General features: G+C 41.6%; 2 protein-coding genes and 3 long non-coding RNA genes across 11 annotated transcripts; 1 reads left to right on the top strand and 4 right to left on the bottom strand.

The window, feature by feature from the left end:
- Positions 1 to 2,558: 2,558 nt before the first annotated feature.
- Positions 2,559 to 7,314, bottom strand: LOC131583723 (uncharacterized). Its single transcript, XR_009278580.1, has 5 exons — positions 6,335 to 7,314; positions 4,492 to 4,535; positions 4,359 to 4,403; positions 3,383 to 3,500; positions 2,559 to 2,804 (listed from the first exon to the last, which is right to left on the bottom strand). It is a non-coding gene; the product is annotated as an uncharacterized LOC131583723 (long non-coding RNA).
- Positions 7,315 to 29,969: 22,655 nt separating this feature from the next.
- On the bottom strand, positions 29,970 to 30,906 carry LOC131583724 (uncharacterized). Its single transcript, XR_009278581.1, has 3 exons — positions 30,390 to 30,906; positions 30,133 to 30,295; positions 29,970 to 30,049 (listed from the first exon to the last, which is right to left on the bottom strand). It is a non-coding gene; the product is annotated as an uncharacterized LOC131583724 (long non-coding RNA).
- Positions 30,907 to 32,677: 1,771 nt separating this feature from the next.
- LOC131583725 (uncharacterized) lies at positions 32,678 to 33,189 on the bottom strand. Its single transcript, XR_009278582.1, has 2 exons — positions 32,817 to 33,189; positions 32,678 to 32,710 (listed from the first exon to the last, which is right to left on the bottom strand). It is a non-coding gene; the product is annotated as an uncharacterized LOC131583725 (long non-coding RNA).
- A 22,070-nt stretch (positions 33,190 to 55,259) lies between these two features.
- LOC131583690 (uncharacterized) lies at positions 55,260 to 59,378 on the bottom strand. The gene is made up of 4 exons (XM_058848086.1): positions 59,278 to 59,378; positions 58,165 to 58,509; positions 56,783 to 56,858; positions 55,260 to 56,236 (listed from the first exon to the last, which is right to left on the bottom strand). Exons 1-4 carry the CDS (start codon positions 59,376 to 59,378, stop codon positions 55,916 to 55,918), a joined length of 843 nt encoding a protein of 280 aa, XP_058704069.1. The 3' UTR covers positions 55,260 to 55,915.
- Positions 58,311 to 100,908, top strand: RPGRIP1L (RPGRIP1 like). 7 transcript variants are annotated; one of them, XM_058847480.1, is made up of 23 exons: positions 58,311 to 58,394; positions 60,448 to 60,539; positions 61,317 to 61,461; positions 62,742 to 63,040; positions 64,338 to 64,437; positions 65,635 to 65,778; positions 67,043 to 67,148; positions 69,266 to 69,412; positions 70,534 to 70,607; positions 75,026 to 75,165; positions 77,410 to 77,516; positions 77,723 to 77,779; positions 78,875 to 79,054; positions 79,713 to 79,830; positions 80,844 to 81,296; positions 82,315 to 82,466; positions 83,937 to 84,020; positions 87,801 to 87,969; positions 89,036 to 89,157; positions 91,891 to 92,074; positions 93,541 to 93,625; positions 95,564 to 95,697; positions 98,409 to 100,908. In XM_058847480.1, the coding sequence occupies exons 2-23, from the start codon at positions 60,455 to 60,457 to the stop codon at positions 98,510 to 98,512; spliced, it is 3,189 nt and encodes a 1,062-aa protein (XP_058703463.1). In that variant the 5' UTR covers positions 58,311 to 58,394; positions 60,448 to 60,454; the 3' UTR covers positions 98,513 to 100,908. The 7 variants fall into 7 exon arrangements, with proteins under 7 accessions (XP_058703463.1, XP_058703462.1, XP_058703460.1 ...); XM_058847479.1 differs by lacking the exon at positions 58,311 to 58,394 and adding an exon at positions 58,419 to 58,558; XM_058847477.1 differs by lacking the exon at positions 58,311 to 58,394 and adding an exon at positions 58,467 to 58,600.
- The last annotated feature ends 1,592 nt before the right edge of the window (positions 100,909 to 102,500 follow it).

Below are 102,500 nucleotides of genomic sequence, written 5' to 3' on the forward strand. Positions count from 1 at the left end.
TAAACATGGTGGCCGTGTGATGTCATTGGGGGCGGTGCTGGGGGGCGAAGTGGCGTGACGGACAGGTGCGGGGCGGTGTTTTGGGCTGTGTTGATCTGATTGGGGTCTTGCTTGTCGGTGAGATGCTGTGTTTGGTGTAGGGGTGTTCAATTCAGGAGTTTTTTGGTGGCATGGGTGTAGAATAGGGGGAAGTGATTGGTTTGGGGGTGTAGGGGCAGGGGGCTGTGCCAGGGGCTAGGTGGTATGTGGGGGGGGGGTGTGCTTGGGGCTGGGGGTCTCAGGGGAGGGTCATTTGATTGGAGTGGGGGGGTGTATAGGGGGGTGAGTGTTTGGGGATAGGGGGTGCATGAGTGGGGTGGGTGTTTGGGGCTAGGGGTGTGCATGGGATGGGTGAGTGTTTGGGACTGGGGGGTGCAGGGGCTGGGTGGGTGCTTGATGCTTGGGCGTGGTGTTTAGGGTTAGGGGATGGGGGTGCAGGTCTGGGATGTGTGGGGCAGGTGGGTGCGGTGAGTGATTGGGGAGTCGGGGTTTGGGGCTGGGTAATTGGTGTGGCAGGTGGGGATAGGAGTTGGTGAGGGTCTGAGAGGGTGAGCCTAGTATAGGGGTGGATGGGTGGGGACCCCCTATATGGGGTATATATACTATAATGAAAAAGAATAAAAACTATAAGTCTGATGCAGCAGTAGAAGGTTTCGTGCTCCCGGGGAGTAAATGGTATCTATTTATAGTCCAGATTTATTTTGTTTATTTACTCCCCGGGAGCATGAAATGTTCTACTGCTGCTTTTTTAAAGTTTAAGGCTAGAAAGCAAAATGAGAAGTTACAAGAGAAAGGAGTTTGACTTGATCATTTCTTTTCACTCAGACTTTAAGTTTGAATGAAAGGAAAAGATGAACTCAAACTTGAGAGAAAAGAAAAGTTCTTTTCTCTGTAACTCAGAGGGAAAGGAAATAGAGAATGAAAAGAAATAAAGTCTTAGTCTGAGTTACAGAGAAAAGGGAAAGAGAGACAGAGTGAAAAGAAAGAGAAGGACAGTGCAAAGGAACACAGAGGGAAAGGAAACAAAGTTAGAAGGAAAACAAAGAGAGGGAGAGTGGAACAAAATAAAAACTCTATTTCCTTTCCCTCTGACTGAGAGAGAAAAGAAACAGAGTTGAAGTGAAAAGAAGAAGAGAGGGACAGGGGAAAGAAGCCAACTCTATTTCTTTTCTGTCTAACTCAGAGGTAGAGAGAAAGGAAACAGAGGTGATTCCTGGTCACTGTAACTGAGTTACAGTGGAAAGGAATCAACTCCGTTTGCTGTCTGTCCAACTTGGAGGTAGAGGGAAAAGAAAGAGTTGGAGGGAAAAGAAACAGAGGGAGAGTGGAAAGCAACTGACTCTATTTCTTTTCTGTCTAACTCAGAGGTAGAGAGAAAGGAAACAGAGACAATTCCTGTTCACTGGAACTCCGAGTTACAGTGGAAGGGAATCGACTCCATTTGCTGTCTGTCTAACTCAGAGCTAGAAGGAAAGGAAATGGAGTTGGAGGGAAAAGGGTTAGGGTTGGACTCAGAGAGCAAAGAAACAGAAAAATAGAGTGAGCGACAGTGACGCAGACTTCGACAACGTGACAGACAGAAATAAGGTTAGAAAGAGACAGAAAAGCAAGAAATAGAATGAAAATAATGACTACACCACACCAAAAACACAGGGGTCAGGGAGGAGGGGGCGGGGGGATCATCTTTATTAGGGGTGAGGCACCTTTATTGAATGAATTTATTTACAGTACAGAAAAACACATAGAAACTGGATAAAAATGCATTACAACACAATTCGTGTACACGCTGAAAAACTCCTAATTCACATACAGACTAATACAGAGAAACACAGCAGCAAATACAGAACAATACAAGCCAAATACATATTAACATAATATAACCATTCCTGAAAAGGACAATACATGCTGTTTCATTATTACTGCTCTCCCAAACCACAAGGAGCACGCCAAAAACACAATACTCAGTCACCACAGAAGCCGGCTTCAGCTTACACACACGCTCACCTTCACTCTCCTCTCGACGGCCCCGTTATAACCCTGCTGTCGGTGGTCCTCGGGAACGTGGTTCCTGGGAGCCTCAAAATCAGCCTGCCTGACGAAAAGCCCGGTCCGGGGCCGGTCCGTGCCCAAACTTTGGCGATGAAAGTCACTTCGCAGACAGGCTGGGACTGAGGAAAAAAACCCCCGCTGGGAGGGAAAAAAAAAACCCCCGCAGCTGGGGATTTTTTATTCTAAATTTAAAAGTGGATTTAAAGTCCTGAAAAGCAAAAGCAATGCACACAAGGTTAGAACCACACGACACCCACCCCTCCTACCCCACGGGAACTCAGTTCCCAGGCGCCTCGAAATCGGCCTGCCTGACGAAAACCCCGGTCCGGGGCCAGTCCGTGCCCAAACTTTGGCGATGAAAGTCGCCTCGCAGACCGGCCGGGACTGAGGAAAAAAACCCCAGCTGGGAGGGAAAAAAAAAAAAAAACCCCGCAGCTGGGGATTTTTTATTCTAAATTTAAAAGTGAATTTAAAGTCCTGAAAAGCAAAAGCAATGCACACAAGGTTAGAACCGCTCAACACACACACACAAGCACACCCAGACCCACCGACTCTCACAGACAGACACACTCTGACACACAGCAGGAGACTCTAACTCACACAGTGACCACAACCCTTATTTGAAGCACTGTGCTGAACAAAATGCCCCGAGATATCTTCTCGCTGCTGGTTCTCAACATCAAATGGTAGATCCTCAGAAAATAGGCATCGGAGACCTGCAAGACAACACAAGGTGGTCAGTGAGGGATTGTACGGTAGCTAGGACTCAGCCCCCCTCTAGGCCCACACATTTTGTACACAAAAACCTCATAGAAAAGAGGAACTATAACCTTTTATACCTGTTCTACCTAACTCTAACTATGTGCCAGGGCAGGGCAGCTCCAAGCCAATGCATTTACAGAGGCAAGCACAGCACAAGGCACTTTACAGAGGCAAGCACAGTACAAGGCGGTTACAGAGGCAAGCACAGTACAAGGCAGTTACAGAGGCAAGTGCAGGCGATGTCTGCCGGGTGAACGTGGCGATAGCTGTGGACACGTAGTTCCTCGGACGAAAAATCCACGACGACGTCGAGAGGCTGAGATGGCTGACGACGTGAAACGCGAGAGAATGAGAGGATGGATTGGAACTGCCCTGCCCGGCAGAAGCTCTTGGGAGCTTGTGAAGAAACCCTCTCCCTTGGCTTCAGAGGGACCCATCCCAGTACAGCCCTGTCCTCTAACTTAACTTCAAATTGCCTCCACTGATTATAAATGCTTTTCCCCTGATCCCAACTTCCACCTGTGACGCTTACCTTTCGTAACATGATAGGACACAACCCATCCTCGATAGGATGTGTACATCGAGATGTCCCCCGCGCCGGCTTCGGTGCAGCCGATCGCAAACTTCAGGTCTGCCTCTCTTCACAGAGCCTAAGACAACAAAACAGAAAACGTGACTGTCACAATCCACAAGGTGGAATTCCTGATGCGGTTCCTTTATTCTATCTTGGACTACAAAAGCTTGTTAGCCAACCAGGGACTTAAACAGAAGAAAAACCACTCAGTCCCACCTCTCATACTCAAAGATCCCCTGTAAAGTTCTGAAGACAGAGCCCTCAAATGAGTGTGGGGTGCGTTGCACCGAGGCATGTGCAGTTCTTAAGAAATTCGAGTCGCCTCCCTTGCTTTCTAGACACTGCTCACCGGCGTGGCAGGCTAGGGGCAGCTGAGGCGAAACGTCTTTGCCCGAGACTGAGTGCACAACAAATCTGCAACCCCTTCTGTCTCTCAGAATCCTGTCCGTGACACCAATTCGTGTCAGGATCCACAAGGTGGGATTTGTGATGTGGTTCTTTCATTCTATCTTAGAGAACTAAACATTATCAGCAAACAAGTACTTTAAACAGAAAAATCAGTCAGTCCAAACTCTTGTACTCAAATATCCCTTGTAAAATTCTGAAGACAGAGCCCTCAAATGAGTGTGGGGTGCTTTGCACCGAGGCGTGTGCAGTTTTTGAGAAATTCGAATCGCCTCCCTTGCTTTCTAGACACTGCTCACCGGCGTGGCAGGCTAGGGGTGGCTGAGGTGAAACGTCTTTGCCTGAGACTGAGTGCACAACAAATCTGCAACCCCTTCTGTCTCTCAGAATCCTGTCCGTGACACCAATTCGTGTCAGGATCCACAAGGTGGGATTCGTGATGTGGTTCTTTCATTCTATCTTAGAGAACTAAAGATTACCTGCAAACCAGGGACTTAAACACCAAAACACACTTAGAGCTTGCACCCACCTGTCCTCCGGCATCCTGGGCTGGGATATCTTGCAAGCAGACCACCTAAAATAGAAAAAAAAGGTATTAAAGTTATAGCAGAAACTGAGACCCCAGCAAGAACAACTGCTTCTCTCCACCAACCGAGGCTCACCTTCTACCTGCTTCGCCTTCACTGCTGCTATCCGGCTTTACTTCCTGAAAAAAAAGACAAAGAGCAGAGCTGTAACACAGTGACTGACTCCAACCCCGCTGCAAAGAAGAACCATGACCAACCTTCTCCGGGGGATCCCCTCATCTGGGATGGGGCGCTCTGCCAGGAGGTCAATCCATCCGCATCTGAAAGAAAGTTAGGAAAAAAGTCAAAGCGCTGCAGGGTAACTTCACAGCTCCAGACACCTTCTGCCAACATTAGAATACCACCTAGACTCCAACTACAGCCCGTATTACAAGTCTCCAATTACAAGTGCCCGGGACTTGTCCTTGAACACCTACAACTGGGCTAGGCGGCAGGGCAGAGCAGCTCCGGACCGAATACCCCCAGACACCCGTGACACGAGAGACGAGGGGACACGACAGAGAGAGAAAACTCTCTCAGACAAGAAAGTCTTCACGAGGACCGAGAGAATGCTGAACGAGATGATCGAGGGGGGACCGAAGGCGAGCCTACCAGGCTCGGATGACCCTGGAGGAAAAAGATGCTAACGGAACAACTTATTCCGAGAACCGCAGAGATGGATGCCTGAGAATCCTGTGGCTGGAAGCCTCTGCCTGCCTTTGAATCGGCACAAGTCCTTATCCACTGTAAAGAAAGATTACAGCATACAGCTGTCAACACAGCTGAGAACAAAGACCTAAAAAGACATCTGATCTGATGCTGCTGAAGAGAGATGCGATTCCGATGCCTCTCCAAGCTCCCGAATCGAAACTTCGCCGGCGTCGGCCCCGGGCCGAGGAACGCAAAGATGGGAGATGACCGGAAGGACCTGGGGTTTCTCATAAGCTCCTGGGAGGACTAAGGCAAGAGACATATTACGCGAGATGCGCGGAGGACACGGAAGGCACGAGAGACAAGTGACGACACACCCTGGGACTGCTCTGCCCTGCCCGCCTCAGCACTGTGAGCCAAAGTCAGGCTTTCCCTCAATGGGGCCTATGGGGTCATTTCTAGAGCCTCCCCATCCCCAAAGCTCACTCAAAAACCCAAACCGATCTGAGTCCCGACCCGCCGCGCTGCTTTGATCCCCTCTGTGGGCTCCACTTATCTCTCGGATGGCTGAAGACGTGAGTCACGGCGAGAGGCCGGTCAGGGGCCAAACAAAGCCACCTCGCTGTCTGGGAAGTTCTTCTCTCGCCAGGCTGTTGTCTCAGACAAGTATCATCACCTATGATAAAGAAAACCAAATATAAGTGCAGAATCTTAGTGGCATATTCACCAAAACACAACTATGCTCCTACTCACCATCTCTTAGGAATGCCCGGGTCCTCGGGCCGCACGCTTCGGCCACGCTCCGAGGCGGACGCCGTCATCGCGGGGCACGCCTAGAATAAACGGAGAGGAGGCGATGCAGCGTCGCTAAAAGTTGAGCACGCCATCGCAGCTCCTCCCGACGCCCCCGACTCACCGCAACTCCTCGGCCGTGGCTAAAGGCTACCCGGACCACACCTTCACGTGGACGAGGTCGAGGCTTCGTCATGGACTCTGGTAATATTTGCTGGGGCTCACCAGAGAATCAAACCGGGTCTCTTGGCAGGTCAGTGAGGGGGCCTCAGCACAACATCAGGAGGCAGCCTAAAACACACAAACATGCTTGGAGTTGCACCAGAAACTGAGACCCCAGCAAGAACTGCTTCTCTTCACCAACCGAGGCTCACCTTCTACCTGCTTTGCCTTCACTGCTGCTATCCGGCTTTACTTCCTAAAAATAAAGACAAAGAGCAGAGCTGTAACACAGTGACCGGTTCCAGCCCCGCTGCAAAGAAAAACCGTGACTGACTTTCTCAGGGGGATTCCCTCATCTGGGATGGGGCGCTCTGCCAGGAGGTCAATCCATCCGCATCTGAAAGAAAGTTAGGAAAAAAGTCAAAGCGCTGCAGGGTAACTTCACAGCTCCAGACACCTTCTGCCAACATAAGAATACCACCTAGACTCCAGCTACAGCCCGTATTACAAGTCTCCAATTACAAGTGCCCGGGACTTGTCCTTGAACACCTGCAACCGGGCTGGGTGGCAGGGCAGAGCAGTTCCAGACCGAATACCCCCAGACACCCATGACACGTGAGACGAGGGGACACGACAGGGAGAGAAAACTCCGAGACAAGAAAGTCCTCACGAGGACCGAGAGAATGCTGAACAAGATGACCGAGGGGGGACCAAAGGCGAGCCTGCCAGGCTCGGATGACCCTGGAGGAAAAAGATGCTAACGGAACAACTTATTCCGAGAACCGCAGAGATGGATGCCTGAGAATCCTGTGGCTGGAAGCCTCTGCCTGCCTTTGAATCGGCACAAGTCCTTATCCACTGTAAAGAAAGATTACAGCATACAGCTGTCAACACAGCTGAGAACAAAGACCTAAAAAGACATCTGATCTGATGCTGCTGAAGAGAGATGCGATTCCGATGCCTCTCCAAGCTCCCGAATCGAAACTTCGCCGGCGTCGGCCCCGGGCCAAGGAACACAAAGATGGGAGATGACCGGAAGGACCTGGGGTTTCTCATAAGCTCCTGGGAGGACTAAGGCAAGAGACATGTTACACGAGATGAACAGAAGACACAGAAAGCACGAGAGACAAGTGACAACACACCCTGGGACTGCTCTGCCCTGCCCGCCTCAGCATTGTTAGCCAAAGTGAGCCTTTCCCTCACTGTGGCCCCAGAGGCCAGTTCTCAAACCTCCCCCTCCCCGTAGCTGACTCAAAACCCTAACCTGTGTGAATCCTAACCCACCGCCCTGCTTCGATCCGCTCTGTGACCACAGCCCTCGACTTATCTCTCTGAAGCGAATCCGTTGGAGAGACCAATCTGCTGCTAAGGAAAGCTGCCGCAGCGGTTCCCTTTTGTGTCACGATGAATCTGCTGAGAGAATCTGAAGTATCACACTTGACGTGACCTAGAACTTCAGGAAATTGCAATCCTCCTAAAAAAAACCCAAACAGAAGAGTCATTATAAAAGCATCTTATCACCTCTGAACTCCCAACCCAAAATCATGAACTTAAATACTCCCTGTGTTCAATATTGTTTTCTTCAAGGTGTTTTCAAAACCTCTGCTGCTTCAAATGCCCAAAAGATACCTGCTAAAAGCAGGCTGAAGTAAATTGAAAGAGCCTCTTTGCTGAAATGAGAGACAAGCTCTTTAGCCCAACTGATTCCCTAGGAAGGAATAATGCCCCTTAGCACAGCCTGGGGTTAATATACCCCTAATTGAGCCCGCCTCTTTTTCCCACGCTGCCTGGGAAAAGGGAGGCGGCAAATCCCACCGGGTATAAAAGCCCTCAGAGGGACTGTAGCTGTTTGATTCCTCTGAGTTAAAATTGAGGTAAGGAGCTCTGCGTAGAAGAAAACCCTTTGGGAAAAGACAGTGTTTTCTTTTTTTAACTGCAATTACTCAGAGCAATGGAGCAAAGGAAAAAAAAAAGGTAAGAAGCAAAACTTTGTGTTTCAGCAGTGTTGCCGGCTAAGTTGGATAATTTATGGACTTGCATAATTATTTATTAGTGATTACTAAGTAGCACTCCCCCTGTGATTAATTAGGGTGGAGAAGAATAGTATAGATATGAATGGTGTCTCATAGGGACCTCTAATCAGGGCTCTCTACATTATAAATGAAAATAAGAAAAATAATAGACTCCCAGCTGGCATTACCATTACATACCTGCTGGGCTCGCTCTTGTTGGAAATATTTGGTGCCAGGGCGTGGGTAGAAGTACCCTGAAATGCAGCTTTAAACCCTTGAAATGCTGTGTCCTAGTTTAGGGCAAATTAGGGAGGAAAACTCCAAATGGGGGTTTCCCCAGGGAAATGACCGCTCCCTACCAACTGGTCCAGGAAAGGAAAAAAAAATTCCTTGGAAAGAAGTGGAAAAAGCTGTTTATTTAACAGAAATTGAATAATATGAAATAATAAAACCTCTCGCAGTTCGATGGGATGGCAAGTCTAGGAAGAAAAGTCCTTTTCATGTGGTGTAGCTCGCCTCGCTTAGGTTCTTATCAGTCCTTCTGGCGCTGGAAAGTGCTGAGGCCTGGGCCCCGGTGGGCCAAAGGCGTGAGCTCCCGGGGTTTGGCTGGGTGTTCGGTCCAGAGCAGGTTTGCACAGATCCAAGGAAAAAAAAAAAGGAAAAAAACCCAAAGGTCCAGGGAACTCCTCTGCCTCAGCTACCTAAAACCAACTAAAAGCCAGAGAGAAGCTCTGTCTCGCTATTTGTCCGTGCTGCAGACACCACAGTCCAGGAGCGGGATGTGTGGGAGTGATGTTTGTTCCTTAACACAAACGGCGCGCTTCTTCTTCCCCCCGCTCTCGCTTTCAGAGCCAGTCTTAAAGGTGCAGAACTTAATATTTAACATAAACCAGACGATTTGGGATACCAGTATCATAAAGTCACCCCAGGACATGCTGGAAAAGGCAACGCTTAAAATGAGCAAATGGGGCAGCTACCTCCACTTAAACAGATACAGTGGTAAATAAATGCCTTCTCCCCTTTAATTTAAACCCGTCAAATATTGGGGAAAAGAGTGGTTTTCCTCACTTTAAATCTCTCTGGTGATTGAAAAGGGAACATTTTTCTGTTAATTCAGATCCATAAAAAAGCATCATCCCTGCTTTCCCTTTCCACTTAAAGTGGAAAAAAATAGAAAATGGGCATTCTCTATCAATTAATATCTCTAACAGCACAGAAAAGGCAGAGTTACCTCCAATTGAGACTATCAAAATTGCAGGGGAAGTGGATTTCTCTTCAATTCAAACACAGGCGATTGGGGAAAAGGAAGCTTTTTCCCTCAGCTTAAACGCCTTTTTTCCTGATAACCCATCCCTTCTTTGGGGCTGTGGAGAGGGAGTGGCGAGGTAGAAGAGGAAAGCTGAAAACTGCCGCCCCCCTCCCCCCCCCCCCCCCCCGGGAGTGTGCGTGCTGCCCCGCCTGCTCGGGTGACCCTGCTCGGCAGGACGGGCTTTTCTCTCGGCTTTATCTTAAAGTGACGCTCCCCGCCCGGATGAAACCGCCTGATCCCCTGGTCCATGCTGGGTGCCGTGACCCTCGTTCCCGGAGGAACTCCCGGGATGCCACTGCTGGCCCCTCTGGCGGCTCCCTGCGCGAGCCTTGCCCGGGTAACCCTCTCAAAACTGCCTCTGCAAGGAGCTGCTCCCTTCTCGTCCTCACCGGTCACGCCTGAGGCTGCTGCACCTTGGAGTGGGGGGGGGGGTGGGGTGGGGGTGAGGCGGAGAAACATCCTGCCGGTCGTTCCCTCCCTTACGTGTCCCGCTATCTGTCCCCGAAGCGCCGGGGTGCTGGGCTTTCATTTCCGCGATAGAGAACCGGTCTCCTCGTCCGGGTGCCGTGGCCGAAATTGGGATTCTGCCGCATAAATCCCCTGCCTGCTGGGTTTGTGATTACCAAGGAAATTCCTCACGGGGTCCTAGGCGATTACCGGTTACTGACTTCCGCTTCCCTTGAACGGTCAGGGGTTTGGCCGGCTGGTTTAGGGCTAATCCTGGCCGAACCCGAGCGCCCCCGTCACTGCTCTGCCCTGAATTTCAGTGAAATATCGATATAGTTTATAAATGCTCCCTTTGCTCGCCGCTCGGTCCTTCCCCGCGCAGCCGCGGGGACCAGGCTCGCTCTGTGCTTCGATCCCGGCCCCGGCGGTCCCGCACGGATGCTGCGGGTCATGGACGTGAGCTGAGGACCGCTACAAATGTTGGGTTTTAAAGTAAAATTTCTATTACGCCCGGATAAATGATCAAAATAACTACGTGTATTGATGATCACCAGGGAAAGCTTTTCAGGGAAGAAAATAGCCATTTTGGTAGCGCAGATCTCGTTTTGACAATAATTGCATTCATTTGGGTTTGGGAATCCTGCCGGTGTAAGACATCTGAGAACTGGTATTTTGCAATTTGATATTTTGAAATTGGGTGCTTTTCATATTTTGGAACTCACTAGTTTACTATTTTGAAACGGAATCATTTTGATATTTTGGAACCCCGTATTCTGGTATTTTGCAATTGGATTCCTTTGGAAATTTTCAACTCGGTGATTTGAAACTGCGTTACGCTGGTATTTTTGGACTTGTTCTGGTGTTTTAGAAGTGGGCATTGCTCTCCCCCTCCGCGGTTTGAGGGGCTGGCACAGGGGGGGTGGCACGGGGGGCGCAGGGACGGCGGCAGGAGCATCGGCGATAGAAGCTGTGATTGCGCATGCGTGGATGGCGTCAGCGCCACAGGGCAGCATGGGGGAGTGGTGTACGGCAGCGGGAATTTCGGATCGGCCCGGGCCGCACCGCTCAGAATGGTGTCACTGGACGGCGGCGGTGGCTGGGCCGGCGTCCCCACGGGCGCCGGGAAAGCGGAGCCTGTGGGGCGGCAAGGCGGCGCGGGCGGCACGGAGGGGGTGTAGGGGAGCTGAGCTGCGGGAACCGCGATGCCGAGGGTGGGCGGGGTGGCGGAGCTGGGAACCACGGTGTCGGCGGGGGAAGGCGGGACCGCGGGGACAACGGCGGCGGGGCCCATAGCCGCGGGGACGGCGGAACAGGGCGGGACCGCAACATCAGGGGTAGCTGGGACGGCAGGAGGGGGGCAAAAGCGGGCGGGCGGTGGGACGGGGAAGGCGGGGGGAGGGGTGGGAACGGAGCGTGCTGGGACTGGGGTAGGGGGAACGGGGGCCGCGTGGTTGGGGGCGCGCCGGTCTCAGTGGGCAGGAAAGGAGGGAGTCCGGCGGGGACAGAGGATGCGGGGGCCGCGTGGTCGGGGGGAGGGGTAGGAGATACGGGGGCTGCAGGGGTACGGGGGGCTCGTCGCGCGTTGTGTATTGGCAGCACACATTTCTACGAGTGCTCTGCAGGCTGGGAGGAGCTTAACGGCTGCCATATCTTGGTGAGAGATGTTATTAAAAAGCTTATTACCAACTGTGTCCCAGAAATCTCTAGTAAAAAATTCTGAGTGTTTTGCGTTTGGGAAATTAACTAGAGTCCAGGTTAGGAGGGTTTTTAGTTCTTGTTTAGGCAATTTACTTTGGCTGGCTTTTAGTGAGAATTTTAGTTGCTTATACAGCTTTTTTTCTGGGGTTGAATAGTTTTGACCCATGATAGACTGGTTTGTGACTCACCTCTTATTTTAATGATGTTGGCTTGTCTCTCAGAGCTGGGGTGATGGGTGCTGGCCATGCACCTCCCATCCATTCTTGGGTGTCACTTAGTAATACTCGCACATAACCACGCTGCAGAGTCGTCTAAAAACTACGGTTTGGACGCTGCAGCGGAAAAACTTTTAGAGAGTTCGGGGTGTAGATGCTGTAACAGCGTCTGCCCCTTGCTCGACCACGTAGAGGCTTTGCCCACCTAGCCCAGGTGAGACGTCACCTTGCAACGCCCCCCTGAGCTCGGGGGCTCCACGGAAACCAGGGGTTCAGACGCTGCTTGGCAACCTTCACCCCGAATAAACCACGCAGGGGATGTCCCGTGTAGCACAGAAGAGGCGTGGCTTTGCCACCCTTCTCAGTGCCACAGGGCCCTGCGGAAACCAGGGGTGCAGATGCTGTTCGCAACGTGCACCCCGAAAAAACCACGCGGCAGATACCTCTAGAGCTCCGGAGCCGACGCTGCTGAGCGACGGCCGGCCAGTGCCCGAGGGTGCCGTGGAACAGGGGAAAGAGAGTTACGGTGTTATGGTGATCAGCCGCATAAACTGCACTCTAGATGTCCTTAAAGGGTGAAAAAACCTGTCTTTGTAGTTGCCAGTGATGGAGCAGTGTCTCACCGATGGAGGAGTCGTGGGATGGCTCGTAAACGTGTGGGCGCCAGGTATTGGTGTGTAAAAACGCTCACTCGCAGTGAGAGACTTCTCCAGGGTCAAGCTGTTCAAGTATAAGCAATTTATTATAAGGGTAAAAAGAGGGGAGACCCGTGTCCGCCACCAGCCTCGGCGTCCATGTGGTCTGGGGGAGGGGAGAGAGAACAGGTAGAGCAGGGGACGAGAGGTTGGGAAAGGGGAGGGAGGGAGGGAGGGAGGGAGGGAGTAAGAGAGCAATAGAGGGAAAGAGGGAAAAACCAGAGGTAGAGAGCAGGGAAGACTAGTGGGGTAGGAGCAGGGAGAGGGGGCTGAGAGTTAAGAGTGGGGGAGAGGGGTAGAGGGGTAGGAGGTAAGGGAGCGGGGTTCAGACGTAAGAGCGGGGGAGAGGGGAGCTGAGAGAGGGGTAAGAGTTGAGAGCGAAGTTCTTGTTACAATCCAATATATCTTTTTCTATCGTGAATATTCTAATTCTTAGTAACCAATCACCATGAGACACAGCCACTAAAGAGTTTACATACAGCCTATGCGCTTCCCTATATTAACATACAGTGCTGCACTTTAGACTCTACAAAGCTTTACAAGTTCTTTCCTTGCTTCTTTACCTTTGGACTTCTCGATCAGCAGAAGGACATTGTTTTGTCAGCAGGGATTCTCGTTCAACTGGCTAGGCTATTGTTCTTTGGTTAACCAGTACTCAGTATCCTAGGACTCAGAGCAGGCTTTCAATTCTACTTTGATTCTAGCCTTCATATTTTCAGAATCTTCTGACAAACAATCACATTCATAAGGTTTCCCTGTTTCACCCTCCCCAACAGAGTTGTTTCCCTCAGTTTCAACTACTTTCGTCCTCATTATCCCCATTTTTTCTAGGGACGCTTTGGAGGGACTAGGAAGATGAAATCAAAAGGAAAAAGGAGAAAGATCCCCCCTGCAAATCCAGTTCCCCCCTGCAAATCCATGCACCGGTTCATCTGCTCGGCTGCTGCTGCTTGACAGAGGTTTGTCTGATACCCGGTGCTGTTGCCCCTGAGTGAGAGGGTAGGGGCGGAAAGGGCTCGCTGCTAGTTCCCTGAACGCCTCGTTGTCTGCACCTGACGCACTGGGGCACTCGGCTTCCCTTTATATGGCTAAGGACTCCTGTCCTCCTTCAGGTGCCCAAAGCTGAAAGTAGAATTCCACCTTCAGAATTTCACGTGTCTCAGGTTTGTGACTCCCAAGGAATTTTTCCCCAGCAATCGTTCAGTCGTGAATTTTTCCTCTGCAGTCATTACTGCCTTGGCCTTCTGTGGACGTGTTTTAAACGCTCATTGAGAGCTGAGGAGCCGAGTTGGCTTGTTTGTGACTTAGCTGACAAGCCCAGGCTAAATCCAAACACCCAGAATTACAGTGAAATATTAATGCGGTTTAGAAAGAGGCCTCTTCCGTGCGACTCGGTCCTTTGCCGCACGTCCCTGGAGATTTACTCCGTCCTTCATTCCCGACCATGCCTCTTCGGCGGCCCACCTCTCGCGGACGCAAACCAAATGAAATTCTACTATGAGTGTTGCCTTGAAAAATAATCTTCTAAATACATCTAGCTACGTGATTAAAACACATACGTGCCTTGGCAGTCATGTATGGAAAGCTTTTCAGTGGAGAAAATAGCTATTTTGATAGCACGCTTTCATACACCTTCAGAAAAAGCAGAATTTGTACCAACTCCTGAGACTCCCCGCTGAAGAGCCCGGCCGTCCTTGCGACGCCCGATGCGGCGGATGTTGGGGGAAAAGCCGAGCCTGGAGTGAAAAAGAGACGGTGAGTATGCAGCCTTTAAAAAAAGCCTTCGCGCAACAATAGCGGGAACCTGTCGTGTTTATTCTTTGCTCATTTTTTCTGATAATGTAAATACCACGTAAAAGTACATGAAACACGAAGCAGAGCTAGGATTTTACAGGTCTTCATTTCGGCAGTCTGGATGAAAAATGTCTCTTCCTGCGCTAACACCCGGCCCGGTTTGAATCCATATTTAGCCTGAATCTTCCTTGCCTCCCATTTCCCATTTCTAGGAACTGCTTCCCTGTCTAAGGACAAGGCTGGATTCCAACTCTGTTCCACAAAGTTCAAGGAGAAGCTGGCTGTCCTGTTTGATCGCTTGTGACCATTTGTACTACAGATCTTCTCTGTTGTATCCCAACCAGAGGCACAAGTGAATGCTCAGATCTCCAGAGAAGTAACCCACATTTCATCAATAATTTTACCAACAAATATTGTCCACATATTTGTTACTATGGCCTAAAGAAATTACTCACGTGAGATGCTTGCGGCCGAGGTCACGTGGGGTAAGTTGAGATTCGGATGTGGGCTCTGGGATAGCCTTCCCTCCTGGCAGGGGAGGCCCGGTGATTAGCTTAGGACTAGACGAGACTAGTCCCCGGTGCTTCGAAGGAAGGTACAAGAAAGCTCAGGAGTAATAACTGTTTTATGCATCCATCTGTTGCTTAAGTCTCTGTAGTTTTACCTGTGAATGTAAACAACGGTTAGAGCTTTCCAAACGACCCTTTCTGCACCTCTGCGCGTGGCACCACTCGGGGAAGGCGGCCGGAGCGGGATGTACCAGGGGGCCCGGGTGCGGCGGCCACGAAGAAATGCCGTGAGGTCCGGAGACGCTGAGCGGTACATCCAGCCCGGGTCAGAGCCACGCTGGAAGGGGAGCGGGAGCTGAGAGTACGGGACGGGGTTGTACTTTGTTCCGAGACAAGTAATTCCCCATCATTTTTCCTTATTACTTTGAACGCTAACAGCATCGAAACTGAGACATAAACTTAGAAGAATTTAAGGTTTTAGAGAAGTGGAGGCCTTAATTAATAATAAGCCTTGCTGAATTGAATTAAAATAAATAGATGGGCCTCGTTAAAATTAAAAGTAGATAGAAAGGCTTTGCAAAAATCAGAGGTTAATCATTGGCTAATAACTAATTGTTTATCAACTTTATGCTAGTTCAGCTGAGCTTATAATGAGAAACAAAGAATCTGGTAAGGAACTTCAAAAACATAAGACAATTGCAAATCAGAAACTCATTGAAAACATGAAACTAGGAGCCTGGCCAAGGGTTCATTTGTCACTTTGCATTGAAAAGGTAGAAAGGTAAGGAAGAGGAAGAGATATATTCCCTCCTCCCTTTTGTGACCGCTTGTCATAATAAGACCACCGACCCATTTCAAAGAACAAACTACGCATGCTTAATTGCTTTTTACCTAATTAGCATAAGAAGCAGAGAATGGGTGGCAACTGAGTTATGAATATGCATTTGTATTGGATATTTCTGTAGATAAAAAGCCTGTGTTCACCTGTATTAAGGGGAGAATCAGCACTGGCCCAGAGCTGTTACTAAACATACACTTTTGAACCCTAAAATGTTAAAGAGTCTTTGTCCAGCTCAGTTAGATATTGATACTAGATCATATCCTTATTTTGGTAAATCGCAGCCTTTGTGTTTCTCTGTTTAAGATACAGGTTTCCAGGGAGTTGGTTGCTTGTGGCTTTTCTTTGTTTCACCGCAAAATCGGTTGTAAGTTGTTTTTGGATCAAATCCCGACAGCTCTCATTCCTTGTGGATTCGGAAGGAAAATGTTGAAACCGAGGTGCCTATAAAATGCCTTAGAAAAAAAAAAACCAAAAAGGACTCGTGAGCGGGGAGCAAACTTTTAAACTGCAACTAATCAGATTTCAGTCCAATGAACCTGACTGTTCAGTGACATGATATGAAAATGAAATCATCACATATACACACACAATACGTTATACATCTACTAGACATATCTCAATATATAATTGATTATATGTCTCACACAATTTGTAAACAACTATGGGCCAAAATTCGTACACAGTTCTGTGACTGTGGCATTAAGCTTTGGCTGAAATAAAAGTCCGGTTTGCTACCTTGTGAGTGCACAAATCCGCCGGTCTATTGCAGCGAGCCCCCGTCCTTATAGAGTTCCGGCTCCTCCGGAGAGGCCTCAAACTTGGCGATCTCGGGCAGCAGTTTCGTGAGCGATTCAATAGCTTAAAAAAGGAAGCGTACAAATTTATCTCTATGTTGTGAAGAGCAACTCGCTGCTGCCACACGGTGTGTTTGTGTAAGGGAACCCTGAGTGAACGGTTACAGAGTGAGTGACGCCACGATCTGCCGACAAATTTTACAATGTGGCTGCCAAAACCCACGGCGTTGCGGCTGGGGGAGGAGCAGGTGGTGTTGGAGTCTGGAATACAGAGTGCGTGCCCTTGTTTCTGATACTTAGTTATAAGATCCAGAAAAACACTGAATTTCATATAATATGAAATTCATGAGCATGTTTTTGTGGTGATACATGAAAACAAATGTTAAAGTTAGATAGGAAAAGCTAAAAGTGTAAGTGTGTAGATTAGGAAGTTTTTTTTAAATCACTGGGTGAAAAAGTTAGTTTAGAGAACAGGAGACAAGATGGAGGATTTACGGTGTTGTCTCTTGTCCCTTCTTCTTTCTTCTTCATGTTCTTCTCCTGGAGGTTTTTGGGTAATAGTAAGAGATTGGACAGAAAAAGCCGTACTGCATCACAGAGGAGATGGGTCATTGGGTCATTAAGAAAAATAATATACGTGTCTATTGTTAATTGGGTAAAAATAGGTATAAAGATGCAAGAACTGCGTATTTTTGGGCCGTTCTTAAACCACAGCAGAAACAACTCGGGCGACTTCGGTGAAACCGCTGAAAGCGAGCGACAAAAGAAAAGAGAAACAACAGAAACCTGGACATCTCGGAGAGGGATTAAAAAAAAAAGAGTTTTAATTGGACAATTCAAAAATTAGAAGCTTTGTAAATTGTATTGTTGGTAAATCAGCGAATTGTTGTAATCATGACTGAGTTTTAAAAAGAAGTCTCTATTGAATGAAGTGCCTTCAAAAATAGATCAAAAAGTTTATAGATATTTTATAGTGAAATATATATAATGTGGTATTTCTAATAATATCTGCTGGGTTTGTTTTTACAAAGTAACATGGAAAATGATCATACTTATGCATCCCAAGAAATTTAAAAGATTTTTGTTCTGTTTCGGTATTCCTAATACGTGAAGGTTTTGAAAATGTTGTCTTCTCTGTACACCTACTGATAATATAGTATTGTATGATATGGAGTGATCATCAAGTATTATTACTGTAGTTACAGTCAATTTCTGCAGGATGCACTTCTTTAAAATTGGATTGAAAGATCATATGATTAACCCTACAGAAAAAGGACTGAATGACAGGTTTCTTTCATTTGAATAAGTGTATTGTTGATTGAGATTAATACAGTTTTCAGTAATTGCAAAGTTATGTTAACCACATATTACCCATTTGCTTGGTATTTTTTTACAATTTTAGTAAGATAATTTTAATGTGAGTCCTTTTGTTAGAAAAAATATGTATAACAGTATATATACCATTTTGGATTTTAGTTAAAAAGTTAGACTTAACATTTCTGAAAAGTACTACAACAGCTGAATAGCAACTTGCCAAATCTGTATTTTTTTATTGTATTTCTTAATCTAGTAAAACTGCGTTCTAAAAATCCAAACAAATTTAAGCATATGCCGAGCAAATTCTTGTTACGAATGGGTATTTTTAATAACATCTGCAGTTATTGTGAGTTATTCTCAAAGCCAGATAACAGGGAATTGCTATATATTTGTTGCGTCCTTATAATCGCTATAGTGAATCAATATTCCTGTTCTATTGTGTTCAAAAAGTATATACCAAATTTTTAGTTGCCTTTTTTTTATAATAGAGTAAGATTGAGTTGTGTTTTCATCTGGTATAGATTAAGTGTTAATAGAATTCATCTAAGTTAAATTTCACTTGGTTTAAGTTTGAGTGTTTTTAAGTTAAGTTATAACTTTGGTATTTTTTTGATGTTTAAATATTGTTTAAATTCAAATTGCTTCATGTTTTCTTGAAGACATTTGTTTAAACTGCAAAGTATAGTTATTTTCCTGGAGAGATGAAGATAACTACAACTGAAACACCTGTGATAGAACGCCGATGAACACCTGCTTGTGGATAAAAGTGAATGCAGTCTGTGACACCCTTGACTTTATCGGGAGTTCTATTGCTTGTTCCAATCTCTGCAGTTTTTGTTTGTTATAGCTTTCTTATTTTTCAGTGTTTCCAGAATTTTAAGAAGATGTACCATTGCTGAGGGTCAGCTGCCATGGAAAAGGCTTCAGATTAAACCGACTGCTGAATGGTTTATTTGGCCTGGTACCTACGGCTTCTGATCCTTTGCTTTGTACAAACGCATTTTAACAGTTTGCTGTGCTGTAAGCATCTCATAGCTGCTACTATTGAGAACCTTGCTTTGGAAATGAGTTAAGAGGCATCTTTCCAGTTTAAACCCTAGGCCCTGGCCAAGCCTTGACTTTACCTGGATAGAGAATTGACAAACCCAGAAGTTTTCTGGATCAAAACAATACTCAGGTCAATTTGACTTGGCAATTAGTGAATTAATATAGCAGCTGGATTTTTACAGTGGGCTTGGAAAATTGTTATCCGGACATGATTTTCCAATCTTCCATTGATTTATCAGCTGTGGCAGACTCTGGGATGAGAGTATATATTTAGTACATTCAGTAATTCATATTACATATTATATAGATAAGTTTAATATCGCATAATATTATTTATGCACCGTCTTAATCAGTTTTTGATTGCTGTAAAAGTATTATTTCCTATATGTATACATATGCATGTGTTTTACTTCGATGGTTTTTCATTGTCAGAACAAGACAGTGGATATTTGACCTTTGTTTACAAGAGAGGGGGAGGAAACAGAGGCTGCAGTTCAGAAGCGTGGAAACACTATGTATGTATTTTAGATTTTGGAAAAAACGCCAAGATTGTATATCTATTGCGAATAATTCTTGAATGGTCCTTTTTAAACAAGTCTTTCACAAAGCCAGTTCCATCAATTATCAGGTATTCTTCCAACAGTACTCAAGCCAAGTTGAGAGAGAATTCTTTGGTTCCTGTCAAAGGTTCAGAAGCAAGAAGATTAAAAATTAATTTCAATTAGTAATTTGGAGTAAAGTGTATGTTTGTGTATTCACAGGTTCAAAGCAGAAATAACTTCCTAGCGAAGAACATGGAAACTCATCAGTTGCAGAGACGAGCAGACGGCCCAAAGAGCAGAAGAGCGAGCACGCCAATGTGAACCGTGTCGAGACCGCAGTTGACAGCTGAACACCTTTGATCCCACATGCGAGAGCGATGAACTTTGGGTTTCGTGTGAAAGAGTAGGAAAATCGATATTGTAAGGCCTCATTTGTTAAAGCATGGTGTGAACTGTGTCAAGATTCAGAATCGTGCATGAGAGAGAAAGTCCTTGAAGATGAAGGTGAATCAGGTATCGCCCTTGAGCTGTATCATTTTGTTGATCACTTTGTGATGCAATTTCACCTGCATCACTTCTTTTAGTTAACTCAAAAGAAAGTGTACCTTATCTCAGTGAAAATAGATTTTTGTATAATATTCAATTTTATTTTTATTTACCATGTTCTATATAAAGAGGCAACATCTTAGTGTAACCTTATATCAATCTTAGTCACACTTGATTGTGAAGAGTTTGACTCATGAAATTTCAGATAGATATTTATAACAACTCAGCTTTCAATTCAAGTAGTTTCAGCAGAAACTTTAAAGCAATTAGGCAAATTAAGCTACTGGTTAAGTAAGCAACCTAGATCTATTTCTCTAGCTTTGAGTGGTTAGTTAACTGATGTTCAAAACTGGAGGCAGAGCGCTCTGTAGAACAGAGCAGCAGTTCTGTTGTTGGTGCATAGGGCTTGAGAGAAGGAAAAATAACCCTGAGTGAAAATTAATCAAAGAAAAGGTTTGGGTAGATTTTTTTTTTTTTTTTTTTTTTAAGGAGTGGGGCAAATGTTGGAGTCTGGAATACAGAGTGCATGCCCTTGTTTCTGATACTTAGTTATAAGATCCAGAAAAACATTGAATTTCATATAATATGAAATTCGTGAGCATGTTTTCATGGTGATACATGAAAACAAATGTTAAAGTTAGAAAAAGCTAAAAGTGTAAGGGTATAGATTAGAAAGTTTTTTTAAATCACTGGGTGAAAAAGTTTAGAGAACAGGAGACAAGATGGAGGATTTACGGTGTTGTCTCTTGTCCCTTCTTCTTTATTCTTCATGTTCTTCTCAGAGAGATCAGAGATGTTAAGAGAGACACCGGGGTTTCTGATAAGCCCCCGGAAGGGATAAGGCGAGGCACGTACGATACGAGAGGTACGAAAGGCACAGAAGGCACGGTAGAAAAGTGACGCGACACACCCCAGGATTGCTCTGTCCTGCGCACCTCAGCACTGTGAGCCAAAGTGAGGCTTTCCCTTGAGGTAGCCTAAGGGGCCACAGCTTGGACCTCCACATCTCCAAAGCTGACTCAAAAATCCTTGGCCATGAGTGCTGACCTAGCACACCACTTTCATGCCCCTCTGTAGGTCTTGGACTTCGACTTAGCTCTCATATGCGTGGGGACGAGAAGCCACATGGGGCACAAGGGAAGGCCACCTCACCGTCTGGCACGTTTCTGGCAGGCTGTTGTCTCTTGGACAGGTACAATAAAGAAAACCAAATATGAGTGCAAGATCTTAGCAGCACATCTGTGAAAACCCAACACTCGCGGTCTCCTGACGATGGCTGGGTCCTTCGCCTGCATGTTTCAGCCCCGCTGGGATGCTGAGGCTTGCAGAGCGAAACTCTTCAAGCGGTATTGCTGTGGATCCAAACGTACCGCCACCTTGATGAGGTTTGGGAGTCTCCCCAGTTGCGGATGAACAGGGAGCCCAGGGTGGGCCGGGGCTGGAAACCCCTGGTTATCCCACACAAGTGGGACCTACATGGCCACTATCTCTTCTCAACTGGCCCTGGAACACGGTGTACTGCCTGCACCTCTCGGGGTTCTGGCACTCTGCTGCTTTAGGATTCCTGCCTGCAGCTGCCTCAGGGAAATGGGAGTGCTGTTAGGGCTGCAGTTTAGGGTTGGGGGTGGGGAACAACTGTATTCTACCATACCTGTACCCCTTATTTTCACTGTTTGCTCAGCCTTTTTTTTTTTTTTTGCATTCTTGTGACAGATTGAGGGCACTGGGGACGGACTGCCAAGATGGAATCAAAAGGGAAAAGGAGAAAGATCAGCCCTGCAAATCCACACTGGCTCACCTGTTCAGCTGCTGTTTCCTGGCAAAAAGCTTTGTCCCTCACCACCTCCTCTGAGCAATGCTCCAGGTCCAAGTGCATCCAGGTGCTCCCCCAGACCCTATGAGATGCTCTCACCTGTTGTCGCCTGTTTGTTCACTTTCATTAAGTCTGTTTGTTCACTTTCATTAAGTTTAAAGTTGGTCTGCCCCAGTTACTCCCCTGCTATCCCAACATGGTTTGTCCCTAGTTGCCTATCATTGTAAACCCCTCCCCTTTTTCCAGATTGTTCCCCATCCATCACCTTGATCCTACCCCCGAGCCCTATCAATCTATGTACACCCCACCTTTTGTTCTGGTTCCTTCCCTGCTTATCACCTCTTACTTGATGCCCTATTGGTTGTACAATTGCCTTCCCTCCCCCGGGTCCCTATCATTGGTTCTGTATATTGGAACCCCTTCCCACAACACCTCCCCTGCTGCCGTCCTATTGGTTGCTGTATGAGCCGCCCATGAACTTTAAAACCTGGCGCACAGAGGTGCCCAGGGTCTCGGCTCGGACCTTCTCCCCGTGATCCCAGCCCTGTCCCTCGTCGTCTTCTCCCTTCTCCTGCTGGAATAAACTTGTTCCTGGGAAATTGGAGGACTCCGAGCACTCTCTCTCCCCCTTTGCTGCACCTCGTGTCACCCTGCATATCATAGAGCGCAAGCTCAGAGGAGCTCTAGAGGTTCCAGGTTGAGCCACGCAGTGCTCGTCTGGTTCCCCACTACTGCCGCTGACCTCGGCCGGAGCTAGCCGAGGCGCGAAGGGCCGAGCGGGCAGCGACACTCACCGTCACTCCATCAGATGTCACTGGGAGCCCACCACAAACTCCTCTCCTCCAGCATTCCATGCCAATGTTGATTTGCCGCTCGAATTTGGCCCTGTAATAACGGCAAAATTGTTGCCCTCTGTCAGGTACATGTTGTTAGACACAGGTTTTTCCATAGCCATCTTTTCAAGAACGGGGTGCCATCCCTGCTTGATTGCTAAATTATCAATAAATTCTGGAAAAATGAAATAAGAAAAAAAATCTAAGACACTGAGGAGTTAAAATGGAAACCTTTACATCATTAAAGTAGTATGTTTTGAAATAAAGTGAATTCTTCCAGGCCTACTGCAAAAATCCAATTCCTAAAAATAAAATAACCAAAAAACAAGCAGCATCAAATTCCCACCAATATCATCAATAAAATCACAGTACCTCCACCAACTAAGGGAAAAAAATCTTAACCTAGAAAAAATCTGAGCCCCCTCAAAAAGATTCAACACTGAAACACAACTCATCCAAACACTTCAACTAACAATACCAAAATAAATTTTCAAAACAAATATTCCCCCTATCTAAACCACCAATACCACATAAAACAACTAATGTACTCTCATCACAGTGCATCTGTGTCAAAAATCTAAATTGCCCTAAAATTTTTAATTTAATCACAACCCCAAAATAAAAGCTTTAATCTCACTAACAAAAAAAAACCCCAAAACAGGTAACACAAACAAAACCCACACCGTACAACCAACTACCAGCAAAAACAGATGCTATGCTCTTTCACTAACAGTTCTTATCACATCAGCAAAGTTAAATGTAAATAAAAATCAACCCTATTGAATTCCACACAACAAATCACACCAACTATTAAAAAATAATCAGACCAATGCACTAAACGCAAAACCATTCAACTAACCCTAAACATTAGTTAAAAAAAACCCCAAAGCTCTACCTTTATACTAATACATAATTACAATACTCAATAAAAAAAAATAATACCTAATGAAAAACATAAAAAATCGATCTAAACTACTAAAATGTTAAAAAAATCACCCTCAAAAATATACCTATAAAAATCCACCATATAAATGCCTGTGTCCCCAGAAGTAAAACTAATAAGAAACACCACAACAGAAAGAAATCCAAACTTATCATCAACACCTAAACTAAAAAAGACAACATTAAATAAATAGAACGTATACATTATTATACACCAACTACAAACAAAATAAAATTATACCATCAATTACTAAAAATCACCTTAAAACCACTCAATAAAAAACTTTCAAAAATTGAAAACTGCATCTAACAAAAGCCACCTAATTAACACCCAAAACTCAGCTAAGCAAACCAACCCTACCCCATCTGAACCCCTACATCCAATAAACAAAACCTAATAAGGTGTGTTCCTTCTATCCCAGGTGTGCCCAGGTGTCCCCAGATGTCCCCAGGTCCCCCCAGGTGAGTTCCAGATGTATCCTCTCCATCCCAGGTGTCCCCAGGTGTGTTCCCAGGTACCCCCCAGGTACCCTCAGGTGTGCCCAGATGTGTTCCTTCTATCCCAGGTGTCCCCAGGTGTATCTCAGGTATCTCAGGTGTCCCCAGGTATATCTCAGGTGTCCCCAGGTGTCCTCAGGTGTGTCCCAGGTGTATCTCAGGGGCCCCCAGGTGTGTCCCCAAGTCCCCAAGGTATCCCCAGATGTCCCCAGGTGTATCTCAGGTGTCCCCAGGTGTGTCCCAGGTGTCCCCAGCTGTCCCCAGGTGTGTTCCAGGTGTGTTCTAGAACGTGTTCTAGATTGTTCTAGATCAGGTTCTAGACTGGGTTCCAGATTGTTCTGGATCGGGTTCTAGACCGTTCTAGAGCATGTTCTAGATTGTTCTGGGCTGGGTTCTAGATCGTTCTAGCTTGGGTTCTAGAACGTTCTAGAGCATGTTCTAGATTGTTCTAGACTGTTCTGGACTGGGTTCTAGACTGGGTTCCAGGTGTGTCCCCAGGTGTGTCCCAGCTGTCCCCAGGTGTCCCCAAATGTCTCCCAGATGTTCTCCAGGTGTCCCCAGGTGTGTCTCGGGTATCTCAGATGTTCCTCAGCTGTCCCCAGGTGTGTCTCAGCTGTCCCCAGGTGTCCCCCATGTGGCCCCCAGATGTCACTAGGTGTCCCTAGGTGTATCTCAGCTGTCCCCAGGTGTGGTTTTGGTGTCCCCAGGTGTGTCTCAGGTCCCCCCAGGTGTCCGCAGGTGTGTCCCCAGCTGTCCCCAGGTGTGTCCAGGTGTCCCCAGGTGTGTCTCAGGTCCCCCCAGGTGTCCCCAGGTGTGCTCATGTTGTCGGTCAGGGTGACGTCGGCCCCTCGGGTCAGCAGTCGCCGAATGACCTCAATGTGTTTGTGCTCGGCCGCCCAAATGATGGAGGTCCAGCTGCCATTGTCCTGAGGGGTCATCCAGGGGTCAGCGCCGCCTCCGGACACCCAAAATCACCCCAAAACACCCCCAAACCAACCCAAAAACAGCACAAAAACAGCCCCAAAACAACCCCCAAAACAGCCAAAAAACCACCCGAAAAACAACCCCTAAACAGCCCAAAACCAGCCCAAAAACAACCTCAAAATCACCCCAAAAACAACCCTAAAAACAACCCAAAAACAACCCTAAAAACAACCCCGAAAACAGCCCAAAATCACCCCAAATCAACCCCTAAACAGCCCAAAAACAGCCCCAGAGCAGCCCTGACCCTCTGACCACTGCCAGGACACTCCGGACACTGAGTGGACACTCAGGGGTCACTCAGGACACAGTGAGTGGACACTCAGGGTACACTCAGGGGACACTCACACACTCAGGGGTCACTCACTGACCTCTCACCTGGGCGTTGACGTCCACCTGTCCAGTTCCCAGCAGGGACACACAGAGTGGACACTCACACACTCAGGACACACTCAGGGCTCACTCAGAACACTCAGGACAGTGAGTGGACACTCAGTGGTCACTCACTGACCACTCACCTGGGTGTTGACGTCCACCTGTCCGGTTCCCAGCAGCAGCTCCACCATCTCCAGGTTCCCGTTCTTGGCCGCGTGGTGCAGGCAGGTGGAGCCGTCCTCCTCCTGTGACGTCATCGACAGGGGACGCAGTGACGTCATCGACAGCCGTGCCATGGCGTCATTGACAGCGCCGTGCAGTGACGTCATCAGCAGCCGAGCCGTGATGTCATCGACGGCAGCGCTGTGACGTCATTGACGGCCGCGCCGTGACATCATAGATGGCAGATCTGTGACGTCATCAACGGCAGAGCCGTGATGTCATACACGGGGCCGCAGTGACGTAATCAATGGGGCCGCCATGATGTCATCAACAGCAGCGCCGTGACGTCATACACGGGGGACATGGTGACGTCATACACGGGGGTGGTGACATCATATGGGGGCGTGTGGTGCTGTCACACACGGGGGGTGGTGATGTCATACATTGGGGGGTGGCTTGTGACGTCACACGGGGCGGTGACATCACGAGCTGGCGATGACATCATGGAGTGCGGATGATGTCACCGGGTGGGACACGTGATGTCACGTGGGGAGAGAAGGTGACATCACGGGGAACGCTATGATGTCACCGGGCCGACTATGACATCACAAAAACGGTGATGACATCACCGGGTGTGGGGCGGGATCAAAATTGATCAAACGTCACCGGGATCAAAATTGAGGTTCCCAAAGATCCTGAAGGGGATTTGGGGCAGTTTTGGGGGATTTGGGGCAGTTTTGGGGGGTTTGGGGACAGAAGATGAGACCCCCCCAGGCGGGAGACGCAGCCCCGGTGGAAACAGCGCCTGATGCGCACGTCGGGGTGGCATTCGAGAAATGTGCCCTAAAATCCAGCAATCGGCACAAAATCAGCCAAAATCAGCAAAAGTCGGTGAAAAAACGGAAAAAAACCAGCCTGAAATAGCCCAAAATCAGCCTGAAGTACCCCAAAATCACTCAAAATCAGCCTGAAACACCCCAAAATACCCAAAAATTGCCATGAAACACCCCAAAATCACTCAAAATCACCCTGAAATCAACTGAAATCAACCTGAAACACCCCAAAATCAGTCTCAAGCACCCCAAAATCAGCAAAAAAAATAGCCTGAAATCACCAGAAATCACCCTGAAATCAACCAAAATCAGCCTGAAATGCACCAAAATCACTCAAAATCAGCCTAAAATACACCAAAACCAAACTGGTCACCCGAAATCCGCCTGAAACACCCCAAAATCAGCCTAAAGTCAACCAAAATCACCCTGAAGTCACCTAAAATCAAACTGAAATAACCAAAAATCACTCAAAATCACCCTGAAATCAACCAAAAATCTCCAAAAAACCCCCCAAATCCCCCAAACTGATCCCTAAAAGGCACAAATTGAGGTTCCCAAAGATCCTGAAGGGGATTCGGGGCAGTTTTGGGACAGTTTTGGGGGATTTGGGGATTTTTACAGAATTTTCTTGTATTTTATGAGATTTTTTCTAGATTTTTTACGATTTTTCCAGGGATTTTTTGCAATTTTTTCGTATTTCATGGGATTTTCACGGGATTTTTTTTTGGATTGGGGTAATTTTTGGGTTAAATTCCAGTGATTTTGGGTTTTTCTGGACTCACAGTAGTGCAGAAGTGCCCGCAGCGGGGGTAGCAGTGCTGTTTGACCCCAAAATTCAGGATTTTTTGCCGTTTTCTCGTATTTTATGGGATTTTTTTTTTTTTTTTTTTTTTTTTTATTTGAGGATTCCTTTGGGTTAAATTCCTGGGATTTTGGGTTTTTCTGGACTCACGGTGGTGCAGAAGTGCCTGCAGCCAGGGCAGCAGTGGTGTTTGACCCCCGAATTCGGGATTTTTAAGGGATTTTTTGCAGTTATCTCATATTTTACCCGATTTTCACAGGGTTTTTTTTGGATTTAAGGATTTTTTGGGTTGAATTCTGGTGATTTTGGGTTTTTCTGGCCTCACAGCGGTGCAGAAGTGCCCGCAGCCGGGGCAGCAGTGGTGTTTGACTCTCAAAATTTGGGATTTTTTGGGATTTTTAAAAATTTTCTCGTATTTTACCCGATTTTTATAGGGTTTTTTTTGGATCTGAGGCTTTTTTGGGGTGAATTCCGGTGATTTTGGGTTTTTCTGGGCTCACAGTGGTGCAGAAGTGCCCGCAGACGGGGCACCCCTTTTCTTGTTGCAGCACAGCTCCTTTTTGGGAGGGGGTCTAGACCTAGAAGGGCTTCCAATAGAGCAGGGTGCTGCTGTCCAGGGCAGTTGGAGTTGTTCTCTGCCTTCTTTGGGGGTGAGGAGCAAAGGCTGAGGGGGATGGGGTGGGCACTGGGGGGCTCCCATGTCCCTTGGGGCACGCCGAGGTCCCCGGCAGAGGGAGGCACGCGCTGCGCTGGAGGAGCAAGGTGAGCGGGGAATGGGGAGGGCTCGTGCCGGGTACCCTTGCCCAGAGGGGACCCCGAGCTGCCAGGAAATTCCCTGGGAGGGCTGGATGCAGAATCCAAAAACCAGTGGAGTTGTTCTGGTTTTTACGGTAGGTATTGGCAAGGAACGGGAACTGATCTCTCTAAATTCCCTTGGAAAGAAAGCCCCTCTCTGTGCACACCGTCATTAGGGTTTTGTTATGTCAGGAACGGCTTAGGGTTAAGAAAGTGGGTTTTGTTTTTCCACCTCTTACTTCCCTGTAAAATGTGAGTGTATAAAACACACCTGTGCATCCATGAGGTACTAAAATGCACCAAGAGAAATTTCTATGCCTAAGTTCCAGAGAGACGAGCGCGTTCTGCACTCGGGGTTCACCAGGGCTTTATATTTTTGTCATTCTGATCTGTTAGCTGAATGAATGGGTAGAGTTTCAAAGAGAAAGCAATGCAAATTTCAAAAAGCAGAACATTAGAAAGAGAAATATATAAATATATACATGTAAAAGTAAAAATAGGGGAGCTAGATAGATATATAGAGAGAGTTAGAGAGAGAGAAAAAAGAAATAAATACAAGTAATCCAAATCTAGACAAGTAGATTAATATTCAGTATGAAAACCATATGGATAGATGCTAATATAATATATTTTAATATCTGTTGTGTATTATATCTATGTGTGTAAAAAAAGAAGTTCAATATGATAGAAATATTTAAATCAAGGGACTATTTGTTTTTTATTTACTTACAGGCATGGCATTTAAATGAATAATATAGAAATGAAAATATACACATCTATAATAAACAAATGAATATAGATAGACAGATAGCCAGCCATAAAATAGAAATAAATACAAGTAATCCATTTCTGGACAAGTAGATTAAAACCTCAAAAAAAGCTCAGAGACTAGAACTACATGAAGGCCTCCACCCTGAGAGACATGAACTTAAGCAACACCATTACAAAGTCCTTTATCCCACAGTCCTTTTTCCCAACACACAGGAAGTACCAATACAACGTAATCAGTATAGGTTTTTCTTACTCTTTTGAACCGCACATCGGGTAGCAAATAATGTAATGGTTAGAACGCTAAGACAAAACTCAAAGAGCTGAAGGATAACCTCACAGGTCCAGCCACCTTGTGTCCATCTAGGAACACCCGCTAGACTCCAACTACACCCTACATTACAAATTTCAAATTACAGGGGCCTGGGACTTGGCCTTTTACACCTACACCCAGGCTGGGCAGCAGGGCAAAGCAGCTCCGGGACAGCTACACCCAGACACCCGTGACACACAAGACAACAGACGAAGGAACACAACGATGAGACACAGCTCTGGGCCACAAGAATGGCCGCAAGGACCGAGAGAACGCGGAACGAGATGAGCCGGGTGAGAATGAAGGCGAGCTGATGAAGCTCGCAGAACCCGGGAGGAAGAAGATGCTGATGGAACGATTAACTCCAGGAACTGCCAAGATGGATGCCCAAGAATCTTAGGGCCAAAAGTCCCCTACCTATCTTTGCGTTTCTTCAAATCCTAAGCTGCAGCAATGGATCCTTGCGGCGCACGTCTGTCGACGCAGCTCGGAACAAGACCTCTAAAACACATCCGATCGGATGCTTTTAAAAGAGAGATGCAATGTCAAGGCCCCTGAGAGCGCCCAAGGCAAAGCTTTGATGGTGCCTGGCCAAGGAAGCCAGAGATGGGAGATGCGAGGAGCGATACCAGGGTTTCTGGTAAGCCCCTGGAAGGGATAAGGCGAAGCATGTACAACACGAGAGGCACAAAAGACAAAGAAAGCACAATGTACAAGTGACACGACATGGCCTGGGACTGCTCTGTCCTGCGCACCTCAGCACTGTGAGCAAAAGTGAGGCTCTCCCTTCACGTGGCCCAAGGGGCCAGAGCCTGGACATCCCCAAAGCTGACTCAAAAATCCCAGGTCACGAGTCCCAACCCAGCACCCCGCTTTATTCCCCGCTGTGGGTCATAGCCTTCAACTCTGCTCTCGGATGCCCGGAGGGGAGGATCCACGTGGAGCGCCAAGGAAGGGCGCCTCACCATCCGGGAAGTTCCTGCCATTGCCAGGCTGCCGTCTCTCGGTCAGCTACAATAAATAAAACAGAAAATCAGTGGCTGATCTTTGCAGGGCATCGGCCAAAACCCAACAATTCCACTACTCGCGGTCTCCTGCGAATGACCGCGTCCTGAGGCCACGCGCTTCGACCATGCCGGGAGCCGGACGCCGTTGTCGCAGGGCACGCCTGAGTTAAGAGAAGACAAAGTGATGCGGCATTGCTGAAACTTGAACAGGCCCTCGCTCCTCCTCCTGACATCCTCAACTCACGGCCAGCCCTCGGCCCATTCCTGAAGACCACCCACATGGCCCCTTTACGTGGAAAAGGCTCCGTCACACGGTCCCATAACGCTTCCGCAGGGCTCATGGCAGAGGCGAAGCAGGCGTGCTGGCTGGTCGGCGACGGGGTCTCGATGAAACGTGACTGGACTGCCTAAAGCACGCAAACGAGACGGGGCACTTGGCGTTGCACCGGAAACTGAGAGCCCAGTGATAACAACAGCTTCCCTCCACCGGTCAACGCTCACCTTGCCCACTTCGCCTTGACTGCTGCTAGCTGGCTCTATTTCCTAAAAATAAAGACAAAGAGGAGACCAGTAACACAGTGACCGGTTCCAGTTGCCCTGCCAAGACAAACATTGACTTACCTTCTCGGGGGAACCCCCTTACCCTGCATGGGGCGCTCTGCCACCGATTTAATCCATCCGCATCTGAAAGAAAGCTAAGACAAAAGTCAAAGTGCTGCAGGGTAACTTCACAGCTCCAGACATCTTGTGTCCATCTAGGAATGCCCTCTAGACTCAAACTACACCCTACACCACAAATTTCAAATTACAGGGGCCTGGAACTTGGCCTTTTACACCTACACCCAGGCTGGGCAGCAGGGCAGAGCAGCTCCGGGACAGCTACACCCAGACACCCGTGACACACAAGACAACAGACGAGGGGACACAACGGGGAGACAAAACTCTGGGCCACAAGAATGGCCACAAGGACCGAGAGAACATGGAACGAGATGACCCAGGTGAGAATGAAGGCAAGCTGATGAAGCTCACAGAACTGGGAAGGAAGAAGATGCTGACAGAACGATTGACTCCAGGAACTGCCAAGATGGATGCCCAAGAATCTTAGGGCCACAGTCCCCTACCAATCTTTGTGTTTCTTCAAGTCCTAAGCTGCAGCAATGGATCCTCGCGGCGCACGGCTGTCGACGCAGCTCGGAACAAGACCTCTAAAAGACATCCGATCGGATGCTATTCAAAACAGACGCAATTCCAAGGCCTCTGAGAGCTCCCGAGGCAAAGCTTTGACAGCGTTGGGCCGAGGAACCCAGAGATCGGAGATGCTACGAGTGACACCAGGGTTTCTGGTAAGCCCCCAGAAGAGATAAGGCAAGGCACATACAACACGAGAGGCACAAAAGACACAGAAGGCACAACAGACAAGTGACATGACACGCCCCGGGGCTGCTCTGTCCTGCGCACCTCAGCACTGTGAACAAAAGTGAGGCTCTCCCACCATGTGGCTTAAGGGGCCACAGTCTGGACCTCCCCATCCCCAGAGCTGACTCCATAATCCCAGGTCACGAGTCCTGACCCTGCACCCTGCTTTCATCCCCTCTGCAATTTGTAGCCTTAGACTTAGCTCTCGGATGCCCGGCAGGGAGGATCCACATGGGGCATCAAGGAAGGCCACCTCGCCATCCGGGAAGTTCCTGCCATCGCCAGGACATCGTCTCCTGGTCAGCTACAATCAAGAAGACCAAATATCAATGCAGGATCTTAGCGGCACATCTGTGAAAACCCAGCACTTACCTTCTCTAGAGAACGCCCAGGTTCATGGGCTGCACACTTCACCCCACAGGGAGGCAGAGGCTTGCTTCACAGCAGTATTGGCTGACAGAGCCAAATTACCACCACCTCAAGAAGGGGAGGAAGACTCTCCAGTCAGTGGGGGACAGGGAGCCCAGGGTACCCCAAGGATGGAAACCCCAGCTTATATGACAGCAGTAGGCCCTAGCACTCACTATCACTTCCTGGCTGGCCCTAGCACCAGGGGTACTGCCTGCAGCTCTCGGGGGTTCTGGCACTCTTCTGCTTTAGGGTTCTTGCCTGCAGCTTTCTCAGGAAAATGGGGGGCATTTTTAGGGCTACTGTTTAGAGTTCGAATAGTCCTGTACGCTACCTTATATCCCAACCTGTACCCCTTTTATTTTCACTGTTTGTCTCCAGCCCTTGAGCTTTTGACCTCTGAAGCCCTCCCTCAGCTTCTCTGTGTCACTGCCAAGCTCCCGCGCTGAACCCTACTAACTTACAACCCTACGCTTGCAACTGGGGATGCTCCTTATCCATAGGCCCCAAGAGATGTCCCTTAGCCCGGACCAGGCAATCCACAGTTGCTCCCTACCCTACCTAAGTTTGGCCCTGAGACAGGGCAGAGGCTGACAGAGCCGAACTCTTTGCGGAGGCCAGGCACGAAGCCCTACCAACCGCCGCCTCGAGGAGGGGTGGGAGCAATCCCCGGCTGCGGAGGGACCGAGAGCCCAGGGTGGGGCGGGGCGGGAAACCCCCTGTTTCCCCAGCCCCACGGATCGTCCCCCCACTATCTCCTGGCTGGCCCTAGCACCAGGGGTACTGCCTGCACCTCTCGGGGGTTCTGGAACTCCCCTGCTTTAGGGTTCCTGCCTACAGCTGCCTCAGGGAAATGGTAGTACTGTTGGGGCTGCAGTTTAGGGTTTGGGGTGGGGTATACCTGAACTCCACCTTACCTATACCCCTTCTTTTCACTGTTTGCTCAGCCTTTTTTTTTCTTGGAATTCTTGTGACAGATTGAGGGCACCGGGGAGGGACTGCCAAGATGAAATCAAAAGGGAAAAGGAGAAAGATCAGCCCTGCAAATCCACACTGGCTCAGCTGTTCAGGTGCTGCTTCCTGGCAAAAAGCTTTGTCCCTCACCACCTCCTTTAAGCGGTGCTCCGGGTCCAAGTGCATCCAGGTGCTCCCCCAGACCCTATGAGATGCTCTCACTGTCACTCCATCAGATGTCACTGGGAGCCCACCAGAAACTCCTCTCCTCCGGCAGATCCATGCCAACGTTGATTTGCCGCTCGAATTTGGCCCTGTAATAACGGCAAAATTGTTGCCCTCTGTCAGGTACATGTTGTTAGACACAGGTTTTTCCATAGCCATCTTTTCAAGAACGGGGTGCCATCCCTGCTTGATTGCTAAATTATCCATAAATTCTGGAAAACCTAAATGAGAAAAAGAATCTAAAAGACTGAGGAGTTAATATGGGAACCTTTACATCATTAAAGTAGTATGTTTTGAAATAAAGTGAATTCTTCCAGGCCTACTGCAAAAATCCAATTCCTAAAAATAAAATAACCAAAAAACAAGCAGCATCAAATTCCCACCAATATCATCAATAAAATCACAATACCTCCACCAGCCAAGGGAAAAAAATCTTAACCTAGAAAAAGATCCAAACCACCTCAAAAAGTTTCAACACTGAAACACAACTCATCCTAACACTTCAACTAACAATACTAAAATAAATTTTCAAAACAAATATTCCCTCTATGCATACCACCGACACCACATAAAACAAATAAAGTACTCTCATCACAGCACCCCCGAATCAAAAACCCAAATTGCCCTAAAATATTGAAAAAAAACACAAATTAACCCCAAAATAAAAACTTTAATCTCACTAACAAAAAAAAACCAACAACCTAAAACAGGTAACACAAACAAAACCAACACTGTACAACCAACTACCAGCAAAAAAAGATGCTATGCTCTTTCACTAACAGTTCTTATCACATTAGCAAAGTTAAACGTAAATAAAAAGCAACCCTACTGAACTCCACACAACAAATCACACCAACTATTCAAAAATAATCAGACCAACACACTGAACTCAAAACCATTCAACTAACCCTAAACATCAGCAAAAAAACCCCAAAGCTCCACATTTATAGTAATACATAAATACTCACCAATACTCTATAAAAAAATTTAATAGCTAATTGAAAACACAAAAAACCAATCTAAGCTACTAAAAAATTAAAAAACATCACCCCCAAAAATATACCTATAAAATCCACCATATAAATGCCTGTGTCCCCAGAAATGAAACTAAGAAACACCACAGCCGAAAGAAATCCAAACTTATCATCAACACCTAAACCAAAAAGCACATTAAATAAATAGAACATATACATTATTATACACCAACTACAAACAAAATAAAATTCTACCATCAATTACTAAAAATCACCTTAAAACCACTCAATAAAAAACTTTCAAAAATTGAAAACTGCATCTAACAAAAGCCACCTAATTAACACCCAAAACTCCACTAACCAAACCCTACCCAATCTGAACCCCTACATAGAATAAACAAAACCCACTAATCGATATCAAAATCTATTTTAATTCATTCTACCTAAAATACAAACAAACCCATTCATAAAATCATCTTTATTCAAAAACCAAATTTCACTTAGTATACAGCACAAAAAAATGAAACAACACACTGTGTACCACCAAAAAATTCTAATATTGAATAAAAACCACATATAAATGCCTCTACTTACTAAATATTACTACCACTATTTATATTTACCTGTATCTGTATAAAAGCGTATCTAAAATTAAAAAACATTAATTTGACCATTAAGCCAAAGATACACAATAAAAAAAAATGTTCTAAAATTATATTATATTATATCCCCATCATCTGCTTTATACCCAAACATAAATTCTATAACTTTAAAACTAAAAAAGAAAAAATTCTTTGAACATACAATCTATATACAGTACTAATACAGCCTCACCCAAATTCTCTCTCAACTCTATTGTTTAACACAACAAAAAATCCATTTTTTACTTCTTTAAAATAACTTCTCATTGATTAGTGAATACAAAATAATTGCCAGAACTGTAACAACTTCTTCTAAAACTATTCAACTTTACTCCGATCCAAAAACCCAGGCTACCATCAAAACACCCCATGGCTCAAAAAGATCCACGCCACAGCCCAACTCCAAAAACATCCAAACCACACGTGCAGAAAAACCCTTCTAAATCTCCTGAGCTTTTCTCCACAACAAAAAAAATATCTAACGTTATTCATCCTTTTTTTCCTCTTACCTACGCCCTACTTATTAAAATAAACATTTTTTTTTTCACTTTTCCTCAAAAAAAATTCCTTTAAAATCAATTAAAAAACGGACTGAAACCTCCCCTCTATTAAGAGACACATTCACTTTAAAACATTTCCTCCCAATTGGTCTCTGACCTTTCCAAGGTTTGGATCCCATTCCAGTGCACCAGAACCAAACCAACCTGCTCTGGCTCTGGAAACATCAGCGACACCTATTGGGGTCAAGCAAGGTTGGTACCCTGGCTGGAACCAGCACGGGCGGCTATCTTCAGCCGCGCGGTCCATATCCCACTGCATCAATGTGATGGATGGCGAATATGGCGATTTATTGCAGGGGGATTTGACAATTTATAACCTAGGGTCATTGTGTTACTCCCATCTACATACGTCACACCTAAGTGCTATTGGCTAATTGCAGGAGGTTTTACTATCCTAACAGAGAGGGGTCGGATAACTTTCTGTAACATCCCGAATTCTTCCGCATCGCCAGGCCCTAACTACAACATATTCCCCTCTCCCTATGAATAATTAATTTGCTAAAATATAAAAGTATTGAAAATGGATAATATAAAATTGAGTCCAAAGATTAACACAAGTAAAATCATCACAACTGGTCTAATCAGGATAGACACTAGGGTGGTTAGCCATGGAGATTGATCGAACCAGGATTGGAACCAGTTTTGCTGGGCTTCTCTTTCTGCTTTTCGCTGAGACAGCCTATCTTGTAGTTCTGCCATGGTGTCTCTCACTACTCCGGTGTGGTCAGCGTAGAAGCAGCATTCTTCTTTCAGGGCGATGCAGAGGCCTCTGCTGCATGAACACAAGTTTGAGACCTCACTTGTTCTGCAAAACAACTTCAGAGAGTGAGGAGACTGATTTTTCTAGAAAGGATATGAATTTCTCAATTCTCTGTAGATCTTCATCTACAGTCATCTGTAGCTAAAGCAGTCTCTGTTGTTGGGTCACGATGGCAGAGACACCTGTGGCAGCACCTGTTGCTCTCAGGTTAAGCAGCATCGCTATGGTTACACCTGTCAGCACTTCTCTTTTCTGAAGTCGGGTGAGTCTCTCCACTTGCAGGCTCAACTCTTCATCCAGGTGGTATAGGACTCTGGGGATGATAACAGCTAATACACAGAAGTCAACAGAGGAGTTAAAGCTTGGGTATAAAGGGCTATACAAGGGCTAGACTATTAGATCATGGGCTCTCAGCTTGTACCACAAAATTGGGGCTCACTGCTTCAGGTGTTATGACTATAAATAGCACAATTACTATAAACAGTTTACCATGTAAATGACACCATACTTACAAACTTACAGCTAAAACTTTAACGTTAAATGAACCTTCAAAGATACTTACACTACCTCTTAAAGGAAAATACTTATATTTTATACTAACATAACAATTACTACACAGACTAAACACTTTACCTTAAACTATTATCTAACTACTTTTAACATACGTGTTCTGGTATATATGTAGTCTAAGCGTGAAAACAATTTGCTAAAAGGATAAACACACAATTACAATTTACTTTATATATAGTTAGATGGAGTCTCTACACCTCCCAAATCTTCTACAGAATTTCTCCAATACGATTCAGTCCTGGAATGTTCACTGCTCCTGTGATGTCAGCTGGTAGCTGATCGGTGACTGAGGGCTTTGATGTTCAAGTTGTTCTTCAAACCCCTTTAAATCTTAAAACAAAGGATAACTGAAAAATCATAATAACACATATAATCATCATAATAACAGTATAAAATTTCTGTTGGCAGCTGTCTGTATAGTGTTCAGACACAACTGTGTCCTGACAGGTCCACTTCTGATCCATGTCTGGAGTACCAAGACTGTGTGATGACTTCTCTGTTCACTGGATCTCATGTGTTCAGAGGCACACAGTCTGGTCAGATGAACAGGTGACCTTTCTGAATCTGTCAACAAAACACAGGCACTTCTCTCCTTGAAGTTAATGAATTACACTAATCAAATTGCTTTTAGGGTATCAATTTCCCCCGTTTTCTAAAAAATAAAAATGAGATGTATTTCTGTTCAACATTAACACAAAACCTTATATACAATTAGTAAGAACCTATAACAGTTAAAAATCAATTAATATGAAGGTACTGTTAATTATTAAAACACTGCACCAGCATCCCATAGTTAATAAACAAACAAAACCAAAAATCATCAGTGAAGGATTGGTTCATCATCTCCGGAAATGATTCTCCAAGCCCACTTTAAAATTGATCCAGCTGTCGTACTAATAGGGTCAAATTGTTGAGTTAAAAAGCAACTCAAATACTGATTTGGTACAAGAACATCTGGATCTGTTGATAAACATTCTGTCCAGGTAAAGTTAAGACTTGGCCAGGGCCTTAGACTTTAAACTGGAAAGATGCCTCTTAACTCATTTTTAAAACAAGGTTTTCAATAGCAACAGCTATGAGATGCTTACAGTACAGCAAACTGTTAAAATGCATTTGTACAAAGCAAATAATTAAAAACCTTAGGTACCAGACTAATTAAATCATTCAGCAGTTGGTTTAATTTGAAGCTTCTTTTATGGCAGCTGATTTTCAGCAATGGTACATCTTTTTAAAATTCTGGAAACACTAAAAAATAAAAAAGTTATAGCAAATGAAACTGCAAAAATTTCAACAACTGAATAGAACTCTCAATGAAGTCTAGGGTGTCACAGTCTGCATTCATTTCTGTCCACAAGCAGGTGTTCATCAGTGGTTTATCACAGTTGCTTCAGTTGTAGCTGTCTTCATATTTCTAGAAAAATAACTACACTTTGCAATTCAAACAAGTGTCTTCAATAAAACATAAAACAATTCAAATTAAACAAAAATTTAAACTTAACAATAATTATTTATAACAAAAGGAAATAACAAAACCTAACTTTAAAAGAATATCCAAGTTATACAGCTTAACTTAAAAACATTCAAGCCAACGGTAACATGGATTCACTATAAAAATTATAAAAATGTAACAAATACATCACAATTCTATGTTATCTAGCTTTGAGAATAACCCACAATAACTGCAAATGTTACTGAAAACACTCATTCACAACACAAATTTGCCTAGTATATGCTCAAATTAGCTAAGATTCCAAAGTGCAGCCTCTCTAAAAAAAAAAAGCCACAACACAGGATTGGGCAAGTTGTCATTTAGCTTTTGCAGCACTTCTCAAAAATATCAAGTCCAATTTTTAAACTAAAATCCAAAATCTAAAATCCAAATTAATATATATGCAATTATATGTGTTTTATATAACAAAAATATTCACATTAAAATTTCCTTATTAAAATTGTCAAAAACTCAGCAAATGGGTAATATATGATTAACATAACTTTGAAATTACTGAAACAAAACAAGAATCTTTTAAGTTTCTTGGGATACAAAAATACAACATTTAAACCTTTTAATCTATTTTTAAAGGCACTTCATTCAATAGAAACTTATTTTTAAATCGCAATTTTAATTACAACAATTTGCTAATTTATAAACAATACAATTTACAAAGCTTCTAATTTTTAAATTGTCTAATTAAAACTCTCTTTTTCTTATCCTTCTCAAAAATGTCCAGCTTTCTGTTGTTTTTGTTGTTTTATTGCTTTACTTTCCGCGGTTCCATTGAAGTAACTGTTACTTGTTTCACCGGTGGTTGCCATGGCGACAGCGTTCTGCCGTGTGTTTTCCTGAACTCGGCCGTGCCAGGCTACTTTTTAAATCTGAGAAAAACTCTGAAAACTCCAACTGCATAAACCCATAATTACTTAAAACACAAAATTAACTCCAAAAGGGTACATAAACACCTTTTAAAAACTCAGTAAATTATGACTTTGTAACAAACTCGGTATTGTCCTGCCGCTTCTCAGAGAGGGAGTGGGGTGTGTGTGTGTGTGTGTGTGTGTGAACCGCTCGTGTCTCGGTTAGAGTCAAAACTGGTCGGTTACTTCCTGTTTGCCGTGCCTTTTCTTGGGCCCCGGCCTCGCTACCACCCCCGTGGGCAGGCTGTTCCCTCCCCCCTGGTTCCACTCCGCCTCCATCCCACCTTTCCTTCCACCTTCTGCTCCCCCCTCTCTCCTCTCCTGCATTCCAATCCCTGTGCCTCCCGCGTCTTATCTCTTTCACATTCCTTATCTTTCTTCTTCACATTCTTTTTCTTTCCCATCCCCCCCGACCACGTTCCTCTTTCTTTGTTAGAGACATATTTTTCCCGCGCTACAGCTTCTTTCTCTGTGCCATCTTTATGTCTTTGGAGGGATGTTTTCTTCTTATTTTTTCTGCCACACCTCTGGCTGTTTCTGTTAACTTTTTCCAAAAATCTTCTGCTCTTCGCTGTTTCTCTGAGAGCAGATAAGAATTTAGGGACTGAGGGGACTCCCGGCCCCCCTCCCAGCTCAGTTGAGCTTCTCCCGTCTGGGGGCTGTAAAAGCTCTAACCCTGAATTTCAGGGTAACCAGCATACCATTCCTTGTTGTTCCCCAGATCTCTTTGGCAAGCGTTTTAGTACATCTGTCCCACACCTTAGGGTGGATAAACCTTACAAGCCGATTTACGACTTCAACAACCCAAAGCCTTGTAATAACAAGCGAATTAGGTTTACAACTTAATTAATTTACAACTTACAATCTAACCTTTTTTGATGATTCCATCATCCTTCTGGGCCCAGGCTCTCCCATCAAGAATAGACTCACTATCTTGACCGCTGCTCCTTGACTCAGGGTATCCTTGCTTTCTTCTTGTCCCACTTTTCTTCCTCCCGGGCACCATATATTGGGGTCAAGCAAGGTTGGTACCCTGGCTGGAACCAGCACGGGCGGCTATCTTCAGCCGCGCGGTCCATATCCCACTGCATCAATGTGATGGATGGCGAATATGGCGATTTATTGCAGGGGAATTTGACAATTTATAACCTAGGGTCATTGTGTTACTCCCATCTACATACGTCACACCTAAGTGCTATTGGCTAATTGCAGGAGGTTTTACTATCCTAACAGAGAGGGGTCGGATAACTTTCCGTAACATCCCGAATTCTTCCGCATCGCCAGGCCCTAACTACAACAGACACCAAACCCAGAGCACGAAGCACCTCGCCGTTCCTACCCCGCTGTCCCTCGGCCCTGCTCTCTCGCGTCCTACGCTGCAGAGCGCTGGGAGCCAGGTTCACCCCCGTGAATTGTCGCATCCATTTCCTCGGACATTCCAGCTTCCACGGGGATATTGCGGGGACCCCCTGCATTCCATTCCCTAGTACAGCAGCAAGACAAAGTTCTCCCCCAGCCCGCATCTCCAAAAGATCGGCTTAAACAAACCCCGAGGCTTGAGAAATACAGTCTGCCCAAAAAGCCCTACTCTGCATCCAGAGGAAATGAACATCACAAACAGATTCATGCACACCAAATGCACGGGACGCTGTCAGCTTGGACCTGCAGTTAACTCGGCAACGGAAAAACCTGAGCTCGAAGCCCTCACGTGAAGGTGCAAAAGGTATTGGACACAGTTTCTAGAAAGCATCACATCGTTATTTAAAGGCGCGGCTCGGCTAAAGAGCAACACCGACAAAGCCCCGAGACAAAAAGGCCGGAAGGTCGTGCTTTTCCCCCTCCCCTCCTCCCAGCGGCTTTTGCCAGTGCACTCTGAAGCTGACGAGCCACAAGTGTCCCCCAGCGGCCCTCGCCGGGACTCGCTCCCGGGCTGGCGCCGCTCCAGGTACGGGGGGACCGGGGGAGCCACGCGAGCCCTGGCAGCGGCGGCACTCGGCACCCGGGGGCGGCCCCGCGCTCCCGGCCCCGGACGGAGCGCGGCTCCCGGCAGGAAAGCGGCTCCTCTGGCGGGCGGGGGCGGCCCCGGCCCCGGGAGAGCCCGGCCCGCCCAGCGGCACCGGGACCAGCCCGAAGGGACCCCGGCGGTGCCCGAGCCCCGTGCCCAGAGCGGGCGGAGCGGCCGGGACGGACACAGCTCCGCGCCGCGGCTCCCGCCTACCGGCCCGGCAGAGCTCACCTCGCCTCCGCATGGCTCTGTCGCTCCCCGGCAAGATGAAATCAAAAAGAAAAAGGAGAAAAGTCTCCCCTGCAAACCCGCACTGGCTCACCTGCTCAGATGCTGCTTCCAGACACAAAGGTTTGTCCCTCAGCACCTCCTTTAAGCAATGCTCCATGTCCAAGTGCATCCAGCTGTTCTCCCAGACCCTATGAGATGCTCCCATTATCGTTCTATGAGACACCCCCGGGGAGCCCACCATAAACCCCTCTTCTCCAACTGCTCCGTGCCCAAGTGAACTGAGGGAAACCCTCCCCCTAAAACAGCCCCGGGCAGGACCCACCCGCTCCTCATCATCCTCACTGCTCGCACCTGGGGCTGCTCTGTCCCCTCATCAACCTCACTGCTCACACCTGGGGCTGCTCTGTCCCCTCATCAACCTCACTGCTCGCACCTGGGGCTGCTCTGTCCCCTCATCAACCTCACTGCTCACACCTGGGGCTGCTCTGTCCCCTCATCAACCTCACTGCTCACACCTGGGGCTGCTCTGAGCCCTGATCATCCTCACAGTTGAGTTTGTGCTGTTGCCATCCTACGGGTGAGGGCAGTGGCAGAAGGAACTTGTTGCTCATTCCCTGGACAGCTCATTGTCTGCACCTGACACACAGGGGCACCAGGCTTTCCTTGCTATGGATGAGGACACCTCTCCTCCTCCAGGTGCCCAAGGCTGAAAATGGAATTCCACCTCCACAATTCCATGTGTTTGAGTTTCATAATTCCCAATGTAATTCCCCATGGATCACAAGCCATCACCTCCAATTTTTCCTCTAGAATCACTGCTGACTTGCCTTTCTGTGGAAGTGTTTGACACATCAATGCAGAGTACAGGGGCTTGTTTATGGCTTATCCTGATGAGCACAAAGGAAATACAAACACCCAGAATTACAGGGAAGTAGGGATAAAGTTTATAAATACTCCTCTTCCCTGCAACTCCCTGGCAACCTCCCATTGACCTTTTAACCTCTGAATTTTGACCTTTTATAGAGAGCTTTTTAGCAGATGGGGGACATGATATATTGGTAAAAGCCTGTCTGCACAAACCAGCCTCTTGGAGTAACCCGCAATATTAAAGGCTAAAGTCCTTGAGATTTGCCTGTAGAGGGTAAAACAATGTTCCTGTGTATCAGGACAAGAATGTAAACCTGTGTGCACCAGCCAATAGTAGTTTGCTTTGCCCGCGAGCCCTGTAAAACCCTATAAAGTGTGCTAGAGATAAAAATAAAGTTGGCATTCACAATTACTTCTGTGAAGACTGGTGAACAGCTCGGGGGTCTTCTCAACAACCTTTGACTCTTGACTTCTGCTCTTTGAAGTTTGATTCCCTGATAATTGACCTTGGACCACACAACCTTGGAAAATTAACCCATAACATTGGACCTTGGACCCTTTACTCTTGTTTGAACCCTGACCATTCACATGTGACCCTTGAAGTTTGAATCCCTGACTTTTCACTTTAACCACTGACCCCTGAGCTTTTGCCCTTGACCTCAGCCCTTTGACCCTGCCCCAACATCAATATCACTGACCTACTGATTTCAGCGTATGAATGCTACCATAGTTATCTCACCCAGCAGTGTCAATCCCACTATCAGTCTCTATCCCAGCCCCACAGTGATTATAGCTCCAGTCCTAGAGACCCCTTCCCTGTCCCAGTGATTTCAGCTCTTGTCCCACAAGCTCTATTTCACTGCAAGCTCTCTTCTTCCAGCTCCAGATGTGTGTTTCTCCAACTCTGCTGGTTGAAACTTCCCCAGGTTCAAGGAGCAGGATCTTCCTCTTTTCTCCAGCTCTGCAACATTTCAGCTCTCCCCCTACAGTCTCTGAGCCCACCCCAGAGTCAATATCCCTGTCCCAGTGATTTCAGCTCTTGACCTACAAGCTTTATTTCAGCTCCAGCCCTGGAGTGCCCATCCCTCCCCCAATGATTTCAGCTCTTGACCCACAAGGTTTATTTCACTGCAAGCTCTCTTCTGCAAGCTCTCTTCTTCCAGCTCCACATCCGCTTCCTTTTCCCCTGCTCCGCTAGGTGAAGCTGCTCCAGGTTGAGACAAAAGGGTCTTTGTTTTGGTTCCAGCTCTGAGGTTTCACCTCCAGGCCAAGAAATGCCATTCTAACCCCATCCCAACCCCAAAGCAATCTTTACTGTATTTGCAGCCCATACAATTGTGTACCATTCTATGGTTGCTTCCCACATCTACAGTCACTATCCCCTCAGAACAGCGTTTGCAGCTGCAGCACTGCAGTCCTCACCCCGGCCCCAGTGATTTCAGCTTCAGTCCCACAAGCTTTATTTGACTGCCGGCTCTTGTGCTGCGCTTCTGCCTCCACATCTTCCCAACAGTGCCACATCATGCTGCTTTCTGGCTCTCCAGGCAGGATCTCTGTTTTAGCTCTAGCTCTCTGTGGTGTGAGCTTAGCTCTTGAACCCACATTCCAGCCCCAACCTGACCATCCTTACTGCAGGAACAGCTCTGCAAGGCCCTATCCCAGCCCTTACATTGATTTCAGCTCCAGCCACGCAGTTTGCATCCCAGCTCCATATTCCTTATCCTAGCCCCACAACAGTTTCACCCTAAATCCTACCATATTTGTGTCTCCTCCAGCTCTGCTTCCTCAGTTCCAGCTCCTCAGCTTCCCACTGCCGGTGCCTAAAAGCTGCTCCTGCTTCTCACTGCAGCCCAGGGCTGTTGATAAGGCCACAAATCAGTTATCATCATCACATCAATGTCTCTAGGAGTTGTCCTACCCACCCTAATGGGAGCCCAACTTTGGGGCCACTTGAGGCCTCAAGCCCAACAGGTACCTTCCCCCTCCCCCTGGGTCTCAGCCCAGCACTTGCCCAAAGGCCCCCTCACCTCCCCCAGGCAGCACCAGGGGCTGGGAATAGCCATTGGGCCCCTGCTCCCCCATCCCAAAAGGTGCCCTTGTTCTCGGCCCTTGTGCCTGGTTCTCGGGCCCTGGAGCCCTCCCAGCCCCCAGACCCTCAGCCTCTGCTTGGTACCAGCAGGCAGGGGCTGCTAATCCCCCAGGCACCTCCTGCAGGCCCTGAGCTGCAGCTCCATCCCCTTCCCCCATAGCATTTATCCAGCTCCAGCCTCAGTATTTCCATTGCCCCACATTGCTTTAGGCCTGACTCCAGTGCCAAGGTCTTTAGTCCACACCCTGGGGCTTTATGTCTCCACTGGCCCCACAAGTGGTGTTTCAGCCCCAGCCCCACAGTCTTTACTGAATTAACATCAGCTATCCAGCAAAAAAGCCCCTAAAGTAATTAATAAATAATATTTAATCATTAATTATAAATAATATTTAATTAATAGATTAATAAATCTAAACAGAAAAATATATATTATTAAAAGTAATGATCATTAATAATAATAATTTTATTATTTTAATAAAACGAGCAAAACAAAATAATGTAATAAAGAAAATATTTATGATTTTAAATAAAAGCAAAATACAATAATAAAATCGCAAAAAACCCAGCTTTGTTCCCGATATTTTAAACATTATCTTCAATCCAGAAACTACGAAACAGCTCCTATCTGTCTTGCAGTAGCAGCAGCCCCTGTGCCACTCCAGACCCCGCACCCGCCTCCGACCGCCCGAACAGCCCAGGGCATGGTGGAAAGAACTGGCCACGACTGGCCCCGCCGCCCCAGGACACCGCCGGCCCCCAGATGCTGGCCCCAGCAGACGTGGGCGTCGCGCACGAGCTCACCGGTGATCCCCAGATCGGCAGCCACGGGGGTCCCGTCCTGGCGCTCCCCGGATCGGCAGCTGCAGCTCCCGCCGCCGCTTGCAGCCTCACCGCCGAACTAACACCCGCACCCCTCCAGCGCACGCTGTTTGTGCCCCAGGGCTGGCCAGCACAGCCGATCACAGCCCGAGGCAGCGCCGGGCCCGCCGATCCCAGCCCGCCCGTTCCCGCCGCGCTCGACTCCGCGACCCCCCGCTGTCCCCTCAGGCCCTGCTCCCGCGATCCCGCCCGCTCCCTGCCTTCTCCCCGTTTCCCTGGGAGAACCAATGGCCAGGACCTGAACGGGGAGACCCTGCCCACCCTTCCCAGGACCCAACAGCAGCTGCCGGGGCTGCGGCAGCATGGCTCCGCTGGCTCCCAGAGCAACAGCGGCCGGAGCGGCGCCTCAGCAGAACGGGGGAGCGGGGCTGGGCTGCCTGAGGCGCTGGGCCGTGACTGAGCGAGCTGAGCTTGGTGGGACCAGAGCGGAGCAAGGCGGGCTGGGATTGGTGGAAGCTTTGAGGCTGCGGCCCATAGGAGCGTGAGGCGCTCAGGTGGGCAGAGCCAGGGGCGCTTGCAGGGTCCACTGTTGTCATTTTTCTCAGCTGCCGGCCTGCATGGCAGCCGCTCCTTTTAGTGCCGTGTCCCTGCTCGAGCCCGGCCGTGTCACTTTACACCCTTAACTCTCTTTCCCCCCTCCCTGCTATTTACAGACACCTCCCCGCTCACTCCCTCCCCAGGCTCGGCAGCCGCGGAACTCCCGTAGCTCCCGCTGCCTCCTCCCCCCCGTCACCCAGCGGAGCGGGGCAGGGCCCTGGTCGGGGCACAGCGGCAGTACCGCTCTGTGCCCACAAGGCGGCAGCACTGCCCCAGAGCTCAGCACAACAGAACTGAATCAAAGCAAGCTCACATGAGAAGGGAAAGAGGAAAGAAAAAAACATCTGCGGAGCTCAAAAGCAGAAACTCTGTATCCGTGTGCACTAACGTCCATCATTTTTTTATATTTCCATTTTTTCTTTACATTTGACTTCATCCCCAACAGTTGTCTAAGAAATAATGTTATTAAATCTCTGTTTCTCTTGGTACACTGTGAGAACTTGGTGTTGCTCTGTATGTGTGGCTTTGGCCACACTTGTGGACATGTAAAGTCAGTACTTGGAGTCCTCTGGATACATAATGGGCAAAGTGTGTCAGAAGGCCCCGGTGGATAAATTGCTGTTCTGTACACCTGTAGTGGTGCTGAGTTTTCCTTTGGTTAAGGATACCTTAACCACTTTCACTGTGGGGAAAGCTGATGGACTCCCGACTACAGGGCTGGGGTGATGGTGCTGCCTTCTGCATGCCTTTCCTTTGTGGACACAAACCAGTGGAAAAGCAAAGCCCTGAAGCAACCAGGATCCTCCTGAGAGGGCCACTCCGTTCCAGCAGCAGTGCTGAACACACTCCCCTTCCTCTTCCAGCCCTGGCCAGTGCTACAGCAGGCAGAGGGAGCTGCCTGGGGAAAATGGAATCTTGGTCCTGCTCCACCAGGTACCAACCTCTTCCTCTGCTAGACAATGTGCCTTCACACAAAAGATGAGTCCCCAAAGGATGGGCCTTGCAGGCTCTTGCCTTGGAGTGGGAGCAACTCCACCCCGCTTTTATTCTGGTGGCAGCTTGCTTCCTCCCAAGGTAGAGACTGGTGCTCCCAGGGTGAGCACTCCTGGTGAAATGGCCAGGCCTCCCAGCCCTGCAGTTTAAAAATGACCACAGACACACAGAGAGGACCATGGACAGGTAAGAAAGAAATGCTCCAGCAGGCAAGGCTGGCTTGAACAGCTGCAACCTGGGCATTGCTTTGTTGTTTCACATCACCCAGCTCTGCAGCCAAGAGGTCCCTGTGGTCTGTAGCACCCTCTTGGTGCACGTGGGACCGCTTGGGGAAGGCGGCCAGAGCAGGATGTACTGGAGACCCGGGTGCAGCAGACACGTAGAAATGCTGTGAGGTCCAGAGACACCGAGCGGTACGGCCAGCCCGGGTCACACCCATGCTGGAAGGGGAGCAGGAGCCGAGAGTATGGGATGGGATCATACTTTGTTCCAAGGCAGGTAAATTCCCCATCATTTTTCCTTATTATTTTGAACTCTAGCAGCATCAAACACTTTGTGATTCTCTGCGTTTAACATACAGTTTTCAAGTGAGTTGGCTGCTCACGGTTTTTCTCTGTTTCACCACAAAGTCGGTTGTAAGACCTTTTGGATCAAATCCCAACATCTCCCTTGACTCGTGGATTAGGAAGGAAAATGTTGAAATATCCCAAATTTCAACTCAAAATCCATTCTAAGAGTCCCGAGGTCCTGAAACCAGTCCGGGGCTTCTGGACTATTCTGCTGCACCCCGCACGGTGCTGAGGTTCCAGATCACCCAGGACAGTCCAAAACCCCGGGAGAACCACAGCAGCCTTCAGGACCCTTGGGATGGATCCAGAACCCTCTGAAAGACCCTCAGGACCCTCGGGATGGATCCAGGACCTTCAGGAAGGCGCTCAGGACCCTCGGGACGGATCCAGGACCTTCAGGAAGGCGCTCAGGACCCTCGGGACGGATCCAGCACCTTCTGGAAGGCGCTCAGCACCCTCGGGACGGATCCAGCACCTTCAGGAAGGCACTCAGCACCCTCGGGACGGATCCAGCACCTTCTGGAAGGCGCTCAGCACCCTCGGGATGGATCCAGCACCTTCGGGAAGGCGCTCAGCACCCTCGGGATGCATCCGGCACCTTCTGGAGGACGCTCAGGACGCTCGGGATGGATCCAGCACCTTCTGGAAAGCGCTCAGCACCCTCGGGATGGATCCAGCATTTTCTGGAAGGCGCTCAGCACCCTCGGGACGGATCCAGCACCTTCTGGAAGGCACTCAGCACCCTCGGGATGGATCCAGCACCTTCTGGAAGATCCTCAGGACCCACAGGGCTATCTAGAACCTCAGCACCGCTCAGCACCCAGCATGATAGTCTAGAAACCCCGGGACAGATCAAGAACCTTCTGAAAGACCCTCAGGACCCTCGGGATGGATCCAGCACTTTCTGGAAGGCGCTCAGCACCCTCGGGATGGATTCAGCACCTTCTGGAAGGCGCTCAGCACCCTCGGGACAGATCCAGCACCTTCTGGAAGGCACTCAGCACCCTTGGGATGGATCCAGCTCCTTCTGGAAGGCACTCAGCGCCCTCGGGATTGATCCAGCACCTTCTGGAAGGCGCTCAGGACCCTCGGGATGGATCCAGCACCTTCTGGAAGGCACTCAGCACCCTCGGGATGGATCCAGCACCTTCTGGAGGACGCTCAGGACGAGGGGATTGCCTCTGAGAAATATACCAAAAAAATGAAAATTAAAAAAAAAAATCTATTTTCACCACACGTTTAAATTTATATACTATATTCATTTATATATAACACACAATATATAAAGTATCAAAGTATATTATTTTAACATGTATACATATATTATTATATATTAAATATATTATATACATTTTAATTATATATATTTATTATATATATAATACATATATTAAATATTTATAATATATATATTAACTATAAATCTGTTTGTATATATTGGCATTACTTATATTTCTTTACTTTTCTGGTTGCACATATGTCTATATCTTTATATATTTAATATACATTTCTATGTTTTTATTTTTGTAGTATTTATTTAAAAGCCCCGAAGCTAACCTAATAAAAACCAAACAGTCCCTTTATCTTAAACGGTATTTAAAAGTGTTTTAATATATATTTTTTATATACCTTGTTGATATACATAACACATAACATATCCTAAAATATATCATATTACCATCTATACGTACAGAAATCATATTATAGATTATAAATCAATATATATGTATATATTTCTATTACTTATTTTTACGCCTACATATATATATATATTTCTCTATACCTTTATATATTCATTCTTTAAATTTTTATTTTTATTTTTCGTATTTATTTAAAAACCCTGTCACTAACTAAATAAAAACCAAGCAGCCCCTTTATCTTCAATATTTTTTAATATCTATTTTGATCATCTTTATACTTACAGGTATATACTCGGTGGATAAACTCCCCCCGCCCCGCCCGCACCTCTCACCATTCGGGCACACAGAGCATCCCCTCCTCGGGCCACTCTGGACCCAGCGCCGGGGAGCGACCGTTTGGACCCGAAGCCATCGGGGGTTCCTCCATTTCCCTGGGCCGGGGAAAGAGAGCGGAGCGAGAGGAGCGGCGGCAAGGTACGGATGGGCGCGAGTGCCATACCCCAGGAATGCGGCCGCGCCAAGGACCCCGGCAGAGGGAGGTGTCTTCACCGCTGCCTGTTGGTGCCCGGCCAGCTCGCGCCCGGCCCCGGTGCTGCTGAGCGCACAGCCCGTGTCCGCACGGCCGGAAAAGCCGCGGAAAATTGCGCCGGAGCGGCGTCGGCGTTGGGGTTTTTGTCAGGCAGTCAAGCGCACACACCCACCGCCTGGGGGTCCTTGCATTTTCCCACCTTTTTGGCTGCCATCCTTAGAAGGTCAAAGACAGCTGCGACCAAACAGCCATCTTGTGAGTGGCGGCGCGTGACTTCTGCCCTTCCTCGCCGCCATCTTTGTTGTGGCTGAAGCCACTTCCGGCCGAGCGGCCATCTTTGTTGTGGCACCATCAAGGCCCCCGCTGCTCTCAGTGCGTCTGTCTAGCTTACTTGCCTGAACGAAAAACCGGACTACACCGGACGACTCCGCGCACTCCGCCCGATTTTCCGCCGCCTTTCCCGGGGCGAGGACGATGGCGGCGGGGCTCAGTGGCTCCGTAGCTGGGCGGTGGCCGCGCCTGCGGCGGCAGGCATTGGAGTCGATGCCTCTGCCGGGGTCCTACCGGCCGTCCGCAAACTTCAGGGTGGCAATCAGCCCGACCCGGCTCCTGCGGGGGGGGTCCCGGCTCGGCTCGGCTCCGCTCCGTTCAGCTCGGCTCGGTTCCGCTGGGCTCGGCCCCGCCCGGGGCACAGCTGCAGTACCGCTCTGTGGCCACAAGGCGGCAGCACTGCCGCAGAGCTCAGCCCGGGGCTGGGCGGGGGGCGCCTCTGAGCGTGCAGAGAAGCAAGGCAAGAAACAAGGTGTGCAACCCCCTTCCAAAAACCCTTCTACAAGGAACGCCCCAAAAAACCCCCCATCGGAACTTAGCAAGCCCTGCTTCTAACCAAATAAAAAACGAAAATCCCCTTCATTTAAATATTTTTAATATCTATTTCTATCATATTGATCTATATTTATACACATAGATATAATGCATAATCAATATTAAAATATATTAACGTCTATCCATATATTTTTCATATTGAATATTAATCTACTTGTCTAGTTTTAGATTACTTGTATTTATTTGTTTTTATTTCAATTTCTATATATATATCTATCTCCCTATATTTATTTCTTTATTATAGATTCTATATTTTCATTTCTATATTAATCATTTAAAAGCCCTGCCTCTAAGCCTCTAACCAGTTAAAAAAAAACAAACCTTGATTTAAATATTTTTAATATCTGTTTGTATATTATTGATCTTCTATATTTATACACATAGGTATGTTGCGTAATACATATTAAAATTTATTATATTAGCATCTATCCATATAGTTTTCATACTGAATATTAATCTACTTGTCTAGATTTGGATTACTTGTGTTTATTTCTTTTTTATGGATATATATATATATATATATATATATCCCTCTATTTTTTTCTTTATTATGGATGTGTATATTTTCATTTCTATATTATTTATTTTAAAGCCCTGCTTCAAACCAAATAAAAACCAAAAACCCCCTTGATTTAAATATTTTTAATATTTATTTCTATAATATTGATCTTCTTTATTTATACACATAGATATAATACATAACAGATATTAAAATATATTAACATCTATCTGTATATTTTTCATATTGAATATTAACCTGCTTGTCTAGATTTAGATAATTTATATTTATTTCTTTTTTATGTCTAGATATATATGTCTCCCTTTATTTATATCTATTATAGATTTCTATATTTTCATTTTTATATAATTTATTTTAAAGCCCTGCCTCTAACCAAATAAAACAAAAACCCCCTTGATTTAAATATTTTAATATCTATTTTTATCATATTTATATTTTATATTTATACACATATAATTAATAATACATATTAAAATATATTAACATCTATACATACAGTATTCATATTGAATATTAATCTACTTGTTTATGTTTATATTACCAATATTTTTTATTTTGTCTACATATATATTTATATCTTTATATATTTATTATAGATTTGTATATTTTAATTTCTACATTATTTATTAAAAATCCCTGCCTCTAACCAAATAAAAAAAACAAAGCCCCTTTAACTTAAATGGTAATTAAATATTTTTTAGTGTCTATTTTTATCAAATGTATATTTATGTACTACATTGATACAGCTATAACACACAATATATATTTATCCTGGTTTAGGGTAAATTTGGGAGAGAACTTCTGAATGGGGTCCTCCCAGAAAACAAATTGAAGTGGCTCTTCTTCTGACTGGTTCAGGAAAAAGATTTTTTTTTTTCAAAGTGTGAAAAAACTGTTTATTTGACAGAAATTAAATCATTTTAAACAGTAATAACTACTATTTTTTAATAATAACTAACCCCTCTTTGCCCCTCAAGTCCTCTCTCAGGTGCCCCTCAGCTCCTGGGTGTCACCATTAATCCCTCTCCTTTGCCCCCCAGGTCCCAACTTCTCTGTGTCACCCTCCAGCTGCCCCTGCAACTCTCAGCATCTCTGTACGTCACCCATAGTCCCCCCTCGTTGTTCTTCCCTCAGCTCCCAGCCTCTGTCACCCTCAAGCCCCCATACTGCCCCTCAAGCTGCTCCTCAGCCTCTAGGTGTCATGCCCTGAAAAGACCCTAAAAAACAACAAAAAAATCCCTAAAAAATACCCTTATCTTCAAAGTGTCCTAAAAACCCCACAAAACCCTATAGCCTTAGAATACTGTTGACATACACTAACAATACCCTAGCGGTTAAAAAGCCCTTTAAATACTGTCTTGGTTTGGAAGACAGGTGTCTGCTAGGGAGACTCCCTTGGAATGAAAAATGCAATCCCCCTCCCTCCAAATTATTATAATTTTCAAACTAAGGGGCTCAGGCAAAGATTGGGGGATAGGAATAACAGTACTTTACTAGCATGTGTAACAAAGGCACACAAACAATAATAACCATGGCATTAATAACAAAACAGAAACAAGGACCCCATGACAGCCTTCTCGGCTGAGACAGGAAAGGATGGAGGAGAGGCTGTGCTTCACAAACACTGAATGACCAACTGAATTTCCTGAGATAACACACAGTGCTGCCAGGACACCTCAGCACGATTTTTCAGTGACAGTCCAGGCTGCTGGGCAGAGGTGTAGTCCACCAAAATGAGCTACAGGGCCCATGATGAGAGAAGAGGAAGATGGGGGCAGCTTGGAGGGGGTGTAGTAGGAAAGCAGAAGCCTAGGAATAGGACACTGGGCCAGAGTAAGATAATGAGGGGCAGGGAGCAGGACAACATGGCAAACACACTATTTTTATTTCATTCATATAGGTAATATTTGCTTACATTTTTCAAGCTGTCAATGGTTTAATCTGTATGTACAAGTTATATTTGTATGTGCTCATGTCATGTGGGTTATGGCAAATAATCTTGAGTGTGGCACCCTGAGTTTCTTCCAGAGCCACCATCCTGAGTGTGATGGCACATAACCAACCCTAACCTTAAACATGGCCAAAATCTGGATTCCACCTCCAAAATTCAATACATTCAAGGATTGCTCCCAGAAAAGTTGCCAGGACAGACAGGTCACGCCAGGGACAGTGTCACTGTCAGTCATAGGAAACAAGACCAATCTTGAAGGACACAAGAACAGTTCTGTGTGTCTCCCTTGTCCTGTGTGTGTCCATATCCTGTGTCTGTGTCTTGTGCATCCATGTCCCCTGTATCCTGTGTTCCCATGCCTGTCTGTCCCCATGTCCTGTCTGTCCCCGTGTCCTGTGTCCCTGTGCCCAGCTGACACGCAGGTGTGTTAGCAACTGTTGCTTTATTCCCCTCAGTAGCACAAGCACTGTGGGCAGAGGCATCTGATCCCTGTCCCCATCCATACCCCTGTTCTTGTCTGTGTCCATGTCGTGGTTTTGAACCAGTAATTAACAAACAAGGGGGAAAAAAGAATTATTATTTTTTTTTGCTGTGAGATATGGATTAAAATAAGAGCAAACCAGGCATAAAACTTAAAAGGAATAAAGAGAAGTTTATTGACAAACTACAAGAATAAGAACACCAGAATAAACTTTTAGAAAAACCTTTTCATTTCTTACTGCTCACTATTCTTTTGTTCACATGACAACAGAGACAAAAACTTTATAATTTTGATGGTTTAAACAGTTCTAATTCTTTTTATAGTCTTTTCCTCAGTTTCTGTAGAGAAACAGAAGTTCCTTTCTGTTAATTTATGGAGTTTTTCACAAGAAAACTATTTTGTTATAGTTTCTCGTTCTTCTGATATCAGCTGCTCAGAGCTGTTATTATCAGAGCCCACCCCTCCTATTTCACATCACTCTGAAATGTTATAGGTCATTAGTTTGGGAATAGTATTTTTAAGGATAAGTGAGTCAAAGGCAAAAAAGTATTCTTCATCTGCTCCTGTGAGCTTCACTAGAAAAACAGTTTTCTCATTGCTTCTCAAGGCTTCAAATCTCCCAGCACTTCACTATACCATAATTACTCTACTTTTTCTTAAATTTACACTTTGAACACTCTATTCCTCCCCATACTCTATCATGAATTAAAGGAGTTTTTTTCAGGACTTCATTGTCCATCCCCATAGTTTTAACAGAAAGATATTTCAGCTTAATTAAAGCATCTTCTTAATTCTCTACCTTTCTTGAAGTTTCTTTTCTTTCTTGCCACTAGTAGTTTATAAAGTCTCTTTTCATGTGGATCACTCTCCTTTTCTCTTTCTGGACGAAAAGATTAATCCGCAAGTCTCATCTGGATAAGAAAGAGTTAAAATCTTGCCCAAGCTTTTGTAGATGGTTCGGTGATCTCTGCTGAACAGGAGCTGGAGCTGCCTTGGATGGAAAGTTCTTCATAGTTGCTCTGGAAAGCATAGTTACTGTTTCTGCTTGCAGCAGGCTTAAAGCTTTTCTTCCTCTTTACTCGGCAGTTTTCTGGTAAATTCTATCACAGCAAAACCTGCAGCTAAGCCAGGAACCGGCCTGGCCCGGCTTAGCCCGGGGCAAGCCCCCGCCGGCCCCCATCTCCCGGCCGGGAGAGCGGCAGGCCCAGCTCGGCCCCCCACCCAGGCCGCATGGCCTGGGCTGGGAATGAGAGGCTTGGAGCTCCGCCACCCTTCACAGCCAGGAAACAAAGAGAGGCACCACAGACTTCTGGGTGTACACTTTAAGGTGGGGTTCACAAGTTGATTCTACTTTTCAATGGCTAAAACTGCTGTCAATTCTCAGCAATGACCGATAATTGGTCAAGAGAAAAGACTCCCAAGAGCCCCCAGCAACTTTAACTTCCTTAAAGGTAAACTAACTTCATGACAGTCCATGTCCTTGTTCCCTCACGGCCTCTTTGTGGTGCTCTCAATGAATGACTCCAGCACAAAGATGGTCTCATCCACCTGGTTCTCACTGGCATCAATCCTGGGGAACAGACAGTGATGAGCAGCCACCCACGCGGTCCCCAACTCCCATCTCCCATCCCTGTTTCCATCCCCCATCACTTGTTGGTGTTGCGTTTTAGGGTCTTGCCGCGGCGACGGAAAGCCCGGAGCACCACAACTTCTCTAGATATTCAGCCCTGAGAAGGGCTGGGCCGAAGCGCGTGAGCAGCTTCGAATGGGTGAGTGATTTCAGCTCAGCAGTGGCAGGCAGGCAACACGGGAAGCAGGGACGAGAAAGCTGGTCCAGTGTTCCGCTAAAGCACAAACCTTTATTCAGGCAGAGCTTCGGCGAAGGGTGCCGGCAACAGCGAATCTCTCGAACAGGGGAAAACCCGGGGTATTTATAGGAGCGGAGAGGGGCGGGGGGAAGCCTGAGATACCTGTATGGGGGTGGGACAGCAGGGGGGAACACCAATGAAACACAACAGTTTAACATATCTAACTCAAAGACCCCTGGGAGCGATACATTGTCTCTCTCTTACAGAGAAGTATCTTGTCTCCAGGGTAGAGCCAGAATCTCGAGCCCAGCGGGCTCCTCCATACACACAGGGTCTCAAGCTGCTGCCGCTCGGGACCTGTGATCATCTCCTCGACCTCGTGCAGCTGCACCGCCTCAGCACCCGTGGCCTGCATGGAGGCCAGGATGGCCTCCACACACTGGGACTTCTCTAGTAGCCTCCTAGGATGGAACATAGACTCATGGACATGGCAGTGGAGGCTCTGGACCCACCACACCAGGCCACCCCCAGCCACAGCATGCACTTGTTCTCCTTCATCTCATGCTGTCTTTACTCCATCAGGCTAGCCACACTCTGGGAAAGAAACAGGTGAGTACCTAGCATGGGTGTGTTGGGAAGCACTGAAGAACCCCATGGGGGGACATGGTCACAGTCACTGCCACCCTTGTGGCACTACAAGGGAGGGGGCTGTGACACTTGGATCGTGGAGTAGGAAGGAGCTCTGGAGGGACAAGAACCAGCTGAGCACCTAGCCCAGGTGTACTAGGGCGCACCAAGGGACCCTACACTCCCAAAAACCCAGCAGGAGGACACACGGAGGACAGTGCTGCTGCCATCCCTGTGTAGATAATATTTTAACAGAAGGTGGGCATGATATATTAGTAAAGGCCTGTCTGCACAAACCAGCTTCTGGAATAAGTCATGATATTAAAGTCCTTGGAACTTTCCTGCAGGAGAGAGAATAAGGCAAAACAATATCCTTGTGTACAGGAGAAGAAAATGTAAACCTGTGTGAATTAGCCAATAGGAACTTGCTTAGCCCGCAGACCCTGTAAAACCCTATAAAAGGTGTGCTAAAGATAGAAATAAATGGCGTTTACTTTTACTTCTGTGAAGACTCGTGAATAGCTGGTGGTCTCTCAATATCCCTGTGGCACCAGGAAGGAGGGGGCTGCGATACCTGGACATGGCACTTCCAGGACTGCAGGCTGCAACAGTTCCCTGGAGCAGAAGCTGGCAGCAGGGCCTGGATTCCCTGGGAATTACTGCATGAGTAGACCAGGATCTGCGATACCTGGGGCCCAGCAGGCCCTTGGGATTCACCTTGTAGCAGCTGTGAAGCAGCATCCAAGCAGCAGCCATCACATTCACTGTGTGTAGGTAAAAGGTGCGGGATGGAGCATGGTCCGGTCTTGGGAATCTCCTGGGCAGGAGCAGACATGGTGAGAAGTATCCCCTCCCCCAGAGGTATCCCTGTGTTCCCTCCCCCATAGGACTCCCCCTCTCCAAAAGGTTCCCCGTGCCCGGATTTCAGGTGGGATCACTTGGAAGTGCCCATCACCTGGACAGCTGGACAAGGGCTGGGGGGCATGGCTCAGGCTTTATTGTCCACCTGCATGCTCTGCAGAATGCCATTATTCCCAAAGGAAGCCGTGAGCCTGTGGCAAGCCAGTGCTGTAGCAGGATCCTGGCAGGATCCTTTTCAGGATCCTTTTCAAATATTCACACGTACAAAACCTGAAGAAATTCTTGTTCATTGGTCTCACATTACACAATTCTCAGTATTTGATCTCCTATTGGTTATTGATCCCCTTGCCTTTGATGCTAATTTGGTCCTTATTCTTTGGTTCTCTTATCAGTCTTTTCCCAGACCAGGTGTCTCCAGTTGCAACAGGGGCAATGTTCACTTATCTCCTGTGTATCTTCTGGCTACCTGCAGTCTGTTCAAGTCCAGTTCATCAGGCCCTACCTGGTGAACAGTCTTGAACAGTCTTCTGAAGAGAAACTTCAAGTCCCACTTGCTCTGGACAGAGGTAGACAAACTTCTGTGGGGGAAAAAAAAAAAAAAAGTTGTATCATTTCCAACATTATGGCTTCCAAACATTTTTCAGACTCTCTTCCCAAGAATGAGTCTTTACATCATCCTACTCCTCTTGGGCTTGGAGTATTAAAATGTAGCATAAACAAATTATTTTCTGCTACACACTCAATCTTACTTATAACTGTGTGACTTGCAAAGTGGCAATTGCTGTATGACAGCCGTGCACTCTAAAGAACTTCTACCACATGTACTTGGAACAGAAATGTTCTCCCATAACAGCATAAAACAAAACCACGAAAATTTGAGAGAGTGAGACCAGCTTACCACATATAAGAAACATACTGCATAATTACAAATCAAAAGCCAATCCCTGGGATTCTGATAGACAGCATTTAACTGCATACAGCTAGACCAAAACAAGACCAATTACAAAATCACCAGGCTGTCTTAGAGTTCTAAGAATAGAATCTTACTACTGCCAACAGGCTCTAAAGTTATTTTTATATTAAAATTCTTAGCTGCAAACTTAGATCAGATCTTTTCCTTGCTGTGTGAGCCAAAATATATGCAGGTAACCAAGATGGCAGAAATCCACATTTGAAGTATAAAGAATAGATTTATTCCATCACCATGCTGGCAAAACAGCAAACACAGACACTGCTAAGCTTATTCATCTCAGCAGGGGCAAAAAGTGTGCAACAGGCCTGTGCACGGCTTTAGTGTAACATCAGGCCTGGCACTGTCACATTGCTTCACAAGGCTGTGTTTTTATAATCTCTGAGCTTCTTTAGCTCTCTTCCACCACCCCTACCCCCACCCCCCCACAGTAGGCTCAAGCATATGGATTAAATGCACTTAGGTCTTTAACATCCTGTTACCTTCTTTGAGCAAATTCCATTTCTCTCATGTGAGAGGAGAACCTAAAGCAATCAGAAATACCTAAAATTTCCACTCTGAATAATTTTAGGATCTCTCAGGGACAAGGTTGGTCTTTGAGGGAAAACAATTCTGCAAACAACTTTGTTTAACCTTAACCTTTTCCTCCCAACACCTACCCCTATAGTGAAACACTTTTAATGTTGAATAGTAAATTAATAGCAATACCAAATCCAGTACACCCTGTACAGGTGTATCTGATCACAATCTTAGAAAACTTTTTCTAATATTTTTATAGAATTAGCCTTCCTCTCATTAATATCACTAAAATTACTTTCAAGGAGTCACTGCTTTTCTGGCCTGCTACTTTGTAAGCAAACCCAGCAAAGGTACAACAGCCATCAAGAGCAGCATTCAAGAAAACGCTTACATACTGCACATTTTGAAGCAGCACCTTCAGCTCCGCCTGCCGCTCCCCTGCTCCGCTCCTCGAGCACTGCGCCCGCGGAGGCCGAGGCTGTGTCCCGAGTGTGGAGCGCCGGCGCCCGGCCCGAACTCCAACTCCCAGCAGGCAGAGCGGCGCTCGGCCCCGGAAGGGGATGGAGCCGTTCGTCCCGCGGCCGTTGCAGCAGAGAGCTGGGGGTCGCGCCGGGCCGACGGGGCGGTGAGTGGGAGCGGCCGCTCCTCCGGAGCTGCTCAGGGGGATGTGGTACCGCTCCCTGCAGCGGGGTGTCCCCAGCCGGGGAGCCGGCCTGCAGCGGAAAGACAGTGCCTCACTGCTTTACTCAGAACAGCCCGAGAGGCCTTTTCGGTTGCAGTATCTGTTTTGTACGTGAAAAGCGGGAGTTGGCCGCTGGGTTCAAGCGGCAGGTGTGTTTCCGTGCCCTAGGAAATTGCAAGAGAAGCATCATTTTGGCCATGTACAAGACTCATGAAATTCTAAATCCAGACGGAATTAAATGTCGTGGTTTTTAAGATTTTCCTAGAAACCCCATGGCTACCCCCACTGGCTGAGTACTTTTGAAAATTTAAATAATCCATCTTTAGTTTTGCTACTTTGGAATGATGCTGAGGCAACAGTTAGTTTCTGTGAGTTATATAAAAATTTAGACCTAAAGCATGAGGTTTGATTCTCTAGTTTTAAGTATTCATCTCATTGCAGATTGGTCTCGCATAACGCTTCAAAGTCATACGCGGTTTTTTGTAATTTGTCAGATGATGATAGAAACATTAGGTAGTGCAATATATAAGAAAGTTAAAGTTTCTTGAACTCCAGTAACTATAAAATTCTTGCTTATACCTAATTGGAAGTTCTTACAGGGTAATTCTAGAGATGGAAAACTTTCCTCTCTTTTTATGTGAAGTTCTTTTCCCTTATTTTTGATTAACTAAAGTGCTGAAGTGACTGTATGGTAACTTTTATTGGAAATAAAATCTGATTTAAATTTTTAAGGTTCAGCATAGCCTTTGGATCTGTCCAGGTATCAACTGTTATTTTGTACTAAATTTTAGTGATGAAAAAACAAAAGATTGAAATCAAGACTTACTTGTTGGAAACTGAACTTCCATTAATTCTTTTTGTTCCTTTAGGACAAAGCCATATGGAGACTAGTTTATGATAGAGAGCTTTCTGGCAGAAGAAAGGCATCACTTTAGGCAGTAGTTTTGATAATAAAATTACAAGATATTTCATGGAATGTCTGTGGATTGTACTATGTCATTTCTGTCTTCTGATGCAAGTCTTTAACATCACTGTTAATATGCCAGTGGATTCCTAGATATTTTTGGATTCACTAAGGATTTATATCACCTGAAGAGTGTAGCAATGTGGGGGGAAAGGCCATCCTAAGGACTTCCTGTGTATCCTTTTCATGTTGTTTCAGCATTCCTTAATTCTCTGTCCAGCATTTAATTTTCTGCACTGAAAGACAAGAAAGAAACAGCAGCATCTTCATATATTACAGCAATTAATACTTGAATTAATACTTTCCTAATCTCACTTTATTATGTAGCTGAACTTTCTTTTGTCTCAAAAAAGAAATGTGTTTGGATTTATGAGTATCATTGGTAGGAGTGCGTCTGTTTTAAAAAGTAATTTCTCTTAGGACACTGATTGAAAGTAGATGAAGAGATTGGCAGGTAACACTGAAATGGCTCTATAACCCTCAGCGCCTTGTTTCGGAGTCCTATTCAGAATGTGGAAGATGGCATTACTCACCTACCAGTTGATTCCTTAAGATTTGACCAGAGTTAAAATGAACAAACAAAAAGCAACCAACCAACCTAACCAAACAAAAAAAAACCCCAAAAAAAAAAACCCAAAAAAACCCCACCAAAAAAACAGAAGAAACCCCCTCAGGTCCTCCTCCAACATCCACTTGGAAATATGGCCTTAGCCCAAAGATTGCTGAAGACAACAGAATTAGAACTTTAAAAGCTAATGCATTCTGCATGCATTAAATACAATTTGAGCTACTGCATAACCAGATAAACCATATTTTGTGCATGGATTAAAAATGGCATAATGTTAAACTTGAAGGTTTTGATTGTCCTCTGAGGAATTCAGTCAAGATAGGAACATTTATAATAATGCATGAGTCTGTCATTACAGTGAATGTCGTTACTTTTGCCATCATTTTATATGATGTTTTGTAGTTCATTTTAGCCTCACAGTTCAAATTGCAGGTGGAGAAGCATTTGAATTTTGTTATCCCTAGATAAGCCATGCCTGTTTCAGCTGATGAAACTGTGGGGAACCTAGCTGTGAGAGATACAGTCCCAACTCCAGCTGGAATTGAAGGATTACAAGGTTTGTACCAGATGCTATTTATTGCAATTACAGACTTCAGTCAGTGGTTTCCTTAGCTTCTTTCTAGAAATGTTTCACAAAATGAAGTTCAAATACCATTCAAAGTCTGGGTTATATTTTGGAAGGTACTGTGACTCATTCTATGTTCAAGTAGGTTGTTATAAGAGAGAAGTTGCTCTGAGATGCTAAAAACTGGAAAACTCATTGAACTGAAACGTTCATCCTTCCAGAAAGAGAATGCTTTTTTGCTGAATTGAGGACAAGGTCAGATCCATTTAACAAAATGGGAACCAAAAGTACTATGCAATTCTTCTATGTTACTCAGCTTCTATTAGAATGGAACTGCTGGGCTTAGTCTTTAATTTGAGTTCTTTTTCACAACTGTTGTGAGTTAGTTCTTTCAAGCTTCAATATAGTATGTTCACTTTAAAACAGATTAGAAAGCATCTCAATTATAATGCTCATCCTATTTTTTTATTAGTATGTTTGACCATTCCTAGTGCTTGCTAAATTGTTATATTTGCATTGCTTGGTAGGTAATCATCATTTGAACTATGGTTTGGTTTTTTTTTTAGTCTCTAAGAGGAAGGAAAAAGGAAGTGGTTAACCTGCCAATAAGTCTGAGGGAATTAATGAATAGACTAAAACAAGTGTAAAATATCAAATTACTTGAAAATTTTTGTTAATTTTTTAAAAGAATTTCAAAATTAGTTAGACTTTGAATTATACATTGTTGAATGTGTTGAAGGTAATTTAAAGTTGCCTTGTTTTGGGTAGAAATATCATCTGCACAGAATGTAAAAGCTCGACAGGTCGTATCACGAATCAGTCGAGAGGAGCTGGAAGACAGATTTCTTCATCTACGTGATGACCATATCCTACTCAAACAGTATGCAAATAAACAAGAGGAGAAAATTAAAAGGTATGGAGTTTAATATTTTTATTTTAACTCATGGTACCTTTTTGTCCCTTTAAAGCATCATCAACAAATTAAAAACCATGCCGATTTCTCTCAGAGCACTTTTAATGCAGTAGCAAAAATCACCCATTGGATGTGATTTTTGTATTGATTTGTAGTTGTCTCTGAGTATCTGAGATGGTTTTTGCAGTGTCCCCTATTAGATTATGTACAGAGGTACACTGCTGTCTACTACATCAGAGATAATATCTGGGATTCCCAGCTGTGCTGGTGGAGTGTTCTGAGAATTGGAGAGCAAGCTGTGGAAGCCTAATGGTTCATCAGGAGTGTAATTCTAGAATCAAAATGGTCTAAACAGAGAGATTCTGCCCCTTTTTTGGTCCCTGTCTGTCTTTCAAGAAGTTGAAGAGCATCTAGCTTTTTATTGGTGAATTAGCACTAAAATATTTTTGTAGTCATCACTCCTTTATTCAGTAGATAAATAGATAACTTCAGTGAAGTCCCAAGTATCATGAGGAGCACAGTACCCAGTTTTCTCACAAATATACAAGCAACTTTAGGTTGATTATTAATAATCACGCTAAAGATTTGTGTGCTAATCTTTGCCAGGACTTAGTGTAGCACCAAACCGATTTGGACAGTGCAGAACTGTAGTATTATGATATTGCAGGAGGGCTGAACGCCATGACTCTGTGTTTGCATTGTGCTAATTGTCAAGTCTTTCTGCATCTAAGTGAGTTTCTGGTGAGGAACTAATGAATTCATCAAAGGGTAGTTGAAAATATTGCCTATTTCATACTTTAAAGTACAAAACATTATTTTCTTTTGACTCAGTATTCAATGAGCATAGTCCAGTTGACCAACGTTACATGATTTCCATCTTTTCTATCAGACTGTTGCCAAATACAAGATTGTAGATTAAATTAATTGTTTCGTTATTTCATGGCTTCTGTGCACAGGGAATACCACTCATCATCCACTTACACCAGGTGGGTGTACTCATAGTCCACTTTGGTAAAATTACACACAGCATAAATGTGTCCTTCCTTTACTAACCTTAAATGATAAGTCTTAGGAAACTGTTATTTGTCAGTGCTATAAAACAGATTGCTGCTCAGTGGTTTCAGTTATCTTCAAGGAGTGCATCACAGGCACAGTAGTTATATCAAAACTTGACAGGGTTTTATGCTGAAGTCTTCACAGTAGTTATGTTCCTTTCAACAGAATACTTTTTATGCTGACTTTTCACATTATTGTCCATATTTTTTGATTGTTTTCCCCAGAATGACCACCAAGTTAATACGGCTTGTTAATGACAAAAGAAAATGTGACCAGGCTGGCTGTGGACCCAAGCGGCTGGGTCAGGCTCTGGAGATGGAAGAAATGATTGAGCATTTGCGAGAAAGAGTTTGTGAGCTTGAGAAACAAAATGAGAGCCTCCGCAACAAACTCATTTCAACTAAACAGCAGCTCCAGATTCAAGGCCATAGACCTTGTCCGTACAGCTCCATTCAGTCTCGTGTGAACACTGGTCTCAAAAAAGAGAGTGAGGCTGCTGGCATGCCAGAGCAGACCAAGAAGGGTATAATTCCCATTTATTAAAAACAGCAAACTCTTTGATTGCTCTTGAAACCATGAGTCTGAATTTCAGAACATTTTTAGTGCAGATCAGAAAATATGCAGAGCAATTATCCAAAAATAAAATGCCTGGAAAAAATAAGGATAAATTATCTGTCTCTATGGTATTAAGAGACAAGAAAACTCTACAAATAATAAATACAGCTTCCTTATATTTTATATATATATTTGTATTTGCTTTTTGTTTGTCTGATTTAAAAATACCATGGAAAGCTCATCCAAAAGTCCTAATCAGGTATGAATGTTCTGTAAATACTTGCTTTCTTTATTGAGTGCAAACATCTAAGAAATACTTTGATTTGAACAAATGTAAACAAAAAAAAATTGTAGGCATATATGTGTGTGTGTATATACATGTGTGCATATGTATATGTATACACACATAAGCATACACATACATAAAAGCACACAGACACACAAACATATGTATGTATATATGTATGTATGTATCACAATTACCAGTACCTTAAAATAACACTCAAAGATCAAAATTCAAAATAGGTTAAGTTAATGCAGCAAAGTAGTTACATTATTTTTCAGGCATTTTGGGGAAATTGCTGGTATCATTGTACCTTAAACTTAAATGGTGCAGTTCTGGGGATTGAGGGATGGCAGTGTTAATACTGTCTTTGAAATTAAATGTCCTACCTCAAAATTTGGTTAATCTTGGTTAGTTTCTTCTTGCTAAGAGTAGGAGAAAACTGTGGAGAAACCATCGCATTTGCTCCTAAAGTAACAATTCTTCCTTAATTAATTTCTTACTTCTCTTTTTCACCATGGGCTTAGGATGCTTCTGAACAACACAAGGAACTTACCGGCACTGGCACTAAAATAGGGTCCTAACAGTTGCATGTCTGGGTGAATGACACTTGGGATTTTGCGAAGAAATTCCTGAGAAAAAGTGATTACAAGTCCATGTCCCTGTCTAATAATGCTGATATTTCTCTTCTTTGAAGACACGATCTCTGTTCTCTGTCTTAGACAGTAAAATCTTCTAAAAAATCTTTCAGGACATGTTTTTAACAGTTGGCTTTAACACTGGTTTGCATCACTCATACTTCCAATTTTGCAGCAGCTTAGGTTGTGTATACTCTGATTATTTCTTTCCATGTGATTTTGATGTAAAAATATTTATGACATCTATATAGCAGTTGCAATTGTTTGTACTGTATTCAGATAGTCGGTTTGTTAAAAGCTTTTTCATTTAACAAGTAAAAAATTTATCTTTTTTTGGATTTCAGGAATGAGATTTCAGAGTTTAGAAGGGAGATCGTCTGACCTTGTGCTCCCCAGATATGGACAGAGTCTGCTCGAGGATTCAAGGGCTGAGATAAGAAATTTGTATGATTTTCATATTGCTTCTTTTTTTGTCATAATTCTTAGAACTTATGGTTTTCTCAAAGGAAAGAAATATATATTTTAAGAAGTTTTCGCTTTAGAAAAAAAAATAGTTGTTTCTGACAACAGTAACACCGGTAACAATGCAGAAATATTTCCAGATAAGGAAAATGGGAAATCAGGGATTTAGAATGCAAAATATAGGTACATAAGAATTTGGCTATCAGTTAAAACTGGTTTCAAGTGTTGAGGCTCTCTTTGCTAGGATGCAATGCCTGCCTTGTTTGTTGCAGGTCAAAGCTGACGGAAGAAGAACCTTAGTGGCAAAATTTTTACCAACATAAGGCCTACAATGTGCACCACCATGCAGGTGATGACTATGTTAATGTGTTTCACTGGTGCATTTAAGTTTCATTTCTAGAGGCAGACAGATTTTATGGATAAGTGCAAAGAGCACTTAAAGAGTATTGCAATAGTTATATAAAATGATTCTGGTTCACTTTTGCATTTTGAAGTGTGGTTTGTAATCCAACTCCACATTTTAACTGAAATTGAAGCCTAGGAAACCCTTACATCCTTGATGTAGAGATTGCATGAGAATAGAGAGGTGTTATGTAGAAAATGTAGTTGACATCTAATTTAAAGATATTGAAGTCTGATTAGAATATTTTTCTTCTCTGAATTGTGAGAAATATTCCTATAAATTACTTTTCAGATTTCATTCCTGGATAAATTCCACTGTTTAAAACACATCTTTTGATTTTATTTTCTTTTTTTGATTTTTTTTTGGATGTAGATTTTCCCATATCAGAATAAAACCTTAAAAATTACTTTCAGTTACTCCATCCGCTGAAGTTCTAATCTTGTGATAGCTAATGATGGTGTTTTGCTTTTGAGAAACATTGATGCTAATGGATTAGAAGGAAGATACTTCTAATGTAGAGTATAAGAAACCATGAACAGCATTTTACTGAGGTTGTATGAAACATTATTCAGTGCACAGAAACATTTACTTTGAGAGTTTGTGTTGCATTTTCATAGCAATTTAAACTCAAAAGCCTCTCTTGTGGTGTATATTAATAAGAAATACAGATTTTGCTGAACACTTAAAAGTTTGGCTTACTTGAGTAGTCTTTTTTTTTTTTTCCTTTGGGAAAAATATATAGCTGGTTTTGGAATGTAGAATGCTTGTACTTGCAGGGAGACTGTCATTGAGTCCCAAAGGAAACAAATTGAGGAACTAGACCGTGCCAGAGAGATTCTTGGGAGTCAGCTCAGAAGGAAAGAAAAGGAGATTGAAGAATCCCTCCTACGGCTGAAGGAGCAGGGTACGGCAAGCCAAAGGTATTGTGAAAAATTAAGATCTCCATGGTAGAAGCATTAGAAGAGCCATGTCATAATATTTGTAGGTACCTGTGGAAGTTGCTACTTCTGTAAAGAAATATGGGCCTTAATGATTTTTGTCTGATTGGTGAAACCAGGTCATAAAATGTTTTGCCAAATAGCGTAGCTAATTCTAAGCAAGGAGATAGATACAACGATAAGTTATGATGTTTTTTAATAAATAAACAAAAAAGTTCATAATTAGCATTTTAGAGAATTCTTTTCGAGCTGATACAGGTTCAATTGAAGTTCAGGTGATAAAGTTTTAATCACCTATTTTTCCTTCATTTTAATTCTTATCAAATTTTATGTGTAGGTTCATAGTGGACAATTTAATATTCACTAATACCCAATAATTTGGAGTCTACAAAGAGTAGAAAAAATACTGGCTCTGCTGTTGCAGAAAATGTTGAGATAAATGAAACTCTCTAACACTGTTTCAGTATTTAGAGAGCAACGTTATTTTATTCACATCCTCAGCTGTTTTCCAGATGTCTAAGCTTTGTAGCCCCTTCACTTGTTCCAGCATGGCATTGTGACGATTTGTCTAGCATGTCTAAAATAGACAAATATTGGAAGAGAAATTGCCTTTCCAGATTTTGAAAATTTATTCTAATTTTATCATAATTTATATTAATAAAAATCCCAATTAGTTTATCCTTTTATACTTGTGGAAGTAATGGGGTTTAGTTGCACTGTTTGAAGTAAGGAAAAACTGCTAAGTAAATATATTTTTTAATTTTGAATTATTTAAAACGTCCTTTCTAATTAACAGTACAGACTCAATCTTAGAATTGTAAGAATACCTGCATAGATGCTAAATTATTTTCATGTAATTAAGACACACCTGCAGCTTGTTTGAATACCAGACTTAAGATGTTATAGTCTAAATTGCTAATCCACATTTTCCTTATGGTATTTGATAGGTGGAAACTTCACAAAATGGTATTCTACTGGCACCAAATATTTCGCATGGTGGGAGAGAGGGAAGGCAATCTGTTTAGGCATAGGATTGTTTTCTTTTTCTATTATGCACAGTTCTATACAATAAACAAAGATGTATATGTATTGATTGAAGTTGCTGTGTCATCAAACAGTGGAATGTTTATTTACCTAAAATCTCTAGTGTGTATTATAGCAGAACAAATTTATTTGGGTATTATACACTACATCTTCTTCAAAGTATTTGCATTTCTTATTAATGCATTTCTTATTAATTTTGAAGGCTAAACATTCAGGACAATGTGGAAATGATCAAGGTCCGTAAACAGCTGGCTGAGAAAAGCAATGCCCTTTCAGCAATGGAAGGAAAATTTCTCCAGCTTCAAGAGGTAATTGCAATTTTATCAGTAACCTTTCTATACTCTTATCACATAAACGTGCTAAACAGAAGAAAAATTATACACAGTTCTTGATTCTAGGTCAATACTGAGTACATTAAAATGAACCACATACTGCATTACACACAAACTACTCCAAATGGAGTAGGGATTTTTAGTCTTAACCTCTCTTTTTTTTTTTCAGAGGGTCTAGCAGGTCTTAGTGATTTCATCTGCAAAGTCATACCAAGCAGATTATGAAGAATGAGCTGACTTGTCTGGCTATGGAAAGAGGTCCCTGATCATTTAAAGAGAGAGCTTTGACTTAGATGTACTGATTTACGAAAAGGGGGTACCAAGCCCCCTCCACTTTGTTACTCTTTGCTGAAGTTTGGGCAGTTTGGCTCTTTTGTTCTGATGTTAGGATTTAACCTCTGTTCATATGTTCATATGTTCTTGAAAATTATTTTAGAGGGCTATTTTAAGTAATAATTTTCCTTATAAAAGAGCAGTTTTATGAAAATATCTCCTGAACATATAGTTCCATGGTAGATTATCTATAGGTTTAATTATACAGCTTTTTTCTGCTTTTTCCTGTATGTATTGGGAGAACTGCATGTGCATACAGAGGTGGTATGATAATACCTTGGAAATATGATAATACCTTGGAGAGTTTCTTTAAGTAGGAATCCTAACTGCAATAGAGCTCGGTATAGTATCGAGCCTTAGGAAGTAGAAGCACTGAGTATCCTCATAAATTCTTACTTCTGTGTGCTTGTTGTTAGCCTGCTAAATAACTCTTGTGCCATTTGATTTTCATTTGATTCCTTTTTTCCCCCATGTTTTTCTGTCTCTGTATTTTGTTTTGCTTTGCCCCCCTCTCCTTCTTCAGTGTAATTCCTGTATCTACTCTGCCAAACTGAGAAAAGGTTTAACATGGCTTTTTGTCTTCTCTTTAAGAAATCTAAAATCTAAAACAGAGAGAGTTTAACTCTAGAATTTAGAGTTAAATTCTCTCTTATTTATAACTATAAATAACTAGTTATAAAAATAGCTATAAAAATATTTCTGCTGGCTGCTAATATTGTTTCTTCTCTGTGATTTTTATCTTCCTGATAAATGAGATAAGAAAGGCTGAAGATCAAGTTGGTGATTTGATTTTTCATGGGTTTTTTGTTCATTTCCAGTCTGTTCAGACTGCATGTGAATGTAAACAATTTTTACAGGATTAGCATTTAGCCTCTCCACTTAACTACTTTGTAGGAATATTGTATGGAAATAATGATGCTAACTTCTTTCTGTCTAAAAACATTAAACATTAAATATATTCACATATGTATTTGGTATGTATTGGAAATTATCCGGTCATTTTATGAAACAGGAGATTGGGCTTTTGACTATTTTGTCTCAAATCATAATTTGAATGTGATTTGTATTTGAATTTTTAACGAATGAGGCTTAATTACTGGATTGTGGATTGTAGGCAGTATAATATTAACTAATATTCTGGAAATGGAGGCTCTGTCAGCATCCTCCATTAATTTTAAAATTGGTTAAATTGGCCTTACTATAATCCATCGAAGTAAATGAAAATGTAAAGAAAATCATAAGTCCCTTATTAATGTTCTTCTAGCTGGGAAATAGAGCTGAATGCATGAGGGTTGCAAAAGAATTATATATCTACAATTGTGTGCATATGTATATCTATAAGTATAAAGATGTATATGTGCGTGTGTATATGTGTATATAAATATAAGGGTTAACAGAGCTCTGGCAAGCTCTATGATTAGCATGTGGACAACTTATTTCTGCTTGCTTCTGCAGTGGGTTTTGATTAGCATGTCCAACCACTGCAACCACTGCAAAATCTTTTAATTGTTTTGCAGATTCATTTCTTTATCATTTTCATCATGAGTAATGTTCATGAGGGCGATGTTCATGAGGGCAGTCAGGTCACCTTCAGCGGGCCATGGGAAGTGAAAGTTACTTTCAGTTACTTAGTTCAAGAATGTGTCCTGCTGATCACTTTGAGAACATCAACATAACAGCGCCTTGAGAGCCCCCTGTTGAGATAGTGTGGGGACATTCTACTAGGTGTCATTTTGGTATTCCTTCCCTCCTTTTCACAGAATTTAAAGAACTTGAAGACCAACCATGATGCTTTATTAGCAAAAGGTGACGAACTGAATGTTCACCTTAAAGAGGAGCGATTAAAATGCTTTCATCTTCAAAAAGAATTGCAGTCAGTAACTATTTCAAACAGAAGGACAGAAGAGGTGAGTGAGATTGTATTCAGGAGATTTTGAATATGCTTGAAGTACATAAAGATAAGGGAAGAATTAACGATGGGATGTGTTTTAATTGTGGAAATGTGAATAGATGTTTCAAACACATTTAGAAGACTGACCAAGTGATATATATACTGGTCATATATATACTTTTATCCCATTAAAAAGAAAAAACAGTAGCTGCTGCTTGCATTTCATAGAAATATCAACCACAGCTGATCCCTGTGCCACACAGTCACTGCACCAGTATTTGGACAATATTTGAGGTTAAAGCACAGGATTTCATGTCAATTCTTATACTGAACAAGTGGTTTGTTAGCGGAAAGAAAATCATACTTGATTTATTGATAATACTTTTTGAATATTCTTTCAACCTGATTTAACTCCAGTACAGTATAATGTTATATCTGATTTAGCAGTTAAAAGCAGTTGCTTCTGTTTCTTTGTCTAGTGACTCTCAAACTAATGTCATCCACATTTAGGGCTAAAAATCAAGCGGTTTATTCCTCATTCTCTTCAATGCATGAGGAGTAAGAGTCTGCAAGCTTACTTGTTTTTCTGTTATCTTTTGTAGTAAGTTTTGTTTTACCACCTGGTTTACCTGTTTTAAATGTATTTTGCATGAACCAAGTTTACCAAGATTATCTCATAAATACTTTCTCCAAACCTTTAAACTATTGTAATGCATGTAGGTATCTTCTTGGTATCTCATAGCTTCAAAGTTATGTCTTGCTTTAGTGAATATTTTGAAAATATTCAAATTTTTGAAAAAGGATGTGTTGTTTATAATGTCAGTAATACACTTAGATTTTTAGATTTTTATATTATTTTGTATATATACCCTGAGACTGGCTCAGTTGGTTAGACCAGAGTGCTAATACTGCCAAGGTTGTGGGTTTCATCCCCAAATGGGCCATTCACTTAAAAGATGGACTTGATGATCCTTGTGGATCACTTCCAATGCAGAATATTCTGTGATACTGATTTAGTATAAAAAGAACAAATAATAGTCTGACAATGCCTTCAAATAATTAACTATTTGTCTTCACACATTTATTGTAATTTCCTTTTGTGCTGTGTGTCAAATGAAACTTCCTTATTCATTTTAGTTACAGGAAAGAATAAATGATCTAGAAAAAGAGAATGAGCTCTTGAAGGAAAACTATGATAAGCTGCATAACAGGTAAGTTATGGTTTCTGTATATAAAAATTAGGTTCCTGTCCTTTTGAATAGGTTTTCATATACTAGGTGCTGGAATGTGCATATTGAGTGCTTGTGCACACATATAAATATATTGATGCTCCAGTTTATCATATCAGTAAGCATGTATGGAAGCATTCATGGTACTCTGCCTGTATTTCATCTGTCCCGTTGAAAAGGATCAACTTGTTCTAATGCTCTTGAAATAGTAGGTTACTATTCTTAAAAATGTAATTAAAAATAAGTAGGAATCTCTTTATTTTCACCATAAATGAAAAAAATTCTTATCTGAATTTGTCATTATTTTCTTTAGTTACTGTTGAATGAGGACTATATCTAGGTAGATATATATTAATTTGGGTTTATTTGGGGTTTTGGGACTGTGTTTTGGTTTGCTTTTTTTAACAAAGGGGTGTTTGAATTTTTGTCTTAAGTTCTGCCAGCACTTCACAGTGAACCTATATAAAGTCTGATATTTGACAGCTTTTCCACTAATTATTTTTGAGGTGTGGTTTAGTTTTTTTGTAATAGCTATCATTTCACTTCTACTGATAAAGAAAATAAGTAATTCTAGCCAATTACCACAAGCATTTGAAAGAAAAAAATATTACCTTCAAATGAGCTTTTTCTTTATTGTGAAATTGTGATTTTTTGCACTAAAGAGGGTTAGAAGATAAAGACACATGGTCTTGGAATTAATAATTGTCTCAGAAAGTAGGTAAAATGCTTGACATCTTTTCTTGTGTTGAAATTATTTCTCCTCTTAGTGTTTGGCTTCTCAGTGTGATGTCTGTCAAAAAATACCAATGACTAAACACAGTGTGAGTGATATCAAATTTTGTTTATAGTATTCTTACAATATTTGGTATACTTCTTGTACTGTTTGTGGTGAAATTAAAAATTATATAAGTAAAAAATGGTGAGTACAAATAAAATATTTTTTTTACTTCTGATATGTAACAGCTGTATAATCATAATACTCAGTTTTGTATAGGGGCAGTTGATCACTCATCTGTTACTCAAGTCCATTGTTGTAGATTTCTCCAAAATCTGATCATGTTATACATATTTCTGATTATGATTTCTTTTTCTCTTTTATCATTATCAGGAAAAATAACCCTTACTAATGAATCAACTTATAATATTTTTGTTCTACTTAAATCATAGAGAATTTAAGATGATGTTTAACTGAATAAATTTAAGTATGCTTCTGTTACTATGCAGTAACCTACAATATGGTTGTTCTTTTATCTAAAATGATCTGTCTTTTCATACAGTCTCACTTAAACGTTGATTCACATTTCATTGTTCCATGTTGTTGTTTAACTCCAGTCAGCCCCCAAGCTCCTCAAAGCCCTTGCTTACTCTCCCACCAGTGAACCGGGGAGAAAATTGAAAGGGTAAAAGCTAGAAAAACTGTGCAGTGTGGTAAAGCCAGTTTAATAGGGAAAGCAAAAGCTGTACACACAAAGCAAAACAAGGAATTCATTCCTGGCTTCCCAGGGGTACCTTCAAGGCCCCACCACACGTAACGGTGATTTAGGAGGACAAACACCATCACTCCAAATGTCCTCCCTTTCTCCTCCTTCCTCTTACTTTATGTACTAGAAAATATTCCTTTGATCTGCTCTCCCAGCTGCGTAGCCTCCCAGTTTACCACACCCGCCCCAGCCCTCTCCCCAGGACAGCACTATGAAAACCAGAAGGGGCTTTGGTTATCTCCAAGCCCTGCTCAGCAGTAAGAAAAATCCTTCTGTATTTTCATCACTGTGTTCAGCACAAATCCAAAACACAGCCCCATACCAACCAGTAGGAAAAACAATTACCTCTGCCTCAGCCAAAACCAGCACATCAAGTAATAAGAAATTAGAGAAATGGATAATTTCATTATAACCACTGTTTAATGGCTAGCTTTTTCAGTTTCCCATTTTCACAGTGCAACTCTACTGCAGCGTACTTGTTGCTAATAGTGGGTAGGAAGTGTCCACAGGTGCTAGTAATTAATAGGTAATTAGTAAATCTTTTTAATAGAGGAAGAGGCAGAAACCCATCCTTTGCTGATGTTATTTTTGGGAAGTTCATAGCTATTTTGCCAAAGCCAAGACTGTAGAACTGCACCTGAAAAGTTTGCAAAGAACAAGTATGAATTTGTCAGTTGACTCTTATTATTTACTCTTTGTCCATGAAAACAATACATTTTGATAAAACGTTTGGAGGTGTGGTTTTCATATGACCTTGTAATGCAAATCTGGCAATGCTTAAATTCACTCAAAAGAAACAGTGCCCGATGTGGTTGACCATTATAGTTTATCCACATGGCTTCAACTCCGATAAAATACAGTAGATGTGAGAGACATTCCACGTGAATCTTAAAATTCAAATGAAGAAAGCTACACAAGTGGACTCAATTCAAACCAACCAACATAAACATTAACATTATATAGGCTTGGATGAAACCTGTCTTCTGAAATGCTCTTCATTTAAACACTAAAATCTTGAACTGCTATCATAGTAACTCCTAATGGTTTTTCTGACAATATAGTCTTCTGAAAAACTGAATTAAATGTAGCTGCATCTTCATGTGAAATTATTGTACCTAAAGCTAATAAATGCACTTATAGTTGTCATTAGAACGTGAAAACACTTTCAGAAGTGTGAAAACTAAGGGTATTTGAGACCTTTTCAGATATGATTTGTTCATTCCTTATTGGACCAGTGAGACTTGAAGCAGTTAGAGAAAACACTGTATCTTTTCTGTATATAGGCAGTAATATGGAATGATAGTGGGTGCAGTGCATTGTATTTCCTGCATATTATCTTTAAAATTATACGAGAGTAAAATATATCTTATTTTACTGCAGGACTTAGAAGCATTCCTTAAGTTCATGCATGCTGTAAAAGACAATCTGTCAAAGTGTAAGATGCTTTGTGCCTGGAGAAATTTATTAAATAGGTTAGGTATACTATAAGGAATACAGGGAAGTAAAACTGTTTTTAAGAAGAGCACAAATCCAGAATATAAACCCTTGCCATATACTTGAGAGTCTACAGTTTGTGCTGTAATAGTTTTTTTTCTTTAAACTTAAGGTCATTCTTTAAGTATTTTTGATGTAACTGCACTTATAAATACTCCGAACCACTGCATATAGTCACGCATGAGAGCAGGCCATTCTCTTTGAATCCTCAGGTATAGTCTACAAGGCTCTGTGGGCTGTCCCTTCTGCAATACTTTTTTCTTCTCCATCTTTTTTTTTTTTGGTTGAGGCTTGTTTCGTAGATCTCTGGAAGAGACAGGTTGCAAAATAGATTCCAGAAGATTTTTTTAGAATGTTTATATATATATGTAAAACATAATATTGGTTAACTGGTGAGCTTCAGCAAAGGAAAGTCAGAGCAAATGGATCCTTTGTTTAAAACACCCCCACGGTTTATGATTTTTCACAGAATATATAAATGAAGAAACTGGTTTATGATTTGTTAAGATGGGCATTTTTCCAGTCAATAAGAATGCGAGAATTGAACAGTAATATGAAGAGTGTAGTACTCACTGTGTAAGTTTTAAAAAAGCACATTACATTACTTTTTACCTGCAAGGAATTATACTGTAAATTATATAAAATGATTACTTTTATTTCAGTCTCAGTTACACATTTTATTGTGGTTTCAGCAGTTCTGATTCTGTATACCGTGCAGTCTTTGCAAATAGATTGGCAGTTTACAAGCAAATAATGCTACAGACAAAATAATTATTCTAATTTCTTTTCACACTTTTTTTTTTTTTTTCATCAAGTTGGAGAAAGATTACTTTATATGTGCTCCTTAATCAGTGTCAGAATTGTTGCTTTAGAGTATGAGAAAGCTGTTGTCACTTTGTGGTCAACGTTTTTTTGACCAGGCAACTGACTTCAGGTCCTGCACATTTCACAAATTCAAAAGAAATCAGGTGAATGATCCCAATTCTCTACATTAAGAGGGCTTGTACAGAAAAAAACTCAAACTAAAACAACAAAAAACAACAAAAAAACCAAACAAAAAACTCCAAACAAACAAAAAAATATTTTGTAGTTGTCACTTGCTGAAGTTTTCAGTTTTAGATTATTCTGGGATATGCATGAATTCCCTTCCTAGTCCCACAAGTGTTGCATGCTACCAACTTTTTTTAAATTTGGAGCTGTAATTTAAGGCCAGTTCCTTTGCTCATCCCAGAAATCTTTCATGTTTTTTAACTGCAGCCTAAGAGAGCCATCTTGGTTTCAAGAGCAGCAGACCACCATATGTTTACATAATTCCTCAGCCATGATGACAGTGGTCTCTGTGCTGCTAAAAGTTTTTTTTTCTTGATTATTTACTGCTGAAGCTGGTTTCTAAAAGTTTTTCATATAACATATGTTTTATCGCAGTGTCTTCAGTCTGCCCCATGAACAGCAATGGAAATCAAAGGAACAGCAACTGAAACTGCAAATTGCTAAACTGGAGACAGCTATCAAAACTGATTTAGCAGACAAAAATGAAATCCTTGACAAGATCAAAGTAGAAAGAGGTATATTTCTGAAAAAACTAGTATTTTCTGAAAATGTGAGGTTATACCCATGTTGGAGTTGAGATACACTGCCCAGAAAAGTGTAAGAATTTGTTGCTGGTGTTTTCAAAGCTGCATTTTAAGTTTACATTTGCTAAATATCCCTCAGGTATGACTATCTGTTAAGTGCAAAAATTGACCCAATACAGAATATGGGCTGAATGAGGCTCATATAATTTCAGCTGCATTCATTCTTCATCTGTTGGGTTCATATTTACTCTTTAATCAGTATTTCTTCTCTTCTCTATACTGAAAGTTCTTATGGAAAAGAGATCCATCTGACAGTCGCTCTCAAATTATAAACCACTACTCTATTCACTGTACAAAGCTACATGAAGTCTATATAGGCCCTTGGTGATGTTTAATTGTCTTTCAAGTTAATTAATTCAGATTTTTTTTATATTTTCAGTATATACTTATTTTTATTTACAGCATTGTACATTTAAAATGACACAGTTTTCTTTTAATCTAATGAACAGATTATTTCATATGTATGTTTTCTTCATGCTGTAGGACAACTTCTTAGTGAATACTGACTTTGCAATCTTTTTTCTATCTCAACACTGATTACCGTAGCAATATGAAGTTTAAGAAAGACAAGCACAGGCAGAAAGTGAAAATATTTAATTTAGAGTTGATTCTTCAAATGTGTATTTTTCAGATGTGCATTTCTTTGAACAATTTATTGGAATGAAGTGGGCCAACTTGTTGTGAATAATTCTTACAATTATTGCTTGAGTTCAGCATGTGCTTACCATTAGGATTCTCAGTAGCTCTGCTGACTTCGAATACCAGATTGAATATTTAAACATTTTATTTGACCCACAGCGTTTGCAAAATTAGCCTTAACTGATATTGAAATAAAGATGCCTTAAGCTACATTATTATGAAGTTATGACTTATTAACAATTGCTACTCATAGCTTGATTATGAAAAAACTGGCATTCCGTCTTCTTTCCTTCATGTGGGCATTATGTTTAACTGTCAAGTGTTTATCATCCCTTCCCCAGGTAGCATGTTGCACTCCTAAACTGAAGCACCAGGGTACTACACTTGCAATTTCTATTGAATTGACTTGCTGCAGCTGGAGTAGATGTTCTAATATCCTTTTAGGCCTCTGTATCTAGAATTTGATTACAGCTCTGTCTTTCACAAAATGTAGGCAGTGTAACTTTCTTCAGTCATGTATTTCAGAGTATCTGCCTTTGTTGCACATTCCTGTTTTAAGTTCAGTAGAATTGCAATTAATGCTTGTCTTAACGTACTGCCTAGAGCTAGTGTAGAGATAATGTCTACCTTTTGTAGTTTGGCATATGAATCTTCTTTCTAAACTTCTTTCCCAGGTCTAAGAAAAATGGTAAAATACATGAAGCCTTGAAAATTGTTAATGCTACAGGAGACCAACATCATCTTTACATTTCATGTTCTCCTTCTGTATTTCCCTTTTAGAAAGACCCTGTAATTTTATATGTTTTAGTAGTATTTTTCTGGCCATAAGATCATAAAGTGCTTTGTAATACTTAAAATAAATGTATTTAGACAGAAAATAGAGTAACACTCTATGTTTTCTTTTTTTTTTTCATATGGTACTTGCAGAAGCTATATCACCCTTCCACCAGCCTCATTTCTCTTAGACATTTATTCTCGTATTTCTTGTCTTACCAGTGTTTCCCCAGATTATCAGCCATAAATTACAGTAGCTGTTTGGTTCATGTTCATTGAAGTTTACTAACAGTAATGTTTCATGCAGGTTTTAAAACACTGAGATAAATTAGTACAAAATCTAAGTTCAAGCAATTACTATAGCAAGGATTCTTGTCGCTCATCTCATAAATTCATACAGTGTATGCATTTACTTAGTTATGTCTAAATAATTTTTATTTTACATGAATAAAATCTCATGCATTGCTGCATTTGTTGTTCTTAGTTACAGTACTATTTTACAGAGTATACTATTTACTAAGTACAATTTTTTATGGCTGTCTTAATAGAGAAGTATTTATTGTGTCAGTAAAAGTTGATGTGTTGCAAAAATTAACCCTGTCCTAACTAGAACAAGGACACGAAAATTTCCCCATACCAAATACATTAATTTCTGCATTTTGCCATGACATTTTCATGTGTGTATTAATATGAAAAAATCAAGCCTGTAATTTTTTTAACTATGTTTAATTAAGTGTAATATTTTGTTCTTCTATAATCAAGACCAAAAGGAAAAGCTTATGCAAGACAACAAAGACCTGCAGTTACGCTACCTGGAACAAAAGCAGCAAGTAGATGATCTGAAAAATCAAGTGAAGTTTTTGACCAAGGTGAGCTATATTTTTGTTTCAAATATGAGAAAAAAACCCTCTATGTTTTATACATAGTGCAGATACTTCTTGAAAGTCAAAGAATCTAGAAAAATAAATGTTCAGTTATTCATGCTATCAAGCAAAATATCATGTCTAGTGAGAATGTACCTTATTATTCTGAATCAATTTCTTCGATTCACATCTGATAACACCTTTCCGTTAAGTTTCAGGGAAGTGATGTTGGTGTGGCAGAACTCAATGAAAACCTATTGCTTATAAAGGTAACTTACAAAGAATGAGGGGTTGGAACTAGATGATATTTTGCATCCCTTTCAACCCAATCCATTCTAGAATTCTGTATTCTGTATTCTCTAATTTTCTTGTTTGTGTGAGAGGTTTTTGTTTGTTTGTTGGGTTTGCTGAGTTTTATCTTCTTTGTTAAACCCTTGGCTGACCATTATATTCTTTCTACACTCCTGGATTTTCAAGAACTGAATTATTTGAGCATCTTTTAGTATTTAATGCCTCAAGCTCAAATGTGTGCTTTGTCATTTTTTACTTACAGTTAATCAGAAGGGAAGATGAAAAAATTGCCAGAATTAAATCTTAATTTATGTAAATAATTCGTTATAACATCAAAAGTTAATTAAATGAGATTAACAGCCATTTTAAAAAAGCTTAGTTTTTCTCAGTTAAATGATTTATCATGGCATCTTTTTATCCTTATAATGTTTACAAAAACCAATTTTGTTTATTAATTCTGTAATTGATGCAAGTGTACCATAAGCATGGAAGTTCCAATATGTGGTATAGCAGTGCTTAGCAACTTCTCTTTGTTTATTAAAACAGAAAAACAAGAATACTCAGAAAATACTCTATTATTTTTTTTTCTTGCACAAATTGAAATTGGAGTGAGTGGAAGAAATCAGTGAACAAAAAAAAAAAACAGAAAGAAAAAAAAATAAATAAACCTCAATGAAAATTATCTCCCCAGTATTAATAACAGAAAGAATGTAGACTTGAGAATAATAATTTAGGGTTTGTACATTTATGGAGGCAGGATTATTAATTATAAGAAAGGAAAATGTATATTTTTGTATTTTCATTGGATAGACAGGAGTGATTGCTTCAGAATATCTCATATATTTTAATTGGTTTCTGATAATCATGAGGTTACTTTGCCGAAAACAATCCTGACATGTTCTAGTCCAGCTCATTCCTGGTTTTGTGTTACCATGTGCTTAAGTTTATGAAGTTCTGCTTGCTGTCTCACTGTTGTACCGAAAGTATATTCCAGTGTTGCATTTAGCCAAGCACAAATACATGCAAATCTTTTACAAAAGTCTTTTCTAGCAATTTTTTCAAATGTGCTCCAGGACCAAAAGCAACAGAAGAATGTGGACCTTCTGTTCTTGGAAAAAGTGGAAGATGATATCCATAAAGATACAGAGTACTCCATGCAGGAGCTGCAGTTAGCACATGCGGAAACAGTGCAAGAACTTGAAAAGACAAGGAATTTGTTACTTGTGCAGCACAAAATTAGCAAAGATTACCAGGTACTAAGCTCTACTCACAGTGGAAAATAACCTGATAATAACATTTTAACCTTCGTAGCTCTGACACTTGTAATAATTAAGACTTGCAAATTCAGCAACAAGGCCAGCCTGTGCATAGAGAACCAAACATAAAATCTGCTGTTGCTGAACATTTGGTTTAAAAAACGTGAGATCCAAGTGACTGTAAACTTTCAGCTCATCCTGCCCCTAACCCTCAGACTGTTCCTTCTTGGGGTTATCTCTGAGGTCCTACCAGGTCTTCACAGGTAAGATAGTAAATGTGCTTATCAAATAAGCTTCCTTTTCCATACCACTCTGCTTTCACTGTCTTCTTTCTACTTCCACTGCTGGAGTATTGCAGATTATATTTTGACTTTTCATTCAAATAATTAGCATTTAAAATAACTAAATCTTTAAATAAACTATTAGGTATATTGTCCTAAAACAAAAGCTACTCTGTTTTTCCTCATGATGTTTTTAGATTTTGCTGAAATTAGAACTGATTTGTTGTATTGGTAAATGAAAAACTGCTGCTATTTTTGCATACTCTAAATGTTCTTTCCTCAAATCTAACTGTATTTTAACTTGTAGCCAAAAGCATGTGCAACATCAATGCAGACAATCCGCAGAAGTTCTTTTTACATGCAATTTTTTTCAGACTGAGGTAGAAACAATGACAAGAAAGATGGAAAGTCTACAGAAAGACTATGAGTTAAAACTGGAACAGTATACCCATCTTCTTGATATTAAAGCTGCACGTATCAGAAAACTAGAAGGTATCTTTAAATATATATATATCTTTTTTATATGTATCTGTTATATTCTTAACTAATTTTTTTTATATATTTTATCTCTTTCAAATTACTGTTGTAAATTTGTTCTCCAGTTGAAGCACTTTTCCATTCCTAAAACCAGTAGAGAGGTCAGTTCTTTCATGGAAAGGTATATATTCCAGTTCATTTTCATTGACTTATATTATATTAATAATGATAGTTATTAATTAAACCAAATCCAGCAAAGTGTTTTTTATACTGCAGCTATTTCTGAATAAGAATAAAATTACCAAACTTGTGGGTTTTTTTTTAAATAAAACATGCTTTTATGGTCAACCTTTTACTTTGCAGTACTATCATTACAGAATCACTTTGTTACTAAAATCCCTCAAGTCTTGTTATAATATACTGACACAGTATTTAAACAGGATGAATTTCAAGTACTTTTTCATGACTTCATTGTGGAAAAGGTGCATAAGAAGCTTCAAACAGGGTATTTTACAAGCACTTATGTTGAAACAATTTTCACATTTTCTCTCCAAGTTGCATCTACTGCATCATGGTTTATGTCCTAATTCTGTAAGCACGTATTTTGATTTCTTAGAATTATTAGTATTATTAGTATTATTTCTTTCTCTGGCAAATTTAATAAACATCTTAATAAATAATCTTTAAATAAGTGTTTAAATCTCTGTTACATTTGCATAATGATACTTACCCTGGAGTATTGCATAAGACTTCTGAATTTTTTGCTTTTTAACTCCCTTATAACTTGATAATAACTGTTAGGGTCCTGTGTCTATGTATACTGAGGCAGCTCCATTGAGGAAATACTCCTGATTGTTGTCAGTGTGCTCAGTGGGCATTCAGTGTATGAATTCTTCTTGGTAATGCCTTTACAAAAGTAATATTGTTAATATAATTGAATTATGCTTTTATCCTTTCTTCTCAGTCATTAATTTTATTCAAATTTTTAAAAAGACAATCATATTATAGCTCTATTTTATCTATTGCAGCCCAACTAAGAGACGTTGTCTATGATACAAAACCACTTAAGTCCAGACCAGAAGTATTGCCAAGTGATCCAGTGGATGGATTTGTTGAAACTGTTAATTTAGAAAGAGGAGAGAACCTTTTTGAAATTCATATCAGCAAAGTGATCTTCTCTTCTGAAGCTATGCACGCTTTTGGTGACTTGGAGCCTGCAACCTTTTGTACTTATGCATTCTACGACTTTGAACTTCAGATAACCCCAGTAGTTTATGGGAACGCCCCATCATATGACTTCACTTCTCAGTTTCTTGTGCAGTCTGATGACAGCTTCTTCCACTATATACAGGAAAACAACATCACATTTGAGGTTCATCGTGCGTATGGCATAGATTATGAAACAATTGCTTCTTGTCAACTTAAGTTCCAGGAAATTTTGGAAAACGATGGCAAGATCTACAACACAGCAAATTTAGTTGGTAGTTAATAATATCACAAAGTATTCTGTTTGATTATGTATCATTATATTGCAAGTGATAAATAATGCATATTTGACTAAAAATGAATTTGTACATTACTCTTTCAAAAGGAAAAAGAGAAGTGTTTACAAGAATACTATTTTCTGTTGAATTTGCAGCATGTTCTTGTGATTCTGCCAACACTTGTAGAAAGCTGGGATGGGTGCAATTTTACCCATAATGGCTTATAACCTCAGGGTAAAAGGGGAAAAAACCCAAAACAGGAGGCACCCCACTTCGCCCATATCAAACATCAATGCTTTATATCTGACCTGAATGTCATAAGTATATCCTCTCGTTCCTTATCAATAACCAAAGGAAGAAATTATGTAATCTAAACTGATAAGACAAAGGTCACCATATAATAGTGAAAAAGGTACAAATTATGGTGATTATGGTTAATAATATTTAATATAATAGCATAATCTAGGAGGGTGTTTATTTATGTTTTGTGCATTATTCTAGGCACTTTCATATTCATTATATTAAAATAATTTTAAGGTATTCTGGACAAGACACTTCTAAGAAGTATTGAATATTCTTCCAGAAACGTTCTGCCAGATCAGCATATTCAGTGATCTCTTAACTGGCCACTGCTGTAAAGAATCTGGTTTAATAAGGCATTGTAAAGTGGCATTTTTGCCAGTAATTTAAATTGCACACCTCTTTTTGGGACGCTTCTAACTGTTAGCATACAAAACTGTCCTAACCTTTATTTACCTTTAAGAGATAAAAATATTGAACTTTGCTTTGACCCTGTAGTAAATACAGAAGTAGGAAAAAATGGTCATGTGTTTATTTTGGATCATACAAGGGGAGCCTGGGAGTTGTTCTTGTTTCTAACATAAAACAGATTTCACATCACAAGCGCTGGCGTAATGCATAGGCACAATCTTTAATTTGTGATTTTTCCTAGCTTTTGAGTAACATACCTTAATGTTGAAAAGAAAATTAATGCAATCCCCTTTTTATTCCTTAGGGAAAACAGGACACATTCAAAATTATGGTACCGTAGAATACTGGATCAGGTTGCAGGTTCCTATGGACCAGGCAATTATTCCCTACAAACAGAGGTCAAAGGCTCTGGGATATATAACGCCCAGTTTTAGAGAGCATGAACAACCATCCAAGGTATGTTTGGGTCTGTACTTGATAGAGTGAATTACTTCATGGAGAAGAGAAGCTTCAGGGTGACCCAATTGCAGCCTTCCAATACCTGAGGAAGCCTACAAGAATGGTGGAGAGAGGCTTTTTACAAGGGCATAGGACAAGAGGGAATGACTTCAAACTCAAAGAAAGTAGGTTTAGATTAGAAGACAGAAATTCTTCGTAGAATCATAGAATAGGCTGAGTTAGAAGGCACCCATCAGAATAATTGAGTCAAACTCCTGGCCCTGCACAGACACCCCAACAATCTCATTCTGTGCCTGAGAACATTTTCCAAATGCTCCTGGAGGTCTGGCAGCCTTGGGGCTATGACCATTCCCTGGGGTGCTTGTTTGGTGCCCATCCTCTGTGGAGAGAATCTGTTCTGATGTCCAGCGTATCGCGCTCCTGACATTGCTCCAGCCATTCCTTTGACTGGAACAGGTTTCCCAGAGAAGCTGGGGCTGCCCCATCCCTGGAAGTATCCAAGGCCAGATTGGACAGGGATTGGAGCAGCTTGTCTAGTGGAAGGTGGCGTCCCTCCCCATGGCAAGGATTTTGGGACTAAATTTTAAATTCCCTTTCAATCCAAGCCATTTTATGATTCTGTGATAGTTTTGATAAAATTAACTCTTTAATTCTTTCTATTTTGAGTTCAAATAGCTTAGGTCAAGTCTTGATACATTGAAAGTGTAATAAAGGTTCTTGAACCAGAAAATACATTAGCAGTTTTTCATATAAAAGAGATCAAGAACCAGTTGAATTATACCTTACCCGAAGAGGCAAAGTCTCAAACTTAGTTATTTATTTTTACTGAAGTTGTCACTAGAACATTTGACATTATATTTCATTTTCTTGAGCTGTGAGTGCCTTATGAATTTTAAACCAGCTGGATGTTAGATACACAGAATGGATGAAGCAGTTTTTCAAAAAAGGTATTGAAGTAGTTCTTAACACTGGAAAATTATGAGATGGAGATTGAGATTCCTTCACATTAGTTTTTTGCTGGGTTTTTTAGCTGGATATTGAAGAGAATTTTGACAATATAATTCACTGTACAATCACATTTAAATAAGGGCCACAGAAAAAGAAGGAACTTTCAGACATCTTTAATAGTTGTTTAAGAAATAAAAGCAAACAGGTTGAAATGTATAAATTAAAATACTGGAGGTTTTAGTGGGCTTTTTTGTAAGCTAAGGTGTTTAAAATACTGTATCTGGAATAACTCAAATTTTTATATTATTCCATATAGTAAATTTATGTGTTAGATAATATCTCCATGGGTTCCATGATGTAATCAGAGAAGTATGTTGTGTATGAATTCTGTTGAATTATGTCTGATTAGAATTGAATTTAGTGCCATTAGATTTGGCTTTGAAAAATATTAGAGTTCCTCATAATTTACTGTAAAATAAGATGGCAATAAGTGCCCTTCAATATATTTGTTTATTACAGACACCAACACTCAAAATGAAGCAGCGTGCAGCTCAAGCACACAAGAGAGTCTCTTTTCTGGATCTTAGTACAATACAGATGTCAGTAAGTTCTGAGTATTTTTGTTATGAATGTTGAAGCATGAAAGGCTGCTTACGGCTTCATATGGGCAATTTGTAGAACTAATAATCAAGAACACTGGATTATTTTAGCAGCACAATACTGGGATGTCCCAGGCAATGAATGATAGCGTAGTACTGCATATAGGTGGGGGACGCAGTGGTATTTGTGTGACTCCCTCAGAACTGCTTGATGTCCTCCATAGTTTACAAGCTTCAATTTCTGCTGGCTTAGGGCAGATTCTAAGAGGACCAATCAACTCACTCTGCACTGTGTTTCTCAGCTCTCTGCATTATTCAAGTGTCTTTCTACAGTGTACCACCTGCACTGCATATAAATGGCTCTATAGAAACCAGCTTGATCCAAATAGATCCTGAGTGTTGGGATAATGAGATACATAATTTGACACAGTTCAGAGTCACCTCTAAAATGAAGTTTATCAGCTGAGATTGCACACATTCTGAATTATTTTGAGTATAATTATTCTGAAAATAATTATACTTCTTAACTTGGGATACACTGTCATCTGTACAGCCTTACAGAGTCTTAAGAGAGTCTGCATGGAGCTAAATCAAATGTATTTGCTGCATTTTGTAAATTTTCCTCTGAAATAATTCACATTCAGAGAATTAAGAATAGGTTGTGGTTAGTCTTTTAAGTAAATTCCAGTAAGTAAAGGTAGGTTCTTCAACAGGCAATTATAAAAGGTTATGTTTATATATTATATATAATTATAATAATAATATTGCATTAATTAAGAACTAGTTGTGGGGTTTTTTTCCTTTCATAAATTACTTGATTGGATTTATTCTTTGAAAAGTTAACATCTTTTCAATTAACAGGTTCTGTTACTGTTTAGTTTACTATGACTAGAACTTCGTTGAGAGCTATACAGTATAGACTGGAAATAAGAATTAAGTCAATCTGTTGCATTTACTGTCTTTAAAAAACAAAAAGTCAAATGTTGGTGAATATAATCTTTTGAGAGCTTAGATATGAAAAACTAAGATGTTAGCCGGATAGTTAAACACACAAAATATCTTCAGCTATCCAAATAGTAACTTCTCAAAGTTTGACAATTTTCACAAACTAGGATTTTCTAAGTGAGACACCTGCTTGCTCTCATCATAAGGCTTTATTGCTGGGTTGGCAGCTCCTCTAGCTGTTTTAAAAATCTAAGTCTCATTGTCTGTTTAAAGACAAAAGGACTATTAAGCCTAAGTAATGGAACCGCTTCTCTGACGTCTAAGTCTTGTGAGGAAAGGGCAAGAAAGTGTCCACGCAAGAAAAACAGAAGTTCGACAGATTAAAATGGGAAGCCTGATTCATTTTCCAGTTCATTTTCTGAATAGCAGAGAATCAATCTAGTTCTTAATAAAAGTTCATATCAATGTGATACATGCCAAAGTAAATAGAAAAGGAGACTCACTTAAAAGTGGGATGAATGGTTTGATTCATCCAAACTAATTGTAAGAGTGGTCCAGCCTCATACATAGGAAGCTCTAGCAGAAGATAGAATCAGTGATGCTAATGCAGGGAGGCAAAGGAGGACATAATTTCCTGTCCAAATGCTTTTCCACCAGTAAATCTGTACCTACTTTTATATATTAATTGTCTACTGTATATTAAAGGCTTCCCCTTGTTTTATTCAGACTGGGCTTCCTCCACACTTAGGGTTCTATATTTGAAAATAATATGGAAGTACGTTAACATTTAAAATGCAGTTTCATAGGGTTCACTACAATTATAATAATGACTTAACTACAGATTTGAGATAGTAACATTCATACCAAAATCAATTCACATGCACACAGGTAAAATTATGTGCAGGCCAATATGTGTAAATTTAGCTATCAAAAGTTCTTCTTGGGTTCAGTGAAATACTCATATCAAATCCCTTTCCATTTCCCAGCTGGCAAGGCTTACACCTCGAAGAAGGTGGAGATGTGTGGTATCAGCCCAGGCCTCGTTGTCAGTGACAGTCTTTCAGATATTGCAAACTTGAGGATTTGCAAGCTCTGAGAGGTCCCACTCGGAGTGGGCAGTGTAGTGGAGCTGCTGCTGTTCAGGAGAGCTCAAAGGGTCTCACTCAGGACTGCTGTTTATAGGGTTGCAAGATGATTGTTGGTCACCAGTTTCCCTCCTGGCCAAAGCCCAAGTCAATTGCTCCTGGTGTTTTTTCCCCAAAGTGCAACAGCAATGATACCATTACTCTGGAGCTACAATTCAGGTAAATGGTTTACCAAGGCTGAAAAGGACAGTTGCTTATGCTTTGTTTCCCATCTTGGTTAGGCAGCTGATGTTTCTGATTGTGCCCATTTACATCATGCCAGAGCTCCTGGTACAATCTGGTGATGCCTCACAATTTACCTGTCAGGGTCAAGAGACACTTCACTGCTGAGCTGGTTCTCAGCTGGTCAAGGCTTTTAAAGTGTGTCTGAGATCACAGAGTAGAGCACTGAGGATGATGTACTTGCAGATGATGTAGGAGGGATGCACCACCACATTATGTAGCATTTAGAGGAGAAGAAAAGTATTAATTATTGTATTGGCCCAATTGGTTGTAAAAGTAAATTGTGGCAGATTGGCAAACTGTAGTTTCTATTGGTATACTATAGTTTCTAGTGGTATAACACAGTATTTAATCACTGGCTCTTATTTTCCTTTTACTTTACTGCTTCAACACTCGTCTGGGGCTTTGCTTGAGAAGAGTCTCTCTCTGACCATATCGGGTGGTGTTGGTCAATTAGAATAAGCAAAAACTGTTCTCTTGGAAACTTTCATCCACAAAGTGTAACTCTTGTCACTGAAGGAATTAAGAAGAGTGGCCAAACATTGTGTAAAACACAATGGTTATGACACATCTGTAACAAAAAGGAACATAAGACACATAAAGTCAGTTTTCTATGACTTGAAAACTTCTAGGATAACCTTGATTTATAGAACAAGACTCTATTGTGTTTGTTAGCGTTGCTTTTCTTTGTGTGGCTCCAAAGGTGTTGGAACAAAAATAATTCTTCAGGTCCAGTTTTGAAAAACTCAGATGTTCTGTGGACAGCTGAAAGCTTTTTCATGGATTCTGAGGGTGGGAGGTGAGGCATCAGTGCCTCTGTGAAAAATTCAGTCCTACAGGAGAACTGTTGGATAATAAATAATGCATAGGTAATGAAGCACTGCAAGTTTACATGGAAGGTGCCTTGTCTGTAATGCAGTATCCACTGATGAGGTATTATTTTATGTAATTGAACTCAAAGAGAAGGAAAATAGTAAGATTACTTCAGAATACGTTGTGTATTTAAGATATTTTACCTTAGATAACATGTTTATACTGTGTAGCAGAGCTGATTATTTTTTTATATTATATTACTTTTGAGACAGAAAATACTGTATAATTTAAGTTAGAAAAATGGTGGTGGTGTTTTCTGTGTGTTTTGGGTTTTTTTGACTGAGTCTTGTAGAACTTACAGAAAAAGATGAAATATAAATTAATCTGGAAATCAAACAGGCTGAATATATGTTGACAGGTACAAAATTATTATAATAGTTATGTTTTCACAAATACAGTTAGATAAATGTCTTTCTGCTGTATATGAATTATACGTTACAGCAGTTGACATTGTTTCCTGCACTGCATAAGCAATAATAAGCAATTGTTAAAAGGCTCTGGATAATGAACATAGGCCGTAACTCTTCAAGTTTTGAACTTTAGTAACTTCTGCTATTCAAGGAGTTCTATAAAGACTGAAAGTTTATCTTTTTCTGTAGCATGTGGTACAGGAGGCTAAACAGGTGTCAGGTGACAAAGCGAAGGAGATGGCTGAAGAAATTCAGCAGGAAAAAGAACTCTCTCATCTGTCAGAGGAGCAGTTGGCTGACCAAACATTGATTACTTCTAGAGATGAAACAGAAATAATTGAAGAATTGCAACCAGAAGGTAGAATTCATATTAATAAGTAGCTGTATTTTCTGAAAAAATCTGTCTACTAGTGGAAGCTGCCTCATTATGAGAAACTTCATGACATAAATTATATTCTGGTGTACTTTGCACTTGAAGCTGGGTGGTGGGTGTGTTTTCTTCCCAGATGGAAACCATATTGTAATTGATTGCAAAAATCTAATATATAACTTAGATTTGTACAATATTAAAGGAAACCTGGTTTCTATTTTAAATGTCTTCAGGTTCTCCCTTAGAACTATGCTGTTCCAAAGGCTATTTTAATGAGTATGCTCTTTTTGTCTGCAGATAACAGCCAGTGCTGATACTGGCATCCTTTCAGACAGTGAGAGGGCTAGTATGCCATATCACTTATGTGCCACAAAGTTGTTAGATTTACTTAAAGATTATAAAAGCCAAGTCATCCTGTTCCACCTCCGAACTTAAACTGTTTATTAGGGCAATAACCAAGTCCATGATTCCAAGTTTAAAATAAAAGCAGAAGAAGAATGCTAAACTTTTGTTTAGTTCTCCGCAGCTTTAGCATAAGAATTCATTAGAAAGATTGGAAAAACTTGTTGAATGTTGATTTTGAATACCAGCTGTCTTTATCATTTCCTTCATGGAAAAAAATGCTCTAGAATATTCCAGAAAATAATGCACCTGAATACAGAACTATTTTTTAATAAAGTAAAAAAGTGCATTCTTCTTTTATGTATGCATAGTGTTGAAGGAAGTCAGAGAAAATCCACAAATTCGGGCCATATTCTTAACTAAAGCTAACAGTTGTGCATACTTAATTTGTTACAGGACTTACTTTATTTGCCAGCTTGTGTCTGGAAAACATCACTATTTTTTTTAACACACCAGAAAAAATACAGATTAGATGACTGTAAAGATCATTGATTCACAGTGTTAATGTTCTTCAAGGAAAAGAACATTTACCTGGCACTTACTCTTTTTATATTAGAAAAGGAAATTCATTGCTATCAGATTTCTTATTCAGTCTGAGGTGGTCTAAAATATAGCAAGTGTTACCTGTGTCTGTTTGTTTGTTTGTTTATAGATCAAGATAATCAAGATGATGCTGTTGAATCAATAAAAACTGACAGTGATGACTGTATCATTTCAAGTCCAGTATCCACAAATATTAAACAGCTGAGTCAGAGTGTACATGGCAATTATTTGGTAAGACTAAGAAAAATATTTTAAGCCTAATGTCCCCTAAGAGTATCTTTGCTATATCTAACATCAGTTTTCAATGAAACTGTACATGTACTATACAAAATCTCTTGACTTATTCTTAAAATCAGCAATTCAGGGCTTGAAGTCATATATACAAAGTAGCACAGCATAATACAAATTTGGAAAATTTACTTTGAACAGTATTTCAATAGGATAGTTCTCAAAAAAAATAATATTTCACACTTTTAGATCTAACATTGGCCGAACAATCTTAACCATAAAACTAGTACTTAAAATTAACAGGCTTTAATGTTCTGCGATGTAATATCCTAGAGGAAGTTTTATTTTTTGAAGTGCTCTTTTCAAGGCTATGTGGTATCTTACAAAGTAACTAGCAATAAGAAACATGTATAAGAAATACTGCTTTTTTTTTTAATCTGTAGAAAGTACTTCTTAAAGAAATTGCATGTCTTCAGCTCAGTAGGTATGTAGAAACGCTGTCACTTATAGGTTCTTCAGAAAGATACAGAAGGTACTTTTGAAGACTGCATTATTTATATGTAAAATGTTAAAAAAAATTCACCTGTAATTTTGAGAACTAAAATGAATATTAGTAATCACTCTTAAGTCAAACGATAATACAGTTACTCTATACCTTTCTAGTCATCCTTTATTTTATTTTATCAAAATTATTTAAGAACAATTCTGAGAGGATTTTGTATGTAGATTCATTTCAGGTTCATCAGTTTCTATGTCCTTCCATTGAACTGTTCTTCGGTAGCAATGTGCATGTTTGTGAATGGTAGATAAAAACAGTAAAAGCTACACACTATTAAGGCACCATGTGATAAAAGTTGGATTTTAAAAATATGCATTACTTTACTTGAATACTTGGGTTGATTACAGAATACAGCATGTCAAAATTGCTATTATTTTTTGTTGTTTATTAAAGATCAGAAATCATTGCCTTTTATCTTTTGAGATAATTATCCTACTGGTACTCAAATACTGTAAATAAATTTTGTAATTTTTGGACATCATTGTGCTAATTATCTTATAAATCTGAATTGTATACCAGACTGTTTGAGTCATTTAAGATCGTACTGGGGATTTTTTTGTATATTACAGATTAGACAGTTCATGGTTATTTCTTAGATATATTAATTATAAGGCATATCTAACAGATTTTCCAGTATCAAGCTGTACCAGTTGCTTCTTTATTTTTGCTTCTTGTCTATGATGTATGATTGATCATAAAATACTTCATTTCATTTCATTTATAAATTTGAATATGAAAAGTATATTCAGGTCAAAGACCATCACTTTTAATAACATTTGGTATCCATTTAACTTACTAGATTTTAGGAAAAAAAATTTGCTAAAGCCGTGTACCTATATTAGTAGAGACAGAACAGTGTGGAATTTTTTCTGTAAAATTTCCATTAACCTTCTGAATAGTGAAAGAACCTTATTGAAATATTTATCCAGATTTGGATTTGCAGTTAAAGTGTCATAGGATACATAATAAAATAATACATAATAAAAGGAAAAGTCTTTTGAAAGGAGGGGGTAAAATTACATCATGAAATACTGAAAGGACTTGACAGCAATGGAAATTGTTCTGTATGGTGGATATTTTCACAATAGGATACATTGCTTTTCATTTTGATTAATTCTATCATTTGCTCAGCAAAATGTAATCTATCTCCATATTAAATAAGAACATTAACTTGGAGTTCTGACTGAATATAGAAAACTCATCTTTTGAATGTGATTTAGTACTTCAAGTGATTTAAGTTGAGAAATAAAAATCTTCAAAATATTTCCATATAGAAGAAATATTTTTAATAAAGTTATGAAGGGAGAGTAATATACTGAAAACAAATAAGTAAAAAAAAAAAATCAACATTTCTATATCCAGTGTGTTCTGTTTGCTCTTTGAAGAATATCATCATTGAATGCTCACCTACATATTCCAGCTTTGAAACCACATTGGCTTTTCTTTCTTCTTTCTTCCCAGAGTAACTTCGAGAAATAATTGTGACTCTTGAGTCCAACATGCTGACTTAAATAAAACTTATTAAAATTTATCTGTACATAAATATTCCAGACTGCAGAACAGTATGAAACAATTTCATATAAAGAACAGAAAAATGTCATTTCAGTTAAAGATAGTAAGAAAAGGCTCTGGTGAAGAACAATTTGGATATTACTTTTATTATCATTAGGGAAGTTCACTATATGAAGCTGAATTCTTTAAAAATACATCATTATTTTACATGCCTAAGAATTTTGTGATTTGATGGGTTTTTATTGAACTGTTTGTAGTATAGTCTGCCGTAGGTACTAACAACTCTTTATTTGGAAAACTTCAGTACCTTGTATTACTGGCAGTATTTTAAGCAGTTACAGGATCACTTTACTGTGTAGGTAAAAATTATGACAGCTTAATTTTGTGATTCAGATAGTATTTTTACATAAAGATAACCAGCAGACTATAACTATGACTACTGCAAAAATATTTTAAACATTGAATGGCAATCAGTATCTCTTGCAACAACAGTCTTAGCTACAAACCCCGGAGCTTTAGATTCTCATTTTGTGTATGTTAATCAATCAGTATTAATTGTATAAAAAAGCCAATTATTTACATATATATATGTATGTTTGTTTTATGTTAACACTTATAGAAACAAAAAATAATTTGTGCTATGTTCATATTTTCTTTTTAAATAGGAAGTTGAAAAAATCTGGATTAAAATTACATCACTCTGTCTTACTGAGTCACGAATTACAGCAGATGAAACAATACAGCAGCTGTTTGTAGAATGCAGATTAAACAATTTCCTTGCAGAGGAGACCCCACTGTCTCTTCCAAAACCAACAGGTGGTCAGAGGATTCACTATAACTATAGCACTGGTAAGTCTGATGTATTCCTGACCAGGCTTGGTTATTCTCTTAAATTCTGTCTTGTGAAAATACCTGCAATAAATCCTACTTCCTATATATTATAGCTGCATTTCTCCATGTTCCGACTCTATGTGCCTATTTTCTAGATATTCTGGGAAATACTAAAAGTGATTTTAAAGAAATGAGGTAAGTATGCAATTATCAAGCATAAAATGAAATGCTGAAGGAGGTTGGTATATAAAATGGTAACATCACAACAGATTTAAATATGTTGGTAGTGTATAAATTTCAAAATTAGACTATACATAACTAAAATCTATATATTCTTTTTATAAGAGCATGATGATAATTTTTCTATTGGTACATGATGATACAGCAAAATAAAAACATTCTAACCTGTACATCTAAAACACAATTGAAAAGAGAGAATACGTAATTAGAATTCGTCACTATTTGCAAATACTCAGTGTTCCTTTAATGATAACTTTTTTAATAGGGGAACAGATTCATCCATGTTTCATGCTAATACATTGCAAATTAGTATTTTATATTTACACTAATGGCATACATAGAACAATTGTAATAATTTATTATTCTCTTGTTAATTATTTTCCCAGCTATTTCATCATATTTCAATTATTCATTAACTTTTTCCTTCCTGGTAAGATTTTATTTTATTTAAGATTCAGCCTGAGTGCTTCAGTCTTGGACTTTTAGCTGAGCATATTCTGAAGTAGGGGAATCAGTTTGCTATTTCTGACAAACCCTTAATACAGACATTCAAATTAAGCATTCTTTTAAAAATTATTACATAAAAGTGGTTTTGCAGAAATGATGTCTCAGTGAGATCTTTAAAATTGCTACCATCTACAAACCTGATTTTAGAATGCAATTTGCCAAAGAATTCATTCATTTAGATCCTTCTCTTACTCAAACTATTGGATTGTTCCATGTGTAGCTGAAGACTGAAAGGAATTGGAAATGTCACATTAACCACTATGCTGGTATGGGCTATGCTGGCATTGCCCACTTGAGAGGAAATATAGATGGCAGATTTTCTCCGATCCATTGGTCTGAAGATTTCTCATATTGAAATACTGTGGCAGGAAATGAGGACTAAATTACTGAGGCTGTCAAAAAGGATAAGCACTTTGCCATACATTCTCACTATCTCTAGCTTCCTTAGTGGAAGAAAATACAGTAAATCACTTCTAATACAAAGCAGTAAAGACTCCTGGCTTTTAAAATCATAGCTGCTATTGCCATTAATAGAAAGCAGCAGCTCTGTGACATGCTTAGATGCTGCTTACATCTTTTTGACAGTATTCATTAGATCACATGATTCTAAAGTTGTTTTTCCGTAGAAAAGAAGAGGAAATAAACGCTTATTTTTCTTTGTTCTTTTCTTCGTGTTCTTTCTTCTAATAGGTGAAAACCAAATTATAGCCAGTTTTATTAATTTATTTGCTTTGCAGTGATAAATGTTGATAAGGAAGATAATCATGCAGAAAGAGAGTATCTCAAGTCAATTCTTCTAAAGCCAGATCTACCTGCTGACAGGTACAGATTAATGCTGAAAACCACTGTTATAGGTCTTTGTAAATGCTCATGGTTTGCCTTTCTGTTTGTCTTTACTGACAAGGTAACCCTAAGTAGATAAATACATAACTAACAGGAAAAGAAAAATGTTTCAGCTAGGAATGATGCATGCATTCTGATGTGGCTGCTGGTCTTACTACTTCTCTGAATAGGTGCATATGGAATGGAATATTGCATACTCATCTAATGTTTATTTAAATCTGTAGTTTAGTTTTTCAGGGAAATTGTTTCATTGGTGTTTTTTTTTTTTAACAACTTTGTTTTGCAAAAGAGAGTTTCTATATTCTATCATCAGTAGTCTATCAGTAATGAATTTGAAAAGCACATATCTCTGTGATGGTAGAGTAGTACATTTGTTGCTTTTTAAATTCAGAATACTATAAGTAGAACTTAAGAACACAGGAAGTGTTCCTTGGCCCCATAATTAAAAAAAAAAACAAAAAAAAAGGTATATATATATATATATATATATATATATATATATATATGTAGCAGACATCTATTATATGAATACATATGAGAAAGAGTATCAATTAAACTTGTCCCATTTCATAGTAGTAAATTTGTTCTTTTTTTTTTCATTGAGATACCATGTGCATTACTTGGAGAGAATGAATTACATACTTTGATTCTGTTTCTTTTTGAATGTAAATCTTCATTAAAATTGAACAACTATTAATTTAAAGATCCATTTAATTTGCAGGAGATTAGGATACCTGCTGATTGCATTTGAAGTGTCAGAGTCATATGTAAATCTTACTCACAAATCACTGATTCACTCTGAGTGACAGTGATCTCTCTTCATTCCATATCCCTTATTTTGCCATCTATATTAGGAAAGTTGCTAAACATATGCTACTAAAGCATGTTTTACTAAGATTTAACAATAATGAGGATAAAATACTCCTTTTATTTTTTCCTGACAGATAATTTAGTTGCTAAAGAAATTTCCCTGTCCAGCAATCTAGGACCGCTGTGGCAGTCACACTTCACCACCTGATCTGGGACTGAGGTCCCTTTGCAGCTACACCCCCCCATGCTGTCCCAGTCAAGACCAGTTGCCCTCACCAAATCCAGCCTAGGTTTCCAATCACTCAGTCTTAGAGGTCCCAATCCTTAAAATAATTTAATTTTTGGTGCAGTAATTAAATAAGACAATAACAGTTCAAACTGGAGCCTCAGGTGAGGGACCCGGAACAAAGGAACCCCTTGGGCTTTTGTACCCTCACAGGATAGTCTGGGGGTCATCAGCTCCTGCCTTGTCCCCGAGTGAACCCAGTCTGACTGGGCCATCGGTCCCTGGGCCCTTTGTTACGCTAAGGGATGCTCACAGCCTCTCACCTTGGGCTGGGCTTCTCCAGTGCTCAACCTGCAGCTGCTCCTGAGCCACCTGCACTGGATGGACTCCTCAACACGGTGCAACAACAGCTGGTCTGTGTGATGCAATTTCCCCTATGAATACTTAGATAATTACATTAAATATTTTACAAACCTAAGGTAAAAATGAAGTAAAATAACAGCAGTGAGCTTTTTTTCAGAACAGAAGCATTAATCTCTTACATGTGTCATCATGTCACTACTGTCCCCTGTGTTACTAAGTAGATTGTTTCCTACAGTTATCAGAATGTCTGGTTTGGCTTGTGCTGAAATTTCAGTTCAGTATTGAATAAATAGGAAGACAGAAGTTCATCAGTAGTCCAGTCTTCCATTTTATCATTGCAAGGAGACCACCAAGAAACAAAATTTATGGAAAGATTATGCCCATACACCAAATGTTTCCACCTCTATGCATTTTAAACTTGTAAAATAGTGTGGTTTTTCTTTTTTTTATCATTTGTAATTTGATTTTTGACCATTTTTGAGAATAAAATACCTTTTTGTGTGTGTGTGTGTGTTTAGCCTAAAATTTACAGTGGTCAGTGACCCCCCAGAAGATGAACAGGATCTTGAATGTGAGGATATTGGGATTGCTTATGTCAGTTTAAAAGAGATATTTCAGAAGCAAAGAGATATCATTGAGCAAGATATTGATGGTAAGTTTTAAAGATCACTTTCTTCTAAGCTTCTGTAGCCTAAAATTCATTGAATATCTGCTTTGCAGGCGTTACTGTGCAAGTAATTGTTTGACATTGTTTCAATAAGAAATTCTTTAATACTATCTAATACCTTCCACATTTGTTTGCAGAAGTCTGCAAAAACTATCTATTAGTGTTATTCCTTTAAGTCTGTTTTTTAAAAAACCCAAACCAAACAGCATCCTGACCTCATAGAAATCAGTTCATAAAACTTAAGAACTTTCAAGCCATGTCTACTGCTATAATGCTCTCTTTTCTACAACACACTTCAAGGTGGTAGGTCAATAAATATGTATTTTGTATAAAAATTTGTTTTGTATTAATTTTTTTTCAGCAATTTTGTATTACTAACATCTGCATTTTATTTGAAATTACGTTATGACCCCGAGCACCTCAAGTCTGTTTCCTCCATATGAAACATGTATGAGACAATATGAAATACTGGTGGTTTTGATTAGGAATCAGTTTTAGTGAGCACCCTTCTGTAACAGACTGTGACCAAACTGATTGTGACTCATTACAGCAAGGTGATGTGAGTAAGAAGTGTGGAATCTTCCATTTCCTGGGGTCATAGGATGCATTTTTATAACACTGATAAGAAGACTCAAGAAGGCTTTTTGGTCCTTTTGTTGACTATGAGGATAATATTCTCCTTGCTCAATTTCCTTTTCCCCGTGGCAGCAGGAACATGGTTGTCAATGGTGCACTTTTCCCTTTCCTTTTCCTCTCAATCCTCTTTCCCCCTTGGGGTGAAGCTTAGTGAAGAAGCTGAAAGTACCTCTGTTATAAGAGTCACTCTCCTTTCCCAGTAAGTGAACTAGTTTAATGGTTGCACTCATGTTCACAAGGTGCCTTTTGCAATAGCAAGAGTTCTAGTGAGCCCCAGCAGAATGCCAGACAGATGTAGCTTTATTACTTCTACTGCTGTGTCTAATTCCTGTACGTTGAGCAATGGGGAGCTGAGTAATGAGGGAAAGAAATAGGCTTTCCTATCCATTCCCATTATCATGCATGATTTGCATCCATGTTGTTGCTAAAATACTCAGTTACAGGAATGTGATGAGGAAAATTCTAAGAATCAAATCTCTGTACTCTGGAAAAATAATATGCAGATTTAGTGTGTTTCCTGCTGTGGCTCAGTAACTTAAGCTTTTCTCCACCAATAACTTTTCTCCAAGTACGAAAGCTCCTCCAAAAACATGTTTTATAATCTCTCTATGGAAAATTGATTTTTGTTCTGGAATTTATGACCATACCTCCCACTGTCATAATACCCATTTGCTAAGATTGATTAATTATGTAAGCGTAATTTTTGAGTCACTTTTCACAAAACTCTTAATATTCCTTATCATCATCTGAGAGAATTATTAGGACCAGAATGACTGGGTTTTATTACTAGTTATTGTAAACCAATCATTACCATGTAATGACAACTACTTCAATATTGTAGTAAGTCAGTAATTCAGTGTTGTAGTATTGTATTGTAATAATCATCAAACATTTAAACTAATTTTTACTTTATGTTAATTATATCTATGAAAATTACAATAAGGGCTAGAAATACTTTTAGTCTTTTTCCCTTTTGCACTTCTTCCCTTTCCTGCATATGCTGTACAGTTTTTTGGGGATTTTTATTGTACCCATAACACAGAAATTTGCATATTTCTGAAAATTAAGATGTTTCAGAGAATTTAAATTAATTTTATGTTAAAATATGTCAGATCATGGCAAAAGAATGTATCTGTATATTTTCATGGATGAAATAATTGTAGAAGAATCAGTTCTTCAGATCTGGACACAGATGTCAATTAAATGCAAGGACACAATAAACGGAATTCCTAGGTAGTGCTGTACACGTTCTCTGAGTTGGATATTGGTTTAAGAAAAAATAATAACCCTAGACACAGGGAAATTCATAGGACACTAGCGCATGAAGATAAAGTCACTCAAGTTAGATACCAAACTTCCTTTATTTTTTTTGATGATTGCAACCATATATCTTTTTCATATTTTGTTCTTCCACTGCTGATTGTGTCAAAGTGTTTTATGTGAAATTTGAGGAATTAAATGGCTAAGCAAGAAGATGGATGAAAAATACTATAGTCAAAACATCTAACAGTGTATCTCAGAGATAAAAGAACAGTATAAAAAGTGAGAAAATAGAATTAATGTTATCTTTGGATATAATTAACTACAGTTATCCTGCTCATCTTTTAAGTAAAAAGGCTACAATCCCCTGAAGTCTGCTCTTGAAATTGACAGTTTGCTGAGTGATTTATCAAGCCTGATTTGGACACATCCATCATACACAGCGTAGAAAATGCATTAATTGGTGTATTTTTATTTAAAACTATTCCTATGTATGTAGATACATCTTTAATAGAATTTGAAACATCTTTATATACATATTGTGAAAAAAAATATTTTAAATAGACAATTATTATATCAATAGTTTCCTTTTTAAGTTAATTTCAACACTGATACTTTTACTGATGTATATCCTAGTTCTAAGAGTGGTAATTTCCAGTACCCTGAGGACCTGAACTGCAAGTTTAGTTAGTTAGTTAGTTATTTTAGCATATGTTAGTTGCTCTTTAATCTGTCCAAACACTAAGGAAAATTATCAAAAGTTAAATAGGTAATGCTGTTTTCTGATGTTTCCTTTCTAGTTTTCGATTCACAAGATGCCAGTGCAGTAATTGGAAAGCTCACAGTGACAGTGGAAGCCCTCAATGCACTGCGTTCAGTCAATGAGGAATGCAGAAATTATTAGGAGGCAGGAAAGGAACGTTTGCCTATGGAAGTTCTTGCTCCCAATGTAAAGATTCACTTGATGGTTCCTTAAAAATGAGATCTTTGTCATTCTTAGGGTTAATGTATTTAATGTAAAATGTACATGAAAAAGATGCTTTATGTCCAGGTATTAAGTTTTGTACACTTTTCAGTCTGTTTTCTTATTTTTAAGGTCCTTGCCAAATCATACTTCAGGCTCTCAACACTTGATAGTTATCACAGCTTAACTTAGTTCCAAAAAAGTTTGATTTCAAATGCAAGCTTGCTTGTAAGTTTTCAGATACCAGTTGAGGGTATTTTGTCTAAGGAGATAAGTGGTGGTGAACGTTCAAACAGAAATGCTTGTAAATTCTTATTAAGAGTACTTCTATCACGGTACTCTGTCAGAATACAATCATTTGTGTTAGAAGTGACCTCAGGTAGTTTTTAGTCAGTTACGGCAGGATTAGGTATTATGTTAGGCCATGTTGCTCAGGGCTGTATCCAGACTGGTCTGAAAACCTTGAAGGACAGGGACTGCTTAGCTAGTGTGCAGAACCTGTTCCAATGCCTGACTGTTCACAAAGTGAAAAAAGGAGATGTATTTCTGATGGGGTTCTGCCGAAACCCAGGCTAGCTCAGAGAAACACACCAGCAGCTGCGCCAGGTGTGGGGAACTACCTTGACTTTATCGGTGCCAACCAAAGGCAGAACCTTTGAGCCTTGTGCTCAACAGGCAGGATTGTCAGGCACAGTCAAAGAGTGGATAAAGGAGGAGGAAGAGGCTCTCGGTGTGAGATTCCAGCAGAGAAAGGCTTATTGCTGAAGGGAGTCAGGGACCAAAGAGCCCCGAGCACAGCTCTGCTCGGGATTTTATACAGCAGCAACTCAATGGGAGGGTACGAACAAATGGCCAATGGGGAATCCAGGAGGGAGAAGCGAAGGGAGGGTGTTACAATGCAGGGACCAACATGGATGAGGGGGAGGAGAGGACCAGTCACGCAGGCCAATGGGGTCTCAAGGGTTAGGGGATTGACAGGGAAAGATCCAGAACAAAGGACAGGGTTTACAATGATGGACAAGGGGCAGGGTTGTGGTGACAGGCAGGGAAGGTTCAGGAATAAGGGGTTGGGTTTACAGTGAAGGGCAGTTCAGTGGAGGATACAACTCTTAGGGGCAAACCAACTTGGGAGGAACAGGGGGGAGCACAAGAATGAACCGTATAACTGACAAACTTATACATACAACCACAAATAACTATTGCCACAACACATTTCTACACATTACTTCAACCCAAATTGAAGCCAAACCTAGATCTAAGCACATGGAGCAGCTTTGGCACTTAATGCACCATCTAATAATTTAACTGGTTGTTTTGTTTTTTTTTTTAATTCTAGGGATGGCATGTTTGTCATTTGTTTCAGCCGTTTAACATTTTGCACAGAAATAAAAATAACAAAGCATTTTGGTGTTGATTTTCATGCTTTGCAGTATGCCATCTAATTGTCATCCAGTTTTGTGAAGCAGTTGACAAGAAATAGCTGTTACTGTTGTCAATGTTATTTGCTCAGGTAATGTTTCTGTACATTTCAGTGGTAAACAATTTGTTATGATTTATTCCTGGGTTTGGATTTTTTTTTATATTAGGCTTAGATTATTTTAAGAGTAAGGATAGCTGCAGCAGTGTAAGACAGGTCTTCCACACAATTAGCAATTACTTGTTTCACATTTTTGTGGATTTGGAAAATAATCTATTTTCTATTTAGACAAACTGTCATTCTTGTTAAACGCAGAATTATTTCCATATGTATTAAAGTCACAAGAACTGAACCATTCTTGAAAAAATGTTACAAAAATATGGTCCTCCTATTGCTACCAAAAAAATTAATAAACTTTCTTTTGCTTGTTATAAACCAGTGGTTATTCTGATTACCTACTCATAAGTATAAATACCTACACAAGCTGACAGCCTTTCACTTCAGTGGTAATAAGCAACCAAACTTCACCTTAACATGAGGAAGAACTTTACATTGAGGGTGGCAGAGCACTGGGACAGCTTCCATGAGAGGTTGTGGAGTCGCCCTCTCCAGAGACATTCAAGACAAAAACCTAGCTGGACATGTTCCTGTCATCTCCAGGTGACCCTGCCCAGAAGGGGTGATTGGACTAGATGAGCTCTAGGATACATAAAGGTAAGAAATTGATGTAGCTGGACCTGTGAAATTTGCAGCTACTTAAAGGGCCATTGCCAGTACAGTGGAGCCACCCAGACTCCTTTCAGTTGTGCTAGTCTAGAAGAGGCAGAGAAGCCAGATCTTGCAGGTTCTGTGGGCTCTGGTAGGGTTTGGGGGAGAACTCATTCCCCAGGGTGCTGGTGTGCTGGGAGGGGATGGGAAGGGGGACAGCATGGAGGGTGTGGATCCAGCTGGACTCGATGACCCTCCTGCCTCAGGATATTCGAAGTTTCTATGCATAACACATTTCAAAAATACTATGAATCTTGAACATTCCTTTAATAAAGTTCAAAGATTAAAACAAATATAATAATAAAAACTATTTATCCAGTATTAACATGTCTTTTTTTTTGGCTTTTTTTTTTTTCCAGTTTTGGCCATGCTGTCTTTGTCTCCTTTTATTATCTTCAGTACTAGTGTCATTGTCACAACTTTGCCATTTTCTCTTTCTTTCATCCTGCTTGGTGCACTTCACAGTCACTTGGATGTTGTCAATTCAGAATAACTCTGTGCAGTCTTAAACTGTGCAGTTTTATTCTGATAGGGAGAAAAGGATAAGGTTGAAGGTACTGCTAATAAGGAAATTGTTAACCCATTGGACTCTGTACTGTATACTGCTATACTAAAACATGGTACATTTAGAAAAATAGGAACTTGAGTTGTTAACATTGTGAAGAGGAAATTTGAAAGAATTTTGCATGTATTATGACTTACACAATTAAAAGATAGATAAACTATAAAATAATACAGACTGTTTGAGAATAAAGCTATTTTATGACAACAACTAGTACAGTTCAGAAAAGCAGACAAATTTTTCACAACAACGTTAGAGCAGAGACATAATCTGATTAAAAGTTAAATTGCCAGCTAGTCCTCACTTAAAGTAAGCAAATATGGTATACCTTTCCTTTCTTCATCTCTGATAAATATTTGTAACTGCAGTGCTTATTGGTACTGTAAAGAACTTGCACATCTGCAAGTTCTTCAAACCTGGTTTAACCGATTTTAAAGTCAATGTAGAACAAAGCATTCCAACAAGGACCTTGAAAGATTCCCAAGTGAGCAACCTGCCTGGCAACCTGCCCAGGCAAGGTGAGGTAGACTTGTTATAGCATACTAGTGATGAGATCACTTTCTGCTGAAGCTTCAACAAACTATCATGTGAGACCACAGTGCAATACCATCCTCTCTGGCAAACAGAAAATGAGAGGAAGTTGTTTGTGTGTGCTGGTCTGCCAAGTCTGGTCTCACAGTGTCTACTGCCTTGCTACTGAGGAGGAGGTTCATCGGCAAGCACAGAGGGTAGGTGGACTTGAGCCTTCCAAAAGGAAGTAGAGGAGATGGGAAAGTTGGAACAAGCACCAGCTCTTCTCACGGCACAGCCTGGGAAGATGGGAGGGCAGGCCCCCACCCCATAGGTGGGGAACAGATTCTCTCCATTTTTCCGCTCAGATTGCAGCCAATGAGGGTAATTGATCCAGACTGCCCCCTTTCCATAGTTCCACGGGCTGGCCAGTCCCCAGGCAGACTGGGTGAGCAGGACTGTCCAGGCTGTCCTCATGTTAAAGGCTGAGTTTCCTCAGTCCTACCAGTCCACAGACTCATCAGATTCAGAAGCTTTGTGAAGTGTTTGGGGAATAGGTTTGATGCACAGGTTTCCACCCAAAGAGACCTGTTTCCTTGTTTTGTGGAATTTTTCAAACAGAAGAGATTAGGGCGATAATGGTCCAGTGCACCATAGTTTCGTAGAGGGGA

The sequence above is a fragment of the Poecile atricapillus genome, chromosome 12 (assembly GCF_030490865.1).
Source record: "Poecile atricapillus isolate bPoeAtr1 chromosome 12, bPoeAtr1.hap1, whole genome shotgun sequence".
Taxonomy (NCBI): domain Eukaryota; kingdom Metazoa; phylum Chordata; class Aves; order Passeriformes; family Paridae; genus Poecile; species Poecile atricapillus.

Coding starts and splice junctions, on each gene's coding strand:
- LOC131583690 (XM_058848086.1), bottom strand. CDS start 59,378: ATGCCTTTCTTCTGCCAGAAAGCTCTCTATCATAAACTAGTCTCCATA. Junction 58,510..59,277: donor GGAAGTTCAGTTTCCAACAA/GTAAGTCTTGAT, acceptor TTCTGAGTAAAG/CAGTGAGGCACTGTCTTTCC. Junction 56,859..58,164: donor GTGCTGCTTCAAAATGTGCA/GTATGTAAGCGT, acceptor TTTCCCCCACAG/AAGTTTGTCTACCTCTGTCC.
- RPGRIP1L (XM_058847480.1), top strand. CDS start 60,455: ATGCCTGTTTCAGCTGATGAAACTGTGGGGAACCTAGCTGTGAGAGAT. Junction 64,438..65,634: donor AGGGCTGAGATAAGAAATTT/GTATGATTTTCA, acceptor TTGTACTTGCAG/GGAGACTGTCATTGAGTCCC. Junction 89,158..91,890: donor GTGTACATGGCAATTATTTG/GTAAGACTAAGA, acceptor CTTTTTAAATAG/GAAGTTGAAAAAATCTGGAT.